The sequence below is a fragment of the Chelonoidis abingdonii genome, chromosome 3 (assembly GCF_003597395.2).
Source record: "Chelonoidis abingdonii isolate Lonesome George chromosome 3, CheloAbing_2.0, whole genome shotgun sequence".
Classification (NCBI taxonomy): domain Eukaryota; kingdom Metazoa; phylum Chordata; order Testudines; family Testudinidae; genus Chelonoidis; species Chelonoidis abingdonii.
In genome coordinates this window covers 66,500,033-66,637,706 of record NC_133771.1, presented here as the reverse complement: position 1 = coordinate 66,637,706, position 137,674 = coordinate 66,500,033, and the positions used below count along the sequence as shown (strand labels likewise).

At 41.7% G+C, this 137,674-nt stretch overlaps 1 protein-coding gene across 1 annotated transcript; it reads left to right on the top strand.

The window, feature by feature from the left end:
* Nucleotides 1–16,000: 16,000 nt before the first annotated feature.
* IBTK (inhibitor of Bruton tyrosine kinase) lies at nucleotides 16,001–101,305 on the top strand. Its single transcript, XM_032767205.2, has 29 exons — nucleotides 16,001–16,197; nucleotides 23,557–24,232; nucleotides 26,502–26,598; nucleotides 28,324–28,448; nucleotides 28,996–29,106; nucleotides 30,477–30,647; nucleotides 31,336–31,453; nucleotides 34,467–34,647; nucleotides 37,908–38,031; nucleotides 42,673–42,850; nucleotides 44,881–45,055; nucleotides 46,294–46,899; nucleotides 48,305–48,391; nucleotides 54,656–54,738; nucleotides 54,827–54,864; nucleotides 56,576–56,672; nucleotides 57,334–57,435; nucleotides 58,217–58,334; nucleotides 60,534–60,594; nucleotides 62,133–62,260; nucleotides 70,793–70,905; nucleotides 71,648–71,796; nucleotides 72,624–72,787; nucleotides 78,364–78,456; nucleotides 83,016–83,174; nucleotides 87,836–87,988; nucleotides 97,956–98,012; nucleotides 98,130–98,262; nucleotides 99,906–101,305. The coding sequence occupies exons 2-29, from the start codon at nucleotides 23,909–23,911 to the stop codon at nucleotides 100,029–100,031; spliced, it is 4,071 nt and encodes a 1,356-aa protein (XP_032623096.1). The 5' UTR covers nucleotides 16,001–16,197; nucleotides 23,557–23,908; the 3' UTR covers nucleotides 100,032–101,305.
* Nucleotides 101,306–137,674: the final 36,369 nt, after the last annotated feature.

Here is a 137,674-nt window from a genome sequence, read left to right as displayed (position 1 = left end):
AAAGACCCCGAGTATACAAATTCCCGCCCCTGACTTTAAACAATCCAGTTCTCTGATTGGTCCTCTGGTCAGGTGTTTGGTTACCCTTTCCAGGTAAAAGAAACTTAACCCTTACCTTACCTATCTACTTATGACAGGGGCCCCTAAAGGTAAGTCTTCGAGCAGATCCCCCAAAACAGGGAATCCCTGTTGTAGAGCTGTTCACAACAAAATTCAGTGACAGGTGCTCTATTTATTTATTTGGGGCATGTATTTGTACTTTGCTGTGTTGGCAGTTGCCACTTCATAGAACTTTCTGTTGGACTGTGCATTTCCTGCCCTCCTGTTAATAGGAAGGTCCTAAAGAACTCTGCTCTAATTGCCCCAGACAGGCTAAGTTGGCCATGGACTTGGAGTAAACATCCCCCTGTCATTGCAGAGAGACTTACTTTAGAAGGGTTCAGAAATGTTCCCAGAGTCTAAGTCTCGTGGTAGTTTATGATGGAAGTACTTCTGAAGCCCACACAGAAAAAAGAATATTGCTTTTGCTTGCTCTTGGGAGTGGAGGGGCCTTGCCTATGCTCTGTCCCAGGCATCTCTCACACTATGCCCCCTCCCCGAAGGCTCCCCTGTCTGCTGAGTATCTCCTCTCCTCCATTCCCTATGACCCCCTCGCCCACCACTTGCTGAGTCCCTCCTCTCCTCTAGCTTCCCTCCCCCAAGACCTGCCGCTAACCAAGTCCATCAACCCCACCTCCTTGATGCTCACTGAGTCCCTCCTCCATCCTGCCTCCCCAGAGACTCACCACCCCCCAAGTCCCTCTCCACCTGCCATGTCTTTCCACCCACCTCCCTCGAGACCCTGCTGCTTGCTGATTCCCTCCATCCTCCCTCCCTGCAGGGCCAGGGGGCCCAAGGGGGGTGGAGGGACTCAGTGAGTGGTGGACATTAGGGACCTTGGGGGTGGAATGGAGGAAAGGAGGGGGTTGGGACTTCACAAGCAGGAAGGCCCGGGCAAGTAGGGATAGAGGAGGGGAGGGAGTTGGGACTTGGCATGTGGCGGGGGCCTCGGAGAGGAGCGGAGCAGGGATAGAAGGCAAAGCATGGGTGGGGCCATGGAGGAGAAGTGGGAGGGGGTCTCAGGGGCAGAGCGCAGGCAGGGCCACCACAGTCCTGGCATATATACTCTCAAGACAGCGGGTCCGTGGCTATGCTGCAGGGTAGGCTTAGCTGCCCCTGGCCTATTATATCTGCCCCTATGTCTATATGGAACTCTAACCTGTTTCATTGGATAAGAGGGGAGGTTTGTTAGAATATAAGAGAGAGTCTCTGTAGAGGGGGTAGGCATTTTACTAATACAGGAAGATTTCTGTGGAGCACGTGACAATCTTATAAGTAAACTATAGATTTGATTTTATTAATACATTTTTTTTTGTGTGTGTTTAGGGTTTTTTGCATTGGCCTAGTACAAATGGTGTTTTGCAGAAGATTGCTGGTGTTACAATGATTCTTCCTCTATCTCTGTTTTGCAATGTGAGCTTCAAATTATTTCATCTGGCTCTTGCTCTTTGGAAGACCATAAAACAAAAAGATCAGCTAGATTCATGAGCTATTTGTTTAGTTTTAGCAGAAGGCAAGGCTACAGTTGATTTAACTTTGCTCTCAGCAGAGAATATTACTACTGCCAATAAGAATTATTACTTAAGGTTCCTCAGAACATTGATAATAATTAGGCCAGCAAAAGTGCATAAACAGAAATATGAGAGGAGAAATTAGACACCTACTGCAGCTAAAAGTAGGGTTGCCAACTTTCTAATTCCAGAAAATCAAACACCCGTGCCCTGCCCCTACCCTGAGGCTCCACTCTGTCCCTTCCTGAGACCCCACCCTTTGCTCACTCCATCCCCCCTCCCTCTGTCACTTGCTTTCTCCCACCCTCACTCACATGCTCATTTTAACTGCAAGGCCCAAACAGTCATATTTATTGTTTTGACAGATGTATTATGCAAAGTGCAGGTTTTATTTGTTACAGGATGCTAGAGTTGGCAGCAAAATAGTCAAAAAGGGTAACTTTAAAAAAATGAAATATCACAAAGGTTTTCATGATTCTTTCCCTCCCCTTTTCCCATTTTTTTGTAACCAGCTCCATGTTTTTTGTTCACTAAAGCTATTGTAATTTTATGTGTGGAATTAGGACCACATGTTATCACAGCTGCAATGGGTCCATTAAAGGCCCACTCCTGAAGCCTAAATACAAATCCATAGAATACAACCACAGAAATAAACACATGTCCAGACACCTATATAATTCAATCTGTAGAAACTGACTCCTGCACCTACATGCAGATACACATGTGTATTCATGTGTACACATCTAGCATGAACTAACACCCATACTTCCACATTATTTATTATTACAATTGTTCTTTAGACCTTAGACACTCTAGCTAAGATCAAGGCTCCAGGGTGTTAGGTGGTGGACATGCACATAAAAAGAGAGAGTCTGCAACAAAGAGTTTATAATGTAGCTAGACAAAGGTGGGGAGAAATGTATGATACATTGGCTCTTCTGCAATTACTAGTCAACAACATTCACTTTTTAAGAAATAATACATATCTTTTAGAGTTCCCTTCTCTTGTTCTCAATGAAATCAATTTTTTTGTGTGCAAGCCAGCAAAAGGAATAAAGAGTTAGGTTTCAAATTTTATTCACACAGGTATATACACATGCGGCAATATACGCATCTCCCTACACAAAGACAGTCTCTTCTACACATACAATGCGTGCATGCGCACACTTGTCTACAGAAACACTTTTTTCAGACACTTTTCCAGGGACTGCCTAAATCACCCAGCCAGGAAGGGAGGAGGATGGGCTAGAGGGGAAAAGATGGTGGGCGGGAGGGAAATGGGGCTTGAGGAGAGAGGGATAGAGAAGGAAAGAGGTCCAGGCTGAGGGCAGTGAGGGAGATGGGGATGCAGGGGGGTTGGATGCAATGATGGGGCTGCAGGGGGGGATTGGGATGGGGAGGGATGCAATGATTGGGGGATGGGCATGCAGGCCCCATTCCCAACACTTGGAGGTGGGAATACACATTCCTCCAACTCCTGGATGCCGGTGATGGGGCAACAGACTGAAGTTCGCTGCAGCGCACATGCTGCAGCGCACATGCCACAGCTTTAGCACAGCCACACAAGAAGCATGAGGAGAAGAGGGCCAGGCAACAGCGGGAGAGGCACGTGCCACACGACCCCTCAACAGCCACCTGCTGAGCGCTTGAGTGGCACTAATTCCACCTTCCCTGCCCTGACTCAGCCAATGGGACCTGCGCCTGAGTGGGGGTGTGTGTGGGGGGCAGCACATGGAGACACCCACACACACACACGTAGCCTGTAAGGCTAGGATCTGGACATGCTGGCTGCTTCCTGACCTGGGATCCGCGTGGTCTGCGGCTTGGTGTTATACCAATTATATTAGACCAATAAAAACCAGCAGGATCTTATTAAAGGGGACAAGACATTTGTCACATTTATTGTAAATACCATAATAAAACAAAAGATAACAGTAAACAATATTGTTTGGCTACTTATTCCTACTTACATATTTCTTATACATTTATATATATAAATTACTCATTCACACAATCGTTCATACAAGTTCTGTATAGATGTTATAGTTACCAGCCTAAAAGTTGCTTGTGACAGAATACTGGCCAGGTATCCTGTGCACAAGAGTGGAGCTGAGTCTGGGTCAGGTGTGCACTTGATGCTCCTGGAGGGTGGTAGCAGAACCAGAGACTCACAGACTTTATTCTTCAGAGTCCAGTTTTATAGGAATTTATCCCTGTCAGTCCATGAGAGTTGCTTCATTCTGCTGCTGTTAAATCAATCAGCAGGTGGCTGGCTCCATGTCATCAGATGTTTTGTTTTTCCTTTCTTTGAGGTGATGGGGTGGATTCCAGTTTGCCCTCTGGGGATCATCTGGTTGATCCCACTTGACACCTTTTTCAGCCGACACTGAATTCTTCAGGCTGGTAACTCCCTAACCATTCATGCATTATTTAAACTAGGCACTCATTCACATACATTCTCTATCTTAATCCCATCTATTTCACTGTCTCTTTACCTTTTGGGATGTTACCAACTTATGTGAGACTCCCTGTCTTTTATTATTCAAAAATAAAGTGAGATGAAAACTTACAAAGGGTGGGGGTCTCTATCTGTGTACTATAACAGCTACTGTTTTGGCTCACAGCAGCAGTTACAAAGTAAAGTAGCGACTACAAAGTGCCACTTAGAGAACGGGCACTTAGAGTCAATTAACATTTAACAAGTTTTATACAAAGTATTGTTTTGAGCAGGCTTCACACAGACACAGCAGGTTAGAGGCTAAATCTCAGGAATCACATTTATTTCTAATATAAACCTTTAGTTATAAAGTATCAACAGTAAATCATTTTTAACAATAAATCATTTTTCATATAAACCATGTCTAAAATAAACCTTCTGTAATATCCCTACAATGGTGGCTAGCAGGGAGCCTGCCAGCCCGCTGTGGCACCGTGTGAACAGGACTTTTAATGGCCTGGTCCAGCAGTGCTGATGGGAGCCACCTGGATCTCTTTTGGACCGGGTGTTCTAGTCCAAAACAGGACACCTGGTCACCCTAACTAAAAGGGAAAAAATTACTTTCACTTGTTTGAGATATAGACCAGGGCTGATTCTAAGGATGGGTGAGTGGGTTGGTCACCCTGGGTACCAAGTTCCAGGACGTGCTGCCATTATGTTTTGGGGGATTTTTGTTGTTGTTGCTGTGCTCTGATTGGGCAGAGGTACCCAAAATGGTAGAGCTGTTCCTGATGTTGACTGAACCTTTCAATTAGGAATTGATAAAGTAATTGTTATTACTTTTTCCTTCATTCATTTCAGAAACTTATTATGAGACTGTACCAATAATGACAAAATTACAAGATAATTTTTTTCTCACCTTAAGTCAGGTGACTTAGCCCCCATCTTTCATTTTTATCTTCTCCTCCTCCCTAAATTTGATCTAGCGTATAGGCTGCAGAACTATACTTCAGTGCTGCTCTAAACTATTCTTGGTGGCTGTGGCCCTTGTGTACAGCTTTAGATAGCTAGAATGCTGCAACACTCCAGCCATGTCCTCAACCTGCTCCTCTGCCACAGGCTTCAAGGGAGGGGGGCAGAAGAGGCATCTGTCAAATCCTCATTTGACAGATGACCAGATTTATGGTCCCTTTGTATTGGCAGATGGGTGCAAGAGGATTATGAACGTCAGAGAATTTGGCCCAATATTAGCGAGAGAGGCTGTTCAATGTCTACCTTTCCTTCATGGGCAAGAATCTGTTAGATGTGACTGTTCAGAGACAGAGCAGTGTAAAACCAACAGGTGGAAATGTTTGAAAAGAAGCTGTTATATAGAGGATATTTTCACTCTCTGATATAAACAGGTACACAGTAATACTAAATCACATGGCACTTGTAGTTTACTAGATAGATAAGTCTTTGACAGTATGTAATATATAAATAAAACATTGGTTTTAACTCTCTGTGTTTTTAGTCATCTGATCAAATGCTCAGCTTGCATTCCAATTTTCAATAAAAACAATCAGGGTGAAAAAAATTCAAAGATTTTAACACATCATCTCATTCTCTGTCAAGTAAGGGTGGGTAAAGACCAAGTTTTTAGTCTTTTGTGATGACACACAAAACTAGTACCCTACTTCATGCTTCTATTGTAAAAAATACCCAAGGATCATAAAGGAGCAGTAAAAATGTTTTTCCTTTGGTTATCTGCCTTTAAGTACTAAAAATTCCTTATGCATGGATATACACACACTAGTGGACGCGAGGCTGGCTGTGCCGCTAAGGGTATGTCTACATTGCAATTAAAAACCCATGGCTACCCCAGGTCAGCTGACTCAGGTTCACATGGCTTGAGCTAAGGGGCTGTTTAATTGTGGTGTAGATATTTTGGCTTAGACCTGAGCCCTGGGATCCTATCAGGAGCATGATCCTGAACGTCTATACCACAATTAAATAGCCCCTGAGCCCAAGTCAGCTGACCTGGGCCAGCCATGGGTGTCTGATTGCAGAGTAGATCTACACCAAGTACGGTATCACAGAACTCACAGCTTGAGGGGAGAGTGGAGGGTATGGTAGCTTTAATTCATACTTGTGCCTTCCTGAGCCTGATTTTTTTCAGTAGTTGGAGATGCCCCCACCATGTTTAGAGAGCCCTGGAGGACCACTCTAAGTTGTGGCAGCCTTTCCAGTCTCCCTAGTTGACCACCAGTGCTGCCAGGAATCTCAATGGTGCTCTGCTATGGCCACACCCTGTAGGCCGGGGCTTGTGACAGGATCCTCAGGAGGCAGATTTATAGCTACCTTCCACAGTGAGGCAGATGAGGCAAAGGGCAGATGAGGATCTCACCCAAAAATTTTATATGCATAACTCAAATGTGTTGGATCTCCAACCTCCCCATCCTAACTTGAAAAGACTCTCTATGTCATGAGCTATTGTGCAGATCCTCCAGCATTTGAAGATTTTTGCTGTCATGGAGATCTCAAAATATTATCTTGCCAGTGAAAGTCTTCTGATAAAATGTTCCCTCTGCCTCCCTTCATTGTTTTCCAGATGTTATTTGCACTCTAAATCAATATGTTGACACTTATCCTCCCAGGTCATATGGAAAAGACCCAGAATCTACAGTCTTGTCATGGTCACCCCCACCTGTGCATACACACAAATAAACTTTGAAAGCTAATTAAACCTCTCTGAACTGAATTTTCTCCCCAAATGGATGATAAATACACTGGTTTCCTCAGCCTGAAGATTCTCTTTCTTCAGCTTTGTTGTTGAAGGGAGTATCCTTAAGAGTTTAAATTACAGAATTAGTGCAGAAAGAAAAGCTTGTCGGGGAGAGAATTTTTTTCCTATGAGATAATTAAAAAAACGTGCATTATAAAACTCAAAGTTTTGAGAAGAAAGTGCCCCACATATGTCTTAAACTGAAAAAAAGCAGTTCATCTGCTCCAAACTAGCAGACTTATTACTAACCTCAAATACAAATCTGTACATAGAGTGCTGTTTGGAATGTCCAATTAAAGTGACAGTAGGGTGACTTATTGGCTTTTCCACTCTATTGTTTATCATTCTTTCTCAAAGGCTTAAAAATCATCTTTTTTTTCCATACCAATTATGTCCTTTTCCATTTGAAAAACAGTGATTTACACACACAGCTCAAATTAACCTGTTTCAGCTATTTCTGTTTTGTAACAAGTACTGATGTATCACCTTATCACATCAAAATCTCTCTGAACCAAACTATATCATCCCAGTTCTGGGAACAGGATTCATTAGTTAACTCTTTTGCAAAGAAAGCATAAAACATTGGCCTTTTGTGGGAAACCTACAAACTAGAGGCAATTAAAGCAAGTCTCGAACAATCACGGTAGTACCTTTCTATTAAAAGATTCTAACAACTGTAAATGAGATAAAACTTCTGCATGTAAACAAACTGCCACTAGCTTGTTTGCTGCCATGTCTAGATTCTGAGGCACCTAAAACATATCCCAGCAAGGTCTGAGTTACTTCTTGGTCTTGTTTTTCATTTGGTCTGCTCAGTGCATGGTCTTTGTATTCGTTCTCCTTTTTGTTATCGCTTACTACAGTGCAACATGCTGTATACTGGGCTGTGAGCAAGTACTGAGGATTCAGTCCAGCTCTTCAAAGAACTGACATGTTTTTTCCTTCTACATATTACTATTATCCCAAGTCTTACTGTACTCATCCTTAGTGTAAATTGCTTGATCTTTTCACAGCACTGCTTGCCTCTCCAAGTGATGACTATCTCAGCTAGTCACTTGAATTCCTCATCATACAAAAAAAGAATTGCTTATGATTGAATTCAGCTAGGCTTTGATCTCCTCATGATGGTCATCAGAGTTCACAGGCCAGCTGCCAACACACTCATAGGAAGGCCACCTTTGAGAAATGTTATTGTCTGAAGCAAAAGAAGTTGATCACTGGGAAAACAGTATAGAAATGAACTCCACAGAGTGTGCATGATTTATACCCTCATGATTTATACAGGTAAATGACTTCTGGCAAACATGACCTTTGTGCAGTGGAGTACAGAAGCCAGACCACACGGGCATAGGTGCTGAATGGAGCTGGAGCACCCATGGAGAAAAATTAGTGAGTGCTCCACACTCACTGGCAGCCAAGCTCCCCTCACCCCCTGCCCTGCCGCCGCCTCTTCCTCCTCCTCCCCTGAGTGCGTGCGTCCCCGCTTCTTCGCCTGTCTCCCAGCGCTTCCTGCCCGGCCGCCACCAAACAGCTGTTTGGCAGTGTTAGCACGATCTGGGAGGGAAGGGGAAGAGTGGGAACATGGCTTGCTCAGGGGAGGAGGTGGGGAAGAGGAGGAGCCGGACCGGGGATTTGGGGAAGGAGTTGGAATAGGGACAGGGACTTTGGGGAAGGGGTTAAATGGGGGTGGGGTAGGGATCAGGAGGGGTGGAGCTGGGGCAGGGGCAGGGCCTCATGGAAGGGGTGGGGTAGAGGGCGGCTGGGGGCAAGGAGGGGTGTCAAGCACCCATGGGAAAGTGGGGAAGTCAGCACCTATGCACACAGGCCACATTAGTAGGGTCGGATAACACAGTGGTAAAAATCCTTTTGCTCCACAACAGCTTCCACCACTGGTAGCACTGGTAGAGTTGCAAGTATCAGGTTACCTATACAAACAATATAACACTCCACCCTGGAGCTTATGTGTGAGCTATTGTTTACGTGATTAACATCTTTAACAGCAATTAGCAAGGTTAGATGACAACACAATTGTAAAAACACATGCACCTTCTTTGTTTACACTTTAGCTACCACTGTTAGGCTACAATAACTTCAAACAAACAAAAGCCAACAAATCTCTTTTTCGAGGGGAGGGGGAGGATCTGACTAGTGATTTTGGATCTTTGAGGTTGGCAATGTGCTGCTTCTCCTCCCGTACATTAAAGCGGATTCTCCGGGAGCAGAATGACATCCCCCCGTCCCTAGAAAAGCCCATGGCACCTGCACAGTTCATCTGAGCATGCTCTATACATCTGCTGAAGTCACTGCCCTTCAGCCTGTCCTTATGCCCATAGGATTCTGCTGAATGCTTTTGACAGGAGTTAAAAAGAGGCAAAGGGGGTGAATTGGAGTGGGGGGGTGGCCAGGGTCTGAGCAGGGGGTGGAAATTTACTGGTCTGGGGGGTGAAGCAGCTGGAGACAGCAGTAGGAGAGGGGCTAAAGGGAAAATCAGGAAGCAGGGAGGCAGAGTTAAGACCAGGAGTGAGGCGCTGGCAGAGGGTGTCAGAGGGCAAAACCCAGCACAGGAGGTAACAGTTACTGCAGTGGCACTGTGACACCACTGCTTTGCAAAATAGTTTGTTGGGAAGGCAAGAGGCTTTTTTATTTGAGCAAAGTGGCTTTTTTGTATGGTCACATGAACTGAGCATGCTCACTAACATCTGCTGAAGCCACTGCCCTTCACCCTGCCCTTATTAGCCGTAAAAATCTTCTGACTGCTATTTACAGGGGTTAAAAAGTGGCAAAGGGGATGAATTGGAGGAGGGGGGCGCCTAGGGTCGGAGCAGAGGGCGGAAATTGACTGGTCGGGGGAGGTAGGATTAGGAGAGAGGCTAAAGGGCAAAATCAGGGCTGGGGGAGGCAAGGAGCAGGAGTTAAGCTCGTGGTGAGGCACTGGCAGAGGATGACAGAGGGCAAAACCCAGCACAGGCAGGGGCACAGGGGGTAACAGTTACCCCAGTGTGACTGGGAGACCAGTGTTTGCATAAATGGTTGGGAGGCAGAGGGGCTTTATTTCCCCTCTCACAGACAGCACCTCTCAGCATTGGCTTCCCAGGGCTGGATTCTTAAAGGCACATGCATCCCAATACCTAGTCAATGCATCGCCTCTTTGTCTGATCTAACCTACTGAGGCTATGTCTACACTACAAAGTTCAAAGCGCTGTTGCAGGTGCCAGTGCTCCTGGTAATCCACCTCAACGAGGGGATTAGCCTGTCCACACTCGCGCTTTAAAGTGCTCAAACTTGCTGCACTCGGGTGTGTGTGTGTGTGATTTTTCACACACCTGAGCCAGCAAGTTAGAGCGCTTTACCTTGCCAGTGTAGATAATCCTTGAGATTTAATTCAGTGAAACATTTTACATATATCCCCTCAGAAACAAAGAATCCCTTATCACTGTATCTGAATGCATAGAGTCTCCGAGCAGTTTCCCAAGTTGTCTTATCTGTTGCTGGGATTCCCTGAATTTTTAATTCTAATATTTTCTTCTCATTTTTAGAGCATATGTTTATTCTGTTGGATCATCTGACCTCCACTCCAATCCACCAGTGGTGTAAATATTGGTGGTCAGACCAATAGTTCGCCTAATCTAGCATCCTGTCTTGTGACAGTGGCCAATGCCAGGTACTTCTAAGGGAATGATCAGACCAGGCAATGACTCATTGAACCATCCCATTGTCCACTCCCAGCATCTGGCAGTCAAAGAATGTTTTAGGGACATGCAGAGCATGGGCCTGCATCCCTGATTTTCTTGGCTAATAGCCAATCTACTTATCCTGAGGGACTGATCTAATTCTTTGTTCAATCCATTCATAGTTTTTCTTTTTAATATAATGAACACATATCTACAACCTCAAGATAATATGAAGATATACCTATCTCATAGAACTGGAAAGGACCCTGAAAGGTCATCAAGTCCAGCCCCCTGCCTTCTCTAGCAGGACCAAGTACTGATTTTGCCCCAGATCCTTAAGTGGCCCCCTCAAGGATTGAATTTACAACCCTGGGTTTTGGTGGCCAATGCTCAAACCACTGAGCTATTCCTCTCCCCAAACCTTTATAACTACAAGAATTCTAAAATCATGAGTTATACACCCTCGAGTCAAGAAATTTTAATAAATAAATGATATATTTTTTGTGCCTCTTTGATCCTGATCCTGCAGGGGGCAGTAAGGCCAGTTCCAATGCCTCAAGCCTAAACACCTGAATGAATCTTAGTCTGCCCTCATATGCCCAAACATTTAATATACCTAAGGCCATATCTACAGCTTAAGTGTGGGTTGACTCAAATTATGTCACCATAGAGTCGCTACCGTTACTATGTCATTTTTCTGCATGCCTCCTGGACTCCTTGCCTCCACAGTCAGGGTACTCACCACAAGCACTTGTATAGATTGACAGTGAGGTGCACCATGAATCGATATCCCACTGTCCACTCACTGTATTTTGGGAAGCTTTGGTTTGGCAGTGTATGCTGGGTAGCAAACAGGTCAGACGGGGGTGGTTGTGGCAATGGGATCAAACTGCTTATTGCATTCTTAACCATCCACTGAACTAAATTAATGAGATTACAGCAGTGTTTTGCAAAATGGAGTAAGCATTTTAAAATAGTGTTTTAGTTACAATATGGAATCTTATTACAACAAGTGTAATGAACAATTTAAAAAGTTGGGCTGCAAACAGGCATTACAATGTTAGAACAGTGAAGTTTGGTTTGTTCATTTGATAGTAAATAAAGAAAAGAAACAATTTCATTCTTCAGCTGTACATTGACCTGGAAATGACCCTTCAATCCAGAGGTATTGAATGGGTCACACTTTATGTAATTGTCTCAAGATTATATAATTTTTTTGAACCAACCTGAGCTGGTGGTTTCAGCATCTAACAGAATATACCAGACATTACAATTAATATTAAATTTATCAGAATAATGAAAAGAATAATTGGGGGCCCATCCTTTAAGAATATCATACCAATGATGTGTTATAATTTGTTCTGCTTGTGCAGATACTCTCTATATTTCAGATCCCTGATGTAAAATAGCCAAACTGCGTGTCTGAACTTGGACCTGTGTGATTTCAGTTGGATAATTTGGTTATTTTTCTTCATTTGTTTGTACAGATTTGTCCAATTGACCCACAAGGAAAAGTTAACCTTTAGAATATCACTGGTATCCAGTGCGTTAGTTCTTTTATCCTCATGAATTGGGAAGTAATAGGTTAAGGAGGGAGTTTTTAACGTAGTTTATATTACACATATATTGCTCTACTGGCGGTTCTTGCCACAAAAGCTCCTCTAATCCAATTGCACTGTAGAGAGGTACAGACTCACCAGCACAACGCCTCCTGCTGGTCGTCTTGGGAATTAGCTCTCCAGCATACAAATAGTCTCCTACTGGCCAGTGTCTCATCTGCCGCAGGCACCTGTGTCCCTGCCAGACCCCAGTGTCCTTTACCTTGGGGTGCTGCCCCTGGAGTAACCCTTTATTCTGGGTTTCCCCTCCCAGGAGAACCCCCAACCCTCTAAACCCACCTTGCCTTAGTGGCTACTGCCTGTCATCATCTAGCCCCCACTCACTGGGGAAGACTGCTGTGTAATGGCCACTCATCATTGGTAAGGGGTTATGACCTGCTGCCATTGTAGCTGATTCCTACAGACAGCAGTCTAACATACTGATGGTGTGAGAAACTGCTGCCTGTAGGAATTAGCTTAATCACATTCCAGTGTTACAGATGCACATCCCTATAGTTAGCAGTTTCATACACAAGTGTGTGTGTGAAAATGCTCTCTGTAGGACTGTGCTACCCACAACAGCGAGAGGTTCAACTTTGCTAAAAAAAAAAAGCCCATCTGATGTAGCTGATTTCTACAGATAGCAGTTTCACATGCTGGTGGTGTGAGAAACTGCTGCCTGTAGGAATTAGCCTCTTCACATTGCAATGTTACCAGTAGCACATCCCTACAGTTTGCAGTTTCATACACAAGTATGTGTATGACACTGCAATCTGTAGGACCGTGCTACTCGCAGCAGCGACAGATCCAACTTTACTAAAAAAGGTATTTCAAGCAGTCTCACATTAAAACACAACCTGATAGAGTTCTTTAGTGTAACAAGCCTACAAGCAGTAGATGTGGTATACCTTGTGTCATAAATAGATAGCTAAGGGATAATGTTTCTTTCACCTGTAAAGGGTTAACAAAGGGAACCAAACACCTGACCAGAGGACCAATCAGGAAACCGGATTTTTCAAAGCTCAGGGACGGAATGTTTGGGTCTGTGTCTTTTGTCTGGCTCTCAGCTATGAGAGGGGTCTTTCTATCTTCAAGCTTCTAATCTTCAGTTTCAAAGTTGTGAGTACAAAGGTAGAAAACAATAGGCTGTTATTGTTTTTTTGTATTTACTGTGTGTAGTTGCTGGAAGTTTAAATTGTATCCCTTTTAATAAGGCTGTCTATTCATTTTTTCTTTTAAGCAATTGATCCTGTATTATTGTCACCTTGATACAGAGAATATTTTTATGTCTTTTTCTTTCTTTTTTATATATAAAGCTTTCTTTTAAAACCTGTTTGAGTTTTCTCTGGTTAAGGCTAAGGAACGAAGGGAGGGGGAAATCTCTTTGTGTTAGCTTGACTAAGTTTGAATCTGCATAGCCTCAGGGAAGAAGGAGGGGGGAAGGTAAATTGCCCTCTTTGTTTTGCATTCATCAGGAGTTTAAGTACAGTATCGCCCAGGATAACCCAGGGAGGGGGGAGCTGGGATGAGATAAAGAGGGAGACCAGGGGAGGAGGTTGTTTTCCCTTTGGTGTGAGACTCAGGGCTTCTGAGTCTTGGGGTCCCCCAAGAAGGTTTGGGAGACCAGAGAGGGAGTCAGCCCTGGAAATTCCTGGCTGGTGGCAGCGATATCAGATCTAAGCTGGTAATTAAGCTTAGAGGGTTCATGCTAGCTTCTCAGTTTATGAACGCTAAGGTTCAAATCTGAGTAGGAAGCTATGACACCTTGCCTTTCGTAAGGCTTTTGATACTGTCTCCCATGACCTTCTCATAAACAAACTATGGAAATGAAACCTAGATGGACATAATGATAAATAAGATGGGCATAACAAGTGGGGTTCTCCAGGGATCAGTTCCGGATAGGTTTCTATTCAAAATCTTAATGATTGAGATAATGGCATAGAAATATGATAACAGTTTTCAAGCATGTACTAATAAAGTAGGATCTATTAAAAACCTTAATGATTGAGATTATGGAATATAAATATACAGTTCTCAAGCATGTACAAATAAATTAGGATCTTTTTACTCCATTCAAAATCTTAATGATTAAGACAACAGTTTTCAAGCATTGTCATAAATATAAAGGAAAGGGTAACAACCTTCCTGTACACAGTACTATAAAACCTCTCCTGGCCAGAGGCACAAAATCCTTTTACTTGTAAAGGGTTAAGAAGCTTAGGTAACCTAGCTGGCAGCTGACCAAAAGGACCAATAAAGGGACAAGATACTTTCAAATCTGGGGGTTTGTGGCGGGGGGGAAGGCTTTATTTTCGTCTGTTCTTTGTCTGTCTGTTCTGCGTGCTTGCTGGAGTCAGATCAAGCAAGCAAGCAATCCAACTCTATTAGTATTAGTAAGTACTAGTGAAGGAATGCGTTAGCTTACTTTTATTTTGGCTTGTGATTTCCTTTGTCTAAGAGTGAGGTTTATACCTGGTTTTGTAACGTTAAGGTTTTGCCTAGAGGGGAGATCCTCTATGTTCTTGAGTCTTTTGTTATTCTGTAAAGTACTTACCATCCTGATTTTACAGAGGTGATTCTTTTACCCAGGGGTAGCTCTAGGTATTTTACAGAGGTGATTCTTTTACCCAGGGGTGGCTTGCCTGCTGGAGGTCCCCGGTCCTGCAGATTCGGCAGTATGCCTGCGGGAGGTCCGCCGAAGCCGCGGGACCAGCGGACTCTCAGCAGGTATGCCGCCGAAGGTACCCTGCAGGTCACCCTCACGTCGACCAACAGAGCACCCCCCGTGGCTTGCCGCCCCAGGCACACGCTTGGCGTGCTGATGCCTGGAGCCGCCCTGCTTTTACCTTTTCTTTAATTAAAATTATTCTTTTAAGAACCTGATTGGTTTTTCATTGTTTTAAGATCCAAGCATTTGGGTCTGTATTCACCTGAATCAATTAGTGAGGATATTATTCTTAAGCCTGCCCAGGAAAAGGGGTGTAGTGTCTTGGGGGATATCTGGGGAAGGTAGGGCTCCAAGTGCCCCTCCTTAAATGTTTGTTTAAATCACTTGGTGGTGGCAGCGTTACCTAATCCAAGGTACACAGAAGGATTTGTGCCTTGGCGAGTTTTTAACCGAAGCTGGTAGAAACAAGCTTAGGGGGTCTTCATGCAGGTCCCCATGTCTGAACCTTAAACTTCAGAGTGGGGAGGGAACCCTGACAAACATGTACAAATAAAGTAGCATCTTCTTACATAAGGTGCTTCTTACAATTTATACCAGGCATAGGCAACCTGATTTTCAGTGGCCTTCACACTGCCCGGGTCCTGGCGGCTCTGCATTTTAATTTAATTTTAAATGAAGCGTATTAAACATTTAAAAAACCTGATCTAACTAAACTATCGTGGTATGTAAAGTAAATATTAAAGACATAGAAAAAGACCTTCTAAAAACATTAAAATGTATTACTGGCATGCAAAACCTTAAATTAGAATGAATAAACGAAGACTGGACACACCACTTCTGAAAGGTTGCTGACCCTTGAGCTATATGTAGCACTAACTGCTACAGATAGCACATTGCTACACATAGCAATTTCTCATGGAATATAGTGTAAGAAACTGCTACCTGTAGGCATTTGCTACATCAGGTAGCAGTTTAACACACTAGCCGCCTCTAACAATCTGGAGGTAGCAGAAAGTGCTCATCCGATGAGGAACACAGCAACGTAGGTCAAAGCTCGCTGCCCAGTATGCTGGACTTTGCACCGCCGCGCCCAGCCCTGCCACGCGCACCCACCCCCGGTGCCCGCCCCTGACCCCGCGTGCCAGACAGTCACTCCTGGCTCCCGGCTCGAACGCGCCGGCCAGAGCGGTAGCTACCGTCGGCCAATAGGCGTGCGGGATACACAGCGCTCCCGCCAATCCCGTGCGCTCTTGTTTCGGTGTGGGCACTCAGCAGCCGTTCCCTGTCCTGCCCCCGGCTCTGGATTGTAGCCGTGGCCGTCGTCGCTTCGCACGAGCGGCCTGAGCCGTCTGGCAGCCTGGCCCTGAGTGGGAGTCACTGAGGATGAGTCTCCGCGCCGCGCCGCGCGCGTCCCGCCGACCCTGTCCGAGCCCTTTCATCTAGCGACTGGTGAGGCGGGGCAGAGTCCTGCCGGTGCGGCGGGCGGGGGGCAGAGAACAAGGGGCGAGGCAGCCAGTGGGCGGAGCTGGCCCGGAGGCGGAGAGGAGGCCCGAGGGGAAAGGGACGCGAACTCCCCCAGGAGAGAGTCATAGGCGGGTGTGAGGGGACGAGACTCGAGGACAGAGACATGGGGGAGGAGGGGAGGAAGGACGGACAGACGGCGGTAGGGAGGGGCGGGAGGAGAGCAGTGCGAGCTCTCCCCTGTCAAGCCCCTCCACAGGAGCCTGAGCGGGGAGGTGTGTGCCCTGTGTCCCAGATACATGCCCCTGCCTGGCACGGACGCTTTGGAACTCTTTAAAGCGACCACAGAAGGGATCTGGGCAGCTGTCCTTATCCCGACAGACAAACAGCCTTGAAAGTCCTTTTCCTTTTATGGGCTCTCGCGTTATTTATTCTAGACCTTTTGGCAGCGGCCTCCAGTGATGTTGGCTTCAAACCCGGTATACAGAAACATTCTTGGCGAAGTACCAAAGTGATGAAACTTTTTAATAGAGTTCAAACAACCAGTGACCTTTCTGGGTTGTCCTGGTGCTCCACTACCTTTTCTTTAGTTTAGTCTCACTCCTCTTTCCACTGAGGAGATTGGCATAGCTGCCAGTCTTGAGACAAATCACCCACCTTTTTAAACAATAAATAATGCATTTCAGATAAAAGCTTCCCAATAACAGATATTTGGTAGCGCATGTACTGAATTCATTTATGAAATGCACGCTTTAAGTGGTAAATCCACCAAATAATTTTAAATTCGATGAAATGTTGAAAAAAGTATTGTTGGTTCACCAGAATGTATTATAAGCTGTGAACATTGTTTGACACACAGAGCTAAATCAAGGATCCAGCATATGGTTCCAGTAGGGGGAAGTTGTAGTGTGTGTGTGCACGTGCATGTATGTATTTGAATACACAATTTTAAGTCTGAATAATTTTGACCATTTCCAAATGCACCACATTCAACATTCCTCTTTATATTTAAAAAGGCTTCAGCATCTGTATTTTATTAGTTCTGACAAATGGATTCAATTTGTGTAAAATGGAGTCATTTCAAGATACTTTGGTAAAGTCAATTAAATAATTGTGCTCCATTTTGATGTTTTATTTTGTTATGAATTAAGTACAGACCTTTCTCTTTACGGTATTCATTAACAATAATGAGATTAACAGCATCGAATGAGTGGGCTAGAGCTGCCTTCCCTCCTTCTCCCTCCCTTCTGCAGCAGTAAAGACAGAGGAAGGAGAAGTTATGTCAAATTAGTTGCATGGTGTCGAAAACTAATTGCAGCATGTTATCCTGGTGTTTATGTGTTTGGGTTATGATTTATTTGTATGTGATAGAGCTGCTCTAACTCAAAGCTACATCATGATAAAAATGTTCCCAATGTAATGTCAGGACACGCACTGTGATTTTTTTTATTTCTTTTATTTATTTTTGTGCCTGTTTGCAACTGTTCACTTACAAATGGGCTCTCTATTTTTTCCCCAGATTTTGTGTCATTTTTTTTTGAGGAAGTTTCATTAGCTACATATGTAATGTTCATGTTACTTGATGCTGTTTGAACAACCACTTATACCACCCTAAAGGGACCGTCAGGACAAAACGCTTCTGTGTAATGAACCAGTTTTGATGGCAATCATACTACTATAATATGAAAGACAATTTTAAAGAGTATGCAAACATTTTTTGATATTAAAAATGAGCTAAACATTAAGACCTTTTCTTTGGACCAGAGAGTATCAAAATACGTTTTGTGTTCATTCTGAAATCATTTTATTTGAGCTTGAATTATTCATTGGAATAATTATTACTTTGGAAAGAGTTTACAATTATAGTGAAATACTAGAAAATGTTTTGAGAACTAAAACCTAGCTAAATTAAATAATAATTATTATTAGAATGTTAGAAGTCTAAGACACTTAAATAAAAAAGCAAACTGATGGGGGTCTGGACTCATGAAGAATGAGATTTAGGTCTGGATCTTGATCCCTTGTTCCTTAGGTTGGTAGGGATTTGGAACATTGCAGAGGCTATCAAGGAGAAGAGCAGCATGCTGCTGTTCCTTTCCTTGGGGCTAGATGTTCTGCCTCTACAGCATGCCCAGTGTTTGCCAAAATAAGAGAGAGAAATTTAACTACAAAGTAATTAAATGCCAAAACGTTTCATTAGTGTCTAGCCTAAAGTGTAATGATCTTAATCTTTAGTATACTGAAATGTTTCTCAAGTATCGGGGGATAGCTGTGTTAGTGTGGATCCACAAAAACAACAAGGAGTGTGGTGGCACCTTAAAGACTAACAAGATTTATTTGGGCATAAGCTTTCAAGGGTAAAAAAAACTCACTTCTTCAGATGCAACGTGATATGTTTGTGCCGTCTTCTAAATTATAACAGGTGTGCTCTCTGTCCAAATTGCTTCAACTTTTTTTTCCTTCTCTAATGTTAAATTATAAATGACTTTCAGCACTTTGCACCCACGAAAGCTCATGCTCCAAAACGTCTGTTAGTCTATAAGGTGCTACAGGATCCTCTGCTGCTTTTACAGATCCAGACTAACACGGCTACCCCTATGATACTTGATGTAAGATGGTGAATGAGGGTGCTTGTGTGCTGCCTGATTCACCAGGCTTTAAAATAGTCCCACATGCTTGTTGCCATTAGGCAACTCCTGAGGGGCAGCAGTTGTAAGATGTCTCTTCTTCACGTGGGCTGCTGCGGAGTCTAGTGAGAGGATCTGTGCTCCTGGAAAAAGCCAGTGATATTTAAGGCCAGGTCTACTCTACCAACCCATGTCAGTATGACTATGTCACTCAGGAGTGTGAACAATCCACACCCCTGAGTGACATAGTTATACCGAAACACCTTCCTGCCCCCCAAATGTAGACAACACAATGTTGATAGGAGAATTTCTCCCACTGACATAGCTACCGCCTCCCGGGGAGATGAATTAACTACACTGATGGGAGAAGTTTTATTAGAAGTGTAGGAGTGTCTTCACTAAAGTGCCACAGCAGTGCAGCTGCACTGCAGTAGCGCTGTATGTGAAGACAAGTCCTCAGAGTCTTTGCTGTGGGTGAGGATTTAGAAACAATCCCGCGGTATAAACTAAAAACATCTTCATGATACTCTTGCTACTTGTTTTTAATTCCTTCTCTCTTGCTGCAAGCTATTTTCTGTAATGAAAGAGTGTGTTAAATTGGAAGTTCTTCAAAAAGAGTTAACACTGACATTCCAGGTCTTTTGTAACAACAAAATGTTTTTTTAAAAAAGGCATGGGGTTTAATTTTTATTGAAAGAATAAAAGCTTAATAACTGCAGGTTTTAAAAAAAAAAGGCTAATGTTATAATACACAATTAAAATAAGGTTAATAATGTTCAAAAGAGAAATATAGGCATGGTCATAGGACAGAAAAGAAATAGACCATGGCTTATGCACTATACAAAAACAGAATTACAAAACAACACCACACACTTGTGCTACTTCCCTCCCCTATCTGTCCATTTCTGAATGTTTTCTGTTTAGATTCTGATCCTCTTACTGGGAATCTACGTGGGTAGACTCATGCATCTGTGCAGAGTCCCATTGCAGTCAATAGCGTTTCACACAGGCATGAGGATCAGTTGCTGTATTGATGCCTTAATTTATAAATTTGGCTTGGGGATCTGTTATGTTTTTTTTTTTTTTTTTTTTTTTTTTTTTTTAAATCTGTAGAATTCCTAACCTGTTTTTGAGCACTATAATAATATAACTGTTTGCTTTTATTGATCTATTAATATTTGCCTTGGAGATATATACAATCTTGTGCCTCATACAACAGCCAAGAGGTGTATTAATGCGCTAATAGTGTAATGCTGTAATAAAGGAAGGCTGAACTGACTTGCGTGAAAATAATTCTGTAGTGTCAAAATTCTTCACTTTTGCAGCAAATGTAATCTGAATATAATTATTTTAATGGTTTCAGAGTAGCAGCTGTGTTAGTCTGTTTAATGTAACTCACTACTTGTCTCTTGATTTCTTGTTATGCAATATTGTACATGACTTCCTAGCCATGTAGTTTTGCTTTCCTTTTTTAATACCTGGTCTGTCTGTCCACAGTAAGTCTGTGCCTGTCTCTGTTGATTTTTCTGCCCCCCCCCCCTTTTTTTTTTTTAAAATAAAAATTTGGCATCTTTTCCTGTTTTCCTTACCCTGTATGCTTGCTTATCTCAGGAGTATCTCCAACAAAAGTGTCTTTGCAGTTGGTGCTATTTGAAATGTGCTTGGTAATAGATCTTTCCATGTGTGGGCTCTAATATAAAAGCTGGCAATGACATTATAGTTTGTCAATTTTGTATTAATGCCATCATATGGCATGCAATGCTGTGTACAGTCATAGCACTAATTATAAACTTTGAAGAATTCTTTGGAGCGTAGTGAAGGAGAGGGAAAATGCAGGGTTCTCATAGACATGTCAAAGCTAAAGCTTTTTATATGTATATTTTTCTCTTTATCATTTTTGAACCAAGGTCCAATATTAAAGTATGACATTAGATTAATTATAATACTTAGCTTTTCTATAATGCATTTCATCTGTAGATCTCAAAATGCTTTATAAAGGAAAGGAAGTATTCATAAGAGAGCACTTATCTCTGTATCTGTGTGGGGTGTAGTTTCATATTTCTAGTATATTATTTTTGGCGGCTATCATAGTTCTCAAACACCTTTTCCACTTCCTTGGAATAAGGAGGTGGGCTGGTGCCCACTGAATGAAGACTTCCTTATCAATATCTAATACTGGGTCAGTTCTCTTGTGCATATCATTCTAGAAAGGGTGACTGTGGCACACTCCCACATCAAAGAGAAGGATAAGGGGTGACTTGATCACATCCTGTACGTACTTATATGAGGAACAAATATTTGATATTGGGCACTTCAGTGTAGCAGATAGAGGTATAACATGATCCAGTGGCTGGAAGTTGAAGCTAGACAAACTCAGACTGAAAATAAGGTGTACGTATTTTAACAGTGAAGATAACTAACCATTGGAACAATTAACCCAGGACTGTGGTGGATTCTCCATTACTGGCAATTTTTAAATCAAGATTGTGTGTTTTTCTGAAAGATGTGCTGTAGTTCAAAAGCCTGTGTTATACAGGAGGTCCGACTAGATGATCACAATGTTTCCTTCTGGACTTGGAATCTATGAATATCCAATGCAGAACTGAATTTGTCTGCACCTCAGGTCTAGCACTGGGTCTGCTTATAGAATGTCCATATAGTGTGGCATATAGATGATGGTGAACAAATGTAAATTGGATTGTTGCAATTTCTTTTGATTTATGAAATATTTCTGAATGTTACTGTTAAATAGAGCAGAGCGAATAATTCGTAGTGAATAACTTACTAAAAATGTACTCTGTTTATTTTTCTTAAAATTACTTGCTATTTGACATTATTTAGCAAATACGCTCTGCACAAGTTTGGTCTGTAGATTAGTTTATTCCCCATAAATTTGTTGCATTTAATATTTGAGGGATTATTTAACTTTGGGCACATTTCACATGAGATCGTTTGGATTAATACTGTTTATTTAAAACCGTGTTTCTGCTGCAAGTCACATTTGAGCTCAGAATTCATTTTTTTGCAAATGTTCTATAACAATTGCTTCCTGTGAGTATTTCTGCCAGTAAGATGATAGGGATAAGGACAAGGATTGGGAAACAGGATATCTGTGTTCTGTTCCTGGTTCTTCCACAGTCTTCCTGTGTTGACGCTGGGCAAAAGATCTAACCTTTTTCCTGTCTGTAAAGTGGTGCTATTACTTCCCTACCTCACAAAGTGATGGGCAGCTAAGTTAATTAACGTTCTGGGATATGCAGAGCTGTGATGAATGCTATGGCTCAGTGCTTCTCAAAGCCGGGCTGCCGCTTGTTCAGGGAAGGCCTCTGGCGGTCCGGGTCAGTTTGTTTACCTGCCATATCCGCAGGTTTGGCCGATCGCGGCTCCCACTGGCCGCGGTTCGCCGCTCTAGGCCAATGGGGGCTGCGGCTGGCCCGCGCCGCTTCCTGCAGCCCCCATTTTCCTGGAGTGATGAACCGCAGCCAGTGGGAGCCGCGATCAGCTGAACCTGCGGACACCGTAGGTAAACAAACCGGCCCAGACTGCCGGGGCTTTCCTTAAACAAGTGTCGGATTGGCTTTGAGAAGCACTGCTATAGCTTATGAGGTGCTAACACAGCTCCTTTAAATTTGTGTCATATTTGAGTTAATATTTACAGGACTCATTGATGTATTATTAACCTAATTCTAGTGAAAAGGTTGTACTGGTCATTTTGGGATATACCACTCAGGTTTCTAGGGGATTTTCAAACCCAGGTTTCATTCATAAGCTAAAAAGTTGTAAATCCTAGATGTGGAGGGCCAAACACTGTTCACTTCTGACACCCTGTTAAAATGAGGGAGTTGCACACATATAGCTGGCTCATAATGCGACGTTTGTGCTGGAGAAGGTTAATGTTTTAAAGTTTGTGTGTTTTGTGGTGGTTTTTTGGTTTTTTTTTTGTTTAGCTTGAATAGGAGTTCAAATTCAGATCGAACAACAGTTTTAATTTTCCTGAGTGATGTATGTAGGTCACTGAGTATTCTAATTGATTATGGACTTATCTGAATGTTTGGGATTTTTTTTGGTTTTGAATGCTGATTGTTTATACTTTATTTAATGTGTGATTTTATTTGTTTCAAAAACAAACAAAACAATACTATAGTGTCTGTCAACCATGGATATTTCCCATAATTAAGAATCCTTCTTAGTCTCACTGGTCAGATGCTTGAAAATGAATCATTTGAATCTTGAAATATGAAATTTTTTCTTTACCCACATGTATTTTTTCCTCTGTGAGAATAAATTTGAGTCCTTTCTAAAAAAAACTAAACAGCAATCTTCCCCCCTTCTCCAAACATGTTTAAAGAATGACATGTATTTTGTGTGTTGATGTAGATTATGGCCCAGTTTACCTTTAAAGTTTTTACTGTCCTTTTAATCCATACATAATTTAAATCATTTGGATAATCAAGGGGGCTGTTGAGTGATTCAGCCAACTGGAGTAACTGTGGGGCATGATTGAGAAGTTCCATATTTTTACAGGAATCAGGTCTGGCTTTTATGATGTATGGTGACATCAGTGCAATAGATAACACAATTTGGGCCTACCAAAATTCAATTCTATTTAAAAAAACAAAAAAACCAACCCCCACAAACAGGTATGGTCTTGGTATAAAAGTCTATTGAATGGTGCATAATCCTTATTTGTCTCTTTCCTCTTTTATCCCTTTTCTTGCAGGTCTCCCTCGCAATTATGGAGATTTAGAAGAATTAGACAGTGTGGAGGGGGAGCCCCCCTCCCCACTCCTTTTGATTCTTGGAATTTTCTATGGACAATAACAAGATTTTTGTTGTATAAAATGGAGAAATAAGACTTTAAAATATAACTTTATATTTATAAATATTTATATATTTTGATTAAGTGTCAAACATAACTGCATGAAGATTCTCATGGCTGCTGTATAAAACTGAATTTAAGTACTAGGAGTCATGAATTTCCTGCAGCACTGTATTGTGTCATAAAAAGGGAGTGCCTTAGCATTCATACTGGTTGCTCCTCTTAATGAGGGAGCTGTTTCAGAAAGGTGAGAATGAATTCTATCCTGCCTGACTGCACTCTGAAGTGTCATTCCCTGCAGCATGCTTTAGATATTATTTCTGTAGTTACCAGAGGAAGCGAAGGCCAGATCAAGGCCTTTCTCTCTTCTTACTGCTACAATGCAGCAACCCTAAAGGATACCTTTGGCAGGAATGCTCTCCATCTTGCTTCATCCTGTGGTAAGAAAGGCGTGCTAGATTGGCTGGCAGACACCAAAGGAGTGGATTTATTGGCAAAAGACAAGGAATCTGGATGGACAGCTTTGCACAGAGGCATCTTTTATGGACACATCGACTGTGCTTGGTCATTGCTGAAGGTCAGTATCTGACTTTATGTATTGCACATTAATTCTTTTAATATGTTTGGGATGTGTGATGCATGAACTTGTATCAAAATGCCTTTTCCTGTGACTTTTAAACCAGGTGTTTCTCAAACAGGGGTCACCGCTTGTGTAGGGAAAGCCTCTGGCAGGCCGGGGTGATGTTTTTACCTGCCCCGTCTGCAGGTCCATCCGATCACAGCTCCCACTGGCTGTGGATCGCTGCCCTGGGCCAATGGGAGCTGCCTGGCCCGGTCTGGCTTGCCAGGGGCTTTCCCTACGCAAGCGGTGACCCCTGTTTGAGAAACACCTGGTTTAAACTGATTGGTTGAGCTAAAATAATACAAAACTCTTTGTGGACACTGCTTAATTCAATTTAAACTAAAACAAGTTCAGGTTTAACTTGATTCCTTATTTTTAATAACAATTAAGCCAATTTGAAGTTAAACCTGTGCAACTTGGAATATAGACAGGATCTGAAGTGTTGGTCTTGTAAGTGACTCCACAGGAGCTGACCCCTGAGCCTGTGAGGAATCCTATTGAAGTCAACGGGCTGCATGTATTTCCATTTACCTGGAAACTCTCTTGCAGGGTAGAGATCTTAACAAAACAGTCTAGGTTTAGATTTGGCACCAAATTTTGAATTTCTGTGAAAATAAGCGTTTACCAAATATACTAACCGAAATTTTTCCATGACACTAAAAATAGTTAAATGGAAACAGTACTTAACAAATCAGGTATCTGCAGCTCAAAAATTTGTAACATTTTATTAGTCGTACATGAAAGTGAAATTAATTAGAAGCTGATTGTAATATTGGGCTTTAGTTCTGTCCCACTTACCTCCTTTAGCCAATCACTGACCAGATAGATGCCAGGGATTTCTGCCCTTCTTACTTAAGGTATTACACTGGCTTCTCATTACTAGCCTTATCTGTTCTCAACTGTCAGACTAAGAAAAATGGTTGTGGCTCCAACAGTTCTAATTTTAGAAGTTTTGATATTTCCAAAACGCTTGTTTCATGTGCTGCTTTACTTTCATCTTAAGCATTCTTTTCTTGGAACATTTCCAAGTAGTATGTTTCTCAACACTTTCTAATGACTTCTCGTTAACTTTTTAGAGTGTCTGAGATTCATTACTGGAGAATTTTAAAACTTTTTCAGTATAGGTTGTGTCCCATATGTATTCACTTCAAGCTGGGGGGGGGGGGGTGTTGGGGGTGTGTGTGTGTGTGTGGTGACTTGCTTCTCTTTGCCCCTAGAAACTATAGCAATAGCTGCACTAAAATATATATATATATTTCTTCCTTTGACATCATCTTTGGAACTGCTTCCAGGGCTAAAATGAACTCTCTTTTTTTAGGGAACTAATCATGTTAGATCAGTCCAGCAAATATTTGAATAATTCATCCAAAGATGAAATCTTAGTCTTCCAGTGTTCGAGACTGCAGTCTCTGCAGGAATGAACAAAAGACCCCAAAAGACAGTTTGAAGTGCAGACTTACCTTTGAAGGATTCTTTTAGTTCAGAGTCCAGATTGTTGTGCATGTTCAAACACATAGCAATCAACCCCTCACCCCCCGAAAAAAGTTACACAGCTCTCATCTTATTAGTGAAAATGACTTGATCAGCTATTCTTTAAATAAAAAATAACCAACCGTGCGTGTGTTAGCTTCTATGTTAGTGGGGTCGTGTATCTTCAGCCATTGTTTTCTTTCCTGTTTGCTTTTTCCTCACATACCTTCCTATTAGTAAACCAATTTTCATAGGGAAAAGATTCTAATTAACAAGTAAACATGGAGTATTTGTAAATTATTAAAGAGAAACTCCACTTCCATCGCAGCCACTTGCTATCATTGGTGAAGGTGCCCAACAGTAATAATAATGCTTAGCTCTTGCATAGTGCTTTTTCATCAGTAGATCTAAAAGCACAATAGTGAGACCTGTTTGCCTATTTTCAACTGTGGGAGTCAGTGCCAGTTCCTGTGTTTCACTGTAGGCAGAACAGTAGTTATTGTTGAAGCTTGACAAGTTGAGCCTTTTTTGTAGATCTATTTTGGTATCCTAAGTCCATTTCACTTGTCTCTGATTATTATTTATTGAGATAAATCCATCTTTAGAATGTCCTGGAATTTAAAGGATTTATTAGCTTCTCAAATGTAAAATTACACTGAGGTCACCTACGAATATTTATCATATTCATTTCTTTACTCGCTGTGATATGAGGAGTGATAGTAATATTCATACCAGGTGTTTTTTCCTCTTTCAGCGTGGGGTTAGTTTATACATACAAGATAAAGAAGGCTTATCTGCCTTGGACCTTGTGATGAAGGACAGACCAGCCTATGTAGTATTCAAGAAAACGGGTAGGGCTTCAAATGAATACAGAGATTCCTATAGGATGTGTACTGCTATCAATATATAAATGTATGTGCATATGTAGACAGTACTATCTGTTTCTAATTATGACTGTACTAATGGTGTAGTATCTACAGATGTGGTACAAAAGATGTGGAGGCAACATGGTCAGTTGTTAAGAGTATAGAAACAAAACCTTCTCTACGCGTACTCATTCTATATCTTTTGTCAGAAGAGAGTGCAACAGCACTTAATGATGGCAGAAGTTTAAGTCCTAGAGTAAATAGGGCTAACTAATGTTCTGGAACGTGTCTCGAGAACTTTCTCTGAGTTCAGTATTGGTGCATCTTCATTGATTGCTGGCAGTTAGTAGAGCATGTGCTACTGTAGATAAGGGTGAGAAATTCAAAGTACCTGTGGTATTAACCTTAGAATCCCTCCTAGCGTAACCTATCTGATATTCTTATCTTGGTTCAGCTATTTTTCAATAGCTGGCCTAGAGTAAATTGATGGGATTCTGTGACTTAAAAAGAAAAAATTCTGTTGACATTGAATTACATCCCTCATGGTTTTCACTGGCATTAATAGATTAAATGAATTCCCTATATCTCCTAGCAGCCAGTTTTATAATTTTATATCCCAGTTTTTTTAATCTTCAAAACACTTTAGTGCAACTTTTATATAATTTTAAAAAAGTAAACTAATTCTAGTCACTGGCAAGTTATTGTTATATCTAAGTAATGCTATCTGCTAGTTGGAGTACATCAGCACTTTCTTAAAAGACACTGCTAAGTTTAAAATCTTCTTTGAATATTCTTCCCCATCTGTGTTACTAATATCCGTTTGAATTATTATGATTGAATTTTAAAAATCTAACCTGCTTTTTCCTATTTACGCTCCACTTGTGCTTTTCCCCCCATTTCAGTCAGCTTTTGGGCAATGAAAATAGTTTTCAGTTTCTTTTGCTAATCAATTTATATTTTTGATTGCTGTAATATTTCATTGTACAAATATAACTTAGTTTTTTTGGTAGAAGAAATGTACGCAACCTAAATTCTGGGCTGACATTACCTTTATGTTCTATTTATTAAACACTATTTCATCATTATGTTTTGGTATTTAGTTGATTTTAAAATATTAGTGATTACTTTACAATCATGCTTTGTATGTTTACATAAAATATAGACTTAGTGTTGGATCAGAACTGATTTGACTTTTTCTTATCTGTTTGTCAGAGGGAAATAGGTTCAAGTTCACATTCTAGTATCACAGTAATTACAGCTGAGAGGGTACTGTATTTCCACAGCTCTAAACTATGTAACTTTAGCAAAAAAAAGTGTCTTTTAGCAGTTAGAGTCCAGGCATGATTTTATTTATTTATTTATATATATATATATATAATAAAATATATGGAAGACAAAACTTACTGATGAAGGTGTGCTCTATGAAGTTGGACAAATACTGTGAGAAATATATATGAACAAGGGACTTGTACGGGACATGCAATATGAAAAAATATATAATGATTAATCATTCTAAATTCTCAAAATAATCTTTTATAAAATATACCTTTTAAAATAGAATTTACCTCGTTTCTTCAAATTTTATTTTTAAGTGGAGTAAGATGTATACTGTTCTAGTTCACATATATATCAGAGGTGGAGTTAAATTAATGCAACACGCACACAGATGTAGTAGATATTGCAGATGGAATTTGTCCTTTTGAATTTTAGATCCCACAGACGTCTACACTTGGGGAAACAACATAAATTTTACCCTGGGTCATGGTGGTCAACAGAGCAAACATCATCCTGAATTGGTGGATCTGTTTCCTAGAAATGGAGTCTATATCAAGCAGGTATTCTGAAAAAAACAGATTAATAACCCATATACCATCATGAGTAAGATTCTTTTTCCACCGAGAAATAATCTAAATATTGGAGCTGATCTTGGCACCCTTTCTTATATAACAGTGCTATTTTAGTCATTGAAACTGCTCCTGGGATTAAGTGCTCCTGGGTTATTTTCTCTTCAGTGCACAGATCAATGGCTCCCAACTCTTTTTGGATGTATAGATACCATGGTGATGATGTAAAATGTTGGCTTGACATCTGATTTGAAAGCCATAATAAATTCCTAGCTTTGTAAATGCAAACTATGTTTTCAATAACAGATGATAATATTAAAAAATTCCATGCAGGAGCATGGTGCTTTTGTAGTTTGCGGTGTCATATAGACAATGAATTGAAGATGGACAGTGTGCTAGTTATATATAGATTGTGTTGTGTCTTGTGTGGATAGACTGTATTTCCTCAGTGAAGTCAGCATATTTGTAAAGTAATTTACAAAAAGAATGCTAAAATACTACCCCTCAAACTGTAACCCTCTCTCTTTTTTTTTTTCAGGTGGTGCTTTGTAAATTTCATTCCGTGTTCCTTTCCCAGAAAGGACAGATTTACACTTGTGGACATGGTCAAGGAGGACGCTTGGGTCATGGTGATGAACAAACATACCTGGTATCTTTTAAATATAATTAGCACAAAAAATCTTGTTTCAGATATGCAGTCTCAGAGTTCATTAAACATCTTCCCAAGTGCACCATCAAAGTTCTAATATTTTGTTCAGTTGTGGGTTATTTTTAACAATGACAGTCTTTGTTCAGAAATTATTTACAAAGGAAGAATTTTTATGTTTTAAAATGGATTTTTATTGAAAATGATCAGTACATATTTTTTCATTTGAGTAGTGTGTAGTTCCATTATGGAAATCAATGAATACAAACTTTAGAATTCAGTTTGGTGCTGTGTGTGTCAGTCTTCATGAAGACTTCAGGGCTATGTACTGACCACCAGCAGTATGTACTTATTTTACATGAAATGACATTTTAAAATTTTTCTGAGAAACCTGAGAGTGGATCAGTTTATGAGAGAAATTGCAAGTGTATGTATGTGTGTGTGTACATCTGTATATATTAAGTTGTGTGATGTAAAGACATTGTTGGCTAGAATTTGGAATAACCACACGAATTATGAATGGCAAAGCCATAAATGATTGATTTAGGTCCCAAACAATGCCATCATATGACCACTTTACCTATAATTCTGTAGATGTCGCACATTTAAAAAAGAAATAGTTGAGGTTTTTTCTAATTCCTCCATTTATAATGCCAAGCTTCTTTTGTACTATGAATCCAATTTACAGACGTCTGATGGAAAGCACTGAAGGCCTTGATATTTTTGAGATTGATACTACTATCGAGAAACCTTATATATGTAATTGATCTTGCACAAAAAACCATTTTTGTGTGTGTGTGTGTGGTTTCCACCCCCACCCCCCGATTTGAAAATTGGCTGAAACAGCATTTTTGATCAGGGCTAGAAGCAAGTGGCTTTTGGAAAGCTGTGATTCTCCTCTTTTTCTGTGGGATTGAGAGATATTGGACGTCAAACCCTTACGGCAACACTGTAATTTTGGAGGAAAAATATGTATTTAGGAGAAAGAAGGGGAAGCCTTTTTCTGTCAGGGTAACTTTGAAAAAAGAAACACACACTCACCACTAATTGTGACTATTGAAAACTGCTCGGATGTTTTGGAGCTTTAGATTTAGTTCCTGAGTAGATTGCAGGTGATCTGTTCTAAAGGTACATGCTAAAAGTATTTTGTCATATTAATCTTCTTTTCATGTGATATGCAATGCGTAATATATCAAACAATAATTACACAATTCTGTATGTTTTAAATGAGTTTTCTTTTCCATTTCTATTTTTGGTGTGGGTTTTTTGATGTGATTTGGTGATGGGGGTGTGTGCATGGTATTTTAAAAAATTATCTCTCGGTATAGAAATGAGTATTTTAATGTTTTCAACTCTTGGTTAATCTGTACTAGGTTCCAAGACTTGTGGAAGGTCTTATTGGCCATCAGTGTTCCCAGGTAGCAGCAGCTAAGGATCATACTGTTGTTTTAACAGAAGATGGATATGTGTACACCTTTGGCCTAAATACTTACCATCAATTGGGTATTCTTCCTCCTCCTACTAACTGCAGTGTTCCCAGACAGGTAATAACTGCTTAGCTAGTACTTGGATCTTTTCCTCACTGAGAGTGAAATGTTAGGATCATATTGATATCTGTATGTAAAGGTTGTAGGGATAATTCAGTGGAACATGGGGTCAAATAAAAACATCTTCTCCAGTTCGTTAGCACATAATCTCAATGTCAAATAATTCCGTTATGTAATCAGATGGTTTGCCTGTCTGTGCTCTACTTGGATTCTAAGCTTATAGAACAGGGATGGCAACCTTCGGCATGTGGCCCATCAGGGCAATCCACCAGCTGGGTGCAGACATTTTGTGTACGTTGACAGTCCACAGGCATGGCCCCTGTAGCTCCCAGTGGCTGCGGTTCGCCATTCCTGGCCAATGGGAGCTGCGGGAAGTGGCGTGGGCAAAGGGACGTGCTGGCAGCCGATCGGGAATGGGGATCAATGTATAGCGTCTAGATGAGACACGATACATCGATTCCCTGATAGATCAACCACTACCTGCTGATCCAGTGTAGACATACCCTTTGGCATGGGTGGAACAGTGTCTCAGCTGACTAACTTTTGAAATGAACCCTGTTTTTTTAATACCAAATCTTCAATTTAATTAATATGGACTTCAGTTGAAAAGATGTTGATTTATGCACATCAAATTTATTTGCTTGGGATTTGACACTTACATGAAAATCTTTGTTTTTATATGTAGGTTCAGGCAAAAAATCTGAAAGGTAGAATGGTTATTGGAGTGGCTGCAGGCAGATTCCATACAGTGCTATGGACTAGAGAAGCTGTATATACCATGGGACTGAATGGTGGCCAGCTCGGTAAGAATCAAATAAAAATTGTCCTTAGAAAATGTTACTCAAAGTAAAAGCTGTCATCTGTATGAGAAAAGAAGCTTAATTAATGTTGGGTTATACCTGTCATCCCCTTGCTCCAGAACACCCACTTTTTAGTGCTGTCAATGATTATTTTTATTCTTGAAGATAAGAATGGGGCCAGTCAAATGTAGCTTTACTGTTCAAATTTATTTGGCCAACTTTCTCTTCTGCGAATCTTGTGTGGCCTATCACTGATGACTTTCAGGATACAGAATGTCATTGTTTAAATTTAGAGAGGCAAGGTGGGTGAGGTAAAATCTTTTATTGGACCAACTTCTGTTGGTGAAAGACACAAGCTTCTGAGCTACAAAGAGCTGCTCCTGCCTCTTTCAGCAACAGAAGTTGGTCTAATAAAAGATTTTCCTTCATTTATCTGGTCTCTCTAATATCCTGAAGCCAGCACAGCTATAACAACACTGCAAACTACACTGTTTAAATTTGTAATTTCCCAAGAGGAGTGCCTGTGTTGTGCACAGCACTGGCACACTGTTGGCACTTCTTTATGTTCTATATCCAGTTTTCCCCTATCTGTAAATATACTATTGGGAATTACCTCAATTTTTCATCCTCACTAACTTTTTAAAAGCAAGATACATATCTGAATATGCATTGTGGCTTTTTTTGTTTGCTATTTTTGCTAAGCCATTACTAGAATTGTCTTTTATTCTTGCTTCCAGAATAAATATTGATTTGATGTGTTAAGACGATAGCTTATTAAACATACCACATAGCCATGAACGTCATTTATAGTTAAGGGTCTATGTGAAATGAAATATTTTTGACATTTTAACACTTCAGAATGTCAGACAGATATTGGTATTTAGACTGAGTTTCTCTTTCTCCAGGTTTACATCTGTGCAGATTGAAAAGTTTTGTTAGTTAATCCTGGTGCTTTGTGTTTACATGCAGTAGTATGCTGACACTATGAAGCTTAGGCGCTTCTCTGGAAACTGCTTTTATTCTCTCTTATGTAGGAGCAAGGCAACAGTAGTTAAAATTTGTATATTACTGTTGGGGGAATAAAAAAACAACCTCTATTGATGAGAAAATTGTCATTAACAGGAAATACTTTAAAAATATCTCATGTTCTGCTCTTAAATTTTAAGTTCATAGAGTTTCCATGCTATTTCATGGCCCTCTTATTACACCCTAATACAATTTCTGTTGCTCTAATAAATGGGATATGCAGTAGAATTCTTGCTTCTGCTAGACCAGGGGGGTCTCAAACAGGGGGTCGTGAGGTTATTACATGAGGGTCACAAACTGTCAACTTCCATCCCAAACCCCGCTTTGCCTCCAGCATCTATAATAGCAATAAATTAAAGACACTTTTTAATATATTTATAAGGGAGAGTTGCACTCACAGGCTTGCTATGTGAAAGAGGTCACCAGTAAAAAAGTTTGAGAGCCACTGTGCTAGACCAATGTGGCTCAATACTTTCTGTCACTCCTCCTGCTGCAGCAGAGCCTGATGTCATAAGCCACGTTGTCAGTATAGGGAAGGGGGAGAAGGTATGGTGGTTAAATTACAACAGTGTTGTTGAAGTGCAGCTTTGTGTAAATTCACTCTTTCAATAGCTCTGTCTTCTAACCCCCGCCAGTATGTAAAAACAATAAGACTGAAACAGTTATTTATTTTGAGGGTATATTTAACTGTGCCAGTATTTATATTTAATGTTTGACTTGCACAGGTTTTTATAATTTAGACAATTTTTAGCATTTTAAATAAATTTAAATCTATTTTAATAGTTATTAACAATGTTTACTTAAGGGACTGTATCTATGTCTCTCTCTATACAGTACTACCAAAGTCTTGATCTATTGAATTTGGAGCCTCTTAAGCATCTCTAGAAGGGGCTTTAGGCTCTGAAATTTTCTCCACACAGTATGGTTGCCAAAGCCTGGATTGGTCTACCTCCTAGACTTGCTCACAAAATCCATTTCTTTTCTTGAGTATTTGGGGAAGAGATGGGCTTAAAGGGCTGTGGAGGAAGTGGGATGAAGGATTAGTGAATATGATAGCACAAGGAATATTGTGATGGGTATTACTCTTATAAGGACAGTCAAATTAGCAATAACGTGAAAGACTTCTTTTGCTTTCTATAAAATATTGTTTGAAAATAAGCACGTAGAGTTCTGGATATATTCTGGAAAAAGGCAAACAAAATAAAATAAATTTATTTATAATCTCCACGTATCTTCATCAACATGACTGGGATCAATAATATGCTTAGAGATATCATGTGTAATTAATAGCTGACTTCTGGTAACATCTAAAAATAGTTTTCTTCTTAAAAAGTAGGAAACAGGAATGGGATTGAGTGTCTGAATCCTCTCCTTTCACTCCCACTCCCCATTTAAAGAAACAACAACAAACAAAACCCGCACCCCAAACAAATCCACCCTGCAACTAGGTACAAGAGCCTTTACAGAGAGGCTTGTTCAGTTTCTGAACAGAGTCAGTTTATGCAGCAGGAGCTAGTTTGGCATCTGCCAATAACTAGTTAAGGATACATGGAGGTTGTGTTGATGTGATGTGTCAACTAATATCACGATCTTGCCATAATCAAGTAAAATTGAGTTTATACAGTATAATCTGTCCTGCTAATGAACTTTCAGTTTAGTGTGGTAAGCAAGATAAATGCAGCTGTTGTGTGATGGTAATGGCTAAACATATTTAATTATCTTTCTGTGGTCTGTGATTGTGTAGTCCATAAATCCATTATCTTTTTTTCAGACTTCATTTTTTGTGATACTGTGACTATAAATGACAAGTACCTTTTTGATTCATTTCTGTCTAATAATAGTGAAGATGAGTTGGTAGCATAGAAAAATTAAATTTTAATTGGCTTTTCAGGAATATTTATATAAGAGAATGGGGAAGTGTTTTCAGAATCAAATGACAAACAATTATGAATCTCAGTGACATACATGAGGGGGTTGTATTTTGTTGTAGGATATTTGCTGGATCCTAATGGAGAGAAGTGTGTAACTGCTCCTCGCCAAGTCTCTGCTTTGCATCATAAGGACATCACCTTGTCCTTAGTCGCTGCAAGTGATGGTGCTACAGTATGTGTTACTGAAAGAGGGGATATTTACTTGCTCACAGACTATCAGTGCAAGAAGATGGCTTCCAAGTATGTATTTTTTCCTTTAAGTGGAAGTACAATACTAAGTTAGTTTCACTGGGTTTTTTTCTTTTTTCAAACTATTTTGGAAGAGATTTGGAGGAGGGATGTTCGTGTTCAAGAAGTGATCTATACCTGGTCACCTTTAAAGTTTCTTCTTCCTTGACTTTTTGAGCTTGGCTTGATGTAATAGTTTAGTTAGTGGAGGCATTGAAGGCTGGCCTTGTTTCTTTAATAAATAGATTTATTTTGTATTTGTAGGTGTGTAAAATCGCCATATGCTGATAGCTGAGTTAAAATACAACTGTTAAAAAGGTTTCAAGAAATCAGAGTATGAATAATTAGATACTTTCAATTACTGAATATTTAAACGAAACAGATCTGTGGAGGTTGCAGATGCTGGAAAATCAGATAAGGGGGAAAACATTAAGAGAAGCTTCCTTTTTTTCTAGCCAAAAGGTTTACTCTTAATTTTTTCTTCCTGCAGCTGTTGTTTCTGAATCCTTCAGTCTTATTTCTCAATTTGATGATGATGGAGAAACTTCCATACTTACATGTAAACCCTTTTAAAATCCCTTCTAATTTAGGACAGGGAGAAGAAAGTAGTCTCAAAATTTGTCAGGGTTTATTTCCTTTAGATCAAAGTGACTTAAATCACTGATTTTTAGTTATTTTCCTAAAGAGGTAATTCTCATTGGTTAGTATAATCATTTAAAAATGTACATTTGCAACCAAATGTGGCCTTTAAATTATAGAATGGGTGCCTGTGCTAACCAGGAGGTTTTCACTATATCTATACCTATTTATTTTTAAGCAATTATATAGCTTAACATTATTTATTCAGATTGTTAATTTTGCACTTTTCTGTGTTACGCCCATTTCTTTACTAGATCTTTTTTTAACTGGAATTTGTGCCAACCTAAATTTAGATGGACATTGGAATTCAAATAATATTCACAAAAACAATATTTTAAGAATTTCATTTGACTTTTAATGTGCCGGGTACATAGGACAGTAAGTTTATAAAAATGTGTAGCATTTAAAACTGATTTAATAAACAAAGGAGATATTAATTGTCATTACTGAATTGATGGATTTTTTTTCTGGTCACTATGGGCCAGATTTGTGAAGGTTCTTTGGTGCCTTAAAATGCACCTAAATCAATGGGAGTTAGAGACCATTGGGATTTTCAGCAGCACCTGAGAACCTTCAAAACCTGACCTCTGGTGACCAGAAATAAAGAGTTAAGAGCTTAACTGGTTTAGGTGTATTTGAAATCATGTATCTTAAAGTGCCTCAAAACCTTTGAAAATCTGGATGGTATTGTTCAAGTTCTTAGAATTAGTGGATCTGATCCTCCACCATGTGGCTTTTATTAATAGAATGGAAGAACAAAACAAGCTTTCCTGCTTTTTAAACTCTCAATTGGTTTCTCAACTTTAAACTATTCAAAGTGAAGAAAATAGGATCTCTGCACCTGCTAGCTGAACTGAAACCAAAAGTAATTAAAGAAAAAGCTTTTCTGCCCAACAAAATGAAAAACATTTGAAGAAATACATACTAGCATTCATTAAGTGGCAAAAACTGAAAATAATATAGATGCTTAATGCAGCACATGATATTGTGACACATACATAAAGTTAACCTCAGAAGTTAAAGATGTTTTCCCCTGAGTTTTGCATACGAGTAAAGTAACACCCTTTGACTCATTTAAAACTTGAGGGCTTATTACTGCATATTTTTTATTTACTTAAATGATTTTAATAATTTTAAAATTTTATTTTAAAACAGGTTTATTTTTTAAAAGAAAAGGATTTAAATTTAAGAGTCTGATTTTTGTTTTTTTAAATCAGTTTTATCCACCCAGAAACTTGATGAATTCTGTAACGATGAAGTATAGATTTTTAAATAATCCAAGTTTTAATTAATGGGTGATGGGTATGAACTATTGAAACTGGAGGAAGATGGATTGTTCAATGTATAAAGTTCAATGTGTTGCATTCTAATATGTTCAGGAGTCTGTGTCAAAACTATAAATAAGGCTATGTTTTAGTCATAGGTATTTTTAGTAAAAACCACGGACAGTTCACAAGTAGTAAATAAAAATTCATGGCCCGTGACCTGTCCAGGACTTTTACTGTATACCTCTAACTAAAACTTGGACCGGGTGCTCTAGTGCGCAGCTCAGGACTGCTGCTGGTGCTGGTGGGGGGAAGGAGCAGTGGCACTCGGCCCAGGACCTTCGCTGGTGGGGGACGAGTGGGCTGCAGTGTGTGGGCCAGGACCCCTGCTGATGCTGGGGAAGGGGGAAGAGGGTTGGTGGGGTGGGCAGGCTCCCTACCCAGCTCCAAATGGCATGTCCCTGCACCTCCTAGGGGGAGGGATGGCCAGGGGGGCTCTATGTGGTGCTTCCTCCACATGCGCCAGCTTCCACTGGCCAGGAACCACAGCCAGTGGGAGCTGCGGGGGAGATGTGTGTTGGTCTGGGCAGAGCATGGAGCCCCCTGGGCCCCTCCGCCTAGGAGCTGCAGGGACATGCCGGTTGGAGCTGGGGAGGCCTCCCTTCTCTCTGAGACAAGCGCCATGCCCCCCCTTTGCACCCACCTCCCCCACTGCAACCCCTGCCCTAGCCCTGAGCCTTCTCTCACACATCCATACTGCTGCTGCTGACCCAATTTAGTCATTGTGTAGAACCTTTGGGTGCCAGTCTGCCTACTGGCAAAGGCTAAGGGGAGTCTTTTTTACTTCTTTCTATCTGGGTGAGGTTGGTCATATGGATCAGAACAAAAAGGAAAGATGAATTGGTAACTAATTTTGTTGTTCTCATACTGTGCTGTGTGGTGGTTTTTTTTTCAGCAGAAGAAACTTTAAAAAAAAAAGTCTAATGTGCCCTAGCTGTACAAGACAGTGTAATTCTATTCCAGAGTCTTGTGCTTGAGGTTTATTTTCATATTTTTTGACGTGTCCATCAGTTCTTTACAAGAGGAGGGTATTCTCCCTGTGGTGATGAAGATAACCTATTTTGAAGAATGGATGGACATGAGACAACTACTGTCTGTCTCAAGCCATGAGAATATTCTGTTTTTTGAGGACTCTTAAATGTACTACAAGGGAAAATTAACCACAATAACAAACTATGTATGTTACCATAGCTGCTTTTTAAAGTGATTCTCTAAATATAAAATGTCAATTTTTGTGACACTTCTATATACATGTTAATGGATTTGTAGGAGAAATATTATGTTATTGTTGCTTTTGTGTTCATTCAGACAGCTTAACCTAAAAAAGGTTCTTGTTAATGGGGGATATTTGGAATACAAGATGGATCCTCAACATCTCAAAGAAAATGGGGGTCAAAAGACTTGCATTCTTGCCCTGGATGAAGCTGGACGAGTAAGTTGTCTGCCTAATGTATTAATTCTTTTGAAACAAGAGGTATATTGAAGGGCTAGGCAAATTGAGAACAGAACCACAGTGTGACAATGCAGAAGAATTTACTAAAGCTTTCCATATTATAGCAACTCTTCCTAGGAACCCTCAAAACTCAAAGCATCCTCAGTTGGTTCATTGCAAGTTCTAAACTTACGGCACCATCTAGTGGTGTTTGTAAAGTTTTTGTTTAATGAAAATCCTGCATGGAAGAGAAATCTAAAATTGTGTTAGCACCTGAAGAATGAAGAGGATAGAACTGAACTGGTGTTCATTTCTGCATTTTTCAGTCTTCATTTTTGCTACGTGACTGAGCTCTTTTTATAGGATAAAGCAGATTTTTGATAGGTGCATCTAGTCTTTCAAATTAGATGGTAATATTTTGTCAAATGGAGTTTATTTTGTCAAGATGTTCATATGTGTGCACATGCATGCTGTAAGCCATGTGACTTGTAAAGTTACTGTGCCTGTGGGATCCAGTGTGGCTGCAATATCTTCTAATTCCTAGAGACATTGAGCTGGCATAGCTCTGTTTATTTCAGTGGTGTTATGCCAATTTACGCCAGATAGTGTGCAAATAAAATGGAAACTGGTAGTTTCGTGAGTATCAAGGTTGTCTTAGGCACAAACATCGCAAATGACTTCTTGGAAGGAATGGGGACCCTCTCATGCTTTTCAGCACTGAATCAACAGTTAGTCGTCTGGCTTTATCTCCCCTCTCCTCATGCAGTACTGAAGGAAAAGGAAACTTGCTGCACAGCTTCTTCCCTTGATGACATTACCCAGGGTACAATCTGGACCAATGAACATCTGTATCCCCTCAGTTATCCAAGGCTTGGATGCATTTTACACTGCTTTGCTGTGAGAGCTACCACTTCTGGTCTGCTTGCACACAGCCTCCAGCATGTAATTTACTCTCAGTTATAATATATCAGTGCTGTTACCAGTCACTTTTGAATTACACTGTAGAGGGACACAAGCAAATTCCCAGTCCCAAACTTTCCCCAGAAATGTATGCCTTGTACTGCCTAGCTCTGCTGGACAATACAAGCTCATATAAAGTCTGTAATTTTATTAATAGAAAATGATATGCACAAATCCTCTTATCTCAAATGGAGTTGCCCAAACACTTCAATCCGATCAATCATACTGCTTCAGATAAAACAATAAAACAAATTTATTAACTATAGAAAGATAGATTTTAAGTGATAACTAGTAATGAGGCATAAAAGTCATTATTGGTTACAAGAAAATAAATTAGGTATTAGTTGCATATTGCTTTTAACAAGCTGAGTGAATTCAAAACATAGGTTTCTTTCAACACATGTTTCAGCAAGCTTACTGATTGAATTTCTTGCAGTCAGGATCCCTCCCCCAATCTAATGTCACTTCATTTTTCTTCAGGTATTGTTGATGCCATAGGTAGCGAGAAAGGAGAGAATTCAGAGCATCTAATCTCCCTTCTCATAGTTCTTTCTCTTCTTTAAGAAACATTTCCACCTGAGGTTCCAGTGGCAAAAAGTCTGTGTAGATGGGAACGCCAAGCTGCTTTTTTTTGTCACTCACTTTTTTTTTTTTTTCACTCACACACCCTCTTTCCTGCTAAAGAATGGTTACTTAAACATGAGATGGTTCATTTGATTCTTTTGACACCTGGCTGAGGTTTTGGTGAGTCTTTTGTCTCTGGGATTTGTGACTGTTCCCCAGACTTGTAACATGTCTTAGTAATACCGTACACAGGATTCTTATAACTTTACATACAGTGGTGCCACACACATTTTACCAGGACAATAATGATCAGCAAATTGAATTTTTTGAATGATACCTCACAAGCCATACTTTGTACAGAATTTATCATAGTCTTGTAAAAGAGGTGAGCATAGGGGTACAGATTGTCACACCTGCCCCTCTCCCCCACCTTCAGTTCTGTAAATCTGTCCTACTTTAAATATGTTCCGGGATAATCTTTGATCATAACTAAATCTCTGATTCTGCTTTGTAATCTTGGCCTGTATAAAACAAAGCATTTGTGGGGCCACTGAACAATCAAAGTGCTGAAGGAGCACTCAAGGAAGAGAAGGTTGTGAAGAAGTGATATGAATTCTTTGCGTTGATCTTCACTGAATTGAATGTGAGGGCGATTACTACAGCAAAGCTATTCTTTTGAGTTGGCAGATCTGAGGGACTGTCTCAGATGAGGCGTCAACAGAGGTGGTTTTGGAACAAATTGATAAATGTAACAGTAATATGTAATAAGGACCAGATGGTATTCACCCAAGAGTTCTGATGTAACTCAGATATGAAATAGCAAAACTATTAACTGCAGTATGAAACCTGTCACTTAAATCAGTCTCTGTACCAGATGACTGGATGTGAATGCTGAGTTTTATAAAAGGTTCCAGAGGCAATCCTGGCAATTACAAGTCAGTACCAGGCACGTTGGTTACAACTATAGTAAAGAACAGATTTTTCAGACACATAGATGAACACAGTATGATTAGGAAGAGTCAACATGGCGTTTGTAAATGGAAATCATGCCTCACTAGTCTATTAGAATTCTTTGAGGCAGTCTACAAGCACGTGGACAAGAATGATCCAGTTGATAATAGTGTACTTGGACTTTCGAAAAGCTTTAGACAAGGTTGAATGCCAAAGGCTCTTAAGCAAAGTAAGCAGTCATAGAATAGGAGGGAAGGTACTCTCATGGATCAGTAACTGGTTAAAAGGGTCATTTTTCACAAAGGAGAGTGAAAAATAGTGGGGTTCCCCCAAGGTTCTGTACTGATACCTGTGCTGTTCAACATATTAATAAATTATCGCAATAAAGGGGTGAACAGTGAAGTGGCAATATTTGCAGATGATACAAAATTGCGCAAAATAGATAAGTCCAAAGCTGACTGTGAACAGTTACAAAGGGATTTCACAAACAAGGGTGATTGAGCAACAAAATAGCAGATGAATTTCATGATGATAAATGCAAAGTAATGTATATTGGAAAACATAATCCTAACTTTACATACAAAATGTTGGGTAGCTGTTCCCACTTAAGAAAGAGATCTTTGAGTCATTGTGGATAGTTCTCCAAAAACATCCGCTCAATGTGCAGTGGCAGTCAAGAAAGCTAGCAGAATGTTAGAAACAATTAGGAAGGGGATAGATAAGACAGAAAATAGCATAATGCCACTGTTTAAATCCACGGGACAACCATATCTTTAATACAGCTTGCTGTTCTACTTGCCCTATGTCAAAAAAGATACATTAGAGTTGGAAAACGTGCAGAGAAGGGCAACAAAAATAATTAGGTATATGGAACAGCTTCCATATGAGGAGAGAGTAAAAAAAATTGGGACTGGTCAGTTTTGAAAAGAGGCGACCAAGGGTAGATATGATAGAGATCTATAAAATCATGAATGGTGTGGAGAAGGTGATGATAAGGAAGTGTTATTTATCCCTTCACATAACGTAGGAACCAGAGGTCACCCAGTGAAGTTAATGGGCAGAAAGTTTAACAAAAACGTGAGGAAGTACTTCTTCACACAACGCACAATCAGCCTGTGAAACTCATTGCTAGGGGATATTGTGGAGGTGAAAACTATAATGGAGTTCAAAAAAGAATTAAATAAGTTCATGGAGGATAGGTCCATCAGTGCTATTAGCCAAGATGGTCAGGGACGTTATCCCAAGCTCTGGATGTCTGTAAGCCTCTGACTGCCAGAAGCTGGGATTAGATGACTGGATGGATCACTCAATAATTGCCATGGTCTGTTCATTTCCTGTGGAGCATCTGGCACTGGCTATTGTCAGAAGGCAGAATATTGGCCTAGAAGGCCATTGACTATGCTGGGTCATACCATTCTTAAGTTTTTATCTCCTTAAAGTTTTTAAAAAAGCATTGAGGTATTTTTGGTGGTGTTAGTTTGATAGTTAAAAACAGTCTAACACACACAATATGCCTGTCTTTTTGTTGTTATAAAATAGTAGATATCTTTTGAATGTTGTATGATGTTAGAAGTAAAGGAACTAGAAGACAAATGTACCTAAATAACTAACAGGTGGAATCTACTTGATAGGAATTGCTCTCATTAAAGACTGTTATACTTCTGGTTCTCTTTGAACAAGATATTTCATTTGGGTTCTGTTGAAGTGCAAGAAAAAAGAGGGAAAGTACAGCTGGAATCCCAATTGCTTCATAATCTAGCTACTTCATAGTAATTACTTCAGTTTCCTGCTGCTTTATTCTAAAAATGCAGATAGCGACAGTAGACTCCTACCTTTTTAGAATAGTACTTGAAACTAAAAATTGTAGGTAAGAACATCAAAACAAGTTATCTAGTAGAGAAGTGTTTGTTTTTTTTAAAAAAAAGCCTTAATGGACCGGTAACTTTTGATATCCAAGCATCTTCCTTTACTGCTCACAGTGAAATAAATCATTCGTTCCAAATAAACTTGCATTGTTAAAAATTCATAATCTCCCCTCTGTTCCTCAATAATTTAGAGATGACGTGCTTCTGGTTTAATAATGCTGTAGTGCACATCACTGTGAGCTGCTTTTTTCTGTAGGTTTCTAAATTCGCTAAACACTCCCCCCCCCCATTCATATTTTAGGTGTTTTGCTGGAAGTCATCCAACAGTCCTATGAAGCAGTGTCGATGGGTCTATGGCCGCCAAGTCTTCATGTCTGACGTTGCTTTAAATAGGAACGAAATAATGTTTGTCACACAGGATGGTGATGCCTTTACAGGAAAGTGGGTAGAAGGAGAGAAAAAAACATCTGAAAAGAAAGGTTAGTTCATGTTTTTACGGTATTTTTGAAAGTAAATTACTACATTTTATGACCTATTTCTAATTCAATAAATATCTTTACATTTCCTATCTCTCCTTTCCCACCCAATATTTGTAATTTTTTTCAGATTTTGTATTGGGAGAGGGAATTTTCCCTTATTCAATCTGCCTGATCTATTAGTAGTATTTGATGGGCTATCTCTACTTCCTTCATGACTGACAGATAAATAAAAGAAATAGGAGAGACTTGGCACTGTTCAGCTAGTTTAGTTTTTTGCTATTTTTTTTTTTTGTTTGCCCCACCATGTTCAGTGTAACTTGTCTCTCTCAGTTGTAAGTGACCTTCTGGTGCACAGGCTGTATCCTGAATAACTCATAGTGAAAAGAGTCATAGGTGTCCAACATTTATGTGAATGTTAGTGATCCTGAAATGTACTGGATGTACAGCATTGGGAAACTAGGTCCTCCTGTCAGTAAAGAATGGATTCAAGTGAAAAGAGTAGGTGCTTCCTCACATTGCCGTGCTAGGGTAACTTAATCTTGTTTCATGGAGACTGCTAATATAGATCAGCAGGTAGTTTCTGGGGAAGGGATAGCTCAGTGGTTTGAGCATTGGCCCAGGGTTGTGAGTTCAGTCCTTGAGGAGGCCATTTAAGAATCTGGGGCAAAATCAGTACTTGGTCCTGCTAGTGAAGGCAGGGGGCTGGACTCAAGGACCCTTCAGGGTCCCTTCCAGTTCTATGAGATAGGTATATCTTAATTTATTTATTTATTTATTCAGGTTCCAAAACAATTCAGTCCTTGTATTCTTAGCTAAATCTGATGACTAAGAGTCCCAGTTTTAGGAAGTGGTTTGTTTTTTGTAATTGGAAACACCTGTTCCATAGGAATTGGTTGAAAAAATCAGCTCTGTTCACATGGACCAACTGAAAGTCCACAGACGGTAACTGCTTTGTCCCCGCCAAGCTGGGTGGGTTTGGATTTTTATGGCCTATGGATGAATGGCCATATCACATTTCCGGGATCTTAATTTCCAATTTATAATTTCAATTTTAAGCCTCCAATCTTGCATTCCTTCATTGCAAAGTCTTTCCTTCCCTTCTCAAAACTCTGAGCTAACCCATCGGTTTTCCTTTTTTGCTTCTCTACTTTCCAAGCAGGTCACATGTCATGGTAATTCTTCCTTCTTATCTCTGTTCTCCTAGCCCTGAACAGTCAGAACAAGGGAATCTGTTTAATTTGGACCTTCCACATAGCAATGTATGGTGCGCTGGTCTTACACTAAAATATCTTTATTCTTGAAAGATGTTGAACCAAAGGCCTTTGTAGTCTTGGGTTCACTCTCCCTGTTCTTGTGCTGGACTGATGACCTTATAAAGGTAGAGAGATTTTTGGACAGGCAGAAAGATTTTCATTTTGTTTATTGCTTATTAATAGTGTTCTCCGCATTCTACCTAAGACTACAGTTTAAGAAGCCCATAATTTTAATATCTTTTTAAGCAGAAATGGAAAGAAATATCTTAGTAATATTTCCCAGTGTTCATTATTCAGAATTCACCTGTCATAAATTTATAATGAATAAAATTTTTGTTTTGAAATTTTCCAAATTGAAGATATACCATGAAAATACTAAAGGGACATTTTGTGTTCTATATCTTACTAATGTTGTAACTGAAGTACAGTAGAAAAAGCAGAGTATGCTTCATTTAATCCATAGCCATGCCATCTTGCGTGTGATATTGCCACATCTTACAAAATGAGGAGGTTTGAGTTGGATGAGTACTCACTGGGTGGGAGATCTCCCAAGTCTAGGGATCAGAATAGAGGTAGGCTTATCTCTTTAGGCGTGCCGTTCCTGATTTGAAGTGAACGCTGTTTGGCCAAAGTCTTTAGTCTGATCTCAGTTGTAACTCTGTTGACCTCAACTCAGTGGACTCACACTAGTAATTAATTTTGTCCTTTGTTTTATCAGTTAAATCTTAATTAGTTTGACCCTTCCATTGTTTTCCAACATCTCTTTTTTTTTAACAGAGGTTGTATCAAGTCTTCAGAATTCCTCATATGATGTGTCTTGTCACTATGATACAAACAGTGTATATGAAAGAATTCGACTTGAGAAGCTTGCTTTTGTCCACAGAGCTGTCAGTGTTACCACAGATCCTAATGGATGTAACTTTGCTGTTTTACAGTCAGATCCTAAAACAAGGTATATTTCAGATATCTATGGCTGTAACTTCAATTGCTGAAAATACTGAGGGGGATGTGGGTGTAAAACATTTTTCTGTTCCATTAACAGTCTTGTTGTGTCTTCAGTTTCAATTAAAATTTCTTCTTTACAGAGAACCATCTTTGGCTACTGCAGAGATCATAGTAAATATAGTCATTTTGCTTAGCACTTATTTGTAGACAACCATGTAGAGGTTGTTTAGGCAAAAAGCCATTAATTAGGGAATGTCTACACTAGGAACTTTGCAGTGTAGACACATATTACAGTGACAGAAGGGTTCTTTTGTTGCTGTAGTGAATCCATCTCTCTGAGATGGCAGTAACTATGTTGACAAAATAATTCTTTCATTGGTCTAGCCACAGTGTACACAGTGCTTAGGTCAGTTTTAACTATGTTTTAGAGATGTGATTTTTTTTCCCCCCACCGCGCACCCCCACCCCTGAGCAACGTAGGTAGACCTAGCTAAGTTTTGGGTGTAGACCAGCCCTTAGTTTATACAAAGGCAAAATGTTCAAGCCAAACACTTTTATAATCAAGTCCCCTTTAAAACCTACTTTCTCATGTACTTTAATTCTCCATTCCATAAAGTGTCATAGAAATCCTTCTTAACATATAGGTTCCTTATTTCTCAGAGATGCCCTGTAATACAAGAAACTGAAAGGCAGAAATAATCTGTTTTTTAAATTAAACGAAAACTTAAATCTTTGAAATAAAGTTGGAGTAAATGAAACATGGAAAGATGCACTGCTCCTTGCACTCTCATATTAGATTTTTAGAATATCTAGCATATTGTTTAACATGAATTTTTGTTTTGGACTTCAGTATGCAGCATGTCAAAGATTCTTATATTTCTGAGTTACTTTAAGCACTTCCTTGCAGGAAAAATGACATGGGTAGCATGCAAAGTACTAACACTGCTGATAACTTCATACAAAAATGTCTGGCTTAATATTTATGAAGAGAAAAATGTGATATTTATTTGGTGCTTTAGAAAAATGTCACAGGAGATGTATGTATATGTAATATTGCGTAATAATATATCTAGCTTTTATGTAGCACTTTTCATCAGTTTAGGAATTTGCTTTGTATTAAAGAATACAATGAAACTTTGAATAGTAATGTAGAATAGCCAAAATTTAGATTCTTCATTTAAAAAAACCCCTTCATGACAGAATTTTAAATTCTACCAAATAAAAAATAACTGTTTGTCTTTATAGCCTATATGAAATTCCAAGTGTGTCGTCATCAAGTTTTGTTGAGGATTTTGGCAAATTGTTAGGGGAAACAGATGAAATGGACAACATCCATGATGTGACTTTTCAGATCGGCACTAGGGTGATTCCTGCACACAAGTACATCTTGGCCATGCGTTCTGACTTCTTCAGGAAGCTGTTCATTTCAGATGACAATCGACTAGACTCTCCAGATATCTATCGTAAAGATGAAGATGCTGTAGGATGTGATCTCTTTATGATAGAGAAGGTTCATCAAGATTTGTTTACATACCTTCTGCAGTTCATGTACATGGACACTTGTGATCTTTTGACTCATGGTTACAAACCAAGAATGTTGTATAAGGAAAAAACAGAAGACTATCAAGATACCCTAATTTCTAACCTTAATAAAATGAGTTTCAGTGGAGATGTTAATGGAAAGTCTGCGTTTGAGGTTTACAGAAGTAATCAAGTGCATGTAGTAAATCAAAGAGAGAAGAATAAACCCAAGTCTTCTAAAAAAGGCAAAGTTGTTGGTGAAGAAATCAACCCCATAAAAATGTTGCAAGGTGTTGCAAAGAAATTTGGTCTCAGCAATTTAAGTATAAGGTGTGTTACAATTTTTTCTTTGTCAGCATCCACTTTAGTTGATGCTTGCTTTTTCTTCCTTTCTGACCATATATAAGCTTGTCTAGAAAATGGAAGAGTTTTAACTACCAATGTAGTTTGGGCTGACATGATTCCCAGTTTGTTTCTATTTGCCACTTCCTCACCTTTCACAGACCCACAGCACCTCTTAAAAGGAGCTTATGAGGTCAGATTATTCTGACGCTTCTCTAAGAGAATGTGTTAGCAACCCTTAAGTAATGCAACTGAGGGTTCTATGAAAAAAGAGAATTATGAGATTGCTCTTCAACTAAAGCAATGTGTTACCAACTGAACCACTAGGCCTTCTCTGGTGCAGGAAGTTCTATACATCAGCACTAGACTCATCTTAATCCTATCCTGGGAAACTTATACAAGATCTATACATTCTACTCTGTTTTGAGATAGGAACTTCCTATGTTTGAGTTTAGATGCAAATAATGTAGCTTTCCAGATTACTACTTGCCTCAGACTGAGCCATATGTTTCGTCCTTTGTGTGATGCATATAAAATCATGGCTCTCATCTGTGGTTGATGCTGGTCTTTGCATGGGGGATGCTGCAGACTTTGCATTAAACAATATGAAGCAAAGAACTAGAACCGTGTTAACTGATGCCTTGTATTTCTGATAATATTACAAGATGAAACCAGTGGAGCTGAGATTGAACATGTTTGCTGTTGTACACATTTCTGCATGATACTATTTTTCTGTTTTGTGTCTCTCTGTACCATCATGAAAAGAATTGAGGACAGTAAATCCTTGTAAACCAATTCCCCCCACTCCTGTATTTTTAACATATTACTTTGTTCAACTTTCTCAGCCATTCTCTGGTGGTCATAAAAAGGAAGCAGTTAGCACAGCTAGGTGCACATAAAAGAACAGCCAGGGCAGAGCCCAGACATTTTAAAAGCAAAAATGTCCCTCAGCCTTCTAATAAAGCTACCATTTGTGTTTGCCTAATTTACAAATTAATCCTCATAGCATATCTCTAACACTATACATCTCTTGCCACTCAAGGTAATCAATATCTCAAAGTATGGCCCAGAAGGAGCAAACACCATGTGGATGGCTGAGCCTACTCTGATATAGCCCACCTGTCACTTGGACCAGGATAAATAAATAGGAGTAATTAAGTAGTAGAGGGAAGTCTAGCAATCCATTTTCATATCACTTTCATATCTATGCTGAAGCATCGATCAGTTTCTTAATAGACTTCCTAGGTTTCTGTGACAGGCATTTGTTGTCCTTTCATTTATGGTCACAATGTTACACTAAGTGGTACTAAATTTCAAACCTATTTTTCCTTATCAATATAGCTATTATCAGTAATATATGATAGTTGACGTTTGTAATATTTATGCTTTACAGATTGGATGGGGTTAAACTAGAAAATGGAAAAATTAATGTTGTCAACAGGAAAAATGGAAACAAACCAAAGTTTAACTCTCAAAAATGGTAAGTTTTTAAATCTTGCTATGTCAAGTCTTTGTGCGTATCTGACTTTATTTTTTAGTACCTATCACTTCATTTTGAAACAAGTAGACACTAAGCAGATGCAGCCAAAATTTTGTAAACTGAAATTTTCTGCTGCCTCTTATTGTGTGGGGTATGTGTTTGTGTATTTCACAGTTAATGGTCGTTGGAGAGAGATGCTTTGTATTTACCCGTACACACTTTTGTAGCGAGAGATACTGGAGTAGTACTCTGAACCAGATCTCAACGATTGTGTTTGTTGTGCAGTCACATTTTCCATGGCTTCATTTATATTATAGAATAGTAATATCAGAAAAAAACTTGTGACTTTTCCAGTCTGACACGGTCGCTCTGTCTGTCTGTCTGTCTGCAGGACCACACTTTGTTATTCCTACTAAAGCCATGTAGATTTTGACTTCTGCAATTAGAAATTTACAAGGTTGCTTAATGAGAAGAATCTCTGAAATATTTTCCCATGAGGGGAAATTACCTGAATTTTTACCCTACTGCTATTTATATCTGAATTACTTGGTCCTGTTTTGATGGTTACAATAGTACTAAAGCTTAATTCTTCAACTTATGTTGGAATAGGCTATTCTTAGGGCCCAACAAATTTAACAGCAGTGAAAAACGTGTCATGGACCATGAAATCTGTGAAATCTGATCTTCCCCATGCTGCTGGGAGTACCCCAGCCCGAGGGCTCCTAGATGCAAGTCCCAGACTTGTCCTTGCTCTGCATGGCTTTTCTTGGTGGGGAGGAGAGGCTAAGACCCGCCTCTGAGTGCCTCCCCCTGCTGCAGGAAGCTCTGGGGCTGGACCGCAGCCTTGGAGGTTCCTGCAGCCGGAGGAGACTTGGTGAGGTGGGTTTGCTCTCCCCAATGCTGCTGGGAATGCCCCAACTTGGAGGCTCCTAGCGGAGAATTCTGGCTGGGTTGAGGGGGGCAGGACTTGTCCTTTCCCTGCATGGCTGTTCTTGGGGAGGACATCAAACCCACCTCTGGGTACCTTCCCCTACTGCAGGAAGCTCTGGGACTGGGCAGGAGCTCCAGCGATTCCTGCAGCTGGAGGAGGCGGGTCCAATCTCCCCTGTGTTGTGGGTGCCCTAGCAAGGGGCTGCTAGTCACACCCAGCTGGGGAGGGACAGGACTTCCTCTTAAGCAAAAGCAGTCCTGCAGGGAATCTCTCCAGGTGCAGGTAGTTCTGCCCCCCTTGCTTCCTGTCTGTCATTTTGCAGCTGCAGGAGGGAGGGGTCATTGTACAGAGAACTGCTCTGCCCCCTCCAGATGCAATTATTAGCTTGTTTCAATAAAAATAGAAAGATGAAGAACTTGAGAGAATTTTTTGATTGACACTTTACAGCAGTGAATCCCACTCGGCTCAACTCACTGACTGGTAGATATGAACAGTGGGGTGATTTTGTAGAATAGTGATCTCAGTTGGCATCCTACCGGAAGACAGGTGAAATTACAAGTTTAAAATTAGTGTCCAAAGTAAGTAAATAACAGTCTAAAATCATTACTGCAGCGGATCATGTGAAAGAATTTGGAAGCCAAATTCTACACGCTGATGGTGACAAACTATTTTGTACAGCCTGCAATGTTTTGTTAGATCACACGTCAGGCAATGGTTCAGCACCACTTAGGCCTGGTCTACACTACGCGTTTAAATCGATTTAAAGAGCGTTAAATCGATTTAACGCTGTACCCGTCCACACTACAACGCCCTTTATATCGATATAAAGGGCTCTTTAAATCGATTTCTGTACTCGTACTCCTCCCCGACAAGAGGAGTAGCGCTAAATTCGATATTAACATATCGGATTACGGTTAGTGTGGACGGAAATCGACCGTTATTGGCCTCCGGGTGGTATCCCGCAGTGCACCACTGACCGCTCTGGACAGCAATCTGAAACTCGGATGCAGCGGGCAGGTAAACAGGAAAAGCCCCGTGAAGTTTTTGAATTACATTTCCTGTTTGCCCAGCGTGGAGCTCTGATCAGCACGGGTGGCGATGCAGTCTCAAATCCAAAAAGAGCTCCAGCATGGACCGTACGGGAGATACTGGACCTGATCGCTGTATGGGGAGACAAATCTGTTGTATCAGAGCTCCATTACAGAACACGAAATGCCAAAGCGTTTGAAAAAAATCTCCAGGATACACAGCGCTGCGTGACAAGCGTAATGGGAAGCCAGAGACTCAAATGGACGCTCATGGATGGAGGGGGTACTGAGGACTCCAGCTATCCCACAGTCCACAGCAGTCTCTGAAAAGTATTTGCATTCTTGGCTGAGCTCCCAATGTCTGTAGGTTCAAACACAGTGTCTGGCATGGTTCAGGGAACAGCTCCTCAGTTTCTCCCCCCCCCACCACGTGAAAGAAGAGGGAAAGAAATCATTTCTTGACTACTTTCAATGTCACCCTATGTGTACTGAATGCTGCTGGTAGATGCGATGCTGCAGCAGTGAAGAGCAGTATCCGCTCCTCTCCCTCTCCCCCTCCCCGGTGGTAGACGGTGCAATAGGACTAGTAACCGTCCTCATGAATATCTAACATGTTGACATCGAGGTCAACATTGCTGGTTACTCCCAGTAGATAGGACAGAACGGCTAATAACCAGCTTCATCATAGCAACTGGGGGCTTCAGCCCCTCCCTTTCCTGTGTAAAGAAAAGATTCTGTACTGCCTGGACTGTCATAGCAGCAGCATGCTGGGCTCCTCTCCTTCATACCGTTTAATGTCCTGCCTGGACTATCATCGCGCCGGGAGGCTGCCTCCTCCTCATTTTATGTCACTAAACACTCAGTGTTTCTTATTCCTGCATTCTTTATTACTTCATGACACAAATGGGCAGGACACTGCCACGGTATCCCAGGAAGGTTGGGGAGGAGGGAAGCAACGGGTGGGGTTGTTGCAAGGGCACCCCCTGTGAATACTGACACGGAGCAGCTGTGCTCTGATACACTGGTCCTCTAATACACTTGCGCCTTATTCTAGGCAGGACTGACTCTATTTTTAGAAACCATAAGGAGGGATTGACTCAGTCCCAAGTGAGTCAATCCCAATTTTGCTTTTGCGTTGCGCCCCAGCCGATTTCAGCCAGGGGCACTCATGATAGCAGCAGACAGTACAGAGGAGGAGAGATAACCGTCATCTCATTGCCAGTTTTCTCCGGCAGTAGACGGTACAGAACGACTGGTAACCATCTCTGCTATCATTGCAAAAGCAAGTGAATGCTGCTGTGTAGCGCTGGAGTATCGCCTCTCTGTCCGCGGCATCCAGTACACATACGGTGCCAGAAAAAAAAAAAGCTGAACGGGCTCCATGGTTGCCGTGCTATGGCATCTGCCAGGGCAATCCAGGGAAAACGGCACGAAAGGATTGTCAGCTGATGTTTTCCCAGAGGAAGGAATGACTGATGACATTTACCCAGAACCACCCGCGACAATAATGATTCAACCCAGAATTCCAAGGGGCGGGGAGACTGCGGGAACTATGGGATAGCTACGGAAGAGCTACCCACAATGCAACCTTTAGAAATCGACGTTAGCCTCGGACCATGGACGCACAACGTCGAATTACTGTGCCTAGTGTGGCCGCATGAAATCGAATTTATAATATCAGTTTTATAAAACCGATTTTAGCTAATTCGATATTATCCCGTAGTGTAGACGTGGCCTTAGACTTGGAAACCCATCAAGGCAGAAAGAGGGCTTCGGATAGTGCATTGCTGGTAAACAAAAAGTTAAAAAAAAAAAAAATTCATCTCTTTTTAAGAAGATGACAGAGAGCTCTAAGACCCATCATTTAGCTAGAATGGAACTTGTGGATGCGTTTGCAAATGCTAAGCTCCTGTTGGAGAAACTTGATCGCCTAAAATGCCGTTTGCTTACCAACTGCAATAAGTTTCAACAGGACTACCTTCCAAAGGTTTTTGCTACACATTTTGAGGAGGCGAAGTATCAAATTAACTCATATGAGTCTTCTGCAGTTATTTCAGATGAGTCCACAGTTGAGCAAGACAACTATGTAGTGCGTGTTCTGTTTTAATTTTATTTCTGACAAGGCAAAAGATATACAGACAGAAAAGCTAACAGTGCTTGCCAACTGCGTTTACTTGAATGCTGTTAACTATGCTAGAGTTTCTCAAGCGATGATTAAAACCATTTCAAAATATGGTGTGAATTTTGTCAAAGTATCTGTTTCAAAGCGAAAATGCAACTTACATAATGAAATCTTTCAAATCTGTTCACCAAAGTCTAATGCCAAATGCTTTCCATATTACATGTAATGCACATATAATTTGTCTTGTCAGGGAGCTGTGGAGATGTGAGTTAGGTAAAGTTGATAAACTGGTCAGCTACATTAAAATATCTTTAAACACTGCCCTGGCCGCAAACTGTGATACAGGCAGCACATTGCACCAATGACTGAAATCAGCGAACAAAAAATTGAACTTCCCCCAGAGCTGTAATTACTTGTTGAAATTCCTGATTTGAGGCTGAACAATACCATGAAGCTCACCTGATGTACTACTCTAAGTTCATCTCAGAAGAGCTCACACTGACACCGAAAATGAGGTTTTAACAGAATTTTCAACTCTTCTAAACAGTGCTCAGCTGAATGAGGCAGTTCAGTTCGTTGCCAAGAGTGCCACAGGACTGATGGATTTAATCACTTAGTTGGAATCTTGACATGTCACAGTCCTCCAAGCGTACAACAAAGTAATGGAAGTACTGTTCTGGGCTGAAGCACAATCAAATGAAAATCATTCTGACAATGCTGAGTTAAATGCCAGTGCTCAGCAGGAGTTTTCTTGCATGGCAAAGAAGCTCAGACAATACTACTGCTATGGGAAAGAGTCAAGCAATGCAGCAAAAACTGCTCAAAAGTTTCAACAACATTCAGCAGGGTTCCTAAAAGTTGCGTGTATATTTGACCCTGCACAAATGCACTGTTGATGGTGGATTTATTTCACCTAATGCAATATCTGGCTTTGACAAGAATTGTAGCTGGAGATTCCTGATTACAAAAATATCGCAGAAGAAGCGGACTGTAGTTTGCCTGTGCTACAGTTTTGAAACTCAGTGGGAAAGCAGAATCCCCCATCTCGCAAGGCTAGCTTGGTGCTATCTGACAATTCCAACAAACTCTGTGGATGTAGAGAGAGCTGTGTCTAAACATGAACAGGTGTTTTCAGCGTAGAGACGGAATGAGGAAAGATGCAGTCGCTGCATGCTCCATATTGACGTTCAATTAATGACGTTAGGAACCAGAACTTTTTTTTTTTTGCTTGCTTTTATTAACTTAAGGCAGTGGCTCTAAAGTATGAGGCGACCAATGGAGATCACTACCCTACAAAACCATATCAGATGCCCATATCTACTAAGCAGGGAGTTGAACTCTGAGTGTTATTTGCTGCTGTAAAGTGTCCATCAATAAATTCTGTTAAGTTTTGACAGACCTTTATTTTATTGAAACAAGCTAATCATTGCATCTGGAGGGGAAGGGAGCCCTCACCCCGTAAAGTGACTCCTCCACCTGCAGTTGCAGAGTGATGGGGGAAGGAAATGAGTGCATATGGTGGGGGGTGCAGAGCTTTCTGCATCTGGGAGAGGTACTCAAGAGCAGCCGTGCAGAGGAAGAGGAAGTCCTGTCCCTCCCCAGCCTGACCAGGACTAGCAGCTAGGTCTTTTAGGAAGTTCCAAAGCTCCTGCTCAGCCCAAAGCTTCCTGCAGCAGGGAGAGGTTCCTGGAGATGGGTCTGGCCTCCTCTTGAGAGGGGCCATTTAGGGGAAGAGGAAGTCTGTCCCTCCCCCACCTGGTGAGGACTGGCAGCTAGGAGCCCCTTGCTGGGCTGCTCCTGGCCGCACAGGGGAGATCATACCCACCTCCTGCTGCTGCCTTCAGACCACAATCTTGAGAAGCAATAATTGGACGATAGAATTGATTTTGGAGGAAATCCTCTTCACTAGTTAGCTTAGCTTTTGACTAACTTGGCTTTTTATTTAATTTTTTTTTTTAAATCCTTTTAAGACTGCTAAGAAGTCTTGTTTGTTATGTTTGCCATCATAAAGGTAAGTGTATTGTGTTTCTAGTTAAATATTTGTACTTTCCCTCCCATCTTTGAGAGGACTAGAGGCCTAATCCTGTCAAAGCTGGTTTCAAGCACAAAAGAGAAATGAACTGTTTATAGGTCTTATATTTGCTAATAATTTCAGGATTATAACTGTTCTGAATGTCTTGTAGTTCATACCTCTGTGATGTGACCATGAAATCTATAGATGGAAAGGAATTCCCATGTCACAAATGTGTACTCTGTGCAAGACTTGGTATGTATGTAATATCTGTAGATTCTTTTGTTCACAGTAACTTGCCTCTCTTATGATGTCTCAGAATGAGCTTTTTTTTTCTTTGCAGACTACTTTCATAGGATGTTAAGCAGCTCTTGGATTGAGGTAAGGTTTCCATTTGAAAATGTGTGTGCCGCATTAGTTGTTTTTCATTAATGTAAGTAAATGAAGATTTTCCTCTCTCTCTCAAATGAGATTTTGCCATTACCTGGAATGTAAATTAAAATACAGTTTGTGTAAAAATCGTAAGAAAATGGGAAATTTTAGCAGAAACACTAATTTTGAACCATTCAGAAACTGTATTAAATAAAAAAAAAATTAATCATAAATATTATGAGCCATGGTAATTTTATGTAAAAGCATACTTTGAGTTAGTAAGTATATTGCTATCTTAGAAATTTCTACTGCAACTAATCTGTAGTATTATAAAACCTCCTCAGTGAGTTTGAGCTTCTAGTATCCTTGGAGGTGTATTAAACTTCCTTCCTGCGGTAGGTCTTAATAAATGACATATAGATAATATTAATCTTCAAATAGTGTCCCTGTGAGTGCTCTACTTCAGGTGCACTCACACCCCATCTGCCTTTAATCAGAGATTTTTCGATAGTAGTGCCTGTTTGGGCTGCACTTCATTGTGCCCTGGTCTGAGATTACATATGACTATGCGAGCGAACCGCCCTCAGTTCCTTCTTACCTCCCTTGGCCTGAGATGGAGGATTAGTGTGCCTTACTTTCAAAGTCTCTTATCCTAGTTTCCCTTTATTTTATTGTTTTTCTTTAGTTATTTTATTTACTTTTATGTGTTGGGATTTAGGGGGATTTTCTGTTTATCCCTTTCCTCTTTGGGCAAGGGGTGCCTTCCCCTGCTAGATGCCATTGCCCCAGGGTATGCCAGACTCACTTCAAGCAGTGCATCTCTTGCTGGGAGTCCTTCCCAGTCATTGCATTCCCATTTTATCCGCTACTTGGGAGAGTCTCATATCCTGCAAAAGTGCTCCATCTGCTCTACTTTTTTAAGGAGAGAGCAATTAAAAATGGGGAGCTAGAACTGAGGCTCTTAATGATGGAGTGTTCCTTGCAACTGGCCTCACGTCCAGGCCAGAAGACTCTCCTCCCTTCTGCCCCCCGACCGAAACATCGGTAACAGTGAACACAGTGCCCTGTTAATTTCAGCACATTCACCTGTGTTTACCCAAGGTAAATTCATGAAAAAACCCCATAGAAAATGGAGTCATTTTCCCCAGAAAGTGTCCATCTCAAAAAGACCTCAGTCCCTGTGGAGACTGCTATGGAGACCTTATGTCCCACCCTGGGTATGGCTGAAGCTCCAGACATTCTTAGTACCAATCCTGTGCCTGGGTCTGCAGGCTCAACAGAGAAAAAAGGCAACAAGCATGCTTTGTTTTGAGACCTTCGGTGTCACACAAGCAGGACACTGCATCATGGGAGCGTTCCACCACTAAGAGAACTATACTCACAACTCCTGTATAGTGTACATCTAAGTTGACCACTAAGATGGCCTTGGTACCCGAAGATGCCATGTCTCCAATATGGTCTCAGCATCCCCCAAGTCATCCTCATGAGCACCGACTACTTTGGTCAGAACAGACTTGCCAAAGCAGCATATAGCATCGGTACTGATAACTGAATAGGGTCCAATCCTTCAAACCTATCCAGTACTGCAGGAGTTGAGATTTTTGAGAGATCTACTTGTTTTAGAGGAACCAGAGTTTTCCTTGTAATTCCTTGTAATCACCTTTGATTTTTAAATGGGCACTTTTTGAAATTGTACTCTTCTTATCCCTTTTTCCTTTAGGCATCCTGTTGTGCAGCTCTGGAAATGCCAATCCATTCTGACATACTGCAAGTGATCCTGGATTACATCTATACAGATGAAGCTCCTGCAATAAAAGGTGCTGCCAATATATTTGTTTCTGGAAATTGTAGAGTTGGGTGCATGAACAATTGACAGCGAGTTTTTAAAAGCAATAAATTTCAGCTTGATCTCTTTCAAATTCTGCTATTTTCATTTTAATAAACAAGGAAAAGACACCTGAAGGAAGCAGAAAGTTTGGATATTATGCACTACAGTGTGAACTCTTTCAAATTGGAGACATTCTTGTGATATGGGGGAAGTGGTACAGTAAGTACCACAATTAGATGATATTTTTTACTAAAAGGATACTGTATTGCCTTTTGAATCATATGTATTATTTGGTAAACCCCTAACAATATGATATCATTTTATACTTTGGAGTTAGTTGTGGTTTTACCACGTGTTGTCTCCCTCCCCGCCACCTTTGTTTTGCTGAAGGCATCATGATCTGCTGCTTTTCCCACGTGCACCTCCGTGTTTTCTTCTATGTTGCCCCTTATGCATAAGAAAAACTCTTTCTCTACAAGATTTGCAAAGCCACTACCACCTTGTCCTATTTTAAATCCCACTTCACAAACTACCTCTGCCATGATGCCCACAAATAACAGTGGAGCAAACTGGCCTTTGTTGGAACTTTTCTGAAGCATTTTTCTACTTACCCAGTCATCTTTCTCATGCAATTTTTCTTTATTTTCCAGACTCTCAAAATGTGGAATTTATTTGTAATGTTCTGGTGGTAGCAGACCAACTCCTTGTATCTCGACTGAAAGAAATATGTGAAGTAGCCATTACTGAAAAACGTGAGTGTTTTACTATGTTTCTTAATGAAGTGGCTGCATTTTTTTTGTTTTGTTAAAATAAACCCAGTTGTTTAGAAGGTAAGGGTTAAGCTTTTTTTTGTGAGTTGCAGTATGACTCTTCCTAACTCTGACTGTGGCTATGGAAAGGAAGGAGTGAATCTCCAGTTCATGTCACTGTTCTCTCTTGCCTGGAGATCTGTAGCCACACCCCCTTCAGACTGTCCAACATTCTAGAGCTAAAATAATCTTCTTGGTGTGAAACTTCAGTCATGTCACTTCACTTCAAGTATCTTTACTTCTGGGTCTCTTACCTCATCAAATTCAAACTCCTTGTCCTCACTTTAAGGCACTACACAATTTATTTCATGTTTCTACCTAATGCCCATCTCAGCTATGGGAAAATATTGGAGTTTAAGCTTTGTTAACAATATAAATTTATTCATGTTACTGTTTTAACCTATGTTTCTCACTCCCTTTGTCTGTTAGCTCCATTTCCAAAGCTGATCTGTGTTTAGATTGTAGGCTTTTCATAGCTGGAACTATCTTTTCTATTTCTGTAAAGCATCAGTCAAATTCATGCTACATAAGTATTGCCTTGGGTGGAGTCAGGGCCACTTAAGCATTTGTGCTTCTGTCTAATGAACCAGGAAAAGGGTTTATTCTTATTCTTTTTCATAACCTGATTTCCCCCATTCATACTGTATATCTTGAAGTAATAAGTGATTACAAAACAAAATTGCAGTATGTTGTTTAGTTAAGTCTGTGATGTTCTTTCTTCCAGTTACTTTAAAGAATGCTGCCGAGCTGCTGGAGTTTTCAGCAACATACAGCGCTGAACAGTTAAAGCTATCCTGCTTGCAGTTCATAGGACTAAATATGGCAGCCTTGCTTGAAGCGAGGTAAGATTGGATGTAGGTGTTACAGTATGCAATACTGTAAAAGTTTGGAACTTTTGGAAGAATTAGCAGGAAATGTTACATGAGTCATAGCTGAGAATATAACCAAAAATCCTCAGCTGCATTGGTATTCACTTGCGCTGAAACTACTGTTCCCTATTTTGCAAGTTATGTACCTATTTCACCTGTACTCCAACCCATAATAAAGTGTTACTTCTGTAATCCTGAGGCAAAAAGAGCCTGTTCCAAAACCCATTGAGATAAGTCAGTAGGAGCCTTTCCATTGATGTGGGCTTTGAATCAGGCCTAAGAATGGAGACCTGCATGGTAGTTCTGGAAGACATTTCAAAATGGTTATAAGTAGGGCTCGGTGAAATTTTTGAGACAAATAGTTTATTCACTGAACAACCCTAAATTTATCGCTGTTTTTGCCTGAGATTTTTCGATATAAAAAGGTTTTTTCCCCCAAGATCAGCTTCAGGAAACTGTTTTGTCTTTCCATCGCCTTCTCTAACTTTAGCCGAGGAGCTTGGGCACTTGCCAGGGATTTGGAAAATGCAGGTTTGAATCCCTGCTCTGGAGTAGGGACTTGAATCCCTCCTCTGAATCAAGCAGAGAAGATCTGAATCCACACCACCTACCTCCCAGTGCAGTGCCTTAATCACCAGGCTATTGAATCTTCTCACTTTGTCTGTCTATTTGGCCCAATTAATATTTGAGTATTTATACAAAGTGGAACAGCTTCAAGAGCAGAGATAGAGAGTAACCTACCCTGGAATAGCCTAGCACCTGGCAGGGAGAGATGTGAGTTCATGTCCCTATTTCAGAGTAGGGATTCAAACCTGAGTTGCCCACATCCCAGGCGAGTGCCCTGAGCTTTGGGCTACGTACTAAAGGGGGGAGGGGAGGAGAGGGTTGGAGGAACGCGTAGTTTCTTGAAGCTGGACCAAAACAAACCTTTCCAATTCGCTGACACATGCCAAACATTTTTGGAACAGACTATTTTCTGTGATTCTTTTCAATTTAAACTGGACACTAGGAAGTTTAGACTTGAAATTAGATGAAGGTTTCTAACCATTAGAGGAGTGAAGTTCTGGAACAGCCTTCCAAGGGGAGTAGTGGGGGCAAAAGACATATCTGGCTTTAAGACTAAGCTTGATAAGTTTATGGAAGGGATGGTATGATGGGATAGCTTAATTTTGGTAATTGATCTTTGATTATCAGCAGGTAAGTATGCCCAGTGGTCTGTGATGGGATGTTAGATGGGATGGGATCTGAGTTACTACAGAGAATTCTTTCCTGGGTGCTGGCAGGTGAATCTTGCCCACATGCTCAGGGTTTAACTGATCTCCATATTTGGGGTTGGGAAGGAATTTTCCTCCAGGGCAGATTGGCAGAGGCCCTGGAGGTTTTTCACCTTCCTCTGCAGCATGGGGCACGGGTCACTTGCTGGAGGATTCTCTGCAGCTTGAGGTGTTCAAACCACAATTTGAGGACTTCAGTAACTCAGACATAGGTTAGGCATTTGTTGCAGGAGTGGGTGGGTGAGATTCTGTGGCCTGCATTGTGCAGGAGATCAGACTAGATGATCATAATGGTCCCTTCTGACCGTAAAGTGTATGAGTCTCTGAGTCTATAATTTGCTGGTCGAACTAAAAACCCAGTTTACTCAGCTCTAGTCATGAGCGTCATGTTGGTATTTTTTACATACATGATAGTTGTTGCAGTTTCAGTGTAAACAATTTCTCTTTAAAATAATTGCTTTATTCACACATAATAGGTTTATAATATGTTACAAGCAAGTTAATGAGATTAAAGCAAAGACCTCAATTTTTATTACCTGCAACAATAATTTTACTTGAAGGGTTAATCTGCACCATATCTCAAACAAACTCGTTGTGTAGCAAATTGATTTTAAAAAAACAAAAACTTGTTTGTTAGAAGCTATTTAATGCTTTGGATTGTTAGAATATATCGCAAAGGAGCCAAACAAGTAGGCAAAAAGTAGATGAGAAAGTACTTTAACATTTGATGATACAGCTAAAGTAGGATGTTAGTGCCCATCACCATAATATCTAATGCTATCACCTCTACATATGTGTACCCTGAACTGTGATTATTTGAATCCTGTTGAACAAATGTCCTTCAGTTTGAATCAAATGGTAAATGAGACCAAGGCTATAACTATGTATCTTAATTTAGGACTCTGGACGTCTTAAGTGATGAAGTTTTGAAGGACCTTTCTATGTCTTACAGAAAAATGGTAAGCTATGCCTAGTTCAGTGAAAAGTGACTACTTTTAAAATAAACATTGAGTTAAGCTGATAAATATGTGCTAAATGCTCATCAGGTGGGTGGTGGGACGTTAATCTAGAAATAAATTTAATCTGTATTTTCTTAATTCTTCTTTACTTCTGAAATTTTCTGATAGTTACACATTTATTGCCACTGCAACATGCGTAATTCTCAGTTCCATTAATACTATTAGTCATATGCATTTAATGGTATTAATGGCACCACAAAACGTATGTTCTAAATTGGCTTTAGTGAACAAACAAGTGTCAGGTAATTCTATGCAGAGGAAGAATTTGTGGTGCGTGGGGAAGAGGTAACACTTCCATTTTTTAGCAGAATTGGTAGCTTCTAAGAGCATCTAATTCTGCTTTCCTGTTTTAATATTAGTAGGGCAGTGTAAGAAGAATTAATATTAAGTGAAATAAAAGAAATGAGTGAAACTTTGCTAGTAAGCAAGGCAGAGTCAGCATACAGTATAAACTATTTTTCTTCTTTCATACTTTAATGGTAAGAGATTGTGATGTGTTCATAAATCTGTGCCAATCTTCTATGAAGTATTCTAGTCAGTTTAAATTAAGTGAGTTCTGAACCTCTGTTTTCTTGAAAAGAATTCGAGAATGTGTGGTGTGTGGATCTGTGAGTGTTTGTGTGTTGTTTTTTTTTTTTTTTAAATTATAAATTTCCTTGGGCTTGTAAGCTGTAATGCATAATGGTGATATTACCTGGATTCTAAAATTGTGTATTCAAGTGATTATAATCTGGTACAGAGGTTCTCAGACTGGGGTCCATGGACCACCAGTGGTCTGCGGATAGTTCCTTCTAAGGTGTGCACCTGGGTGGCTGCACACGAGAGAATGGAGGGTTACCCCCCTAATCAGTGGAGCAGCACAGGCGTGGCTCCACTAATTAGGTGCCTGGACCCTGGGGAAGATGCACATGTACGGTGAGCTAGCAGCCTTGTGGGGGAATAGATGGTAGATGGGAGGGGGCAGTGGGGTGAGGGGAATTTGGGACAATGTGGGGCTGTGGTGGCCAGAGAAAGAGCCAGGTCTGTGGCTGCAGGAGACAGATGGCCCTCCTCCTCAGCCTCAGCTCTGTGGCTGCTGTGGCGTGGGAGAGACCTCCATCCTTCCCAGCCCCAGCTTGAGGGCTGCTGCAGTAGGGGAGAGAGGGCACATCCATCACATTAGAAAGGTAAGACTACTGATATTAAAATATGAGTTGTGTGCTGTTATTTCTAGAACAAAAAAAGTTAAGTTTTTTTTGTTTTTATTTAGTGCTTTTATCCAAACTACATTACAATAGTTAGCTAGCGAATGGTACAAACAACATTTGGAAAGATCATTAAGTGGTCTGCCGAAAAACAGAATTTTTTTTGCAATTTTGAAGTGGTCCACGAAAAACAGAAGTTTGAGAACCACTGATCTTGTACTTCTGCAAGAAATAGTATGCTTTCTAGTACACACCATAAGAGGAGCAGTGTAACATTAACTTTTGATATCGCAGATTCCAGCTATGGTCAGGAGAGTGATTACTCCATATCAAGATGGACCTGACATCAGTTCTTTGGAGCCTGATGACAGAGAAAACTTTGTCTTTTTGAAAGAAGAAACGAATACAGAACTAACATCTCAGTGAGTCTTATGTTTTCTTTCTTTCTTTGCTGAAATAGTTGGCCTCTAGTTCCTGGCATTCATCACTCTAACAAGTGAACTACACATAGCAGAATCTTTTTTTGTTGTATACCAGTTAGCTCTTTTCACAGCTAAAAGTCAAGAGCATTGGACAGAGTTAAAATACAAAAATAGAAGAAATGTGGAAGAAATGCAGGTTCCAGAATCGGTTTTCAAAGTCTTTTCAGTAATGAAGTACTCTCCTTCCATCTTTCTCAGTTAAAATGGGTTGAGCAAGGGTGGCAAAAGGAGCAGTTCAGAATGCTGAGTGGAGCATGAGGGTAGTTTAGGCTGAGTGGAGATGAGGGTAGTTATGTAGGCAGCAGCTGAGTTATGGAGCTCCTTGAAACTAAAGATAAGCATAAACTTTAAATGCAGTGGGGATAATCCAATGAAGTGATTCAAGGAGGAGGAGGAGATGATGTCAAAAGGAGAACTCCTTTGATGGGGAGTGGGGTGGCAGTGTTTTGAGTGGACTGTAGTTGGAATAGAAAGATGAGAGTGTAGGTGGCTTGAGAGGAGAGTGTTAAAGTAATCAAAGCATGAGAAATAGGGAGTAAGAGGGGAATTAACAAATTTTAGAGACTAGAGAAAGAAGTGGCAAGATCCGGTGAATCTGGGTCTTGAGATTGGGGAAGATTTGAAAATGATTCCTAGTTGTGAGATTGTGTAGCAAGATGTATAGTGGTATAATTAACAAAAAGGGTTCAAGAGCAGAAGGCTTTGAAGGAGACATGATAAACTCAGTTTTAGACTTGCCGAGTCCAGGAAGAGGTGTCGGAGGCAGGCACAGATCTGTGACTAGATGGAGCATGAGAGATCATGGGTAGAAGAGGATGCATTTGGCAGTAATCCGTGTTCAAGTGGTAGCAGAAGCCATGGGAACAAATAAGATCACCAAAGAGAGAGGAGAGGGCATCTATTTAATATTCTATGGAAAATCTGCATTTAGAAACAATGTTTGAGAAACCAAAATTAATGATAGTTGAGGGCTGGAGAAGTCTACATCTGCTGTACTGTATTAAAGCTCAATGTAAGAGAAATTTTATCTGCAAATGAGCCTCATACTACAAGCTTTAAAAAAAATTTTTTTTTCCATCTAAAATGTAAATAAGCTTTTTCCCTTTGATGTCTGACCAGACTGACCTTAGGTTTTTCAGAGCTCTCTTTGCGGTGAAATGTGGTAGACTCCTGCTAGTTCCTTTTCTCCTCCCACTCATTCTGACTGGTGGCACTATTAGTAGAATTGTAGTAGGTAAAATCAGGTGTGTGCACAGAGTGCACCTAGATATATGGAGTTCTGTGTGGCCACTACAAAGGAGTTGAGCTATTGTTGTCCTATTGTAGCTTATGTATTGTGAATGTGTGGTTATGCAGGTGGTGTCAGAGAGAGGGCTTTAGATTCTTCGACCAAAGGATGTTGTTCTGGGAAGGATTGCTAGGAAGAGATGGCATCCACTTAACAAAGAGAGGGAAGAGCATCTTCGCAGGCAGGCTTGCTAACCTAATGAGGAGGGCTTTAAACTAAGTTCACCGGGGGATGGTGATGGAGTGGGATACCAGGAGGAAACGCAAGGAGGAGGGTACAAGACGGGAAGCCTCCTGGTGCATACTGAGAAAGTAGGACAAAGTTGTGTTAGGTGCATGTACACAAACGCAAGAAGCCTGGGAAACAAGCAGGAAGAATTGGAAGTCCTGGGACAATCAAGGAACTATGATGTGACTGGAATAACAGAAACTTGGTGGGGCAGTTCACGTGACTGGAGCATTGTCACGGATGGCTATAAACTGTTCGGGAAGGACAGGTATGGGAGGAAAAAGTGGAGGAGTTGCATTGTATGTAAGATAGCGGTATAATTGCTCAGAGCTCTAGTTTGAAACTGGAGAAAAGCCTGTTGAGAGTCTTTGGGTTAAGTTTAGAGGCATGAGCAACAAGAGTGATGTTGTGGTGGGCGTGTCCTATAGACCACCGGATCAGAAGGATGAAGTAGACGAGGCTTTCTTCAGACAACTAACTGAAGTTTTCAGATCACAGGGCCTGGTTCTAACTGAGGACTTCAATCACCCTGACATCTGCTAGGAGAGCAATACTGCAACACACAGACAATCCAGGAAGTTTTTATAGAGTGTTGGAGACAACTGCTTGGTACAAGTGCTGGAGGAACCGACTAGGGGCCATGCTCCTCTTGACCTATTGCCCACAAACAGGGAAGAATTGGTGAGGGAAGTAGAAGTGGCGATCTAGGCAGCAGTGACCATGAGATGGTTGAGGAAGGAAAGGAAGAAAGGAGAGTAGCAAAATATTGACCCTGAACTTAGACTTCCTTAGGGAACTGATGGGCAGGATCCCCTGGGAGGCTATTATGAGGGGGCAAGGAGTTCAGGAGAGCTGGTTGTATTTTAAAGAATTCTTATTGAGGGTGCAGGAACAGACCATCCCGATGTGCAGAAAGAATAGCACATATGGCAGGCGACCAGCTTGGTTTAACAGAGAAATCTTCAGTGAGCGTAAGCACAAAAAGGAAGCTTACAAGAAGTGGAAACTTGGACAGATGACTAGGGAGGAGTATAAAAATATTGCTCGAGCGCACAGGGGTGTAATCAGGAAGGCCACGGCACAATTGGAGTTGCAGCTAGCAAGGGATGTGAAGGATAACAAGAAGGGTTTCTACAGGTATGTTAGCAACAAGAAGAAGGTCAGGGAAAGTGTGGGACCCTTACTGAATGGGGGAGGCAACCTAGTGACAGATGATGTGGAAAAAGCTGAAGTACTCCAATGCTTTTTTTGCCTCGGTCTTCACAGACAAGGTCAGCACCTAGGCTGCACTCGGCAGCACAGTATCATAGAATATCAGGGTTGAAAGGGACCTCAGGAGGTCATCTAGTCCAATCCCCTGCTCAAAGCAGGACCAGTTCCCAACTAAATCATCCCAGCCAGGGAAACTGAGTGCCTGGACCCTCAGATTAAGAGCTTGATGCTCTACCCACTGAGCTATGTGGAGGAGGTCAGCAGCCCTTAGTGGCAAGGGAACAGGTTAAGAACTATTTAGAAAAGCTGGACATGCACAGTTCCATGGGTCCAGATCTAATGCATCTGAGGGTGCTGAGGGAGTTGGCTGATGTGATTGCAGAGCCATTGGCCATTATCTTTGAAAATTTGTGGCAATCGGGGGAGGTCCCGAATGATTGGAAAAAGGCAAATTTAGTGCCCATATTTAAAAAAGGGAAGAAAGAGAACCTGGGGAACTACAGACTGGTCAGCCTCACTTCAGAACCCAACAAAATCATGGTGCCAGGTCCTCAAGGAATCCATTTTGAAGCACTTGGAGGAGAGGAATATGATCAGGAACAGTCAACATGGATTCACCAAGGACAAGTCATGCCTGATCAAACTGATTGCCTTCCATGATGAGATAACTGGCTCTGTGGATATGGGCAAAGCAGTAGATGTGATATATCTTGACTTTAGCAAAGCTTTTAATACGGTTTCCCACAGTATTCGTGCCAGCAAGTTAAAATAGTATAGATTGGATGAATGGACTAAAGGTGGATAGAAAGCTGGCTAGATTGTTGGGCTCAACGGGTAGTGATCAACGGCTCGATGTCTGGTTGGCAGCCGGTATCAAGCAGAGTGTCCTAGGGGTCGGTTCTGGAGCCGGTTTTGTTTGACATCTTTATTAATAATCTGGATGATGGGATTAATTGCACCCTCAGCAAGTTTGCAGATGACACTAAAATGGGGGGAGAGGTAGATATGCTGGAGGGTAAGGATAGGGTCCAGAGTGACCTAGACAAATGGAGAATTGGGCCAAAAGAAATCTGATGAGGTTCAGCAAGGACAAGTGCAGAGTCCTGCACTTAGGAAGGAAGAATCCCGTGCACCGCTACAGGCTGGGGACTGACTGGCTAAACAGCAAAGAACCTGGGGATTGCAGTGGAAGAGAAGCTGGCTATGAGTCAGCAGTGTGCCCTGGTTGCTAAGAAGGCCAACAGCATATTGGGCTCTATTAATAGGAGCATTACCAGCAGATCAAGGGAAGTGATTATTCCTCTATCTTTGGCACTGGTGAGGCCACACCTGGAGTTTTGGTCCCTCCACTATAGAAGGGATGTGGACAAATTGGAGAGAGTCCAGCTGAGGGCAGCAAAAATGATTAGGGGACTGGGGCACATGACTTACGAGGAGCAGTTGAGGGAACTGGGGTTATTTAGTTTGCAGAAGAGAAGACTGAGAGGGGATTTGATAGCAGCCTTCAGCTACTTGAAGGGGAGTTCCAAAGAGGATAGAGCTTGGCTGTTCTCAGTGGTGGCAGATGATGAACAAGAAGCAGTGGTCTCAAGTTTCAGCGGGGGGAGGATATTAGGCTGGATATTAGGAAACACTGTTTCATTAGGATGGTGATGAATGGAATGGGTTACCTAAGGAGGTGGTGGAATCTCCATCCTTATTGTTTTTTAAGGCCTGTCTTGACAAAGCTCTGGCTGGAATGATTTAGTTGGTGTTGGTCCTGCTTTGAGCAGGGAATTGGACTAGAAGACCTTCTGAGTTCTCTTCCAACCCTAATATTCAATGATTATGTCGCTTTTATGTGCTTCAGTTAACTCCTGTATTTTTGCAAGCAGCAAACAAGAATCATGAGAAGAAGTGACTTGAGGCTGACTGAACAGAATGTGTGAATAATAAAAAAAAACAAAAAAAAAACAAAACACTTTTCAGCAGTTGATTCTGAAGTGCTTTACAAAGGAGGTTGGCATCATTACTAAATTTTACAAAAAATGTGGAAACTGAGGAACAGAGGTGAAGTGACTTGATCAAGGTCACCTAGTAGGTTATTAATAGAGCTTGGAACAAAATTAATGTCTCCGGAAAGTCTGGTGCACTATCCACTAGGCAACATACCTTCTATTGCACAACACTATCTACATATTTTCCAGCGGAGTATATCAGTGGAGAAGAGTAGTAGTGACATTTTATGATAAGTGTAAGAACTGAGAATTCAAGAATAGTTCAATAATAATACTAAGCATTTCTATGGCACCTTCTGTCAGAGGGTTTCAGACCACTTACAAACAGAAATGAGTTTAAATGCCACAACTTTAAGATAAATATGCACGTTCCCCATTTTCAGTATCTGGAAACTCAGTCACGATTAAGTGATTTGTGGAGCTGATTAAAAATTATCAAAAATTTTTGATGCATTTCTGTGGGAAAATTTTGTCTTGGTCAGCTATAGTTCCTTGTATGCAAAGGAAACTAGGAATAGAACAGTTCTTGGCTCTTACTACTATTTTTTTAATCACAAAACCATTTTTCCTCCTTTGTCTCTCCCGTCGTTGTACTCTTCTGCATATGATCTTTGACTAAAGAGTGTGTATGGATAACATCACTTGCATATCTTCCTCCAGTCTTAAATAACTTTTTGTAGATTCCCTCTTGCTGCTTGCAGTATTCCACAGAAGCACTGGTAATATTAGCATACATGATGGTATCAACTAATACTTTGATGAGGACTTGCATACAGTTATTCACAAAGTATTGGACGTTTGGAAGACCCATGGAATCCTGCAATACTGCATAGGGTCCCATGAACCAAGCTGTAGGAAACAATTTTTATTTTATTTTTTTACTGACTGCATTATGTATATATAGTTTTAAAAAGCTGATCTAGAACCTTGGCAAACCTGTGTTCAAATAATTTATTAAGGGCACCTGTTTGAATATTCTAAAGTTTTTCTCTTTGGAAAATACTTATGGAAGAAGTAAGCACCACTTATGCAAATAATGCTGCAGCATACCACATTTAGCACAGAAGAGGAACGTAACAAAACTTCCAAGTTTTGACGCATCAGAATTGGGTTATTGCTTTTAAGATTCATATTACGCAGTTAATCAGTAGTCGTGTTCCTGATTATCTTCCACTTGAGACTTCAGAAATGGTTTAATTAAACCTTTATTTGTCCACCTAGTGGATGTTTCAGGAGAAATGAAGAAGACTAAAAATATGAATATATAAAGTTGACTTTAAAAATCTGTTTTACATGTCACTGTTGTGTAGGAGCCTGGATAAAATAGGAAATATAGGAAAAAGAATGATTGGCTAAGATTAAAACTGTATAATGCAGTGTAACCACAAAGGTATATTACATTTGATAACTTTTTGCACTATTGCAATAATTTTGGCTCTTTTTGGGAGGCTTGACTTTTTGTCTTAAAGTCTCTCAAAGTACCTAAGGTATGGCTACACTTGGAATTTCAAAGCGCTGCCGCGGCAGCGCTTTGAAGTGTGAGTGTGGTCGGAGCGGCAGCGCTGGGAGAGAGCTCTCCCAGCGCTGCACGTAAACCACATCCTCTACGGGTGTAGCGTGCGGCTCCGAGCGCTGCTGCCCTGATTACACTGAGGCTTTACAGCGCTGTATCTTGCAGCGCTCAGGGGGGTGTTTTTTCACACCCCTGAGAGCGAAAGTTGTAAAGTGTGAGTGTAGCCATACCCTAAGCCTTATCAGGAGTCCACTGTAACTGTTTCATTGTGTTCTTGACTTTATTTCATTCTTGGACCTTTACACATAACAATTATAATAATATACTTTAAAAGGGCAAGAAGTTCTTTGAAATAGGAATATTATAGTCAGTTATTGGTCATGTAACTCTCTTAAGGCTTTTTTGGTATAGTAAATAAAAGCTGTTCGGATTTTTTCCCCCCACTTTTTCCAGTTGTTTGACTAATGATAAGCATCCTGTCTACATGACTGTTCACAAGCTACACTACCAGTGTAATAACGTTATTTTGGAGTCCGTGTTTGTACTGTAGAGCAACACCCTACTTAGCAGTCATACTACTGTTTAACAGAGTTAAGAGTGGTCTTGTTAAGACACCAAAGGTTACCATTTGGTTCAGTGAACTCATTATTGTATCATTTCAGGAGATCGCACAGATCTTGTTCAGTGCTACCCTGAATATCTGCGTAGGTTGCATATGCTTGCTCAGTGTGGCTCTCTGTCTCTCACTAGTGACTAGGCCACAGAGAGGTTTGAATCTACTAATGGCTTCAAGCTCACAGACTTAGGTGTTTTAGCTTAGGCAATCAAGACACACAGTTTCAAACCTAGAAAGCTGAGCAGGGTAGATAAAAATCAGTGCTTGCTTAAAAAAAAATTGAATTTTTTAAAATCAGATTTTTTTAACTGTTTAAATTATGATGTTTCTTTTAAAAAAGAATCTGTTTTAAAATGAAATGTGAGTTAAATACAAAATGTTAAGTTCCAAATTTATTATAGTCTCTCAAAACATTTTACATAAAAAAATAAATATGCTAAACCAATGAGTTTCTGTCAAAAACTTTGAGTTTAAAGGCTGCTTTTCTGTATAAAGAGAGAGAATCAGGGGAAAATGTCTAACTTGTGAGGTCAAGCTTTATAATTATGGTACAGTAGGGGTCAGCTTAAGTAACGTAGGAGACAGTCTCTTGGAAATGAGACATAGATGAGTAGAAACCTACACTCCATTCTCTTAAGTACATTTGAAATTTTCCCCAGGCTGACCTGAAATAATCAGTTTAACTAACTGACTACAGTTAATCTCTGTTTAGTAGGTTATTTAGTTGTAAATGTGAACCATGTTTTGATGAGAGAAGTTTATGTAGCCAAAACATTTATGGTGGTTTTGTTTAATAACAATAATTTGTGTTTGTTTAAATTCCAGTTTCCATTAGAATGCTGCTTGAAACACATCATGAGCAAAAATTTAATTATCTAGTAAATAAGCGACATCATTCACCATTTTCTAACCTACTAAAATGTACAGTTAATAAGAATCTGAAAATATTAAGCTATATAATTACTTAAATAAATGTATATAGTTACATTATACCATCCTACGTAGCAAAAGGTTGTACCAAATCTAGTGTAAAGGCTCTATTTAGTTGTAAATAAACATGTTTTAAAGGTGTTATCAACCAATGAGAAAGGACCTTTCTTTAGAAAATAACTGAAGAACAAATGGAAACGTTGACTAATATCACTTATTTAAATTGAGGCTTTCTACTGATTGATTTATATTACTTTGATTTAAATCAGTCAACTATGGATCTGAGGTTCAATCTCCATTGCTGTGACCCACCCATGGGCATCTTTTTGACTGCCGTCAAGTGCCTTTTCTTACAATTATTCTTTCACCATCTCCGTTTACTCACATCTTACATATAAGGAGTGCTAAATCCACATGCTAGTTCAAAAGTCCATATCTGGTTTAATGAACGTGTAAGTGTCAAGACTGTATGTGAAGAAATGCTAAATATTAATCTTGATACATCTACCTCACCAGTAGTTTATTTTGACTTGTCATGCTCATGCACAAACACTGGATGCACTATATATAATCATAACTGCAGCTAACAACCCAGTCTATAAATAAGCTTTCATATTATCTGAGTGATTAAAAAATATTTACTTTGTTATTTCTAATGACACCTCAAATATAAAAATGTTTTGCACAGGGAAGCTCTTCTCAAAAAGGCAAAAACAAGGGCTAAAAAGAAGCCACGAAGACGATCAGACAGCTCTGGAGGATATAATCTTTCAGATATTATTCAGAGTCCACCCTCTGCAGGTTAGTGGCAAATAAACTTTTCTTTCAGGCATCACAAAGTCTAGCATCGACTTTAATATGAAATACTATACTTCTGCTATCTGTTCATCTTTAGAAGAATTTCTTACTTAACACACAACTTATTTTGTAAGTATCCAGTATGGATTATAATGTTTGTTTAATGAATTATAGAATTAAGTGATACTGTTTTTTCTTCTCTTTTTAAAGCGATCCTTAACTTTGGCTCCAAACTTAATTTTTGGAAAACAAGCCTTTTATAAAACTAAGACGAGAGGACATTTTCCCATGTGCTCCCTCCCCCGGTAACTTAAATATTCCTCTGTAACATTGGCAGCCCAAACATTGAAACACTGCTTGAGACCCTGAAAGAAAATGACTGGAAACTGATTAGCCTGTTTTTCATTGTCAAGTTGGTGAGAAATAGAAAAAAGTAAATACGTACATTCCTTTTTCAAGCAAATAGTTAGTGTGAATCAGATTAGAGAAAGGAAGAGATGGGGAAGCTATTTTATTCTACACAGTGATGCTTGAAAATTGATGGTTACCTGCAACTGTATGGGATTATAGAATGAGCTACCCTTTTTAGTTTTATATTTATAGTTATTTATAGTTTTATAATTGTATAATGTTCAAAATATGATGCAGCCTTCCAGCTCTGTATGTTTTCTTATATAAGCATTGTATAACAATCCTGCTTTTCATGATATAGTTCTATGTTCCATTCTTATCCAATACATTTTAGGTTTAATAAAATTGAATAAAGTTAACTCTGTGGAGTCACTTCCAGAATTGCTGACATCTGATTCCGAAGGTAGTTATGCAGGAGTGAGTAGTCCCAGAGACTTACAGTCCCCTGACTTCACAACAGGATTTCAAACAGATAAGACTGAGGTATTTTGGTTCCTAAAAATCTACTTTATTATTATCATCATAATTATCTTACCTTTCTGTGTGTATTTTTTTGAAAAAATGCAAACCTTGATTTTTTTGTGTGTGCCTTTTATAAAGACAATTTAGTCACATTCTCATCCTGAAATAGTTTTAAAGTGCTTGTTTGTTAAACAAAAATCCTCTGTGGTTTTAATAGATAATGCTGATATTTTGTTTGTGTATGGTATCAGGAGTTTTTAAACATCATGTTTCATTATATCCTTTTTGTTTTTTTAAAATTTTAACACTCTGATGTCTTAGTTTTATATTGTTTAAAATCCCTACCTCATTTTTATCTCAAAGTATAAAGGAACCTCTGATTTAGCAAAATAAAGCTAATTTTCTTAGCCTGATGTATTTGGTAAAAAGATTACAGGAGAGGGTAATTTTAAGAGGGTAATTAAAGAGATGATTGATTTACAAAGAGAAATGAAGTTGACAAGAATTGAGACTAATGCAATTCTGTGTGCATGTTAGTCTCAGGTATCAAAATTATTATTTTAGACCTGTAACAAATCTCTAGGAGTAGTATTACACTAGTTTAGTTTATCTGTAATGTATTTGAACGTAGTTCTGAGGTCATGTTTTTTGATGGATGTTGTCAATTAAAAATAATATAAATAATGCAGATTGAGCTGAGATTAATTAAAATGCATCTGCTGCTTCTGATATTTCGTGTAGATCCTCTTTATGTATACTTTAATATTTACAATTTATGTCACTTCTAACATCACCCTTTTCTAAATGGGGAAGAAAACCTGTTTCAGTAGAATTCTTTTGTGTTTCAGATGAAAGACAAAATATATGTTCAGAGTATAAAAGCCCCACATTCTAATAAAGAGATGAAATTACATGAGGGATCATCAGCACTGAAAAAGTCGGTTCCACAGTCCATTCCCAGTATTAAAAACAACTCTGCAAGCTCTCCAAGTTGGGTTGCTACCTCTTCCAGGTACAGTAAAATGTATTGTAAGTAATTAGTTGGCAAGTACTGTGCTTTCCATTTGGTAAAAGATAGTGAACATTAGTAGTTTAATATTCTTGCTGCTTTTCAAGGTGAAAAATTAATGGTGTTTAAATTGATCATATGATACCAGCAACACTTGACTTGTTGGCTAAGGATGCTGGCTTTCCTTTTGCAAATTGATATGCTTGCTTTCTCTTGAAGAACCATTAGATACATTTTAAGAGACACTGTCTCGAAAGGTTTTTAAATTTTAAAGTAGCTCTTCCTATTAATTGGATCCTTTACTCCTCCATCCTTCAATTAAAAAATAGTACTGCAGTATTGTACAGCAACAGTTCATTTTGCAATAGTGTTACTGCAGCAATTAGGGTTGTCACTGTAGTGTATCCTTCTTTTGAGGGGGATGTTTGACAAACAGTTTTAACATTATTGCATTTATAGGCAGTTTAAGGTCAAATTTGTTAGCTTCAGCCTCATACAGTAATCAAAATTGATTCCCACTGTAGTTCTAGTATTTTATCTACAATGATATCACTGTAGGTGTGTGTCCCCCATGTGCATGAGTTTGGATTCTTTTGTTCAGCAGCATCTGTTGGGTCTCTGCCTGTGCCCCCGTCCTCCCACTTCCAAGGAGGGCATAAGGGGAAAAGAAGCCCCAGACACCACTCGTTTCCTTACCAGTCATGGCAGTGAGATGGTGTGTGCTATCTGACTGCTTCCCTGTAGCTTTCTTAAAATGGGTTTAGTAGTTAGTTTCATTCACAAAGATGGGACTTTTTGTTTTGAAGTCTCACATTGGCACCAATGTGGTGGTCTGTTGGTTTAAGTTAGGTCTCCAGGTTTTAAAATGTACCCTGCCTGTGAGGCAGCTATGCCTTTAAATGATGAACATACTAAATACCTCTCTTGTCTAAGGGAAGGTCCTAAATGTTCAATTTGTAGATATTTTTCTTGTGCAAAAAGCCTGTGATGCCTGACTGAAATTATTTTTTATGGAGAACTCCATGAGGATGATTCTGACTGAAGTCCTGCCTTGAAAGCAGTCTGCTGCTGTTCTGAAGTCAATTTCAAATTAGTGCCCCAGCTGCAAGAGATGCTACCTTAGGAGCTAAGGGTTCTTCTGGGACCAGGAGGTCTTGTGCTTCTGTGAAAGCTCGTGCTGAAATAAATTTGTTAGTCTCTAAGGTGCCAGAAGTGCTCCTGTTCTTTTTGCGGATACAGACTAACATGGCTGCTACTCTGAAAACTGTAATTATAGTGATGGATACAAGGAGCTCAGTCTTAACAAAGATAAAGTTAAAGGATAACTTAATCAGTCTGTAAGTACATGGGGAAGAAATATTTTATGATGGGTTCTTCAGTTTAGCAGACAAAGGTGTAACAAGATCCAATGGCTGGAAGTTGAAGCTAGACAAATTCAGACTGGAAATAAGACATATGTTTATCGGTGATGGTAATTAGCTATTTGAACAATTTACCAAGAGCTGTTGTGGACTCTCAATCACTAGCAACTTCTAAATCAGGATTGAATGTTTTATGTAAAAGATAAAAGGTTAGCCCAAATGGGAATTAATTCAGGGAATGACTATGGCCTGTGTTATGCAGGGCAGACTAGAAGATGGTCACAGTGGTCCCTTCTGGTCTTAGAATCTGTGAATACATGCTATACATTAACTGTGCCCTTCATCAAAGGTATAGATTTTCCTAAGATTGAAGGTGACAGGAAAAAAATAAATACCTTGCAAGCACTTCAGAGCCTGCTAGTGAACACACATTCAGGCTTGAGTGTGTGCGTGCCTGGTGCATAACTACAGAGATGAGTCACTTTTTATGAAACTGATTAATGGTGACTTCAAGATGGTAGTGTTTCTTTTAATTTCAGTGAAGAAGTGACACATCTGAATGAGGGGAGAGCCTGTCAGGATCCAGACGGAATTATATTCTTTTCCATATTTTGCAGACCTTTTTAAGGTCACTTAGAATCTAGATCACCCCAATGGCTAAGGTTGACCATGTCTCTTCCAAGAGAATAATGTAATACTTCTAATATAAATAAGTTATACATATTAGTGTACAATTCAAAAGGGAATTGTTTATCTATAATTGTGTTCAAATTCACTTGGTGGTTGATTCCCAGACTGTCTAATTTCCAAATTCCTGTGGCTTTCTGAGGAATTTGTCTGAGTGTTACTGGTTTGCTTGACACTGCCCAAAACATAGTGCCCCATTTCAGTGGCTCTTACTATCTAAAATACAGACACTGATAAGGCAGGAAGTACTGGGAGATCTTGAGGAAAGCGTTTAGAAAAATGTTTTCCTCTCCTCTCCTTTCATAGAGTGTTGGAGTGGAGAAGAGATTTGTCTGATGTGGGTTTGCAGGCCCTGTAGTAGGACTGAGTCTCTTAGAGGCATTTGAATGAGGCAAGTGTAGGATCCTAGCACATTGGGATTGGAATACAATTCATGTTCATCTGACAGCATGGAAAGAAAGAAGGCACGTACATTGGAGTAGAAGAAAACAGTGTCAGTTTCATTGCCATTTCCTTCAGAATGAAGGGACAGAGGGAGTCCAAAAGAAATTGATCTGGCAGGCAAGGTGAATCCAGTGTAGGGATTCTAAGAAGGGAATGATGTGGTGTGATGGGAAAGGAACAAAATTCTAGTTGCAGTTTGGAGGGAAGGGATTTGATATGGGTAACACAAGTAAAAATCTTTGTTGCTGTATTCTGATGGAATCATTTATTATACCATAAATGTTTTCTATGTATAATATGGTAGAAGCATTCTCACACACAACTTCTTCTATACAATTCAGATTGTATTGGATTTAATAACTGCAATGGAGGCAATTGTTTGGAGTTTAAGGTGGGAAACTGAGTCACAAGTCCATTCAATTTAGGCTTAATCACTTGTTGCCTCTATACAGTTTCAGACAGAATTATTGTTATTTACGATGTGTGAACATATATTTATGCCAGATAATAGACAAAATGATAGGGGGCCCAAACTACCATATTCCGAGGTATCAGGAAGTTCTCCTATACTTCCTGATGGCTATCTCTGACTTCTAATCTAATTCTTCAGTCCTTTTTCCTTCATTTTATCTTCAAATATTCCTCCAATTTGGTCCTCGTTCACTTGAGTCATTTTTATTTATTTATTTCTTCATTACATATTTTTTACCCTTTCCCCAATCAGCGTTAAGCATTTGTTTTAGGTAACCCATACAATACATATGTTCAAGCTTAAATTTACAAAACTTTTGCTGCTTATACAATTTTTGTCATTCTGTTTCTGTGTCACCCTGCCTCTGGGTTTTCCCAATAAAAGGGTTACAGGTTTCTGTACTTTTACCTAAAATCTTCCAGCACAACATGTTACCTTTGGCCTGTCAGCAATAATGTAATTTTAAGCAAATCTACAGGAGAGAAGAATTGGCAAAACCACACTCATGCCAGCTAGGCCTTGGTCTAAGTATTAGCTCATACATTATCCATAATTATAAATTATTAAGATATAACTAACAAAGCTCTTAATCTTATGTAGCTGTTCTTCATTTTTATATTTCAGTATCGTAATTCAGTATGTGTATTATCATACACACATAGAAGTGTAGGGTCGTGGGTTTAAAAATGCCATGACCTCAAAGTGTCTGTATTTTATCTTCTTTAAACATGGATTTTCAGAGACTTTTTCACTCAAAGTCCAACCTTATGTTCGTGAATCATTACATAAAGCTTCATTAGTAATTTTCCTTATGTTGTGTTCTGAGGGGCGTCTTAATTTTAGGCCTTAATAATTATTGTTTCCCAACAACATGCTCACTAGAGCTGCTTACATTAGCAATGTACATGTGAGACATTAAAATATAAAAACTTACCATGTATAAGGATTTTACATAGAGAGTTGGCCTGTCACTATCGAAATACTGAAAGCTTAATTCTTAACCATATACAAATACAAGATCAGATTTCAGATACACAATTCCCAGGCAAACATTGCTGTAGGATTGCAATGAGATGGACTCCTTCATGTCTCTGCGTGGCAGCATTGTCTGATGGAAGCATAATGCTGAAGACAGCCTACTTCCTCATTCAGTGGGATAGACAGTATCCCTGTAATATACTTTTGTTCTTAAATTAGTCGATACATACTCCCAACTGTAGCTGCATCTCAACATAGTTTTTGTCTGGGAATTACCTTGGGTTTTAAAAACTCTGTACACAAACCCTAAATGAGAAACTGAAAGAGTGCTACCAAATGATAGTACATATCTTCAAGTCACTAAAAATATCAAGCTTAAATCACCTTTTTTAAAATTTTTTACCTTTTAAGGACAGAGTCATTGAGACACTGAAGCAGCCTACACAAGCCATTAAGATGGATTAAGCTGCTTTGCATTGCCAGAGGAGCACAAAGCAGCAAATTAAGGGTCGCACTGACTTGCAGTTGGTTTGGAGGCTTGTATTATACTATGCTGTCTGAAGGGAGGGTAAGGAGAACTCTGCAGAGGGTCCCTCTGCTCTGATTTTAAAGGCTTCCCGCATGCTCCTACCTCATTTCCCCTGGCAGTGATGTCAAAGCATAGTGGAACCAAGTCAGCAGTGCCACGGAGAGCCTTTCACGCAGTAATGGCATAGGTTATCCTGTGGCTGTGGAACTTTTAAGGAGCTTTGACAATTGGACCAAGTAATCCTACCAATGAGAACGTTTCACAGAGGTGTCCAATTTCTGTCATACCACTGATTCGTTAGAACAACTAGCATTGTTACATACAAATCAGCTGTAAAGGGATGCTGGTGGCTGAATTACCCCATCACTGTGGCCCCAGATAAAAATTACTGAGCCTGTTTGTAGCCTATATAATTGTAGCAATTAATTTAAACTATCATATCATAACTAATTTCTTCAAATGTAGCATATAACAAGATTTCAGGTTTAACTATAAGAAAAGTTTGAAGTGTCTGCATTGTTCTGCTAAGATCATTTAGAGAAAATGATAGATACTAAATTTCTTAAAAGACCTTGTATTAAATTAATTTTATCTTATAAATTTAAGGATTTACTTCTAAATTCTTAGAACATTCACACTGTACTCAGAGTAAGTGCTGTAATTTGGGAAGGGGGAGGGATAACAAAAATTTTCCATACAAAACAGGTTTAATTGTTTCTTTAAGTGCAAAGTGGAATTCTGCCTTAACTGTGGAGTCATGACCAGTGTCTCCATAATACTTACGTTACTAGCCAACTACTAAACAAGTATCCAAGTTTTAAGTATCTTATTTACAATGGCTGTTAAAAAGTAATCACACTTTATCTCTTGTTTCACATTGTAATAAATCTTGGAAGTATTTTTGTGTATTCTGTATATACACATATATAAAAAAATTTTTTGTCAGAAACATTCTATTTGAGGTTTGCCATAATTGGGGAAATAGACATGTGATGGTACCCGGATGTATAATTTAAGTATGACTTAGAAGATTTCAGTGAAGTTTGGAAACTCTGGAATGTAAGTAAAAATGAATGCCTTGAAAGGTAGCTTTTTATTTTTCATTCAGCCCTGCCAGCCCTCCTGCTGTGGATCTAAGAACCATCATGGAACTTGAAGAAAATATGCAGAAGCGTGGAACTATGCCAAAGACAAATGCAGGGTTGGTAAAAAACCAATATCTATAAAAAAGGAGAGATGTTGAAGAATAGGCCATTATGGATTTACTTAGTGGTTCAGATGGTTTAAGATTTAAAAGAAGAAGAAAAAATCTTGTCCTTTTTGTGTTTGCACAGCTTTGTTTATTCATTTTGTTATATCATTTCTGTGCATGCATTTAAAATTTACATCTCTGTCTGCAATGGCCTGATTCATGTTGTTAGTGCAGAACCTTCTGTTGGACTCTGGAGACATAAATGGAGAGATTAGTAAAATAATAGATCATATGTGGGATCAGTGGCCTAGCTGGCCAACCTTTCTGCTGTCTGTCCATCCCCACTCAAAAATAATCTAAATTTCCATCTGGTTGCTCTCCAGGTACCATTTGTTTCACACCGCCTCCTTCATCCTGTCCAGGTGCATGGTATTTTCCCAAAGAGTACCACTGGTGTGGATGAGGGAGATGATTTCAATGCAGACTGGACATTTTGCAGGAGTTTTTTTGCCCACATACTAGCCTGAATGACACCCATCTGTGGATTTTAGGGAGCAAACACAAGATAGAATTAAAAAAGAAGTGCGTTTTGGAAACAAAACTCATGGTAAAGCAAAACTTCAGACCAGAAACACTCAACAAAACTGCACATACACAAACAAAAATTGAATTAGTGTTTTTTGAAGCACCACATGTGGCAGTGCTCAATGATTCTGCCTTAGTCAGAGAATGGGGAACATCCTGGGCAGCCTCCACTATCTCGCTATGAGGAGCAATGTGACAGTGTTATGTCTGGAGGAAGCTCTCGTTCCTTGTATGCCCAAGCATGCAACTGACTTCCTTTCCACCCTAAAAAAAACAAAAACACCCAACATATAGACTTTTAGTGTTTCAAGCGTCCTCTGCATATTCCACTTTGTTCTGTTCTATTGGCACTTCTGATGTCAAGATGTAGAATCTTCTGAAGAACAGTGGCCCTTGGGATGCATCTCAGTTTCCCATTGTGGTGGACTCTGAAAGTACAAAAGGGGAGAGGGACCCAGTTACCCTTCAGTTTCTTCTTAACAGCTGAAGTGTTAAGAGTTTAGGTTTGCAGTGTCCTCATTGGATGGATATATATATTGTGACAGGGTCAGGCCAGATGGCTACAGGAGAATGATAGAAGGCAGATATATTAGCCCCAGGTTAAGTAAGTCCCCTTTCCCTGGGTAAGGTAACAGAGAAGGTTCCAGAACAATCAGGAACTTTCTGGAAACAATTAAGGCAAACAGGCTGATTAGAACACCTGCAGCCAATCAAGAAGATGCTAGAATCAATTAAGGCAGGCTAATCAGGGCACCTGGGTTTAAAAGGGAGCTCACTTCAGTTTGTGGTGCGTGTGTGAGGAGCTGGGAGCAAGAGGCGCAAGGAGCTGAGAGTGAGGGTGTGCTGCGGGAGGACTGAGGAGTACAAGCGTTATCAGACACCAGGAGGAAGGTCCTGTGGTGAGGCTAGAGAAAGTGTTTGGAGAAGGCCAGGGGGAAGTAGCCCAGGGAGTTGTAGCTGTCATGCAGCTGTTACAGGAGGCACTATAGACAGCTGCAATCCACAGGGCCCTGGGCTGGAACCTGGAGTAGAGGGTGGGCCGGGTTCCCCCCAAAACCTCCCAACTCCTGATCCAACACAGGAAGATCTCTGAGGCTAGCAAAATCCGCCAATAAGCCCAGGACCCACCATGGTAGAGGAAGAACTTTGTCACACGATATATTATTCCTCTGTCCTTTCAGGACTATTTTTTTTTTTTTGATTAAATTATCAGTCAGGTATCCTCGTTTTAAAAAAAGAAAAGAAAAGGTGCCTGATTGACACTGGTATCTGGACCCACACAAAGTGAGAGAGCTGCCTCTGACATCTCTGCTGATGAGGGGAGGCTCCATACGCCCAGTTGACTAAGTTTGGCATTAAGTCCAACGTTGATTTAAGAGAACTGCTCACCTAAATGGCTCTTCGTCTGCCTTGAAGCAGTGTCCAAGTCCCTGGCTGTCTAAGCTCAGTTGTGTTCTAGCATACTTAATAAGAAACAGAAGTCCCTAAATTAGTCTGGTTCAAGTTAATTTGGTGCTGAAGATTTTGCAGTTCACGCTAAACCACATGCTAGAAGTACTCTGGTGCCAGCATTGGCAGTGCTAGGTCCTCGGATCCATTCATGTCAAAAGTCCGGTGCTGATAATCCAGCATCTTTTAAATACTAGTGAACTACTTGTTTTGAAGTTTTGCCTGATACCAATAGTACTAATGTCCTTAGTTTCACCAATGACTTTGGTGAACCGTTAGTTGAAGTGGCTCTCTACCCAGCTCTGGTGAAAATAGATCTATCTATCTAGATCTGATCTCTCTGAATTAATGTAATTTGATGTCACCAATGATAGATATGTCACCATACTGGCAGTCTGTTTTGCTGTAACCTGCCAATGATGGATCGTTGAATCTGCATGCTTCTCCTATTTATGTATGATCAGCTGCACATTGACAGGAACCTCTCAGTTTCCAGAGCAGCTTGTGTGTGTTTTGAGATTGTAGGGGATGGATGCAACTCCTGACACCTCTGCAATGAAAGTCTCCGTTCCAGTCATGTTGGGCTTGCTGGTGCTGCATTTTTGGCCCTTTAGCCTCAAACCTATTCTGCTATAGTGGTAGAAAGACCTCTTTGGGCTTTCATCCTTCCTTGGACTTGGTCATCTGTAGTAGGTGTTTTCATGTTTTTTTTTGTAAACTTATCCAGCCTGCACTCAGGTAGTCACAGTGGCCAATGGAAAAATACTTAACTTTGTAAGTTTCAGATTTTCAACTGAGGATATATCCCAGCTAGGGTACTCCCCTTTCTTACTGGAACCTGGAATTCTTCTGCCTTCCCTCTGATTCCATTGATTCACGAGGTCTGTCTGGAGGTCAGTCACAATGGATCCAAAAAGTTGTCAGTAGCCTTAATTGGTCTTGGCTGTTTCATCTTCATACATCTTAGGTCAGATGTTTTTTTTAGTACCACAAATCCTATTTTCCATTCTCCTTGTTCTTTGTCTTAGAGTTGGGGGTAAAAGTATCCATCTGAGCCTAAATCTTCTCAGGCTGACAGCCTGACTTCTGGATTACTGAGATGCTTTATGAGGAAGTTTATTCTGAAGTCTAGTAGATCCTGTTGAAAAACAAAGCAGACAAAAACCTGCTGCAATAAATATCGAAGTTTCCCCATCTCAGTAGCTGAAGAGAGTGAATCTGAGATGTTCTTCTCTTGCTTTTGATATATTACACTTTGAACATTTGAAGAACTGTTTTGAATTCTACCAGACTGAATTGTTTGTGATGTCAGCAACTACTGTCACATGCATGGGGGAATGGTACAATCCTCTAGTTTATGGAAGACTTACTCCATGTACTAGTAATGCTACTTGGAACATTTACTTTGTTGTGATATCTAAGACAAAGTAAATTTGACTTCCCTTTTCAGCAATACTGCAGTGGTTGGATTTATTCGAGCTGTCCTTGGGTTATTCCCTTTGGTGCATGACTCTCCTTTGCCATGAGATTGAAATCTTTCCTTCACAAAACTCTTAGGATCTTTGCACTGATTCACATGTGCATGTCATCTATGCCATGTGCTATGGAAAAGGGCATTCCTCATAGCTTTAAATATGGCCAGGTTGTTGGTGAGATGCAGTCCAAAAGGCTGAGTTCGCATAAGCTCAGTTCCATATGGAAAATGTGGTCCTGTGCATACCTTCACCACAATTTCCAGTTTAAAAAAATATCATCCCTGATTTAATCTTTCAGGCCACTAGGCTGTCTGTAGACCCACAAGCATCTTTCTCATGCCTTTTATGACTTGCTAGGTAGTTGGTCACCTGAGAAATCAAGGTGTAATTAACTAAATGAGAGTGGTGAAAACAATCAGCATCCATCTGATGTTTTATCATCTTTTTGCAAAAATGCTACATAGGCATAGATATGTGCTTTCTGCAATCTCTCTGTGTCAGACTTAATTCAGGAGAGGAAATTTCAGTCACTAACACTCTTGACCTGTTGTTCAGACCTGATGTTCGTTTTGTTAGTTCTGCAGACAGCGTTCACCTAGGCTCTCAGCCCACCTTATATAGAATTGTACTTCTTTCATGTCTTCCGCAAGTGGGACTACACAGAGGCTGCTCGAAGGAGGGAGAGAGATTACTACCAGCAGCTGTTGCTCTTAGATTGCAACTGCATATTGACACTTCCTGCCTCCCTTCCCCTTTTCTTTGAAGTCTTGGGAAAGAATTTCCTGAACTAGGGAAGGAACTGATGGATGTCTGGGCCAATCCTTACTTTTTATGCTCTAGGGATCCTTGCAAGGGGCAGGGAGGGAAGGGAGAGTATTCTCAAAGGGCATTGCTCTTCACAAGATTCTGCAACTTTACACTAGAGGCACCAGTGCTTCAAGTGTGAATATGTAGAGGCTACACACAAATAACGGTTGCAAGTAAATAACCTGTCTTTTGAGCTTAGTATTTTAATTTGTCAGTTGTTTTCTCTTTTCCAATTGTCATTTTAATTCATAGTAAACCTGCTTCTCATGGAATCAAGCTTTCTCAGAAGCAAAGAAAAATGATTGCCATGGCGGCTAAAGATGGTGGCTCAGTTACAAACAGCCTGGAGACTACTTCAGTTACAGCCACACCACCCACACCTATGAAAGTTACAAAACCAGGGAGCGCATGGTATGTCATCTTAGTTAACTCAGTTTATTTGTGTTGATGGTTCCCTTTGCGTAGTTTTTTTTTTTTTTTTAAAAAGATGACATAACTTCTATTTAGTTACAAGAAAACAGTGTTGTTTCTACTTTTGTACAGTCAGTGTTCCTGAAAATTTTAAACAGGAGTTGTGGTTAGTGGTGGTGATTGTGGCTCAACGTTCATATACCCTAAAGGCCACAACCACGCTGGGCCCTGTCATGCATATTGTGAGTATGGTCAACAGTATCAAAGACATGATAGACATAAGAACAGTCATACTGGATCAGACCAAAGGTCCATCTAGCCCGGTATCCTGTCTACTGACAGGGCCAATTCCCGGTGCCCCAGAGGGAATGAACAGAATGAATCATCAAGTGATCCATCCATGAACTTATCTAGTTCTTTTTTGAGCCCTGTTACAGTCTTGGCCTTCACAACATCCTCTGGCAAGGAGCTCCGCAGTTTGACTGTTGCCCATTAATTTCATTTGGTGTGACCCCCTAGTTCTTGCATTATAAGGAGGAGTAAATAACACTTCCTTATTTAGTTTTTCTACATCAGTTTATGATTTTATAAACCTTTATCATATCCCCTCTTAGTCGTCTCTTTTTCAAGGAGCACTATAGCAATTTAATATCACAATCATTAGTTACTCTAATTACAACCTTTTTTCAAGTATAGCCTATGCACAGTGTTTTAACTAATGTCAACTGTATGGAAAGTCTGAAGAATTTGTGATGTTCCATTATTAATAATCATTCTGGACAAACAAAAGACTTGACACATTTCTTAACATTAATTTGAAAATCTGTCTTATCACAGAAATTTACTGTTTTGCATTGTATCAAATAATTCTGGATTCAGAGTAAGTGCTATAATTTTGGGGCAGATGCAGTTTATTTTTCATATATAACAAAGTTTGAGTTCTTGCTTCAAGTGCAAAGTACAACTCAGTCTGAACCCTGGAATTGTGACTGATGCTTCCATAATGGAAGAGCCTGTGTTTCCAAACTGCAGGATTTGGAGTTTATTGAACTTTATATAATGGTTTGATGGCATGGGATTGCCAAATTAGACATAAAAAACCTTAAACTGACTATTTAAGCATGTTGCAGTGAATACAGTACCTACATTAGTGAGATTTAATCTGGTACATAATGTACATTTTGACAAACTGAGAGGTTTTTTTTCAAAACTTACTTTCCTCGTGGTCCAACAAAGGATAAATTAAGCTTTGTAGGATGTTCATCTAATTTTCCCCAGAAGTTTTAGTGGCTGAAGTTTAAAAGTTTAATATAGTGGCTGGCGGGAGCTGACTTTTAGTCAATTCTTTTGGTTAATTGGTGTCTCTTATGTTAAATGTACAAGCACCCAGAGATTGCTAGGCACATTTTTAATATTTCAGTCTTTTGAAATATTTTATATAGTGTGTGATGCAGGCCCAGGTATCTTAAGTGAAAAGGCCAGTGCATCTTCTACTGAAGGATAACTTTCTGGTTTAATTTTCATGTGGCTACATATGCCTATAAATGTTCATCTACAATATTCCTCTGTGCCTGTTCAGACAGAAAATGTCAGTAAACCAGGAGTTAAAGTAGAGAATCAGTGAGAAATCTATAAATGTTTCAAATAAACACCTAGCTGCTGGAAATGGGAATTAACTTGGTTAAGTAAAGTTTAAACTTCAGCAGGCAAACTGTAGATTACTACTGGTTGCTTTTGCTAGGTTTTTTTTTTTTTTTTTAAATGTATTAACAATTATCATCCACGTTGTCTATTTTTCTATTAAAGTACAGAACAGTAAGGTTGGGTGCATCACTTAACCATGTGGAATTATGAATCATTTGATCCAAAATGTAGAGTACATCTGGTGGCAAACTCAGCTTTCCATGCGTGCAGTACATTGAGAGCTATAGAGCTTTTGTGTTCCAGTGAAAGGAGATACTTGTCTTGGAAATTCAGCAGTTTTACTGGCAAGAACATTTGCCAGAAGGGTGTGGGACCTTCTGGCACTTTCTTTGGTTGATTAAAAGACACAGTCTAACTTATACCATTCTTTTCTTTTATGTCAAAAGAAACCTCCAATTTCACAGTTTGGGGGATTGAAGCTAAAATCAAGTGCTCTGAAGACTGGTAGAGAATAATAAATTTTGTAAGGAACACTTTTATTTTGAAAGACTCTCATGTCCCACAAGAAATTAAACAAAATATTGGCCTTATTTGGATTTTATATATAATATAGTTCAGATACATGTGTGAGGGTGAGTGTGTGTGTGTATATATGTATGTATGTATAGGTGTATATGGTTCAGATACCTAGAGTCCATCAACAATTAAAACTTGATATTTTAGTTGCAAAAATATGCTTTGTGCATCATAATGTATTTTAGTACTTTGAAGACCATACTGGTGTGCCATCTGTTAAAAGTGCCTTCTGTAACACACCAACATTTCAATAGCTGTTCTATAAAGAAACTTCACACTTGTTTGTGTACAGCCAAAATTCCAGGAATAAGATTTTTTAAGTTTCTTCCATGCAATTAAAACTTTTTTTTTTTAAAGACAGTCTGGTCAAATTAAATTAGTGTGTTACAAATTAGGTGGCAGGGACAGTGCACAGCGCAAGATGAGTTTAGTAAAGATATTGCATTTAAGCCATTAGTTTTTTGTTGGCTAGGCCATAACTCTTTCATAAGTTTCATTTTGTTTTTACCTAAAATGACAAAAAAAATAGTAATGCAGGTTCTCTGATGTGCCCGGTTGCCATTGGATGTAGTTGTGGCAAGGAGGTGACATGGAGCTAGTTAGTTAAGTTCTCTAATTCTCTAGCGGGTTTTGCACTGGTCCCAGAAGAGGCTTCTGTAATCTCTGCTAGCTAATAATGGACCACAAGGGACTGTCTGGGGTTAGCATATCTCCCTAACTCTCATATGCCAAGACTAGTGGGAGTGGAATAGGTGCATGCTGACTCTGCACACATTATGTCAGGGGAATTCCAAGCTGGGGACTTGCTTTGCTCCCTTTGCACTGCTTGAATCAAGCAAAGGAAGAAGAGTGCATCAGAGAATATGTGAGTAATAGATTAAAGCACTTGCAGAGTAAAATTGAATTTGGCTGAATCCTGAGGTTAAGCGTACATCAGGTTGATGAAGTACACCTCTACCTCGATATAACGCTGTCCTTGGGAGCCAAAAAATCTTACCCTGTTATAAGTGAAACCACGTTATATCGAACTTGCTTTGATCCACCGGAGTGTGCAGCTTCACCCCCCCTCCCCCCACAGCACTGCTGTACCACGTTATATCCGAATTCATGTTATAGCGGGTCGCGTTATATTGGGGTAGAGGTGTAGTATTAAACTGTTCAGTTCCTGACGTGTTTGAGATTTCCCCGAACAGTGCTTGCTATTTGGTTTCTTAGATGTTTAATTTTTCTTGCTTTGGTCATGATACAGGTTTATATTTCACCCAGCATTGCCTTGGTGTAGGTAGTATTCTGCATTAAAGAAATAATATTTAAAAAGTAAAAAATTGTGGCTTTTTTTTTTATTCACATGCTTAACACGACTGCTGTGAGTAGTCCCATTTTAAATGAATGGGACTACTCGTGGTGATAGAGTTAAGCATGTGTTTAAATGCATGCAAGATTCATGCCTGAGATCCTGATAGGAGGGAATCATATAGTAAAGTTGTGATAACTCTCTTTTCTCCTGTAAATAGAAATAGCTTTTGAGTAGCATGTTAGTCATTCTTCTTTCTTCTCCTAACTCAAGGATAGTCAGTAGGTGGACCATGGGCCAAATTTGGACCGCCAGACACTTTTGAACAGATCCTGAAATCTTTGTATTTACTTATTATTTTTTTATTTTCTCTGGAGTCTGGTCTTTGACTATATCTTGGACCAAGAAATTTGGACCTCAACATAAAATGGACTATTTCTGCCCTAACTTATCTAGAAGGTTGATTCTTTATCTTGTATTAGTTCTGGAGAGCTGTAATGAAGGGGCAATGGGCACATTGGGGTGAGCAGAGGGAAAACGGGTGGTAGGATTCATGGTAAGAATTAATTTTCCTCATCCCAGTTACTTTCCCATACTACACATCTATTCTTTTTTCCTCAACGAAATATTTATTTTAGGGAGAGTACCCAGCATAGCATGTATAATGTAATGTAATAGAGTAAGGATTCTACTGAAACTTATGAAGTAGGGTTTGCCTATATTTGCTATAGGGTTTTGCAAAATGAGGCCTTTTATCTTCAAAGGATTCTGCCATATGTGGTCTAGTAAAATTGACACTACAGGCATATAGCTACACTTGACATTTTAGTATTGTTTTAACAACTGTTAATCATGTTAGTGAACACCTTAATTATTTCTATTATAGACATAACACCAATGTTTGTTGTATTAACCCTAGATTTTAGCAATTAAAAATTACTAAATATTCATGTGTAGACATATCCCAAGTGAATTCCTTGAGCTATATTCACAGGAAAAGATCTGACAGATACATTGATGTGCAAAATTATGATATTTGGTGACATAAAATCATGTGGATCTCTAGCCCATGTTTAACACAACTCACAAATACAGTCTTGAAAAATGTAAGTCTAAAATGTTGAAGCTTTTGTTGTTGTTTTTAAAGGGCATCTTCAATACATTCAGCTTTTCCAAAGTCATTCCGTGATCTTGTACTGGAAGAAGAAAAATCTATCAGTGCAGGTCATTCTCCGGGCATCATTGTCAAAAAAGTTTGTTTTAAAGGAATTGAGGATCCACAAGCTCAAAAGGCCGTAAGGTAAGTGATATTTCTGTTGCACAGGGTGTCTCCCCAGTCATTACTCATGGGCTAATGCCCCCACCTGTGGAATATGGAGGCAGTCCAGTGGTGATTCTAAAGGATCCAGGACTAGGCTCCACTCTTCAGCTTAGGCCATCAGATTTTCTGTCTCCTGCTGTGGAACAAATTGGTGGTTCAGTTTCTCCTGACCATTTTCTTTTTAAAAACCTTTGTTTTTATTCATTTTTATGCAGTTGCAACTTTATTATAATCCTTCTCCTCCCATCCCCTAGTAAATAGCAGCATGTTGGTTTCAACCACATGGATCTGCCGCTGCAGCTCCTTCCTGACAGACTTCTGTGCACCCACTCAGGACTTACATGAGCTGTGCTGCAGACAGCCGCCGGCTTATGAAGCCTTTGTGAAACAGCACTTACAAGCTCTGCAGAGGGTGAATTATGCCTCACCTGTTGCCAATCACCCAACCTTTGTACTGCCAGGGTATGGGGCTCAGTCAGACTGGCATGTTATGTCCCCATTCTGCCCTGGGAAATCGCGACTCTAATGCAGAAAAGACCAATCCAGTGCTGATGAGCTTTCAGTGAGAGAGTCTAAGGATGAGGAAGAAACTACCAAGCCAGCTTAAGGGGTAAATCCCACAACAAACCTGGGCTGGAGGGAGAAAACCCTCTGAAAGGATCAACGGTTGTCCTCTCCCCCATCCCCAGAAACTAAAGGGCCCTTAGGTCCCAGTGGAGAGCAGGGCTCCAAAACAGCTTCCCTTCTTCCCACTAGGAGTCGAGGAATTCTCATGATACTCAGGGGTAAGTCCTGCAAACCCCCGAGAGTCCCTAAAAGGCAAAAGGAAATGTGTCCTTCCCATCGTAGTAATTAATATTGTTAATTAGCAATTGGGATGAAAATCGTGGTTAAACCCTTCTTTTGCTTTCTCACCCTGTGGTAGTGTTCGCTGGTGTTTTTCTCCTACATAGTCTCTCACAGTGCCCTGTACCAGGCTCACCACCCTCTCCCACTCTTCAGCATGTCTGGGCCTGCAGAGAAGGCTGTTCTTCCTGTGCAGCCCTGCCTCAGGCTGTAGTCTAATGGAAATTGTATCAGTCTGGCTTTAAGCTTAAAGACCCTCGCTCTGCCAGGGAAAGGGATTCAGATTTCAGGAAGCAGCGGAGTGGGAATTGTGCCTTCTGATCATCAGTCCTAAACCCTTGCTTTGCCAGGGAAATGGCCTCAGACTCTGAAAGGTAGGAAAGGGGAAGAAGTACCACACATGCTTTAGAGGAAAAAAAAAACAGTAGCTTGCAAGAAACTGATTAATATTAATAATCTTCCCTTTCAAGTATTCTTATATATATTTTCCCATTAATGCTTCCTGTGAGTGCATCGTAAAATCCAGACGAGGACATCTGATTAAACCAAATGTTCAGCTAAAGTGTTTGTATAAAAATAAAGACTTTTTATACATTTTGGGAGCCTAACGTTGGTGTAGCAGTAGCTCCACCAGGGAAAGACAAGCCACACCTTCAGAAGGGGACTGCCTTCCAAAACCTGCCTCAGACACTGCACTGCAGTTTCAAAGCCTGAGCCATACCCTTTCAGATTGAAGGTTTTTCACATATTTAGTAAGGAAAGCCTACTTTGTGGTAAACAAGTGACTCATTGTCTAGAGGTATAGTTTTTGATTGGACTGAGATGTCTTGGGTTTTGTTCTGGTCAAACCCTTGATGTGATTTGTGGTGATAACTTGGTGGCTACACGGAAGCCGTGTTATACCCAAGAGTAACTGTTGCTCATTCAAAACTGATATCTTGTGCATGCAAACATGTGAGTAGCTATTGGAGGACACATTAGAGAAATTATTAACTGACTTTGCAGAGAGGCATCAACCCTTACTATCAAAGCCAGCATAGAAGTCGATTAGTTACTACCAATACCAAGTGTATCCAAGAAGGGGCCGTTACCCTGGCAGAGGGAAAAATCTGGAGTAGAAGCATGCAAGGAGTCAACAAAATCCTCATAATGATGAAGACAAAAATGATGTTTGTGTGTGAGCCACAGTGCCTTGTACAAGAGTCTTCCTTTTGATCTACCCTCTGTATCCAGAGTCTTAAGTGGCTGGTGGTAATCACAGCAAGGCACAGGTCATACCCAACTTTCACTCTTGACCAGTGATACTCAGACAGAGGCTCGTGAGCTGCAAGTGGCTCTTTAATATGTCTGCTGCAGCTCTTTGCAGCACATGATATTAAGAGACTGTGTGCTTCAGTTATTAACCAATCAGGATGCTTTTACTATTGTTATTAATCAGTTACGTTATTAACTTGCACTATGTAATTAACCTGTCATACTGTTTAAATATGAATATATAGTACTATAGTAAATGAAACTGAATTCACACTACTGTGGCTCTTTTGGGTAATGTTGATCACTAGTTTAGCTCCTGAACCACTGAGGTCTGAGTATCATTGCTGTAGACCCTTGAATACTCACTATGGATGCAAACATACTTGGAAGATAAATTTCCAAAAATCTCATCTCATATAGGTTTTAGTTAATATTGACGCCTATCAGGATGTGTGTCATTTTTTTATTTTATTTAAAATAAATTTATTAAAAATAAAAGAAGCAGAACCCACAAACATAGCTACAGAGGATTGGACCTTTCAGGTCCAGTATCCTGTCTATGACAATGACCAGAAACGGCTGTTTCAGTAGAAGGTGCAAGAAACCTTAGGCAATTACAGTTACTGCAGAGAGAGCCTCCCCTTACTTCCCATTATGGTTGGCCTGGGATTGAGACACGAGTGTTGACATCTCTTCCAACCAGGGAGTAACTAGAGGTCAAAGCTTCTCTGTGGCAATGAAATTAATGTCCTGGTTTGAGAAGAATCTGCTACCTTTCAAGACAGTTCACATAAAGAATACAGGAAAGAAGAAAAAGTAGAATTGTGGTGTCCTTGTCCTCTACTGGCCCAGAGGGCACTTTGGACTTGCTAGGTAGCCAGTAGTGCCACATTGTAAACAACAGACCTCTTGAAGCAGAGACTCTTTCATTCAAACCAGGAACAGTTAACAACTTGGGCATCAGAAGCGAAGTGTAATTCAGCATGGATTCTCTTTAAACGCGGATATAGTTTGGTATCCACACAACACTCAGGATTCATTGATCTGATCAAATTTACATTTCTGATGTGAGGGGAAACAGAAAGCCCAACACAATGGGATCCTGACCTCTAGACAGTATTATAATACAATTAGAATAATAACACAAAGTTCTAGTGATCTCAGCTACACTAAAGTTTCTCTGGGAAACTTGGTTGCTGTCTACAAGAAAGCACCTTAGAAAGGTGGGTACCAGCCATACTGGCATTTTGAAAATAGGCACTTTGGATCCTCCACGTAAGTATCAGGTGCCAAGTTTAATTACAATGACAAGTTAGACAAGCCTGTGGCAGACCTTTCCAGTCGCCATTACCTTGGAAAAGCAAATTAGTTCTTATATCCATGACAAGAATCACACTGCCTTTGTCACGGGGAAAAAGATTATTCTTATAGCTCCAGAACATTTCTGTCCAAAGTAAGTTCCTCTTTCCACAATTGCTGGAAAATAATTATCCCGTGGTTTTGTTCTAATGCTTCGAAGGTTGTGATATAAATAAGCATTCTTAGATCTATAAAGATACATACTCCATATGCTTGAGATGTATGCTTGTTGTACCCTGTTCATCCCATTCTGTCCAAAATGCCAAGGCCTTGCAGCTCAAGGTTGCTTCAGGCAAGATGTAAAAATCCTACCAGTTGGTATACTAGGCATCTGAGAAACTATTCACAGAAGTCTCTGGAGGCATTGAGGGAAAAGTGTTTGAGACTCATCCAAGGAAGATCTTCAAGTAAATTTCCTTTCCTCTAAAAAAGTGTCCTTTGGTAGAGGGTGCTACTGGATTACTTCTCACACATCTCCATAGTTTATAAAGCTCTTGCTTTATATGGGGGGAACTCCTGTTGCTGCCTATTATTCTACTAGAATAATTAAACTCTGCTTATCCTTTCCTTTCCTTCCCTACTTCTGGAATTCACTGCTCCGTACTGCCAATGAATAATGAATTAGGAGAGAAACTGTGCAACAGAATGCAACAGTTCTTACCTGATAATTTTCTCTCTCTCAGCAGCTTCTCTCTGAATTCAACCCACTAGAATAATCGTATAAATGACCAGAATATAAATTTGAAAATTTTCACTAAAAGAAGTTCTAGGCATCTATTATCTTAAAGTATATTATCTTAAAGTTAATTTAGTGTGATAATTATGTCGGGTTACCTTACATGCTACTAATTGGTTACAAGAGCATTTCTACAACTGTGGAAGAACTCTTCTGGTGGTCTGAGCTGAAAGGCAGAGCTTAGTCCTGGAGCCTCCAGCAGCAACTCTGGGCCAACTCTGAATTCCACAAGTTGTGCATTCCATAGTTAGCCCATGAGTAATGAATTCAGAGAGAAGCTGCTAACTGATATTTCTTACCTGATAATTCTCTATTTCTAATCTTAAATGTATAGCATAAGAGTTTTGCTTTCTTAGCGATTAGGTAGTCATCTTAGAATAGTGCATTAACATTGATCTTCATTGTTAAAAATCACTGCATCCATTTTTTTAGAAAAAGCTGCTAGCAGTTATTAGTTATGAATACAAACCAAATGTTCTTTTTATTTGTATGCGTCAGATTTTCTTACCTGCCATGCAAGCATATGAACAGCACATGTAGTATTTATATTAAAATTAAAGCTGTTCAAATATTTATCATCATGTGGGCAAGACCATCTGCTAATACTTGTATTCAAACGAGAGATGAATTACAATATGCATGGAGAAAGGGGGGAGGTAGTGGTTTTGATAGCTCCAGTTTTTATTAATTACTATTCCCATTTTAAAACTGTCTGTGGATTTTCTTGCTTGATTTCGCTTATAGGTTGGAACCAGTTTTCTTGGCGACTTGCTGGAATTATGGTAGTGGGTTTTGTGATTATGATTAGGGCTCTGTCTCTGTCATGGAGATGGAGGAAGTCTCGGATTCCATGACTTTCCATGACCTCTGTGACTTCTGCAGCAGCCAGCGTGCTTGACTCCAGGGCTGCCCAAGCAGCTGGCTCTAGAACCAGCTGCTCAGGTGGCTCCAGGGATAGCCACATCGGTTGTTGCTGGAGCAGCCCTGAGGCCAGCCATACCGGCCCTGCTGGAGTGGCCCTGGGTAGATGGCCCTGGGGACCGTCCACAGCAGCGGCCTGTGTGACTGGCCTTGGGGACCTCCTGAGCGGCAGCCCTGGGAACAGCCAGAGCAGCTGCTGCTCAGCAGCCCCCAGCAGGCGGTGCCTCTTTCCACGTCCCCTACCCCCAGAGCAGCGGCCCCCCAGCTAAGATTTAGTCAGAGGTATTTATCGTACAAGTCATGGACAGGTCACCCATCATTAATTTTTGTTTATGGCCTGTGACCTGTCCGTGACTTTTTTTACTAGAAATAACTGTGACTAAATCGTAGCCTTAATTATGAGGTTTGTGAGTTAGCAACTGGACTGAGATGACCAAACTCTCTTGTTCACTGCCTCTGAAGTGTAGTATCTGTATACAGTCATCTAGCTCAAATCCTTAGTGTGAACTGGTGAATGACAAGTTAAAGAATCTGCATCCCATTAATCTCCTATGTTTGGTTTCTTTAGGGCACGAGTATTATACAAAAATTAAATGGCCTGATAAATCTCTATTGAAGGCAATGGCAAAGTTGTTTGTCTGGGCCTAAAGTTAGTAACTTATAATATAACTCAGGATTAAATTCCTACATCAGCCATACAAGGAGCATAAGCAGTAATGATTAAAACTGATTGTCCTAGATGTAATTTTCATGGCACTGTGACTTTTTTTTTCATAGTCTGTTTCCATTTTTTCTTAACATAAAGATGTTTAGCAATTATAATGCTATGAAAGTAGTATGACTTAAGTATAACAATTTTCTTCAAAATAAGTCCTACCTTAGTGAACTTAATTTTTTAAAATGTTATAGCTGTTTTGCCATCTTTAATTGCTTTTAAACTATGACATCTATTTGACATAGCTTTTTTTAAACTAAATTTTAACTTTAATCATTCAGAAGTGAATCCTACCAATTTGTGGTAAGTTAAATGATCAAGTTTTAAGAGATTAGCTTTAAAAATAAAAATAAAAGCAATCAGTGAAACTCTGCAAAGGTGAGATATTGCAAAGCTTAGAAATAATACAGATTTAAGTGGTTTTTTTTTTTTTAATGATTGCATAACTGCACATCTTGTTAACTGTGAAATTCAAGTGGCCTGAGTTGATTCTGTTCTTTCTAAACAGAAATGCTATTTTAAAGAATCTGGAATTTTATATACAGTGTCAATATGAGGCCCCAGACTTCAGCCACATGCGCTGGGACTTGAGCTTTCTGCCCTGGGCCCCAGCGAGTCTATTGCTGGCCTTGCTTGGCGGCCCCCCTGAAACCTTGCGGGGGGGGAAGGGGGAATAACTCAGTGGTTTGAGCATTGGCCTGCTAAACCCAGGGTTGTAAATTCAATCCTTGAGGGGGCCACTTGGGGATCTGTGGCAAAAATCAGTACTTGGTTGTGCTAGTGAAGGCAGGGGGCTGGACTCAATGACCTTTCAAGGTCCCTTCCAGTTCTAGGAGATCGGTATATCTCCAATTATTATCTTAAAAAAAATATTTGAATGGGAACTATTTGGTTCAGAAGAAGGTAGGATCCTTTCAGTTACAATTCCTAGTCCTATATCCTGTCTAGGTTAGTTTTGAACAAAAGTCATTATGGTCCGATCTGATGCCTTTTGAGTTGTCCTTATTAAATGAGTTGGTCATAGTCTTACCCAGTTTTAATGGACAGCTAGTCACATCACCAGAATCACAACTAGCACTTCTGTTACCTGATTCAGCAGAGCTGACTTTTTTTAAAAAGGAGAGTGAGCTATCCTCTTTCAAGGTCAGTCACACTGAGGGGGCAGTGTGAGGAAGTTTGCATTGCTGCTACTCTGACTGTTCCGGTACTTTGAATACACTGAGACGATACATCTTGAGGACTATAAATCAACACCTTCTAAAAATCTTAAAACACATTTTAGACAACAGTTGGCCTGGAACTTACCTAGAGACCTTCCCACACACACATCCTTCTGAAACATGTAGATTGGACACTGCCATACACTCCTTTTTCACTATCCTCTAACCCGTTGGTTCTCAACCTATTTACCATTGTGGGCCACACATGTGGTCCACAATGTGTTATGTGGGCTGCATCCAATTCTACCTGTATAGGCCTGAGGATGTCACATGGGCCACAGCTGTGTGCGGATTGGGCCACAAGTGGCCCATGGGCCGCAGGTTGAGAACTACTGCTTCTAACCCCTTGTTATTTGATTCCACTTAAGACGCAGTATTAACATGTTAAACCGTTAGACGCACAGTTAATCTATTGTATGCACTTATTTAATTTCAGATTTCTTATCTTTAAAACCACCTAGATCCAAAATGCTTAAAATGTGAAATCTCTGACCACCTCGTTAATTACTTGTAAAGATCACAGTAGCAGTGGAATAGATGATTGTTGTGCATTAAATACCTGTATAATTATCCTCTGCTTATCTTTTAATTGATCACTAGAGTGTACTGTGACATTACAACTGCTAATTGTGATAAAATAGTCTTGCTCTGGAAAGAACTTTTGTTATCTAGACTGAGTCATACTGTCATAAACAATGGTTAAGGGTTAAATGTCTCTTACCTGTAAAGGGTTAAGAAGCTCAGTAAACCTGGCTGACACCTGACCAGAGGACCAATAGGGGGACAAGATACTTTCAAATCTTGGTGGAGGGAAGTCTTTGTTTTGCTTGTTTGTTGTTCGCTTCAATGAGAAGGACAAGACGTACACCCAGCTTCCCATCTTCTGAATCAGTCTTTCTTGTTTCAAATAGTAAGTAATAGCCAGGCAAGGCGACTACTCTTATGTTTGTTTTCTTAACTGTAATGTGTTTTTGTTGAAGATTTTTAGCTCTATTGCTGTAACTTTGAATTTAGTGGGGGGGGGTCCTCTAGTCTATATGAATTGAGTACCCTGTAAAGCATTTTCCATCCTGATTTTACAGAGATAATTTTTACCTTTTCTTTCTTTAATTAAAAGCTTTCTTTTTAAGAACCTGATTGATTTTTCCTTGTTTTAAAATCCAAGGGATTGAGTTTGAACTCCCCAGGGATTGGTGGGGGGAAAGAAAGGGGGATGGTTAGTTCCTCTTTGGTTTAAGATCCAAGGAGTTTGGATCGGTGTGAAGCCTCTCAAGGCAGCCCAGGGAGGGGAGAGTCTGGGGGGAAAAGGAAGGGGATGGTTAATTTCTCCTTGTTTTAAGACCCAAGGGGTTTGGGTCTTGGGTTCCCCAGGGAAGGTTTTGGGGGAACAAAGTGTGCCAGACACAGACTTCTGGCTGGTGGCAGTGTACCAGAGCTAAGCTAGGAATTAAGCTTAGAAGGGTCCATGCAGGTCCCCCACATTGTACTCTAAAGTTCAAAGTGGGGAAAAAAACTTGACACATACTTGCTATAACCAAGTTGATTTTGCTTTACTACTTCATAGTGGTCCTGTGAATACTTTGGGCAGGGGTAGGAGGGTGCATGCATCTGACTTTCATTCAAAGTGTCAACCTGCTACACGTTTCTCAGAATGTTTTGTCTTCTGAGAGGGCTAGGGGGTTTCTGTTTACGTAGGTGTATAGAAGTTAGTTTTTAAAAATGAGCCTCTGAGAATTGGGAATACTTGAACATCTCCCTAGCTTGGCAAAGATGATGCTGACAAAAAGCCTACTTCTGCATTGTCAGTCAGGACTTACGGGAAGTTACCACATGATTTTGTGTGGTTCTCAAAAACGCTAATGATTTTAGAATTCTCGAGTACCTGTGAGTGCAGGATTAGTCTGGTCAGCACATATTAGTGTGTTTCTGTCTGGTGCAGACATAAATGTAGCAAATGATTAGTTCTCTTGACAGATTATACAGAGTAACACATCTTACTGTCAGAATTTATTTTTTCTTGATATTAAGTGTGTTTTTTTCTGTTTAGTTTCATTCCATGAATCCTATTTTTATGCCCTTTTTATGTATATTCATCAGAATCCAGATCATATATTTGTGAGGGAAGGTACTTGGGTATGTGTACTGAAGATTCGCCATCTCTGGCATTGAATAATCAATACTATACTGACAGAGAAATAATACACTAGTGTTATTGCAGTTAACTTAATGCTACCGCCACCTCTTTCAAGACAACGATTTTAGGCTTGGAGATCATATTCCCAGATTTATTGTGAACAGGCTTATATAGTGTGCTTATATTGCAATTACATTGCTCAGATTTTTAAATACAAAACATTACATAAACATATTATTTAGGCTGCAAAGTCAGGCACTCAGAAATTAGGAAATGCAATAATTAAGGTTGCCTGTGCTGTAAGTCCATTACAGTTCTAGTAATTAAGAAGCTAACTTGGGAGCAGGTACTCTACCACTACATCACACTCAAAAACCTCCTGTCTAGAAGTCTTGGATTTAATTTTGGATTTGCTACTATATTACAATACAGCGAATGTGCAAAGAGAACTTTTGTCTGAATTCATTTTCTGCTGGGGCACCCATGTGATTCTCACTAAAGTAGTTATTTGAATAGTAACAATATAGGAATATGTTTTAGTAACTGCTCACTGTGGGCCATCACACTGCAGTTTGCGAAGGACACTCGATTCACTGATTTTTTTTTTTTTCTCCAGTGTCTTAAGATTCCCCTCTCCAAGCTGTTCCTCTCCTCACAGTAGCATGCTTAGTGCAGTAGAATAAGTCTGAGGGTTGCCAACAATCCTGTTACATTCCAAGAGAGTATTGAATCAGCAACTTTAATGTTTTTTTTCCTCCCAGATGCACAATCAAAGAAGAAGATTGTGTTTCTGATTTACTACAACTGGAGAGTCATAAGTAAGTTTGATTTCTGACATGACAGATTTTTGAAGCATGTTTTCTGTTAGTTCTTTATACTGCTTTTGTTTCAGAATGTCAGTGATATACTTCACTGTGTAATGTATTACCTTGCAGTCCGTGGTTAGTGACATCCTTAACTAGCTCTGCTGCGATAGCACCTATCACGTTTGCAGCAATTGTAGAGGAAGAGCTCCAGCAAGAAGCTGCTCTTATCAGGAGCAGAGAGAAACCTTTGGCTTTGATCCAGGTAAAGAAAGCTGTATTTTTTTCACTACCTCTTTTAGAGATGACATTTTAGAATCAGTTATTCATATTACAAGAACTCGGGGTCACCAAATGAAATTAATAGGCAGCAGATTTAAAACAAATAAAAGGAAGTTCTTCACACATGCACAGTCAACTTGTGGAACTCCTTACCTGAGGAGGTTGTGAAGGCTAGGACTTTAACAGCGTTTAAAAGGGAACTGAATAAATTCATGGTGATTAAGTCCATAAATGGCTATTAGCTAGGATGGGTAAGGAATGGTGTCCCTAGCCTCTGTTTGTCAGAGGATGGAGATGGATGGCAGGAAAGAGATTACTTAATCATTGCCTGTTAGGTTCACTCCTTCTGGGGCACCTGGTGTTGGCCACTGTTGGTGGACAGGATACTGGGCTAGATGGGCTTTTGCTCTTACCCGGTACAGCCGTTCTTATGTTCTTATATGCTGCATAGTGTCTGCCAGCTGTTAAAGCATAACTTCAGGCTCATTTTGGGAGGGTACGGCTAGCCCAGGGGTGGGCAGACTTTTTGGCCTGAGGGCCACATTGGGGTATGGACATTGTATTGCGGGCCATGAATGCTCATGAAATTGGGGTTGGGGTGTGAGCTCTGGCTGGGGGTGTGGGCTCCAGGGTGGGGCCAGAAGTGAGAAGTTCAAAGTGCAGGGGAATGCAGGAGACTCTGGCTGGGGCTGCAGGCTCTGGGATGGGACTGGGGATGAGGGGTTTGCAGTATAGGAGGGTGCTCCAGGCTGGGACTGAGGGCTTCGGAGGGCAGGAGAGGGATGAGCGCTGGGGCAAGGTGTGGGGGAGTGGATCGGGTTCAGGCTCTGGGCGGTGCTTGCCTCAAGCGTCTCTCGGAAGTAGCAGTGTGTCCTCTGTCCGGCTCCTAAGCGGAGGCGTGGCCAGGCGGGTCTGCTGCACGCTGCCCCGTCCACAGTGTGTCGAGCAGAGCCCCTTGGCTGCTCCTGCACGTAGGAGCTGGAGGGAAGACATGCTTCTGCTTCCAGGAGCCAGGCAGAGTGGCCCCTGACCCTGCTCCCTGGCTGGAGTGCCAGAACATGGCAAGCCCCAGACCCTGCTTACCAGCGGGAGCTCAAGGGCTGGATTAAAATGGCTGGTGGGATGGATCCAGCCCGCAGGCCATACGTTGCCCACTCCTGGGCTAGCCTGGCAGTATTTGGGGCCCTTAGCTGCTGGGGATAAATTCCGTGTTCCCCAATTTTCTTTGCTTGCCGTCATGGTTTGGAGTGTGTTATCTTCTCCCATTTTGCTAGAGGATGACATCCAGCCAGTCCATGAGTGTTTTAGAATCTGTTAGGACATATGGCCTCAGGACTTGTCTATTTTTAAAGCCTGTCCAGCTAGCAGGTTTTTTAAAAGACCTACCATGCAAAAAAAATCTGTATTTGTATGAAATTAAGAATATTCATTGATTACTGATGTGCAGGATGTATAATTATTCAGGGCTATTAAACCTTATTGGTAACAGTAATTTGTTTTAAAAAGTAACATTATGTTATACAGTGAATAGTTTCCATCCCCCATGAGATGATTTTTGTTCTAGACCTGATTATAAAATGCTGACTTCCCCTTCCCTCTCCCTCCTCTCTTTCTTTCGTCCTTCAGATTGAGGAACGTGCTATTCAGGATTTGCTAATCCACTACGAAGCTTTTGACAACCCTGATGAATTTGTTGTAATTGAAAGGGCTCCACAGGGACCTATTGCAACACCTTTGTGGAACAAGCACTGAAGTTAATCCATCATGAATTTCATGAAGATATGTGTACTTCAGAGTTTTTGACTTTTATTACATGTAGAATTGGAATGGGGGGAGCAGCCTTGTAAATTTAGTATCAGTGTTAAAATGCTGCACATAATCAGCATGCATCTGATTATACTAGAGAGAGAATGCAAACTATAATTTGTTAGTTTCCATTATTCACACCATATTATGTATGTATGTTTTGACAACAAACTGTTTGCCATACACTCTGTTAATAACATTCTATATACAATTGTAGATTGAAAATACATTTGCTTATAGTAAGGTTTAGCCCATATTAGGACAAAGTTTTTGTTAAATTCACAGGTGGTGGAAAAAAGTAGACGCTAATTTTGTGATTATTGTAAAACTGACAATTTAAAATTGTGCATCTTTAAAATGTGAGCATTTAATCAGGATTGGGAATGACAGATTAGAAATATCCCAAATTTATCTTATCTTAAATTTCATCTAAAAATACAATTTGGCAATGCAGTTTTTCCTAACTTCTGATATGTATGTATGAGTACTGGTTCTCTCATCTATTGTGACTAGTACTTTTGACTGTTGCTCTTCGTGGTGAGCCTCTGTGCTGGACTTAATGTACTTCTACTACCTGCTTCGAGTTCAGTTGTGTGTGTTCTTACACTGTTGTTAGGTTGGCCTTTTGAGCAGCCCAAGCTCTGTTATGGCTTAAAACAAACACAGTTCAGTTGGATGTGATATCACTAGTTGCATTATCCATGATGTATTCTGGTAAATTGGTACAATTTTAGAACCACCGTGTTAAAGTACAATATATTTAAAGTGCTGAGGAAATGCAAAACCTGTATGTTAAATATTAGAGCTACAAGGATGAATGCTTAACTGTGGATTTTGAGAATGCCTAACCTGCAAAGATTTCATGGCTGGCTTTTCAGTATTGTGGGTTCAAAAAGTTCTTTGTGCCTGGTTTCTCTGAACAGATTTATAAAAGTTGTTTAATAGCCTTATGTACAATATGCTGTCTTGTTGGTTTGTGTTTGGGTAGTTTAAATGTGGATTTACCTGTTTCAGTAATCTCAGCGTTTACCGATCCTGGGCAAACTGGAGAGGATCAAGCTTAGAGAAGGTATACCCAGATGGATGTACAAAGCAATCACTGTGTGATAAATTGAGTCTTGGAAAACAATGTAGCCGCATCTAATGGCTTCAAGTGAGCTACATAAAAAAATAAAAAATCAAACAAATGCAATAAACATTAAAATCTTGATTCAGACAAATTTGTGTACTTAATTTTTGTATGCCATTGTATAAAAATTGACTTTTGTGGCAATTAGAGTATTTCTAAAAGTATTTTCATTTCATATGGAGCATGAACAGTGTGCTTAATACAAGATAAAATTTCAAGTAAACGCCTGTAAGCGGGAGTGGATTGCTGTGGAAGATCTCAATGTATTTAAATACTAATGCTGAATATTTGAAGATTTTTCTAGTGCTTCAGTTCCTCTCGCTGTTTAAAGTTTTGTAAAACTGTATAAAGATTTTTTTTTAAAAAGCAATTACTACGTACAGTAAGAAACTGATTCAAAAGCTGTTAGGTTTTTTCTAGCCATTATCTTATTCCATTCTCAAATGTAAAATGATAGGTTTTTAAAAAATATTCACTGTTTTGGACATCCTGGAAAAAATGTTTCATAATTCCTTTTTAACAAACCGTTATAATTATTCCAACCCTGACTGACTTTGAGATCTATTTGATGCTGGCAGACCAGGTTCCAGCTCATGACAAGGCCCAGGCCTCACCTCACTGAACACTTACAAATGCATAGCTGGAAACCAGTCTAATTATAGAACATACTACCTGTTTGTTTGAGGTGTCTTCCCTGCTTTTGACAGTCTGCCCTGAGGTTGGCACTCAGTCATGAGCCATTTCAGACAGTGTGAAAGTCTAATTGGTATATCTTAAGAGAGATGGATGATATCAAATCTCTGGGGAACTTCTGATGTCTTTTACACTCAACGTTCTTTATGCAATGTGTCATTGATTGCTGTCGTGAAATTGAAAACACATCTTTGGAACAATTACATTAACATAGTTTAAATTTTACAGCCAAAATCTGAGGAAAAAGCTTTGAATGAGTGTCTACTTGGACAATATATGTGTCTTAGATTTAAAAGTACAATAAATAAAATTAAAAGTTAGCAGATGGCTTGAAAAACTTTGAAATGTCATTGATGTCAGTATTTCAAAGTATAGTGGGTAAGATCAAGTCATTCATATTTGATACATTCTGGAGGTAATTAACTGTACTTACACACTCTGTGAAATTTTAAATGTAATTTTAAAAGCATAATCTGAAGACAGAAATTCTTCAAAAACAGGTGAGATCCTTTATTTATAGGTACGTGATTAAAGAGTTGTGACTGATAGAATAGACAAGTGACAAAAGCTAAAATGCCAAGTTGTCCTGATACAAGTATAATGCCATTAGTCTGCAATATATTAATTCTCATGTGCTAATATGGGACTTTATTCTGTTTTCCTGATTGAGGTTCATGTCACCAAAAGTTTGTATTTAAATATTTAAGAAAGGTATTTTAATAGACCAGTCCTATTTTGTAAAACAATTTTATATATGAATGTTTTAATTTCTTGAACTAAACAATACATCAGTATCAACCCAGTGAAATAAATTTGAGATTATCAATTCAATCCTTTTTTAAAAAAGCATCTCCTAGGAAATACATGCGCTAATTTTTCTCTTGAGGGAATTTTACCTAAATAATCTTAAAAATTAGCACCTTCTCTTTAAAAATACTTTCTTTGGTTGTAATGAATAATATATTACCAACCAAAGAAGTACTAAGAAATAATTATATTAATGACAAACAAATTGGTAGCATACATGTATAAAACTTATTTAGAATGACAAATCCCAAACCATATTAAAATGTACGTTAACTAAATACATATACCTATTTTCATTCTTCCAGAAATAATTAGGAAACAATTAGTTTCCCATTAGGATAGTTTATCTGGATGTTAGGAACTTGTTAACTAATGGTTACCAAAACTGATAGTAATTACCAGTTGCTATTAAAATTAGAGTTACTCTAAACTGGGAGAACACAACTTGAGAATGTAATTAACATATTACATACAAAAACCTTCATGAAAAGGACATTATTTAGGTTGCAAAGTTAAGCCCTTGAAAGTTAGAAAATGTCAGAATTACAATTTCCTGTGTAACCTGAGTTTGGCCCCTTTGTGCATCCAACCTTGGAACTTAATGAGGCCAGGGTCTTCTGGAAAAAATAACACGTGACCATGTAATTAAAGATCATAATGCACAGGCACAAGGGAGGTAAATGTTGGTTCATAAGCAACTGAAACTCTGGCTTTTGCTAACTTTCAGATGCCTCATATTGCAAGAGAAGTTGTGACATGCAGAAGATCAAAAATCGAGTTGTGTGTAGAACCCAGACTTATTGACTCGTAAATCTCTTCTGCAAGTTATTTAAAATCACCACAACAAAAACCCCAACCAAAGCATTCTTTAAACACATGGCACCTATTCAAAACAATGAGAAATTTCAAGGCAAGAGTTTTAATTTTAGCACTCCGTGTCAGATTCCCATGTAGCTAATTTTAATAACTTGAAAATTAATTCCCAAAACTCTATAGTAAATACAAATCCTCTATATGTATTGTCTATACAGTATACTAGCACTTAATTCCAATTTTTATCTAGCTATAGCAGGAAGGAATAGATTTAGATCAGGGGTTCTCAGACTTCACTGCACCGCAACCCTCTTCTGACAACAAAAATTACTACAGGACTCCAGGAGGGGGGACTGAAGCCTGAGCCCCACTGCCCCAGCGCAAAGCCCAAAGACTTCAGCCCCAGGCTCGAGGTTGTAGGGGGGAGGTTGTAACTTGAACCCTGCACCCAGGGCTGAAGCCCTTGGGCTCAAACCTGGGCCCCGGGCAGTGGGGTCAACCCTCAGCCCCAAACTCCAGCTTTGGTGACCCCATTAAAACAGAGTCACAACCCACTTTGAGATCCCAACCCACAGTTTGAGAACAGCTGATTTAGATTAAACTGTTCCAAGCAAAGCTGCAGCAGTTCTGTCATTTGCAGTAGCACAACACTCTGCTAAAAATGCCTGAACTCTGAACTGTTAAGGGAGCCACTGCACCTGTTCAAAAACAATGCCTGGTTTGAATTTGTGGTGTGTTTCCTGTAAAGATAAGCATAAAAATCCTAACTTTATGAAGAGATGAAATGCAAAATCTAATTCTTATAATCAGGTCTAGTAACTTTTCATAATAACCTGACTTAGTACAGCCAGGAACTTTGCAATTATCTTTTTAAACTATTTTACCAAAACATAATGGCTATTTATCAAAAATTTGTCAAGTTCCAGGGTTAAATTTCCAGATCTTAATGTAAATTGGTATCTACAAAAGTCGCCTCATTGTTTACAGTGAAATGAACATATGGCATTTTGGTGTGTAATTTCAAAACTCCTCATTATGGCTTGTTGGCATAACAATTGGGAAGTTAACAAAAGGCTTTGTATTCAATATACACCAATATCTAGTTGCTGCGTTGGATGAGTGTTTTGAGAAGGATTAGCTGAAGTATTTTATTGCTTTGTCTTCTCCTTCATTATCTCAAACTTCAAAGCCACTTCCTTCCCCCACTCCAAAAGGAGGGAGAGAGCGGCTGATTTAAAAGCAATACTTTCACTTCTCATGGAAACAATATTATGTTTAAACAATTTTAATTTGTCTCTTTTTATACTGCTGTGGTAACTCCAGGCTATTGAAGTTTCCAGCACTTGATACCATACAGCATTGTACTGTAAGTCACCTGCTCTAAGGCCTTTCAGGAATATGACTAATCTGTTACTTTGCAACACAGGATAGATTAGTTAAAGAGAGAGGAGACCAAATGAGAGACTTCAGTCAATTACGTGTAATTGCTGTAGTCTACAAGTAACTTTTGTTGTTCATGAACAGACTACATGTGGAACATGCAGGAAAAAATCTTAATATACATACCGTTGCTTTCATTTCACAGGAGGGAGACTACTGACCACTTACGCTCATTTAACTTGTTGTAGGAACCTCTTGATGGCACTAACCCCTGTTGTACTACTTTAACTATACATCTGTAGTTCAAGCAGTATAACCCCTTCACTGTAGATGTACTTATACTGGAATAAAATTCTTATACTGGTATAGTTCATTCCCATAGGGGAAGGGCAATAAGATATATGGGGGTAAACATATACACTGGTATAACTGCATCCACATTAGAGTTGGTACCAGTATAACTATTTCAGTGAAGAATCACCCCCCTAATCAAAATAGTTGCATCATTACAAAAACATGATGACTAAGCCTTATGGCAAGTTCAAAACACAACGGGTAAAGTCCTGGCTCCACTGAAGTCAATGGTAAGACTCCAACTGATTTCAGTATGGCCTGGATTTCACCAATAAATCTTATTTTGTCTCCTGAGATGTGCTTACAGATTAAGAAAATCTATTGTCTTTTCCTTTTCTGGAGGTGGAGGCCTCAGTAACAATGCATATTGAATAACGTAAGCATAGCTGTTAGTAGTTCCTTAGACTCTAAAGTGGAGGTAGTGGTGAGGTTGGGAAATAGCTCTCTAGAGACAAAAGCAGGGCACTGGCTGTCTCTCTCCCCCCCCCCCCCCCCCCCCCCCGTTCTTAATGAATAGTTTACTTTTTCCTATTTTATGTTGTTCATCGAATTGCCGTAGGAAAATTAATGGAAGGAATTCCACTTACCTAGGTAAGTTTGTTACCATAACCCCTGTTTGATATAGCATCTTTTTACAATTAAAAACCTTAGTTTATAGATGTATTAAAATTTCCCTATATAGCAATGAGTCTTGTATGTTAAGCAATCCAATAATACTGAACTGGGACTCAGTTAAAACCATGCTTGACCACTTAAGCTATTCTATTGTTCTTAAATGTCTTAGGGGAAGCCACAAGGTAAATGTGGTGCAATGTCTTCACAATGCATTTGGATGTTGCTGCTGATATTGCAACAAATATCAAATGATTTTATTTCTGACTCCAATGACTACAGTGGATTCCATTTAAAAAAAAAAAATGTTACCAATTGTTCTTCTTCGAGTGATTGCTCATATCCATTCCAGTTAGGTGTGCGCGCTGTGCGTGCACGTTCGTCGGAAGATTTTTACTCTAGCAACTCCGGTGGGTCGGCAGGTCCCCCCCTGGAGTGGCGCCGCTATGGCGCTGGATATATACCCCTGCCGACCCGACCACTCCTCAGTTCCTTCTTACCGCCTGTGTTGATCGTTGGAACAGGAGAGCGCGGCTTAGCTGTCCTATTAGTTTTATAGTTCTTAGTGTACATAGTTTAGCGGGGTTTGGCATTAGCCCTTCCCCGCACCCAGTGCCGGGGCCCATGCCCGGTTCACCGGGATTTAAACCATGCTCGGCCTGTAAGAAGCCGATGCCCACGAGCGATCCCAGTGACTCTTGCCTAAAGTGCCTGGGGGAATCGCACATCTCCGATAAGTGCCGCATTTGTAAGGCCTTTAAGCCGCGGACAAAAAAGGAGAGGGACTTTTGCTTAAAGACTCTCCTTATGGAGGCAGCCTTGAACCCTCTGTCCTCGGCACTGAGCGCTGAAAGCGCTTCTCCGGCACCGGACTGCGCCGGCTCCGCCAAAACACCTCGGCACCGGCCTTCTCCGATGCAGGGACCTGATCGAAGACTTTCAGCTCCCACCACGCCTGCGACGCAGACTCGTTTGGATCACCTGGCACCTACTCCTGCTGTGGCACCGACGACTGTGGTACCGTCGAGTCCGGTCCTTGAGAGCTCCCCTCAGAGGCCTGTGGTTGAACTTGCGGTCCCCTCCACACCGGAGACGTTCGCCTCAGCCAGGGACCTTATTGCGATGACTGAGTCTGCCCTGCCTCAACCCCCGGCACCGCCGGTGCGGGTACTGCATTCCAGAGGCAAGCCAGCTGCTATGAGACCTCCTTCGATGGACTCGACAAGCCGGCACCAATCTCAATCCAGGTCCCAGCACTGCTCGAGGTTCCACGGATGGTCCCGGTCAAGATGCCGCTCGCAGTCCCGGCACTGCTCACCTAGGCGGTACCGGTTGTACTCACGACACCGATCCACCTCTCGTCCTGCCCGGTACTCTTGGTACAGCTCAGGCTCTAGGCACCGCTCCCGGCACCGAGACTCTCGCAGCCAGTTCCGCCGCAGACCATTGAGATCCAGGTCGACCTCCCGGCACTGCGCTGGTTGCATGTCCCGATCTCATTCTCGGCACCGCTATGGCTCCCGGTACCGATCCCCGGCACCGAGGAGATCTCCAGCAACGAGAGCGAAGGACTTATACAAGCTTCACTCGGCTCCTTGGCCGTCCTGGCACCTTTCCGTGTCCTCTCAGGCGGACAGTGCATACGCCCTGGACACTGATGTGCCTGCTGCATTGTTTCAGGAGCCCCAACCTCAAGATGATGGGCCACAGCAATGGGGTTTCTGGACACCCTGGGCGTACCATCAGGCCCAAGGCTCTCAACCAGGTCAATCGCGTTCGGCCACCTCAGAACACCGGGCGCCGGAAGCCACGATCACCCGCCCCTCTCCTCCCCCTATGGAGGGAGGGTTGACCCAGCCTCAGGATTCCCACATCCCTGGGGAGACGCAGACCATCCACCAGGCAGAATCCTCATCAGACCCACTGGTTCCAGGTCTCTCCTCTTCATCCTCCCCTGACGAGGCTGTAGCTGGAACCTCTTCTATTGACCCTCCACCAATTGACCTCAGGGCCCACCAGGACCTCCTCAGGCGAGTTGCACAAAATATGAACTTGCAAACCGAGGAGGTTCCAGAGGTACAGGACCCAGTGGTGGACATTTTGTCATCAGATGCCCCCACTAGAGTGGCTCTTCGCTTCATTAGGACCATACAGGCCAACGCCTCTACCATCTAGCAGTCTCCGGCCTCTGTCCCACCGGTGGCGCGAGGAGTTGAGCATAAATATATGGTGCCCTCCAAGGGCTATGAATATCTCTATGTCCATCCTCCTCCCTGCTCCCTCATTGTCCAGTCGGTCAACGAGAGGGAACGCCATGGTCAGCAGGCGCCAACCCCTAAATCAAAGGAGGCGAGATGCATGGACTTGCTAGGGCGCAAAGTCTATTCGGCAGGGGCTCTCCAACTCCGCGTGTCCAACCAGCAAGCTCTCCTTAGCTGCTATAGTTATAACACCTGGGCGGCAACGGATAAATTCAAGGAGTTGCTTCCACAAGACGCCCGGCAGGAGTTCTCGGCCATCCTCGACGAAGGAAAGAAGGTGGCAAGAACTTCCCTCCAGGCTTCTCTGGATGCTGCGGATTCAGCTGCCAGGACTCTGGCCTCTGGCATGACTGTGCGCCGTATCTCGTGGCTGCAGGTTTCCGGCCTCCCCCCAGAGCTCCAACACACGATCCAGGATCTCCCATTTGAGGGCCAAGGGGTATTTTCGGATAAAACTGACCCTAGGCTGCAGAGCCTAAAAGACAACAGGGTCATTATGCGCTTGTTAGGAATGCACACGCCGGTGACCCAGCGCAGGCCCTTCCGGCCCCAACCACACTGCCCTTACCCTCAGCCCCGGCAGAGGCAAGACTTCGCCAGATGGCGATGCAGAACCGGTCGCCGAAGGCAATCAGGCAACCAAGGAGGCCAGAACCAAAGCTCCTCAAAGCCTTCCTCAGGGCCAAAGCCTTCTTTTTGAAGGAAGTTTCTTTAAAGGATCCGTCTCCTCCTTTTTCCAGCCGTCTTTCCTTTTTCCTCCCTGCGTGGTCCCAGCTAACATCAGACTGTTGGGTCTTACGCACTCTGGAATTTGGATACCACCTCTAATTTATTTCAACCCCCCACTTCTACCTCCCTCGTCCCTCTTCAGGGACCCCTCTCACGAGCAACTCCTCCTGCAGGAGGTGCACTCGCTCCTCGTCAAAGGAGCCATAGAGGAGGTACCGGAGCACGAGCGGGGCAAGGGGTTTTACTCCCGCCACTTCCTAATCCTCAAGGCAAAGGGAGGTCTCAGACCCATCCTCAATCTGCGGGAACTCAACAGATACATGATAAAGTTGAAGTTCCGTATGGTATCCCTGGGGACCATTATTCCATCCCTGGATGCTGGAGACTGGTATGCCGCCCTCGACATGAAAGATGCCTACTTCCACATAGCCATCTTCCCACCTCACAGGAGGTTCCTCCAGTTCGTGGCCAACCACCGACATTTTCAGTTCGCGGCCCTCTCGTTTGGACTCTCTACAGCCCCAAGAGTATTCACCAAATGTATGGCTGTAGTTGCCGCCCACCTCCGCCGCAGTCGGATACATGTATTTCCGTATCTAGATGACTGGCTCATCCGTGGGACCTCCGAGGCACGTGTCCTCAGTCACGTCTGCATTGTCAAGGACCTTTTCCTACATCTCGGTCTAATGATCAATGCGGAAAAATCGACTCTGATCCCCACTCAGAGGATAGAATTTATTGGCGCCACCCTGGACTCCACTCTTGCCAAAGCCTGTCTACCACTGTCATGATTCCAGACTATGGCAGCCATCATCCAGAGACTGCGAGCGGCGCCGTTGACTTCGGTGCGCACTTGCCTCGCTCTCCTGGGCCACATGGTGGCCTGTACGTTTGTAACGAACTACGCCAAACTGCGCCTCCTGCCCCTCCAGTCGTGGCTCAACTCATAATACCATCCGGCCAGGGATCCTATGGACATGGTCATCACCATTCCCCTGACCGTCCTAGATTCCTTACAGTGGTGGCTGGATCCTGCCATGGTGTGTGCAGGGCTCCTGTTCCATCCACCTCAGCCCTCGGCGTCCCTGACAACGGACGCATCATCCCTGGGTTGGGGGGCTCACCTCGGACACCTACACACCAGGGCCTTTGGTCATCTCAAGAGCTGACCCTCCACATGAACATCCGGGAGCTGAGAGCAGTCCTCCTGGCTTGCCAGACGTTCTGACAGCACTTACAGGGCCGTTGTGTGTCAGTATTCACCGACAACACAATGGCCATGCACTATATAAACAAGCAGGGCGGCACGAGATCTTCACTCGTGTCAAGAAACGTTACGACTTTGGGTCTTCTGCATAGCCCACGCTATACACCTCATCGCGTCCTTTCTCCCGGGAGTTCGGAACACGCTGGCAGATCGCCTCAGCAGATCCTTCCTTTCCCACGAATGGTCACTTCGCCCGGACATTGCTCCGGAGGTGGGGGTTTCCCCTGATAGATCTCTTTGCGTCCTGCGGGAACAGGAAATGCCACACGTTCTGCTCCTTTCAAGGCCTCTCACGGGTTCAGTGGCGGACACCTTCCTTATACCGTGGATGACGCACCTGCTCTTACGCCTTCCCACCATTTCCGCTCGTCCACAGGATCCTACTGAAAGTACGCAGGGACAAAGCCCGCTTAATCATGATAGCTCCAGCGTGGCCTTGGCAGCACTGGTACACCATGTTGCTAGACCTATCCATAGCCGACCCTGTCCCCCTGCCTCTTCACCTGGACCTGATCACTCAGGACCACGGCAAACTGCATCACCCGGACCTTCAGTCCCTCCACCTCACGGCATGGCTCCTGAGTGGCTGACCCAGTCTGAGCTGCGTTGCTCTGCCCCGGTGCAACAGGTGCTCCTGGGTAGCAGGAAGCCTTCCACTAGAGCCACATATTTGGCCAAGTGGAAGCGTTTTGTGTGCTGGTGTGTGGAGCGGAACTTCCTTCCCACCGAGGTCTCCATTCCCAACATCTTGGATTACCTCTGGTCCCTCAAACAGCAGTATCTTCTCTGAGGGTCCATTTGGCAGCCATTTCTACCTTTCACCCAGGGGGGAATGGCCGCTCGGTATTCTCACACCCGATGGTGTCTAGATTCCTTAAGGGCCTAGAGCGCCTTTACCCCCAGATACGCCGCCCTACCCTTACATGGGACCTTAACCTGGTGCTGGCCAGACTGATGTCCGCCCCTTTCGAGCTGTTAGCAACTTGCTCCCTTCTCTACCTCTCATGGAAAACTGCTTTTCTGGTGGCCATCAGCGAGACGAGTCTCGGAGCTTTGGGCTCTCACGGTAGATCCTCCATATACTGTGTTCCACAGGGACAAGGTGCAGCTGTGACCGCATCCGGCCTTTCTCCCTAAAGTGGTATCAGCCTTCCATGTTAACCAGGAAATCTTCCTACCTGTTTCCTTTCCAAAGCCACATTCATCTCCCAAGGAGCAACAGCTACACTCCCTAGACGTCCGTAGAGTGCTCGCTTTTTATATCGAACGAACAAAGCCATTTCGCAGATCCCCCCTGTGGTAAACGTCTGTCTCAAATCTGGACTTAGCGTTCAAAATCTGAGTGTTTACTGTAAACCTCCCCCAAGCTTATACCCAGCTTGGATTTTATCTCGCTGCCACCAGCCGAAGTTTTCCAGGGTTTCGGCCCCCTCAGGTTCCCCAAACTTTTCCTTGGGGGACCCCTCCAAGACCCAGAGCCCCTGGGTCTCCTCTATCTCATCCCCCAGCTTCCCCCCCTTTCCTGGGTTAGCCGGTGCGATGCTGTCCTATTCCCTTTGAATACAACCAGAGAGGCAATCTAGCTTCCCCGAGGCTATGCATTCAAACCTAGTCAGCTCACACAAGAGATTCACCCCTCCCTTTGTCCCGTAGCCTTTTCCCGCCCTGGGACAATAGGAAAGTAAGACACAGAGCTTGGGCTTTTCCCTCCCCCCGCCTAGCCTGTCACAGATATAACAGAGCTCCGGGCACAGAAATTCCTCTCCCCTCTGCCTCACTAGGAAAAGAAACTCCCACAAGTTTTAAAAAGAAACTTTATATAAAAAGAAAGAAAATACAGAACAATAATACTGCATTAAGAAACTCAATACAGGAATATGGCTTATAAGAAAATAGGAATAAACAGTCTGATTTAAAAGATAGCCCAATTAAACCAGTCCAGCAAATCAACACCCATGTAAATACAAATCAAAGCACATCACAGCCGATTACTTTGTTTCCTTTTGTACTCACAGATGTTTAGTAGAATATTTGAAAGAAGATGGAGTTAGAAGAAAAGCTTGTTTACTCACAGCCGAGGAAAACAAAAAGACCCAGAACAAAGCCAAAAACCTCCAGAGGTTCCCCCCCTTACTTTTGAAAAATCCGGTTTCCTGATTGGTCCTCTGGTCAGGTGTTTGGTTCCCTTTGTAAACCCTTTACAGTAAAAGAAAATTAACCCGTACCTTACCTATCTACTTATGACACCCCCAACTCTTTGTCGCGATGGCTGAGCGTGTCAAGGGCCTACCCGTCTCCTAGCAGAGGATTTCCTCCTGGGTGACGTCATGCATCCGCACCTGTTACGACTTGGCTCATGTTCCATCGAGCCGCATGACTGCGCACTCTACCAGGGCTCTGGCCTCATCGCCTGCTTTCCTCACGCCCGTGCCCATTCATGAAATTTGTTGCGCAGCTACCTGGTCCTCGGTCCACCCCTTTGCCTCCCACTATGGCCTGGTTCAGCAGTCTAGGGATGACGCAACCTTTGGCTCAGCAGTGTTACACTCTGCGACATCTCACTCCGACCCCACCGCCTAGGTAAGGCTTGGGAATCACCTAACTAGAATGGATATGAGCAATCACTCGAAGAAGAAAAGATGGTTACTCACCTTTGTAACTTTTGTTCTTCGAGATGTGTTGCTCATATCCATTCCAAACCCGCCCTCCTTCCCCACCGTCGGAGTAGCCAGCAAGAAGGAACTGAGGAGCGTTCGGGTCGGCAGGGGTATATATCCAGCGCCATAACAGCGCCACTCCAGGGGGTGACCTGCCGACGCACCGGAGTTGCTAGGGTAAAAATCTTCCGACGAACATGCACGCGCGACGCACACACCTAACTGGAATGGATATGAGCAACACATCTTGAAGAACAACAGTTACAAAGGTGAGTAACCGTCTTTTTCAGCATAGTAGTATTAATAGATTTTAAGGCCAGTAGAGATTGTTATGATCATGCAGTTTTACTTCCTGCATAACATAGCCATAGAATTTCATCAAGTGCTTCTGACTCTAAACACTCAGCACTGAAGAAGTTGATACTGCCCTCATCTGCTGTTGCCTCTTCAGAACTGAAAGTGTTGGTACAGCAAGAGTCAGAAAATCCCAAATGCTCTTCGGTACTACAAGCTTTAATATCTGGGACTCATCAAATATCTGCACAAATTCACTTGACATCGCAGGAGTTCATATGCTCCAGAGATCTATTTGTTTCTGAGGAACTAGTCTCTCCTTCGTTGAGCTCAGGACTCCCAGTACTGCAGCCTGACTTATCCCTGGACCTCACTTTTCACTAGTACTGCCTACTTCCCTGGTGTATCAATATGAACTGACAGATGGACAATTCCTCTTCCTTGGAACATGAGGAAGAGAGTTCTTAAGACTGAGTTCTCAGTACAGGGCTCTGTTGGCTGACTGTCCACCTTTGTTTACCAAGAACCTGCATAATCAAAGGATACTTCCAGGCTTTTACCACCATGATTTGCCAAGTGTCCTCTCTGGTATGAGCAGTCCTGGCAGCCTCCTCCATTTCCATATTTCAGTACTTGATGAAAAGAGTGGCAGTCACTCTACAAATTCCATTAGAAGAAGTCCAAGATACCCAGCATAAATTGCTTGGTGTACATGCACCGTTGTAAGCCTTTTCTACAAATAAGGTGCTATTAAAACCTGCCAGAATGATTGGGCAGACTCCTGCTACTCCCTTATCTGACAGCTAAGAGGGCAGATTAAAAATATTATGCCCTGGCTAGGGCATTATAATTTTTATTTTCTCATCCTCCTCCTCATTCTGTGATTGTGGAGGCAGTGAATTAGCATAATAGGTAACACCATTCAATGGTAACCCCACATAGTAAGGACTAGAAGCACTTAAAGTTTTTTGGTTGTAAAAGTATTTCATCTGCAGCCCTGTAATTCAAGATTGCTAAATATCAGGCAATTCTGGCAAAATATAACCACACCAATTATGCAAAGTTTAGCCCTTTCAGTGAGCATTTACCAAGGGGAGCAATTTCAGGATAGTTTTGCGGAGGGGCAGATTTTGATGAGAACCATCTTGCAGGCTTCTCTTAGCACAGCTGGTATGGTAGCTAGCTCCATCTCCACTGCCATAGTTATGTGTAAATCCTCCTTGCTCCAGTCCTTGGAATTTTCACAGAAAGTCCAAAGCACAGTAGAGGACCTTATCTTTGATGGTTTGAAATTGTTTAGTGACTCTATGGACGACTCCCTTCATTCTTTGAAGGACAAATTCTTTGAAATTTATGGTGGATTGGTCCATCAATGGTTATTAGCCAGGATGGGAAGGGATGGTGTCTCTAGTCTCTGCTTGCCAGAAGCTGGGAATGAGCAACAGGGAATGGATCACTTGATTATTACCTGTTCATTCCCTCTGGGGCACCTGCCATTAGCCACTGTCAGAAGACAGAATACTAGGCTAGATGGACCCTTTGGTCTGACCCAGTATGGCCGTTCTTATGACTTCAGAATGACTTTTCATTCTTTGGAAATATGTATGTGTGTAGATAAAAAGAGATGTGGTGGATCTCAGACAGCACAGAGATTGTGACCATCCCACCTCCTGAAGAATAGCAGAGCTATCTAAGAAAAAACCCAGAATACGGAATGGAAGGTTCTTAACTGTTACTGCTACCTTGATGCAGCAGTTGTAATCTACCAAACATTTGTTTTGATGTCATGGATGATGGCCAGGAACACTCTTATAATCCAGATCTTTTGTTACACCATCTTGCTCTTTCTGTTCTCCCACATTTTGAGGATTGCTATTACATTTACACAGCTCGTGGGAGCAGATTACCTCTGAGAGATGAGTTTTTTGGAGGTTTTAATTTTGAGGTACTCCATCCACTTCCACTCCATACCTCTTTCACACATCCCTTTCTTGTCCCTTTTCAGGGACCCATCTCATTAACCTCTTCTGAAACGAGGTTTTTATCCTTTTAGGTAGGAGCCATGGTGGCCAGTACCTACTCGGTACAGGAGAGACAATTTTATTCCAAGTACTTTTTGGTTCCCAAAAAGAAAAGCAGATGAAGACCGATTCTAGATTTAAGGATGATGAATACCTTTGTCAAGGCTTAGAAATTTAAGGTGGTGACACAGTTATCATTCTATCCCTGTGTCCAGAGGACTACTTCATGACCCTGGACGTTCAGGACATATACTTTCATATCATGATACAGCCTTCTCACAAGAGGTTCCTACAATTTGTGGTAGATCAGGATCCTTACCCATATCGAGTCCTTCCCTTTAGATTGTCTACCGCCCCCAAAGTGTTCACAAAAGTTATTGTGTAGTTGCTTACTTCGATGATTGGCTTCTCCTGGGACACACCTATACTGAAGTCAGAATTGCTCTAAACATGCTCATGGTTTTATTTAATCAGCTGTCTTCAGGTCAATACTGAAAATCCTTCCCCTCGTCTGTAGAAAGACGAGAGTTCATAGAGGCCTCTTTTTGGATGGTACCACATCTAGAGCTTCTCTACTATAGGACAGATTCCTCACTCTGTGACACTAAATAGAGCTCAGGTCACTGCCAGATTGTGCATTCCTCAGACTCATGGCAGCATGCACTTGGATCATGCTACATTTATCTACACCTGTGTTGCTTCCAAGCCTTATTCAAGACAGTTTATCCCTCACCAGAGACTGACTAAACATTCTCTTCCCTGTCACATACTAGTCTCCTCTGACTGGTGGAAGAATCTCGACAAGGTGTGTTCAGGGGTTCCAGTCAACTACTTCCTCCCACTATTGCAATTGTTTCTAACATGTCCATCCTTGGATGGGGGAGCTCATCTGCAGGATTACACTATCCAGGACAGGTGGAACCTTACACATCAGACATTCTGGAAATCAGAACAGTAAAATCGCCTGCCAGCACCTTCACCCTGGGATACAAGACCAAGCCATCCATATAATAATAGACTACAGGGGCAGTATGTACTATATAAATTGGCCTGGGGGAGCTAGTTCTTCCAAATCCTGCAGCCGGATGCTGCTTGGGAGTCAACTCATGTGGCGCACCCATAGACACATGACTCAAAGAAGGAAGGAGAAGTTCTTTTACATTGTACCATAACTGGAATTCTCCAAGATGTCTGTCCTCAACCATGCTCCAATACCCACCCTCCTTCCTCTCTGTTTGAGCACATTTTCTCTTTGAGGTTTTGTGGTGGAGCAGGAACCAGGGCCAGCTCCAGCTTTTCTGCCATCCCAAGCGGCCAAAAAACCACAACAAAAAAAAAGAGCTTTGGCACTTCGGCGGCAATTCGGTGGCGAGTCCTTCACTCCCTCTCTTCCTCTTCGGTGGCACTTCAGTGGCAGCTCAAAGAGAAAGAGAGGGAATGAGGGACCTGCCACCAAATTCCCACCGAAGACCAGGATGTGCCGCCCTGATACCGGACGGAGTGCCGTCCCTTTGTATTGGCCGTCCCAAGCACCTGCTTCCTTAACTGGTGCCTGGAGCCGGCCCTGGCAGGAATGGAGGGCAGTCTGTCTCTTGTAGCTCTATATATCCTCAGTATGGGCCATAAGGATGGCTAAGGTGCATGTGAGGACTAAATGAGCACTGCTGCCAAAAAATCTCCAGTCAAAGGTGCATGAAGCTCATGTGTTCCTCAAGTGGAGCACCCTTAGGGGGACACATCTTGAAGAATTCCTGTCACCGTACAAGGTAAAAAAACTCCTTTTCCAGTAACATGGAATACAGATTTCCAAGCACACTGTCTTTTTATTTTGTTTGTGTAAAATACTTTACACATGTTGAAACATAATCTGTTGGAATACTCTATTTAAGAACTGACTGGAACAGCTCTATTACAACCTCTCTGAAATGGAGAATATACATCTGGGAGAAAACCAAGTAACAACCGCCTCTCCTCTTACTCAGCAGGAAACAATAGTTTCTCTCTGCGTTGAAAAGTGCTCAAAGAAATGAGAACGTAAGGGAAATGAACCTAAAAGTTTACTTCTGGTGTTCAGTCCTATGATTTCCTCCCATCTTTTTCTCATTTCTTTAAGAATGTTAAAGATGGGAGAGGAGACTATTGAACCATAAAGGTAAAACATTTGAGGCTGACTCCTCAACTGGTGTAAATCAATTGACTTCAGTGGAGCTACACCTGTTTTATAACAGCTGAAGACCTAATCCATAGACTCAGTTAAGTGTAAGTTTTATGATACCAGGGGGCCTGCCTTCCTTTAGTTAAAATCTCTCTTCCATCCTACTTCTAGAGGAATGTGTCCAGTGCATCTTTTGGTCTTTCAGATAGGGCTGAAAGAAAACTACTGCATTTTCCATAGGAAACTCTCACTGTTGAGAAACCCCCTAATATTGTGTCATATGCCTTTAGTCTTCCTGCCTCATCGCAGCTACATCTGATTTATAGGTCACTGTCTACCAGCATTAGAGCAGTTTTACTTGTTAGGATCACCTACATTCTAGTGGGAACCCAAGCTATTTGCCCCTCTTTGTTTTCCTGCAGTCATGGTGAATCAGCTGTACTATCTTGCATTAGGACTCATTTTTAGGGCTATTTTTGTCTTAACTTCATAGCAGTAGCTTTGATCTGGAGAGCACTGTGCCCCATCTGCTAAACATCCTTGATCACAACCCAGCTCTTCCTCCTCACCCAATGATAGTGGTTGAAACAATAAATGGAGAAAATGGCACTTAAAAAAAATTTCAGCTAGAGAAGTGTTTATTTCACACACACACAGCTTTGATCCTACACTGTATTTTGTATAAACCTTTATTGCAAGGGAAAAAATTACATAAATCCTTCTCCTTTTCCTGTTGTCTATATTTTAAGATATTTTCCAGACATGCTCACCCGCTCATGCACATGCAGAGGAGGTAAAATTGAGTTCTTCGAGTGATTGCTCATATCCATTCCAGTTAGGTGTGCGCGCGCCGCGTGCATGTTCATCGGAAGACTTTTTACCCTAGCAACACTTGGCGGGTTGGCTGGGCACCCCCTGGAGTGGCGCTGCTATGACACCGGATATATACCCCAGCCGACCAGGCCACCCTTCAGTTCCTTCTTACCGCCCATGTCAGTCATTGGAACAGTGGAGTGCGGCTTAGTTGACCTCCATCTTCGATCCTTACCCATATCGAGTCCTTCCCTTTAGATTGTCTACCGCCCCCAAAGTGTTCACAAAAGTTATTGTGTAGTTGCTTACTTCGATGATTGGCTTCTCCTGGGACACACCTATACTGAAGTCAGAATTGCTCTAAACATGCTCATGGTTTTATTTAATCAGCTGTCTTCAGGTCAATACTGAAAATCCTTCCCCTCGTCTGTAGAAAGACGAGAGTTCATAGAGGCCTCTTTTTGGATGGTACCACATCTAGAGCTTCTCTACTATAGGACAGATTCCTCACTCTGTGACACTAAATAGAGCTCAGGTCACTGCCAGATTGTGCATTCCTCAGACTCATGGCAGCATGCACTTGGATCATGCTACATTTATCTACACCTGTGTTGCTTCCAAGCCTTATTCAAGACAGTTTATCCCTCACCAGAGACTGACTAAACATTCTCTTCCCTGTCANGTCAGTTGGTGAGCAGAGGCACCCCCACGGCACCTGATCGCCCCGGTACTCCTAAAGACTCTCGGCACCGGCCACCACTGGCACCGAAGTTGACTCCACGTCACTCCCTCTCCCCGAGGTCGAAGAAGGCTAAGACTCCTGCTGCTTTGGCAATGCCCACACCGCAGCCAGAGAGTGCGCCTAGATCGGACCGCCCGGCGCCGATACCCGCCGTGGCACCGACGAAATCAGCACAGTCGATTCCGGTCCCGCGAGGGCCGTCGAGTCCAGCGCCTGATAGCTCCCCGGCACGTACCACAGTAGAGCTCACCATGCCATCCACACCAGAGGTGTTTTTGGTGGCGAGAGACTTGATGCCCTCACGGATATGGCACTGTCCCTACCCCCAGCACCGCTGGTGTGGGTAATCCAATCTCTGGGCAAGCCAACCCTGACCAGACCACCGTCTGTCGGCTCAGCGGACCGGCACTGCTCAAGATCGCGGTCCCGCAGGCGCTCCCAGTCGAGACGACGCTCCCACTCTCAACACCACTCGCAGTCCTGGCACCGTTCCTCTCCACGGCACTGATCAGACTCGCGGCACCGGTCGGACTCACGCTCTCCACCTCACTATTCGCGGCACTGCTCTAGTTCCTGGCACCGACCCAGGCACCGTACCTTTCGGAGCCGCTCACGCTGCAGGGACTCGAGATCCTGGTCAACCTCCCGGCACCGGTCTGGTCGCAGGTTACGGTACCGTTCTGAATACCGACACCGGTCCCCGCTAAAGAGGGGAGCGAGGTCCGTCGGAACTTCAGCTCAAGGTTTCTCTGCTCCTCCATGGCCATCCAGGCAGATGTCGGTGTCCTCCCACGCGGAGAGTTACTACGACCAGGACCGTGATACGGAGGTGCCTACCGGGGTCTTCCAGGACGTCCGGTCTCAGGACACGGGACCTAAACAGTGGTCCTTTTGGCCACCCTGGGCGTACCACCAGGCCCAAGGTGCTCCTTTGGCCCAGACCCGCTCCGCTCCCTCAGAGCATCGGGCGCCAGAAGCCACCATTAGCCATGCCCCTCCAGGTGGGACAGAGGAGCAGATGATCCATCCTCCAGGCTCCCCGGTACCGCTAGAGCAGGAACCGACCCATGAGCAAGAGACCATTCAGGACCCTCTCATCCCTGGAGTGTCATCCTCTTCTTCTCCAGATGAGGTGGTAGCAGGGACCTCATCATCAGGGCCCCCGCCAATAGACCTCAGAGTCGATCAGGACCTCCTGAGGAGGGTGGCGCTCAACATCAGTCTCCCAATAGAGGAAGTCCTGGAGGTCGAGGACCCCGTCATGAGCATCCTGTCGGTGGATGCCCCCACTAGGGTGGCTCTGCCTTTCATTAAGACCATCCAGGCTATTGCCGATACCTTATGGCAGTCCCCAGCCTCCATTCCCCCTACGGCAAAGGGAGTCGAGAGGAAATACATGGTACCCTCTTGGGGATACGAGTACCTATATATCCACCCTCCTCCTTCCTCATTAGTTGTCCAGTCAGTCAATGAAAGGGAACGCCATGACCAACAGGCACCAGCCCTCAAATCTAAGGAGGCTAGGCGGATGGACCTACTGGGCCGCAAGGTGTATTCGGCAGGTGCCCTGCAGCTCCGGGTGGCCAATCAGCCAGCTCTCCTGGGCCGTTATAGCTACAACACCTGGGCGGAGGTGGGTAGGTTCACAGAACTACTACCCCTGCACTCGCGCCAAGAATTTGCCGCATTCCTTGAAGAAGGTGGCCAGAACCTCCCTCCAAGCTTCTCTCGATGCAGCTGACTTGGTAGTCAGAACTCTAGCCTCAAGTATCACCATGAGGCATATCTCCTGGCTCCAGGTCTCCGACCTGCCACCCGAGCTCCAATACACCATCCAAGACTTACCCTTTGATGGCAAGGGTCTGTTCTTTAAGAAGACTGACCCCAGGTTGCAGAGTTTAAAAGACAACAGGGTCATCATGCGCTCGTTGGGCATGCATACCCCTGTGATCCAACGCAGACCCTTCCGGCCTCAACCCCACCGCCCATACTTTGTGCCCTGGCACAGGCAAGACTTCAGCAGAAGGCGCGGGCGGGGTGGCCGTAGATGCCAGTCCGGGCCCCAAGGGGGTCAAAACCACGGGCCCCCAAAAGCACCTCCGGGGCCTAAGTCTACCTTTTGAAGGTGCGCACGAGGACGGCATACCAGTTTCAGGAGAAGATCCTTCTCCTCCCTTCTCCAACCGTCTCTCCTACTTCCTCCCGGCGTGGTCCCAACTGACCTCAGATCTCTGGGTTCTATGTACGGCGAAACAAGGATATCACCTCCAATTTGTTTCATCCCCGCCTTCTCACCCCCCCAACCCAGTCCCTCTTCAGGGACCTCTCTCACGAGCAAGTCCTCTTACAAGAGGCGCAGTCTCTCCTCGCTGCAGGAGCAATAGAGGAGGTACCATCAGACGAGAAGGGAAAAGGGTTTTACTCCTGCTACTTCCTGATTCCCAAGTTGAAGGGAGGCCTCAGGCCTATCCTAGACCTGCGAGGCCTCAACAAGTTTATGGTCAAGTTGAAGTTCCGTATGGTCTCCCTGGGGACTATTATCCCGTCCTTGGATCCTGGAGACTGGTATGCCGCCCTCGACATGAAGGACGCATACTTCCACATCGCCATTTTCCCTCCGCACAGGAGGTATCTCCGCTTTTGTAGCCAATCACCAGCACTTCCAATTTACTGTCCTCCCCTTTGGCCTCTCCACGGCCCCAAGGGTGTTTACGAAGTGCATGGCCGTCATCGCCGCCTACCTCCGCGCAGCAGATACATGTATTCCGTATCTGGACGACTGGCTCATCAAAGGGACCTCCCAGACTCAGGTCCGACAGCACGTGGGCATAATCACGGACCTATTCTCCCGGTTGGGCTGCTCCTCAATGCGGAAAAGTCCACACTGGTTCCCACACAAAGGCTGGACTTCATAGGGGCAACCCTGGACTCCACTCGAGCCAGGGCCTACCTCCCTCAGCCACATTTTCCAGAGCGATCACGACGATCATTCGAGGTCTGCAGACCTCCCCAACCACCTCGGTCGCACGTGTCTCGGCCTACTAGGCCACATGGCCGCATGTACTTATGTGACCAAATATGCCAGGCTCCGCCTCCGCCCCTTCAAACGTGGCTCAATTCGGTCTACCGTCCGGGCAGGGACCCAATAGACGTTCTGGTGACAGTTCCCCCGAGCACCTTACGCTCCCTCGACTGGTGGCTAACTCCCTCCCTGGTGTGTGCAGGGCTACCGTTCCATCCACCACAGCCCTCGCTGTCCCTAACGACAGATGCGTCATCTCTCGGTTGGGGGTACTCACCTAGGTCACCTTCGTACCAGGGCCTTTGGTCATCGCAGGAGCTGACGCTCCACATAAACGTCCGAGAGCTGAGAGCAGTCCGCCTCGCGTGCCAGGCGTTCCAGCAACATCTTCACAGCCGTTGTGTCTCAGTGTTTACAGACAACACAACGCCATGTATTATATCAACAAACAGGGAGGGACTCGCTCTTCTCCCCTGTGTCAAGAGACCATTCGACTCTGGGACTTCTGCATAGCCCACTCGATAGACCTGTAGCGTCCTTTCTCCCAGGGGTTCGGAACACTCTGGCGGATCAGCTGAGCAGATCCTTCCTCTGTCACGAATGGTCGATAAGACCAGACGTTATTCATTCGATCTTCCAGAGTGGGGGGTTTCCCCTCATAGACCTGTTCACCTCTCGCATGAACAGAAGTGCCAAGCGTTCTGCTCCTTCCAGGGTCTTTTCCTTCCAGGGGATCGATCAGGACGCATTCCTCATGTCGTGGAGGCACCACCTGCTCTATGCCTTCCCCCATTCCCTCTGGTTCACAAGGTCCTAATAAAACTCCGCAGGGACAGAGCGCATCTAATCCTGATTGCGCCAGCGTGGCCCAGACAGCACTGGTACACCACCCTGCTCAACCTGTCCATGGCCAGCCCAGTTACCTGCCACTCCTTCCAGACCTCATAACGCAGGACCACGGCAGTCTTCGCCACCCAGACCTGCAGGCCCTTCACCTCACGGCATGGCTCCTGCATGGCTGAACACATCGGAGTTACGCTGTTCCGCTCCGGTACAGCATATTCTCCTAAGTAGCAGAAAGCCTTCCACTCGGTCCACGTACCTGGCCAAGTGGAAACGTTTCTCCTGCTGGTGTACAACGCAGAATGTTACTCCTTCTGAGGTCTCGATCCCCACTGTTCTGGACTACCTCTGGTCTCTTAAGCAACAGGGCTGGCGATATCTTCTCTGAGGGTGCACTTGGCGGCTATCTCCACATTCCATCCTGGAGAAAGTGGCCACTCCGTGTTTTCCCACCCCTTAGTTACTAGATTCCTTAAGGGCCTGGAGCGCCTCTACCCCCCCAGTACGCCGCCCTGCCCCCCACATGGGACCTCAACTTAGTCCTAAGCAGACTTTCATGCATCCGCCGTTTGAGCCATTGGCGACTTGCTTGCTCCTGTACCTGTTGTGGAAGACAGTCTTCCTAGTGGCCATTACATCGGCCAGAAGGGTCTCTGAACTTCGAATACTTACGGTGGACCCACCGTATACTGTCTTTCACAAGGACAAGGTACAGTTGCGACCTCATCCGGCATTCCTCCCTAAGGTAGTGTCGGCCTTCCATACCAACCAGGACATCTTCCTCCTGGTCTTCTTTCCGAAGCCTCACTCTTCTCAACGGGAGCAGCAGTTACATTCTTTAGATGTCCGTAGGGTGCTCGCTTTTTATATCGAGCGGACAGAGCCCTTCCGGAAATCCCCCCAGCTATTCGTGGCAGTCGCCGAATGGATGAGAAGTCTACCGGTCTCCTCCCAGAGGATCTCCTCTTGGGTAACGGCGTGCATACACACATGCTATGACCTCGCCCATGTCCCTTCGGGCCATCTCACTGCGCATTCTACCAGAGCACAGGCTTCATCAGCCGCTTTCCTGGCCCACGTGCCTATCCAGGGAATATGCTGCGCAGCGACCTGGTCATTGGTCCACACTTTTGCTTCGCACTATGCTCTAGTCCAGCAGTCTAGAGATGATGCAGCCTTTGGCGCAGTGGTTCTGCACGCTGCCACATCTCACTCCGACTCCTCTGCGTAGGTGAGGCTTGGGAATCACCTAACTGGAATGGATATGAGCAATCACTTGAAGAAGAAAAGACGGTTACTCACCTTTGTAACTGTTGTTCTTCGAGATGTGTTGCCTACCCTCCTTCCCCACTGTCGGAGTAGCCGGCAAGAAGGAACTGAAGGGTGGCCGAGTCGGCTGGGGTATATATCCGGTGCCATAGCGGTGCCACTCCAGGGGGTACCCAGCCGACCCATCGAGTGTTGCTAGGGTAAAAAGTCTTCTGACGAATGTGCACGCGGTGCGCGCACACCTAACTGGAATGTATATGAGCAACACATCTCGAAGAACAACAGTTAAAGGTGAATAATCGTCTTTTATAAGACTATAAACACAACAAAGGGTGCTGATCACAACATTGGTAACCCTGAGTTTTATGTGTAACTTTACTAACCACTGTGTCTGTGTGTTCATATAGTTTAAAAAAAGTGCAGTACTGTTGGCAAAATATTTATATTTGTTTCTCTTTTTAGCTTCCTCTGTTTACATGGAAATAAGAGAGCAAATAAAATGATGTTTTTTCATACATATATTTTCAATAATGCTTTAACAAAAAAATGCCTTTCATCTTGTGCAAACACCACCCCCTCCCCGCAATCAGAGCTCACAGCCCAACCTCCCACCCGAGCCTTGTGAAAATGAGCGGGTGGGGAACAGCGAGTGATGAAAGGAAGGGGGGTGGAGCAAGCGGGGGGGTGGGGGTGACTCAGAAGCGGCAGAGTAGGGAGCAGGGCAAGGGTGTTTGGTTTTCTGCAATCAGAAATTGGCAATCCAAACACATACCTGTATATCACCTCTTCTACAGGAAGGCAGAATGCTGTTGGAAAGCCATCTAGTCCATCACCTGTCTCCTCAGGTGCACTGAGCACTGATCTAGACCTCTGTTTCCATTATCCCAGGCAATACTGGCTGATGAGAGACTACTGCTCTCCTTAAAGCAGAAATTCAAACATCCTCCTCCTGCTTTCTGCTTGGGATCCATGTGTGGGAGTTATAAGTCTTTCACCTGTGACCCTTTTGTCCGGAGGTGGTGGCAGAAACAAGGGTCAAGTTCACAAGATTTAGGGTAATTCATGCCAAATAATTCAACTGACTCAAGTCCTCACTTAGAAACCCCGGGGAAATGAAAGACACCCGCCCTAAGTGCCCTTAATAGGCAGAAATTCCCCACTTGGAATCATTCCAAAACTGTACAAAATAAAGAATATTCGGGGAAAAGGAACAGTCAAACTTGGGGTGGGGGTGCAAGAGATTATGTATGCAAAGAAAGTAAAATACCCTCCTCTCCCTTTTAGTAACTTTGACAGTTGTCTAACTCCCTTCCCATCCACCCAGCTGTGAGAATGGTGAACCATCCCTTGGCTGCACCACCTCACCCATCCACGCTTCCTCCCATCATTTGTAGTTATGGGGACTCTTCAGGTGTCACTAGGGTTGCCAACCCTCCAGGATTGCCCTGGAGTCTCCAGGAATTAAAGATTAATCTTAAATAAAAGATTGTCATGTGATGAAGCCTCCAGGAATATGTCCAACCAAAATTGGCAACCCTAGGTGGCGCTGGACAAGTTGTGGGTAGGTAGTCAATGCAAATGAAGTGCTCTGTGGCGGTACCTTTCCCGCATGTCCTTTTTCACCAGTAGAGGGAGCAGAGCTTGCCTCCTCCACCTTAATTCTCCCCCAGTTGCTTCTGACCATAGGAATTACACACTAAAGTTTTCATTCTAGGCTACCTTTGCCAATACAGGGCTAGCTCCTCAAGAAGCCAAATGCAAAACTTTTTGGACTTCAAGGGTATGTCAACACCTCAGTTAAACACCTGCAGCTGACTTGGGCCTGTGGGGCTTAGGCTGCGGGAGTGTAACATTGTGGTGTAACCATTTGGGCTCAGGTTGGAGCCCAGGCTCTGTGACCTCGTGAGGGAGGAGGGTCCCTGAGTTCCAAATCCAACCCAAGCCTGAATGTCTACCCTGCAATCTTTAGCCCTACAGCCCAAATCAGGCGACTCAGCCCAGCCATGGCCATTCTGGGTCCTTTATTCCATTGTAGATGTACCCCAATAAGAATATTCCCCTTCATACCAGCTGTTGTCTCTTTAACTCCCTTCAATTAGGAAAATAAAGCCAAATAGGATCAAAGCTTTTTCAGTGTCACTGTATTTCATAGTTGGTGCTGCTGACATTTTGGGAAGATGCAAGAAGTGTTTGCTGTGTTTTCTGCTATAGACATTAACTATCATTCAAAGCAGCGAGCACGGGGGTGGTGCATGGTAAAGCAGATAATGCAGCATACACTTTTATCACTGACAGGCTTATCATGTAAACAAAGCAGATTATCTTCTAAATGTTGGCAGGTAATTACTTACTTTCTATACTGGGAGAAGGAGGGTCTGATCCTGAGAGGTATTTAATAAAATAACTTCACAAATATAGATCTGTGAAGTGTTTAATTAATGCTTATTTTGAGTTTGCAAATAAACTTTGATCCTCAAAGGGCTAAGGAATTAGCTGTTGGTTTTCACACCAGTCTAAATATTTCTAGCACATTTATTAAAATCCTTTTCAGATTCTCGTGCTGATGCTGCCAGCCAGGAATTAGTTTCATTCTTTGGATGTCAAATTCCTTTTAGCCATGCTGGCTAACGGAAAGCTATCGGGACTGCTACTTGCCCTGGTGAGTCTGGTCTTCTGAAAGTATTTGAAACACAAAACAGAGATTACAAATGAATCCACAGCTTTATGAATCATATTAAGCGATGTGGGTCTCCTTCCTTTTGTCTGTTTCAACCACTGCTGGCTGTAGAAAGTCTGGGGTTACAGGTGCCAAGGTTCATGTGCGTCTTAACGTCATGCGTTTTACCAGAACTTTTGTTGGAGTGTTTCTCCATTCAAGAATGGCTTGACATATATTGTATTTGCTTTTGGTAGCTTTATTTTATAGGATCCAGCAATTTTAACTGCCAATTTGGCTTTCCCATTTGACTTGCTGTGATATGGTGATCAGGTGATATGACTGAATTCCCATTTCTGGATAAATTGCACAACTTATTGTGCAAATTTTTCCAATTTCGGTCCATTGTCTGAAATCACAGTGTGGGACGACACATCTGCTGAAATACTATACTGCTGTGTCCATGATGGTTCTGAGGTAGCATCTTACAGTTTAGTTCCCACAAGTCTGAATAGTAATCTGCAGGAAGTGAGATAGTTTGTGTGGTTTGCAGTAAAAAGTCCATCCCTACTTTACTCTGAAGTGTATTGGGAATGCTGTGTATTTTCACTGTCTCTTTTTGCTGCTTGGTCTGCATTTCTCCACATGTATCACAACTGCTCACCAGGTCTCTGATATCTGGTCATTTTTGGCATCTCTGTCATTCTAGTTTCACAATGGTTCTGACGTATTCTTGAGAGAGTTTCTCTTCTCAGTGATCTGGGTATTATTATTTGATTGCCTTTATATATGATGCTATCTTTTACACTCAGCTCACATCAATAGTTCCAGTATTCTTGAGAGGCAGATGGGGCCTCTCTCCTGGCATCTGGACATTCTGACAGACCAACTGGGGCACTTATAAATCTTTGTCTTGTATAGTTCTTGGATTCTTTCTAGCCCCTGCCTTGAAACTGCCCAGTACTGGCTTGGTTGTTGCTTTCTCTTAGGTTAAGGAATTCATTCTTGTTCGATTGCCAGATTTTCATGCTGCAAGGCTGCTCTGGATAAGAAGTCAGCTGTGCACAACTCAGTCCGTTTCATGTAGCAAACATCTAAGTTGTAGCATTGCAGTGTCAGTAGCATGCATTGGAAGTGTTTTGGAACTGCAAGCAAGGGGTTTTAAAAAATGCTCTGATAGTTTATGCTCACTTTCTACTCCAATGGTTGCTCATCTTTGAACGTACTAGTGAAATGTTTCACATGCAAACACTAGTACAAGACATTTTTTTTTTTTTCCCAATTTAGGTGCATCTCTTTTCCCTTGATAATAGCTTTCATGTCATAGTCTCAATCAGCTGTCCCTTTTGCAGGTATAGTGCCTCAATCCCTATCCCACTGCATGGCCTGCCTCTTCATTCTCATTGTAGTAATTCAGAAAGGGATAGTTGGTCACCTGCTCCTTGTTCCATGTGATGGCTGTATTGTGTTGAGGTAACCCTGTCGCAGAATCATAGAATATCAGGGTTGGAGGAGACCTCAGGAGGTCATCTAGTCCAACTCCCTGCTCAAAGCAGGACCAACTCCAACTAAATTATCCCAGCCAGGGCTTTGTCAAGCCAGGCCTTAAAACCTCGTTTAGAGGTACCGTGCTTAGTCTCAGCATTTTCTTTGCTAGGTCAGTAGCTTCCACCGAGAGCCTGTTCAATGATATCCCCACCATGATGGGCCATTCTATCTTCCTGTTCCATCATTAAGGTTCTGTTGTTACGTTCTTCCCAATGTGTGACCTTCTCATTCTCCACCAAAATGAACTTCTTCTCTATTTTGGAATCTGCTGGTAAGATAACCATGTCAGACCGAACCCATCCTTGTCATACTTGAGTAGCACACAGTTGTGCCACTGAGCAAGACAATCATGGTCACCAGTGACAGCTGAACATCAATGTGAGTGATAGACTATCCACATGAACTTCCATGTGCACTATGTCACCAAGTACTGACTCAGAATATTTTTGCTTTTGCCAAGTCAGGCAATTTTTCTTCAATCGTGGGCACTTGGTAGTGAGCTACTGTTAGTGTGTTTAAATTACTTGAATCTATGCAAAGATGCAGCTTGCCTGGTTTCTCAATATCCACCCTGCTACTTATCGCACTCATGGGCTTCTGTGACTTTAGCAATGATGCCTTATTTGACCATATGCTTTACTGTTCCCATTATTTTTTCTTTTAGTGCAATGGGTACTCTGCAAGGCAGCTGCTGGTTTGGCAGCATCATTTATAATTTCCAGTTGTAACATACCTGGGAGACATCCTAGCCCTTCAAAAACATCTTGGCAAGTATCAGAGGGGTAGCCGTGTTAGTCTGGATCTGTAAAAGCAGCAAAGAATCCTGTGGCACCTTGTAGACTAACAGATGTATTGGAGCATGAGCTTTCATGGGTGAATACCCACTTCATCGGAAAACATCTTGATAACCTTTTAGCAGCTTTGCTGTAGGGATGCCATAATATAGTGTCTGTTCTTGAATGTCTCTTTCTTTTGCTTGTGCATCTCTTGTATGAATCTTTTTTCCCCACGTTTAGCATCAGTAGGTTCTCATCCATTCACTTGTAAAGCAGAAAGCAGTGGCTTCGCTGTTTGCACTACCTGAAATTACAACCTGTATATTTTTGAGAGGTATTTATCATTTTACAGTGTCCTAGTGGTGGTATGATCCAGCCATCATATTTTAATTTGGCTTTGTTGGGTTGCAAATTTTACTGTCTTCTCTTGCATAATGCTGAAGGAATCTTTGGAGCCCAGCATGTTCACTGATACTTCTTCTCTATTAGGTATTCAATTTCTCCTTTGTGCTTGTGTGCTATGGCCTTCTCTTTGCATCTGGTGCTAATCTGAGCTTTGCAAACAATTTATTTTTGTTGTTGTGCCATGCATTGTCATGTCTGTGCAGAATCTTATCTGCTGAGTTATAGCTTGCTTCCTCGATATGGTGCTACTTTTCTCTTCCTTTTCTTGTCTAGAAAGTTTGGCATAACAACTTTTCTTGCTATAATCATTACATAAGGCCCTATATGCAGAATATTTTCCCCTCCACAGGTCTTCCTTTTGCATTTTCCTCTGCTTTGTGTTCATGCCTTTGCATAAATATTGGTGTGGCTTTTTTCCTTGTATTTTCGTTCTTTGCCTGTGCTACTTAATGAATTATCTCTGCCTGCCCCACTTACGTTCTGCATTTGGTTGTGAGCTTGCTCACCAGATTTGCGCCTCTATAGGTCTTGGTCGAGTATGGGTTCTCTGAGCATTCTTATTTGAATTCCTACATCTTTTGTCTCTTTTACTAATCTATCATACATTAGTCAATCTTTTAAGATTTGATAGTCATGGGTCAGACATTTTGTACATTAGCAGCATTTTCTTGATTACACTTACTCAAAAGGTAGCTTTTGTATAGAACATTTTTGTGGATTGGAAATGCGTTTGTAGTGCTTCCAGGATTTTACATGGGTCTTCTGAGTCTACTGGTAACCTAAGTTCCCTCTAAATTGCATGGCCGTGCAGCAGGCTATCAAGGGCCACACAGGTGTGGAGAGGCCCCTCTCCCTCAGTCCTGGAGCTGCTGTGGCGAAGCGTCCCCCAGCCCCAGACTGCAGTGGCGAGAGAGGGCTCGGAGGAGTCATCTCTGCCTGTCGCAGCCCCGGAGCAGCCTGCACCCCAAATCCCTCATCCCTGGCCCCACCCCAGATCCTGTACCCCTAGCCAGAATCTTCTCCCCCCTAGGGCTAGCCCTAGCCCTGAGCCCCCTCCAGCACACCAAATCCCTCATCCCTGGGCCCACCCTGGAGCCCACACCCCCTACTGGAGCCCTCACTGCCTCACACTCCAACCCTCTGCCCCAGCTCTGAGCCCCCTCCCACATGCTGAACCCCGCGGCCTCACCCCTGCCACACATCACCTCCATGTTGGTGCACATAAAATTCATTCCGCATATGGATGTAAAAAGTTAGAGAACATTGCTGGTTACATATCTAGCTATTGTAAGAGCATGTAGCAACTTTTGCCCACTACAGTTAATAGTGGGGCTTCCCTTATTTATTTTCCTTTTTATCCAGAGCTAAAGAATGTCCATTTGCTAAACACATTCCCTTTCATAGCCATGTGCTCAGGGACAGGAATCTGCTATGCCACCAGGATTATTGTTTTCTCTGTATGGGGATTTTTTTTTTTTTACCTACTTACTTGGTTTCTGATTTCATGTCTCATTTCAGGGCCACTGAATCCGGATCTGAATCATAGCAATGGCTCCGCCTGAAACCAGAATCCCGGGCCCTAGTTTTATTAGGCCTAGATAAAACCATCTCTTGCTTAACCCATCTCTAATTCTTTAGAGATTAATTTAGAAACTGGAGCAAAGGCTTCAAGCTCAGTATATACCTACTGTTTTAAATGCCTTAATGTAAAACTGCATTTAGACAGTCCTCTGGAAACAATTTTAAATCACTGCAATCTTTGCTAATTATGTTGCCTTGCATCTTGGTGTGTGCAAAGATGCCCAAGGAAAATACCCCACTGGTAGCTTCCTTTCCTAAAGCACTTTTGTTCTATAACACAAATACGTTTCCAGCAGTTTGTGCTGGTGCTTTTCATTTTTCAGGAGCGTTTGTCTGTTAATTAAATTAAGATATTTCCTAAAGAGAAACCAAGGAGTGCTCAGTAAGAGCAAAGATAGATCAATAAACTAGAACTATCAGATATGGAACATAAAACAATGTTTCATCTCCTTCCAAAAGTAGAGTATCAGCATAGAATCTGAGCCCTGGTCCCTGGCATTTGCATCTCCTGTTATTTCCCACTACCTCACTGATTCCCCCTGCAGGAGATAACAAAACTAGTGCAGAGGGAATCTAAGCTTTTAAGGGGCCACGTGGAAGTATTACGTGGAGAGAAAAGTAGTAACAACACTGAAGCAATGGTAGCCCGGATTTCCGCCCATCTCAGAATAGTCTCTTGCTATAGTGGAGGAACAGTAGTGGGCGTTAGAAATGACTGAGCAGGGAGGACTCCTAAATTCTTCAGTTCTTATTTGAACTGTCTTTTCCTTTGGGGCCTGTGAGACTGTGCAGTAGAAGAGACTTCCTCACAAGATTACTGTGATTCTTCTGCTCTCTAATTGGTTGAGGAATGCAGCATTTTTTGTGGTATTTCGGCACTCTTGGCCCCAGAAGGAAGCAAGAATCACAGTGGTCCCAGAACACAGAGTAGCCAAGCATCAACCTAACTTGTTTCCATTTCAGAAAAACTCCTATTTGAGCTCTCTTCATGCTTTGGGTAAAGGCTGGGGTGAACTCTTACTCTGTGATGTGCCTTTCCCATCCCAGCTTGTGCCCCCCTTTCTGCTGCCGAGACATAATTACAATTAAGATGGACAGCAAGCATCTCAGACATTCCCCCCTCCCCCATCACTTGTGGTAAGCAAGAATTCAGTAGAGCTCCTTATTGTAAAAACATACATGGTACTTTCAGTGCAGGGTGCAACTTCAGACTTTTCCTTCCCTCTGATATGCTGAATGAACAACTCAGCAAAACGCTCCATCAAAAACATTCTGGAAGAAGAACAGAGCAGTGACTAGTGGATTACTCCTAACCCAAAGCAGCTCAGCATTGCTTCAGATAAGCATCATGAAGTTTCTGAACCAGAGAGGCCGCATGACTTTTTCCTCACACGATCACCCTTCCACCCAAACTTTTTAATAGATTCTTAGATTAAGGCCAGGATGATCATTTAGTTTGAGGTCCTACAATAGCTGTGCTTTCACTAGAACATATCCTTTAGAAAAAAAATTCCATTTTTTCCTTTTTTAATTTCCAGTGATGGAGAGTCCACCACAAGCCCTGGTAAATTGCTCCAATGGAAAACTACCCTCATTGTTAAAAATTCGCCCCTTATTTCTAGTCTGAATTTGTCTAGCTTCAACTTCCAGCCATTGGATGTGGTTACACCTTTCTCTGCTAGATTGAAGAGGCCTCCAATATAACATTACTGTTCCCCATGTAAATTCTTGGGGGCTGTGATCTAATTGACCTTTATTCTTCTCATTAATAAGCTAAATAGAGCTCAAGCACTCTAAAGCATGTTTTACAATCCTTTAATCATTCCCATGGATCTTCTCTGATCCCTCTCCTATTTATCAACATCCTTCTTGAATTGTGGAGACCAGACCTGGAGACAGTACTTCAGCAGCAGTTGCAACACTACCAAATACAAAGGTAACAACCTCCCTGGTGCTATTCTATACTCTCCTGTTTATGCATCCAAATATTGCATTAGCCCTTTTGGCCAGAGCATGTCACTGGGAGCTCATGTTCAGTTGATCATCCTGCTTCCCATCCTGTACATTGTCTACATTCTTTGTTCCTAGATATGACCTTACATTTGGCCATATCAAAATACACATTGTTTGCTTGCACCCAGATGATTTGTGATCTTAGATCACTTAGGTTCTTTTGAAAATTCTAATAACTTCCTCCCTGGACTTAACTGTGTTTCAGTAAAAGATGGTGGATTTGACAATTCTTGTAACCTTAACTGTGATGTGCCTCAGACAGATACTCTCTGCTCAAAGGTTAGTCAGAAGTTAGCAGCAGCCTCCCTTGAAACGCCCACTGCCAACACTGACATTAACCTGAAGCAGGGACCTTTTCAAAGGCAGTTATTATGAACAAAGCTTCTGCATAAAAGGCTGTGATTACTACACTGAATTTTTAATATTTGTTGTGGTACGTTCTTAATAACAGTTAATATTCATGAATCATGTAGCTAAGCACTCAGGCTTGCGACTTATTAAGAACACTGACAAATTTGTGAGGAGAAATTCTTTTAGAGTGATTTATAAAACCCAAGAGAGCTATCAAATCTCCACACATCAATTCTTGAAGTGAAAATAATTAAAGAACTAATAGATACCAAAACATAAATCTAGTGCATCATAGTTGACTAGTAAGATTTGACCAGACTATCAATTTTCACTGCTCTAAAGTTACCTTTGCTTAAAGCATGACCAGAAATGATTGAGCTTTTTATTTTATAAACAAGTGGTTTTTCATATGCATCTCCACTTTAAATGCTCTTTAGAGCATCAAGAGCCTTGAATTGAGTGACACTACAGATTCTATACTCTGTGTGTATGTATATGTAAAATATATACATTTAAAAACTTTGAGTTCTTAAAAGCAATGACCAAGATTCTGAAACTTTGGTGCCTCAAGTTTAGCAGAAGCAGGTGGTTGGCACATCTGCAGCATAAATATGGATTTTAGGTGCCCATCTTCAGGCATTCAAGTTTCAAAATTTTAGATTCTAACAAAAAGTTGGTCCTAATTAATGAAAATACGCAGCAGTGTCACCCAGATGCAACACACGCAGGAAGAAGAAACACAGGATAAAACAATTACTTTATATATGCTTTTCTCTGTTTCACGTGGATTATAATATGTACATGAGCTCTCTGGCCCTGAACTCCTCCAGATGCTTGGAAACTGCCAGCCAATTCTCCCACATCACATCTGTTATTGCTCAGTCAACAGATACCTTCTTATCTAAGAAACTGAATAATATTCCGGAGACATTAAGACTACAGCATGAAATATGCCCTGTAGTGCCCTAATGTTTTAATAGTAGTAATAATTAATTCATATATGTTGTCATAATAGTTAATAATAAAAACCATTATTAATTTATTTGATTTAGGATTGAATAAACTTTCCCCAGGTAATTAGAATGAAGGTAATTAGAACTTTTTTTTTTTTGTAAGAAAGCATGGAGTCTTGTAGAGTTTAGACTTCATTTGGCATAATAATCGTTGACTTTGTAGTGACCTTTGCATAAAACCCAGCAAGAAAGGAAAAAACCTTGTCTAAACCACAGTGATCAACACCCATCCAATTGTATTGTGATTTTTTTAGTTTAACCATAGTGCTTGTGGTGATGGTTACCCAAAGCTTTTTCTGACTTTAACTGTTAGTACAGACAGACCTATAGTAGTATGATCTTTTGGATGTCATTCCAGACATTGAGTGGACCCTAAGTAAAGGATTACATTTCCATGTGATGAGAAAAGTAAGAACAATGCCAAGACACTATTTCAGTCCAGAACCAACCAGCAGCACTTGCAGTTAGTGGCATGGGTTTGGCTATTCCACTGTACAATATATGTTTTAATCCAAAATTATTTGACCAGTTAGTACTTAATTTCAAAGAGGAAAGTTAGAAGGGGAAGGAATAATTCCTGCACAGTAAGAAAAGGACATTTAGCAATATTGCATGAAGCTGATACAGGTGAATTTCAAGAGCAAAAGAGAGGTTAAGAGAAAATACTGAAATAACATGGGAGAATACAAGTTTTGACTCTAATTACAACATTGGCTAAATAGCACCTGCAAAATAAAGCAGATTAGATTTAGAAATATCATTTTGTATGAAAGGTTCTCTCTCTTTCTGAGGGGTAGGACATCAGCCATATTCCTGAGAAGCACTTATGACTACTCGGCCATTTTTTCGCTTTAGTCACCTTCTTCACCTTTAGTTTAAACAAAGCCACCACGCTTCCCATTGAAAAGGACTCAGGGAGACTTGTTTTGGAGCCCTCAGTGCTGCTGTTTTCTTCTCTTGTGAGAAGTGTACCACAGCCCTGGAAACTGAAGTCCTCGATTTCTCTAAGGAAACTGTGCAGTATAGGCAGTGAGGGTGCAACTTTCCCCACAATTCCTTCTCAGTTGGCCTGCATGCTGACTTGGAGGGATAAAATAAAGCAGAAGTTCTCAAATAGTTCCATAGGGTGGATCAGAACCTTAATTAAGGATCCTTCTTGACCTCTGGCCCTCTGATTCACAGTGGTGCAGGCTGTCTACCATTCACGATCAAACAATATTCCTGTGGCAACTGCATCAGCTACTGGCATGGAAAGTCCTATCCTTAATGTGATTGTCATGGAAAGGAGAGAGCCAGCATTCTGTGATCAGCTGGCTACCTTCAGTTACGAGCAAGCACTCTGTGGAGCATCAGTGGTCCACGGTTTGGCAACAATTGAAATAAAGGGTCATTTTAGCCTCAGTCTGGCTCTGAATAAGGGCTTCGGGATTTGGCTCGCTGTGTTTTACGCTGGCCATTTCTCCCTACTATTTCCTACCTTTAACATCAGTGCAATGGTGGGAGTACTAGTGCAGACATAGTGCAGCTATTCACTGGCAGTTTCATATCGATATTTTCTAACCTTGCTCATGGCCAGTCTAGACAACAGAGTGATTAAAACACAATCAGGCATGGTGCCTTGTATACCCTAGTGCTCCAAATGCAGTTATCCTTGGTGAAGGTCCATTGGCGTTAGCAACAGCCAGAAAATAAGCTAGTGTAGATTTGGCTGTTGTAATGAGAAACAGACAACAAATAAATATCCTGAGTCTGTCTTTTCATTTTTCCCTGAACATGAATATAACCCCAGAAATATAAACAGTTCATAATCTTTTGCAAGCTGGGCTCCTGCTCTGCCCTATCCTCCTGTCTTCATTACTTCTTTTCTTCCCATCTCTTTCCCGTTCTATGTCTTTATCCTAATCTGCATTTCTTATCTCAGCTTTCAGACCAAACTGCCTTTGCTCCCTGTTTTGTCTTTCATAAAACGCTTTAAATACTTATCTGGAGATATAAAAAACAGCTTGCAACTTTGAAAAACGTTTGCTTTTCAGTGAGCACACTATCAGTTTCAAATGCCTCTTCTCGTTTCTCTCTGCTGCTTACCCTTACCGCCTCCCCGCAGCCCCAGTCTCTGTGCAAGCACATTTACAACTATCAAGCTTATCTGGCAAAACAAAAGCATCTTTAGTAAGGCTGGAGCAGTGTAAACAGGTTGGGACTCACCAGCTGGCGCCTCCTGCTAGTGACTCTGGGAATTAGCTCGATTCCAGTGGAGCGCCATTTCCTGGTGGTGTCCCGTCCGTTGTTCTGCCCTCTGCTACTGTTGCTGGACCTGCGTTGCTCCCTGCTCGGCGGTGTCCTCTTTGAGGCCACTGCCCTCCGGCAGTGTCCCTTAGTCCATCTGGACCCCCTTCCGGGGATCGGTGATCAGCAGTCCTCCACTCCAGCCACCACGTGCAACCACACACCCCAATGTGTGATCCCTCTTGTCAGGGATCGGGCGTAGTCTATAATGGCCGCTCCCTACGGCCAATGGCTGGATGTACTGCAAGGAGGAAGGGGGGGACCCAGGCCCACCCTCTACTCTGGGGCCCGGCCCAGGGACCCTCTGATGTCAGCCTCACTCTCCTCTTTCTTTCCCCTCCTCTGTCTGTTCCCCTGGGCCGCTTCCCCTATGGCCCCTTGCACCCGCTAGGCCCTTCCCTTCAGGGCCTGCAGCCTGGCGGCTATGGGCTAGAGCCTTCTAGCCTCCCTGAGCCTGCCCAGCACTGCCTGCCCCTTGGAGATTGATCTTCCCCTGTCAAAGGCCTGGGACAGACTGACCGCTCCTGCTCTGGGCAGCCTTTATATATGGGTGAGCCCTGGCCCTGATTGGTTCCCTCCAATCTGGGCCCTGATTGGCTCCCTATAAGCCCTTTTCTGATTGGCTCCCGGGCTGCGCAGGCTCCCTGGCCTGCCACAGCCCATCCTCCCAGGGAGTGGGGCAGTCCGCCCCACTACAAGAAGGCAGTTGGAATGCCTGGGATTCTAGCAATTTTTATTGCATGTGTAGGGATTTAGTGGTGGTAGTAGTAGTAGTGGGAAAATGTGCTTTGTCTTCTGCAAGCCACCTCAGATGGTTGTAAAAAGGTTTTATTTTACAAAAATATGTGATTGGTGGAAATCTGTCCAACAGGACTTGCAAGTCTGGATGCAGAATATGCTGGCAGCTAAGGTTTATGTTGCATTGTGAAACCACCTTTTGTCTCACCCATTTTCCATCTATCTGATCAGTTAGAACTTGAAACTGCTTGGCTTACCATACAGTCATGCAGGAAGAGAGTCAGAATTTCAGAGTGATGAGCTTTTCCATTTTAGTTCTTATTGACAATTTGGCTCAATAACATTTTTTGTTTATCTTTGC

Excerpts from the sequence above, each read along its gene's own strand:
- IBTK (XM_032767205.2), top strand. The coding sequence starts at position 23,909 with ATGAATTCTATCCTGCCTGACTGCACTCTGAAGTGTCATTCCCTGCAG. Across the intron at positions 70,906-71,647 it reads TCAGAGTCCACCCTCTGCAG|GTTTAATAAAATTGAATAAA; the intron begins GTTAGTGGCAAA and ends AATACATTTTAG. Across the intron at positions 98,263-99,905 it reads AACCTTTGGCTTTGATCCAG|ATTGAGGAACGTGCTATTCA; the intron begins GTAAAGAAAGCT and ends TTCGTCCTTCAG.